The sequence below is a fragment of the Citrus clementina genome, unplaced genomic scaffold, assembly GCF_000493195.1.
Source record: "Citrus clementina cultivar Clemenules unplaced genomic scaffold, Citrus_clementina_v1.0 scaffold_2, whole genome shotgun sequence".
Classification (NCBI taxonomy): domain Eukaryota; kingdom Viridiplantae; phylum Streptophyta; class Magnoliopsida; order Sapindales; family Rutaceae; genus Citrus; species Citrus x clementina.
In genome coordinates, this window is record NW_006262688.1 from 31,782,112 (window position 1) to 31,887,409 (window position 105,298).

At 35.1% G+C, this 105,298-nt stretch overlaps 19 protein-coding genes and 1 long non-coding RNA gene across 37 annotated transcripts in view; 9 read left to right on the top strand and 11 right to left on the bottom strand.

Annotated features, from left to right (window-relative positions):
* LOC18052308 (CSC1-like protein ERD4) overlaps positions 1-3,119 on the top strand; it is a 4,232-nt gene extending 1,113 nt beyond the window's left edge. The window contains exons 2-6 of the mRNA XM_006448913.2: positions 58-209; positions 401-676; positions 1,038-1,882; positions 2,169-2,424; positions 2,528-3,119. Coding sequence (XP_006448976.2) covers positions 58-209; positions 401-676; positions 1,038-1,882; positions 2,169-2,424; positions 2,528-2,908 — 1,910 coding nt within the window. The 3' untranslated portion in view covers positions 2,909-3,119. The remainder of the gene's footprint in view (positions 1-57; positions 210-400; positions 677-1,037; positions 1,883-2,168; positions 2,425-2,527) is intronic.
* On the bottom strand, positions 2,964-4,660 carry LOC18052309 (phospholipase A1-Igamma2, chloroplastic). The gene is made up of 2 exons (XM_024190966.1): positions 4,632-4,660; positions 2,964-4,164 (listed from the first exon to the last, which is right to left on the bottom strand). Exons 1-2 carry the CDS (start codon positions 4,658-4,660, stop codon positions 3,228-3,230), a joined length of 966 nt encoding a protein of 321 aa, XP_024046734.1. The 3' UTR covers positions 2,964-3,227.
* A 5,668-nt stretch (positions 4,661-10,328) lies between these two features.
* On the top strand, positions 10,329-12,146 carry LOC18052310 (phospholipase A1-Igamma1, chloroplastic). Its single transcript, XM_006448915.2, has one exon. It carries the CDS (start codon positions 10,449-10,451, stop codon positions 12,009-12,011), a length of 1,563 nt encoding a protein of 520 aa, XP_006448978.1. The 5' UTR covers positions 10,329-10,448; the 3' UTR covers positions 12,012-12,146.
* Positions 12,147-15,128: 2,982 nt separating this feature from the next.
* Positions 15,129-16,912, top strand: LOC18052311 (tyrosine decarboxylase 1). Its single transcript, XM_006448916.2, has one exon. It carries the CDS (start codon positions 15,295-15,297, stop codon positions 16,813-16,815), a length of 1,521 nt encoding a protein of 506 aa, XP_006448979.1. The 5' UTR covers positions 15,129-15,294; the 3' UTR covers positions 16,816-16,912.
* Positions 16,913-18,924: 2,012 nt separating this feature from the next.
* Positions 18,925-22,342, bottom strand: LOC18052312 (probable mediator of RNA polymerase II transcription subunit 19b). 5 transcript variants are annotated; one of them, XM_024190582.1, is made up of 5 exons: positions 22,091-22,342; positions 20,012-20,301; positions 19,615-19,809; positions 19,300-19,356; positions 18,925-19,167 (listed from the first exon to the last, which is right to left on the bottom strand). In XM_024190582.1, the coding sequence occupies exons 1-5, from the start codon at positions 22,119-22,121 to the stop codon at positions 19,138-19,140; spliced, it is 603 nt and encodes a 200-aa protein (XP_024046350.1). In that variant the 5' UTR covers positions 22,122-22,342; the 3' UTR covers positions 18,925-19,137. The 5 variants fall into 5 exon arrangements, 3 of the variants coding, with proteins under 3 accessions (XP_024046350.1, XP_006448980.2, XP_024046351.1); XM_006448917.2 differs by having other exon boundaries at positions 19,277-19,356; XR_002907102.1 differs by having other exon boundaries at positions 19,148-19,167; positions 19,277-19,423.
* A 3,714-nt stretch (positions 22,343-26,056) lies between these two features.
* LOC18052314 (BAG family molecular chaperone regulator 1) lies at positions 26,057-28,741 on the top strand. The gene is made up of 4 exons (XM_006448920.2): positions 26,057-26,495; positions 26,931-27,187; positions 28,062-28,208; positions 28,356-28,741. The coding sequence occupies exons 1-4, from the start codon at positions 26,273-26,275 to the stop codon at positions 28,494-28,496; spliced, it is 768 nt and encodes a 255-aa protein (XP_006448983.1). The 5' UTR covers positions 26,057-26,272; the 3' UTR covers positions 28,497-28,741.
* Positions 28,742-28,832: 91 nt separating this feature from the next.
* LOC112101117 (pentatricopeptide repeat-containing protein At4g21065) lies at positions 28,833-30,879 on the top strand. The gene has a single exon (XM_024191396.1). It carries the CDS (start codon positions 28,900-28,902, stop codon positions 30,748-30,750), a length of 1,851 nt encoding a protein of 616 aa, XP_024047164.1. The 5' UTR covers positions 28,833-28,899; the 3' UTR covers positions 30,751-30,879.
* A 1,538-nt stretch (positions 30,880-32,417) lies between these two features.
* On the top strand, positions 32,418-38,359 carry LOC18052315 (protein BREAST CANCER SUSCEPTIBILITY 1 homolog). Of its 2 annotated transcripts, XM_024192017.1 has the most exons (14): positions 32,418-32,665; positions 32,756-32,809; positions 32,912-32,982; positions 33,356-33,469; positions 33,842-34,320; positions 34,565-34,675; positions 34,761-35,822; positions 35,966-36,066; positions 36,419-36,605; positions 36,711-36,805; positions 36,924-37,041; positions 37,119-37,284; positions 37,498-37,616; positions 37,933-38,359. In XM_024192017.1, exons 1-14 carry the CDS (start codon positions 32,607-32,609, stop codon positions 38,281-38,283), a joined length of 3,087 nt encoding a protein of 1,028 aa, XP_024047785.1. In that variant the 5' UTR covers positions 32,418-32,606; the 3' UTR covers positions 38,284-38,359. The 2 variants fall into 2 exon arrangements, with proteins under 2 accessions (XP_024047785.1, XP_024047786.1); XM_024192018.1 differs by lacking the exon at positions 33,356-33,469.
* A 593-nt stretch (positions 38,360-38,952) lies between these two features.
* LOC18052316 lies at positions 38,953-40,309 on the bottom strand. The gene is made up of 2 exons (XM_006448922.2): positions 40,002-40,309; positions 38,953-39,882 (listed from the first exon to the last, which is right to left on the bottom strand). Exons 1-2 carry the CDS (start codon positions 40,087-40,089, stop codon positions 39,023-39,025), a joined length of 948 nt encoding a protein of 315 aa, XP_006448985.1. The 5' UTR covers positions 40,090-40,309; the 3' UTR covers positions 38,953-39,022.
* Positions 40,310-45,712: 5,403 nt separating this feature from the next.
* LOC18052318 (solanesyl diphosphate synthase 3, chloroplastic/mitochondrial) lies at positions 45,713-52,403 on the bottom strand. Of its 4 annotated transcripts, none has more exons than XM_006448925.2 (12): positions 51,990-52,403; positions 50,734-50,826; positions 50,413-50,487; positions 50,205-50,276; positions 49,915-50,046; positions 49,689-49,775; positions 49,358-49,429; positions 48,728-48,813; positions 47,765-47,897; positions 47,340-47,429; positions 46,752-46,850; positions 45,713-46,147 (listed from the first exon to the last, which is right to left on the bottom strand). In XM_006448925.2, exons 1-12 carry the CDS (start codon positions 52,128-52,130, stop codon positions 45,968-45,970), a joined length of 1,260 nt encoding a protein of 419 aa, XP_006448988.1. In that variant the 5' UTR covers positions 52,131-52,403; the 3' UTR covers positions 45,713-45,967. The 4 variants fall into 4 exon arrangements, with proteins under 4 accessions (XP_006448988.1, XP_006448989.1, XP_006448991.1 ...); XM_006448926.2 differs by having other exon boundaries at positions 50,413-50,493; XM_006448928.2 differs by having other exon boundaries at positions 50,413-50,508.
* A 611-nt stretch (positions 52,404-53,014) lies between these two features.
* LOC18052319 (solanesyl diphosphate synthase 3, chloroplastic/mitochondrial) lies at positions 53,015-57,683 on the bottom strand. 2 transcript variants are annotated; one of them, XM_006448929.2, is made up of 11 exons: positions 57,420-57,683; positions 57,253-57,333; positions 57,086-57,157; positions 56,830-56,961; positions 56,620-56,706; positions 56,180-56,251; positions 55,562-55,647; positions 54,893-55,025; positions 54,190-54,279; positions 53,579-53,677; positions 53,015-53,338 (listed from the first exon to the last, which is right to left on the bottom strand). In XM_006448929.2, exons 1-11 carry the CDS (start codon positions 57,549-57,551, stop codon positions 53,159-53,161), a joined length of 1,164 nt encoding a protein of 387 aa, XP_006448992.1. In that variant the 5' UTR covers positions 57,552-57,683; the 3' UTR covers positions 53,015-53,158. The 2 variants fall into 2 exon arrangements, with proteins under 2 accessions (XP_006448992.1, XP_024047822.1); XM_024192054.1 differs by lacking the exon at positions 56,830-56,961.
* A 481-nt stretch (positions 57,684-58,164) lies between these two features.
* LOC18051256 (transcription termination factor MTEF1, chloroplastic) lies at positions 58,165-59,942 on the bottom strand. Its single transcript, XM_006448930.2, has one exon. The coding sequence runs from the start codon at positions 59,278-59,280 to the stop codon at positions 58,351-58,353; it is 930 nt and encodes a 309-aa protein (XP_006448993.1). The 5' UTR covers positions 59,281-59,942; the 3' UTR covers positions 58,165-58,350.
* Positions 59,943-60,026: 84 nt separating this feature from the next.
* Positions 60,027-67,125, bottom strand: LOC18051257. Of its 2 annotated transcripts, none has more exons than XM_024190284.1 (8): positions 66,900-67,125; positions 66,075-66,324; positions 65,212-65,335; positions 64,431-64,765; positions 62,518-64,309; positions 61,486-61,739; positions 61,163-61,251; positions 60,027-60,418 (listed from the first exon to the last, which is right to left on the bottom strand). In XM_024190284.1, exons 1-7 carry the CDS (start codon positions 66,953-66,955, stop codon positions 61,180-61,182), a joined length of 2,883 nt encoding a protein of 960 aa, XP_024046052.1. In that variant the 5' UTR covers positions 66,956-67,125; the 3' UTR covers positions 60,027-60,418; positions 61,163-61,179. The 2 variants fall into 2 exon arrangements, with proteins under 2 accessions (XP_024046052.1, XP_006448995.1); XM_006448932.2 differs by having other exon boundaries at positions 61,142-61,251; positions 66,900-67,124.
* Positions 67,126-69,480: 2,355 nt separating this feature from the next.
* On the bottom strand, positions 69,481-75,243 carry LOC18051258 (CBL-interacting serine/threonine-protein kinase 23). Of its 4 annotated transcripts, XM_006448933.2 has the most exons (15): positions 74,422-75,243; positions 73,966-74,028; positions 73,716-73,787; positions 73,487-73,594; positions 73,280-73,360; positions 72,997-73,050; positions 72,786-72,911; positions 71,966-72,055; positions 71,681-71,800; positions 71,469-71,594; positions 71,071-71,187; positions 70,553-70,609; positions 70,393-70,467; positions 69,938-70,016; positions 69,481-69,757 (listed from the first exon to the last, which is right to left on the bottom strand). In XM_006448933.2, the coding sequence occupies exons 1-15, from the start codon at positions 74,599-74,601 to the stop codon at positions 69,732-69,734; spliced, it is 1,374 nt and encodes a 457-aa protein (XP_006448996.1). In that variant the 5' UTR covers positions 74,602-75,243; the 3' UTR covers positions 69,481-69,731. The 4 variants fall into 4 exon arrangements, with proteins under 4 accessions (XP_006448996.1, XP_024046053.1, XP_006448999.1 ...); XM_024190285.1 differs by lacking the exon at positions 71,966-72,055; XM_006448936.2 differs by lacking the exon at positions 73,716-73,787 and having other exon boundaries at positions 74,422-75,242.
* A 7,111-nt stretch (positions 75,244-82,354) lies between these two features.
* Positions 82,355-82,633, bottom strand: LOC18051259. Its single transcript, XM_024190967.1, has one exon. The coding sequence runs from the start codon at positions 82,631-82,633 to the stop codon at positions 82,355-82,357; it is 279 nt and encodes a 92-aa protein (XP_024046735.1).
* Positions 82,634-89,795: 7,162 nt separating this feature from the next.
* On the bottom strand, positions 89,796-94,756 carry LOC18051260 (putative ALA-interacting subunit 2). 5 transcript variants are annotated; one of them, XM_006448942.2, is made up of 11 exons: positions 94,478-94,756; positions 94,299-94,341; positions 93,936-94,079; positions 93,454-93,515; positions 93,271-93,345; positions 93,058-93,174; positions 92,457-92,527; positions 91,892-92,189; positions 90,970-91,259; positions 90,462-90,549; positions 89,796-90,237 (listed from the first exon to the last, which is right to left on the bottom strand). In XM_006448942.2, exons 3-10 carry the CDS (start codon positions 94,012-94,014, stop codon positions 90,510-90,512), a joined length of 1,032 nt encoding a protein of 343 aa, XP_006449005.1. In that variant the 5' UTR covers positions 94,015-94,079; positions 94,299-94,341; positions 94,478-94,756; the 3' UTR covers positions 89,796-90,237; positions 90,462-90,509. The 5 variants fall into 5 exon arrangements, 4 of the variants coding, with proteins under 4 accessions (XP_006449005.1, XP_024047248.1, XP_006449008.1 ...); XR_002907215.1 differs by lacking the exon at positions 89,796-90,237 and adding an exon at positions 90,706-90,799 and having other exon boundaries at positions 90,463-90,549; XM_024191480.1 differs by lacking the exon at positions 90,462-90,549.
* A 211-nt stretch (positions 94,757-94,967) lies between these two features.
* LOC18051261 (pentatricopeptide repeat-containing protein At1g11290, chloroplastic) lies at positions 94,968-97,283 on the top strand. The gene is made up of 2 exons (XM_006448946.2): positions 94,968-97,176; positions 97,270-97,283. Exon 1 carries the CDS (start codon positions 94,990-94,992, stop codon positions 97,171-97,173), a length of 2,184 nt encoding a protein of 727 aa, XP_006449009.1. The 5' UTR covers positions 94,968-94,989; the 3' UTR covers positions 97,174-97,176; positions 97,270-97,283.
* A 1,948-nt stretch (positions 97,284-99,231) lies between these two features.
* LOC18051262 (p21-activated protein kinase-interacting protein 1) lies at positions 99,232-101,676 on the top strand. Its single transcript, XM_006448947.2, has 3 exons — positions 99,232-100,029; positions 100,924-101,221; positions 101,318-101,676. Exons 1-3 carry the CDS (start codon positions 99,367-99,369, stop codon positions 101,386-101,388), a joined length of 1,032 nt encoding a protein of 343 aa, XP_006449010.1. The 5' UTR covers positions 99,232-99,366; the 3' UTR covers positions 101,389-101,676.
* Positions 101,677-102,261: 585 nt separating this feature from the next.
* Positions 102,262-104,942, top strand: LOC18051263. The gene is made up of 4 exons (XR_002907020.1): positions 102,262-102,727; positions 103,290-103,402; positions 104,465-104,552; positions 104,694-104,942. It is a non-coding gene; the product is annotated as an uncharacterized LOC18051263 (long non-coding RNA).
* Positions 104,943-105,120: 178 nt separating this feature from the next.
* The window catches only part of LOC18051264 (endoplasmic reticulum oxidoreductin-2), a 4,688-nt gene continuing 4,510 nt past the window's right edge, over positions 105,121-105,298 (bottom strand). The window contains exon 10 of the mRNA XM_024190968.1: positions 105,121-105,212. Coding sequence (XP_024046736.1) covers positions 105,121-105,212 — 92 coding nt within the window. The remainder of the gene's footprint in view (positions 105,213-105,298) is intronic.

The following is a 105,298-nucleotide window of genomic DNA, read 5'->3' on the forward strand; positions in this document are numbered from 1 at the left end:
AAGATATATGATTTTTGGTGAAGATCAGCATTTTTATTTTCGTAATTGGTATATCAGTTTTGGGAATATTCGCCTTGTCTGGCATTATTCTGCTTCCGGCTCTTCTGCCAGTTGCTGCAACTGATGATAGTATCCAGGCAGCAGGCAAAAATACCACAAGCATAGGGACTTTTAATGACCTTGACAAGTTGTCTATGGGAAATATCACAGTAAGTTACACAACCCATCATGAACATTGAAGGAATTAGTTTTCTTCTCTTGTTGACTTGTCATGAGTTATCAAAGCTTATTCCTATGCAATTATAGTCAAGTTTGAACCAAGAAGGATATTAGCATTCCATCTTAACATGGAGTCTCCTAAGTTGTAAGATTATGGATTTGTTTGTTTCTCTCTGTGCAGGCAAAGAGTTCGAGGTTGTGGGCATTCCTTGTAGCTACCTACTGGGTTTCTTTTGTTACCTATTTCTTGTTGTGGAGGGGATACAAACATGTTTCTGAGCTGAGGGCTGATGCCCTAATGTCCCCTGAAGTGAGGCCTCAGCAATTTGCTGTTCTTGTAAGAGACTTGCCTGATCTTCCTAAAGGTCAATCCAGAAAAGAACAGGTTGATTCATATTTTAAAGCTATATATCCTGATACATTCTACAGATCGATGGTGGTCACTAATAACAAAGAGGTATGTATTAATTGCCTGCTGCTTGTCATATTCCACCCTTCTGTTTTTGGATTGCACATTATTATTATTATTATTGGGTTCAACAAATATACTTCAATCATGCTTTTTTTTTTCTTTTTTTTAAAAAATCATATCTGTCCATTGCATATTTGGATATCAACTTCTTTCTGACTGTTTCTCTTAGCATTTGGATTATTGATTGATAATTTGCATTCAAATCTTAAGTATGCTAAGAGTTTTAATATCACTTTCTTTATAAACTTAATTATCTTCTTCAATGATATTTGGATATCAATTGTTCAGGCGATTGTCTCCCTATACAATATTTGTTGATGTTAACTCCCATTTCTGATTAACATAGGCTAATAAAATTTATGAAGAGTTGGAAGGGTACAAGAAGAAGCTTGCACGTGCAGAGGCAGTATATGCAGAATCAAAAAGCGCAGGCAAGCCAGAGGGAACAAGACCGACCATCAAAACTGGCTTCCTTGGGCTTCTTGGTAAAAGAGTAGATGCCATAGAATACTACAATGAAAAGATCAAGGAAATAATTCCAAAATTGGAAGCAGAACAAAAGATAACTCTCAAAGAGAAGCAGCTAGGTGCAGCTCTCGTCTTCTTCACCAGTAGGGTAGCTGCAGCTTCTGCAGCTCAGAGTCTTCATGCACAATTGGTTGACACATGGACCGTCTCAGATGCACCTGAATCCCGTGAACTAATTTGGAATAACCTTAATATCAAGTTCTTTCAGAGGCAAATACGACAGTATGTGGTTTATGTTATCGTGGCTCTGACCATTATGTTTTACATGATTCCAATTGGGCTTATCTCTGCATTAACAACCCTGGATAATCTGAAGAAAATTCTTCCATTTTTAAAGCCAGTTATAAATATTACTGCTCTTAAGACAGTGTTGGAAGCTTATCTTCCCCAAATTGCACTCATAGTGTTTTTGGCATTGTTACCGAAGCTTCTTCTGTTTCTATCCAAGACTGAGGGGATTCCTGCAGTGAGCCACGCAGTAAGAGCTGCCTCAGGGAAATATTTCTATTTCACTGTGTTGAATGTTTTTATTGGAGTCACAGTGGGTGGAACATTGTTCAAGACATTCAAGTCCATTGAGAAGGATCCAAACTCAATTGTTGACGTACTAGCAAATAGCCTACCTGGAAATGCAACTTTCTTCCTGACATATGTGGCTCTGCAGTAAGAGTTAAACTTTATATAATCATTTTATTTTGCCTTTCTTTGCTTCTTGTTGCCTCTTTTTAATTGAACTGTTTTCTCCATATCCTTTCTTAAGATTTGAATGTATGTTCTTCTGATCTCTCTCTCTCTTTCTCAGTTATTTTGAATTATCTGCTTCCCATATCATTTTTATATAGGATGTTTTATTTCTTGCACGTGCTTTCATTTCTCATTATCAGAATTATGCTTTTCCTGAACTTTATATACCAAGAGTTATCACATCCCCAAATTTCATGGGTCTCAGGTTCTTTGTTGGCTATGGACTTGAGTTATCTCGAATAGTTCCTCTGATTATATATCATCTAAAGAGGAAGTATCTTTGCAAGACTGAAGCTGAACAAAAAGAAGCTTGGTTTCCTGGAGATCTTGGCTATGGAACTAGAGTTCCCAGTGATATGCTTATTGTCACAATTGTCTTCTGCTACTCTTGCATAGCTCCTTTGATCATCCCATTTGGTGTTGTATACTTTGCCCTTGGATGGCTTGTCCTTAGGAATCAGGTGATGTCCATTTTCCTATTTATTTTGACGATACCATTGGAAGTGTAAGAGGCTTTTGCACCCATGATGATGTCTTGTTTATGAGTTTAATTCTTGACAACAGGCACTTAAAGTTTATGTTCCAGCATATGAGAGCTATGGAAGAATGTGGCCACACATGTTTCTCCGCCTTGTCGCTGCCCTGCTACTGTACCAAATTACTATGCTTGGTTACTTTGGGTCGAAGAAATTCGTTTATGTTGGATTCCTAATTCCACTTCCTATCTTGTCCTTGATCTTTGTCTATATTTGTCAAAAGAGATTCTATAAATCTTTCTCTGACACGGCTCTTGAAGTGGCTTCACGTGAATTGAAGGAAGCCCCTAGCATGGAGCATATCTTCAGATCCTACATCCCACTAAGCTTGAACTCTGAGAAGGTCGATGACGATCAGTTTGAAGATGCTTTATCTCAAGCTTCCCGGTCAGGATCATTTGTTGTTTGATGTACATGTGGGTAGTTTCATTAGATCTTTGTGGTATTTAGTCTTTTAGTTGAACTTGTTTGAAACTTAGATTCTTTGTTGATTCGTGTAGGGGTTTTTGTGTAACATAATGTGTTTCTGGGTCTTTATTCAGGGTTTCTTGCTACCTGCTTGAATGGTCAGCATTTGTAATTTTAGATTGTCATGCAATGAAGAACTTAAGTTGAACTGAGTTTATGTCCAACAAATTATGTAACACATCATCTTTTTTTTCGGGTGGAAAAAGTGTAACTGAGTTCAAACCTCATAACCTTTTTCACTGAAAAAGGGGCCTCTACTTTCAGGTACTCATCGAAGTAGCAAAATGACTGGACAATTCAGAGCTAAATGGAGAAGGAATGTCTTCAGGTTCTCTTCCAGGTTTCACCCATCTGCCACACTTGTTCAAAACAAGCCCTTTATAAGGCAGTTGGTACCAAAATTCTGGGATCTTCAGCTCTTCTATCAGCATATCACTACTTTTATTCACCAAAGCAAGACCTCTTCTTGCATTCCGTCGAAACTTTGCTTTTCTGCTTAAGAATCCATCTAAAAGATGAAGATAAAGGGATCCGGCTACGGTGCAACTATGGTACCGTGCTACAGGTACATCCAACCGTTGGATCCACTTGGATGGATGGGATCCATTGAGATCCAACGGCTGGGTGTAATTGTAGTACAGTACTACAGTTGTATCACAGTTTTTCCCAAGATAAAGTTCCAAATTATGACGCCCTGAAAAATCTGTATCATCCTTCAAATATGGTGACCTGCACTTGTCAAGCTTCAGTTGTGTCCCTACATGCCTGTAAACACAATTCAACCTTTGCATAATCGGGTTAAACTTGTGAAGAATCTTGTTGAAGAGAATTCCAGGCAGTTTTGGGACTATATCTTGTTTGTTAACTACACGAAGTGTCTTGACACCTAGCTCATTGAGCTTCTCCTTGAAAGCTAAGTTGCCAACTCTTGGTGCCCCAAAAGAAATGACATTTATAAAAACATCAGAAAACGAAATTTCAGCTTCATATGCATTGAGTAGAGCCAATGCGCCTCCCAAGCTATGGCCGGTGAGAGTTAAGCTAACCATTTCCCCTCTACCTCTGAAAAAATTCACCAGCCTGTCCAATTCTTGCATGACCTGCTCTGACGCACTTGACTTGTTATATCTCGTGCTCTTATCTTTTGATTTGTAAATGCTAAGGAACCCATGTTGACATTCTTTATAAGGAATGAACCTAGGTCATTCTTTGTAAAAAGTAGATCTAGGTCATTCTTTGTAAAAAATGGACCTAGGTCATTCTTTGTAAAAAATGGACCTAGGTCATTCTTTGAAGAATCACGTCTTTGGCAATTTGTTAAAAACTTGTCATTTGAGTATTTTCTTAGAAATGTTTTCTAAGTGACTAGGTCATTCTTTGTAAGGAATTAATATAGAAGTGAACTTAAGTCATTCTTTAAAGAATCACGCCTTTGGTGATTTGTTGAAGCCTCGCTCATTGGATGTGTTATTTATAAATATTTTTCAAGTGCTTAATCACGTCTTTGACACTTTGTTGAAAACTTGTCATTTGGGTATTTTCTTAGAAAATATGAAAACTTGTCATTTGGGTATTTTCTTAGAAATATTTTCTAAGTGACTAGGTCATTCTTTGTAAGGAATGAATATAGGAGTGAACTTAGGTCATTCTTTAAAGAATCACACCTTTGGTGATTTATCGAAGACTCGCTCATTGGGTGTTTTACTTAGAAATATTTTTCAAGTACTTAAGTAATTCTTTATAAAAAAAATGGATCTAAATTGGCAATTTATCAAACATTGTCCTTTGGGTGTTTTTATTTAAAAATATTTTCTAAGTTCCTAAATTGTTCTTTATAAGAAATGAACCTAAGTCTTTTGTAAAAAATAAACCTAGGTCATTTTTTTGTAAGAAAAGACTTAGGTTGTTATTTGTAAAGAATGGACCTATGTTGATCGAAAATATATAGTGAGATGTGTTAAGTTTTTATACTCATTTTATACTCTTTTTGTTCCTACCTTTAAATTGAGGGTCTTGACCTTTATATAGTGAGATGTCAATTAGAGAGGTTACGTGGCACTTTCTTGTAACAAGGGTCAGCTAAAACCCATGCATGGAGACACATATTCAAATATATCAATACTTGTTCATGACAAGTATTCTTTGGATACTGGTCATGTTTTTGGCCCTTGCCCTTTAATGGATTTGAACTTAAATTCAATATTTATGTTGGTTCCTTGAAAAGAGGGTTGATTTTCCAATATTTTGCTCGTAAGCACTTTTCGTAGAACGTTTGTTAGCCTTAAGCTCATTCCGTAGAATATTTGATGGCCCGTAAGCACATTTCGCATAATGTATATCTTTGCACGTAGGCGCATTCCATAGAATATGAATTTGTCTGTAGGTGCATTCCGTAAAATGTATATATGCCCATAGACACATTTTGTAAAATACTATTAACCCGTGTGCTCTTACTTAAAAATATTTTCCAAATGTCTAGGTCATTCTTTATGAGGAATGCACCTAAGTCGTTATTTATAAAAACAAACCTAAGTGTTTCTTTGTAAAAAATAAACCTAGGTCATTTTTTTATTGAATCATACTTTTAGCGCTTTAGCGAAATTTTGCCCTTTAAGCGTTTTACTTAGAAATATTTTATAAATATTTAAGTTATTTTTTTGTAAGGAATGAACCTACGCCATTTTTTTTTGTAAAAAGTGGACCTAGGTCATTCTTTGAAAAATCATTTCTTTAGCACTTTGTTGAAAACTTATCATTTGGGTATTTTCTTATAAATATTTTCTGAGTGATTAGGTCATTTTTTGTAAGGAATGAATGTAGTTTTTTTTTTTAATAAAAAAGTGAACTTAGGTCATTCTTTGAAGAATCACGCCTTTAGTGATTTATCGAAGACTCACTCTTTGGGTGTTTTACTTAGAAATATTTTTCAAGTGCTTAGGTCATTCTTTATAAAGAATAGATCTAAATTGGCAATTTATCAAACATCGTCCTTTGGGTGTTTTTATTTAAAAATATTTTCTAAGTTCCTAAATTGTTCTTTATAAGAAATGAACCTAAGTTTTTTTGTAAAAAGTAAACCCATGTCATTTTTTGTAAGAAAAGACTTAGGTTGTTTTTTTGTAAAAAATGGACCTATGTCTTTCTTTGATGAATCACGCTTTTAACGTTTTATCATATCTTGTATTTAGACACTTTATTTATAATTCGAAATATTTAAGTCATTTTTATAGAGAATGGACTTAAGTTATTTCATGTAAAATATATTTATTGTGACCTATAATTTTTATGGGTTTTGAGCCGTTCATAATTTGGTCTAATAGTTAACATAATATTTCTTATTTTATTTAGGTGAATGGGTAGACTATAGGCTATACGTCAAAACGAAAGAAAATTGCTTAGGGGAATCAATCTTTAAAAACAGCGATAATGTGTTGTGTAAATGCAAACGGCAATGGAGAACAAACAGTGCTTCACTTACCCTTTGGGCTTTTGCAAATTGGTATTGGCTGATGCCCCAACTTATGACAGGTATCAAGGATCGAAATCCAACTGTACTTGGGCTTTTAACCAACAAATTGGGCTTGATTTTGTGAACTTATTCTTGGGCTTTGTAAAGCGGAAAAAGTCTAGCGTTAGGCTCTGGAGGCCGTGCACTTGTGTTTTAAACATAGCCGCCAATTCATGTTGACTGGTTGAATCTTGTATCAAGTCTTTAGTTATGATGTTAGCTACCATCTTAAGATTAATTAAACCAAAGCAAAAGCGTGTGGTTCAAAACTTATCGTTTAAAAAAAAAAATTCTCGAATAATGGTTATGTGATGTAACTTTTATGGACATGAATCATCTTATGATTTGAATTTATCTGAATTTTTTAAGATTCTCAGGATTTATTTTTTTATTATAATTTTTATTTATCATCAATCGGATTATATTTAATCAGCTGAAAAAAATAAAAATCCAACATTCATATAGTGAATGATAATTTTATATAATTATTCTTTTTTGTTCCTGTAAAATCTCATTATGCACCAAACCTGTTAAAAAGCCAAACCATCAAAGATAAAGGCTTTTCCACTAAGACGACAAACATAGCTCAGTTGATAAGATTAGTTAATTGGAATAATCAAAATTAAAAAACTTGGAACCAACTGGGCCTTAGCCCAGTGGTCAGGACCTTGCACTCACCAGGGGCGGATCCAGAACTTAATATTACCCCTGGCTAAATTAAAATTTTTATTTTAAAGCAAACATAAAAAATTATATATATAAATAAGTACATTAAATAAGAAAGAACACTAAAAATCTTATCTCTCTAAATATGGACTATAAACAAAAATAATTAAAAAAAGTAAAAAAAAAAAAGACAACTCGAATATGAAAACACTACTTTTCAATGATAGAATCTGACATTGCAGCCTATAATAATATATAATTATATAAGGATTAAAAAATCAATTAAGAATTTTAAATTAAAATAGATCAATACATGTAATTACAATCAATTAAAAATTGCAAGTAAAACTTTTATATTTGAAGTGAAGTACTAAATTACCAAACTTAATAAATTAAACATAAAATTTATTCATCCTTTCAAATTGTAAAGGTATTATTAGTCAAAAGTTTCAATAATAAACTAAACTCAATTCAGTAAAAATGTATTTGGGTGTAGTTGTTTCTTTGTCAACGCTCTATCTCTCTTTAAAGAACTAGATATTGATGATTATTCTATCAAAACCTCCTTAAAATACTCAAATTTTATTTTCTAACTTGTCATCTTAGTTAATATAACTAATAAATAAAATCTGAAAATTCACATAAAAATTTTATAAAAATATTGATAATTGTTACTACATGTTTCTGTAAGTACTTTTACTACTAGTGACGATGTTATATTACATTGATATATTTTTTTCAATTAGAAGTTTTTTAAAATAAATTAAAGCAGTAATAAAATTTTAGCTCCCTAATGTTTTCAATCTATTCAATAAATATATGATTTAATCATTTTATAGAATAAGTCACTAATTTCAATTGCAAATAATATAAGTGAATAAGGGACATATTTGTAAACAAAATAAAAACTCTATTGTTATATAAAATTGATGAAAACATAAGGGTAATTGGGTTAGGGACATATTTGAATATTAAATAAAAACTCTATTGTTATACTAAATTGATGAAAATATAAGGATAATTGAGTTAGGGACATATATGAAAATAAAATTAAAACTCTATTATTTTACAAATTGATGAAACATTAAGGGGTATAAACGATTTTGTCTGGATGCGTAGGTCCGCCACTGGCACTCACAACTGTGAGTGCAGCGGTTCGAGCCCCCGCGATACATGTAGGAGTTTATTTTCTTCCTTAATCATTAAGTGAAGGTAGTCTTTTCTCTTTCGAAATGTGAGTGAAGTAGACACCCATTGAATATTAGAGAGAATAAAATCTGGGCAATGACATATAAAAATTAATATAAATTAGACCTAATAATTGTCTAATTGTAAGTATTAATTTGTAAATCTCATATAATATGAGTTGTAATCTGAATATTAGTCTCATGTAATTAAAAAAAAAAACGAAAAAACTTGGGGTGATGATTACTGACTTGGGAAAGAAGAGGGAAAAAGTCTCTAATGCTAAATTGATCTTCGTATACGTTTCCTTTCCCATGTGTTTTGAGTGGGCTCAGCTGCATGTGTTATGATTATCTTTCTTTTTCTTTTTTCTTTTTTATTTTGTAATTTTTGACTGACTGTGCTATCTTATCCACCAATTCGCCCTTTTACTCCTCCTGGGTATATGTTGTTGACATTAAATAATTTTTTAATTGAGCACAAAAAGTAATTCCTGCCCACGAAGTACGATATTCACCATTGACCATGACGTTATTTTAGCAAGTATGAATGTGTGAAAATCGAAATTCTTTACTTTATTTGTTTGCGTAGAAAACACCATTTTCCTGGAGAGACAAAGCTCGACCTGTCTACCAACCGACCTGTACGTGTTGAAAGTCAATAGTTTCCTTTGTCTACCGTCGACTTCTCAGTCGTCCACGTCTCTATGAGCAAGCGCTTTATTTTTGACAGTTGACAGTTGACACTTCCAATTTTCGAATATATATATATAAAACCTTTCTTCTTCGATAAATTACTCTAATGCCACTCGGCATCTACACTACTGTATGCAGCGACGGACCCAACCAAATTGCTTAGCGGGGACATGAAACTGAAAGGGTTTTTAATTTGAGAAAATATGTTTAAAATAAAGGGTTTGCTAAATGCTTAGTTCCATCTCATATAACTTACAATGTCTTGTAACATGCAAAAAAAAAAAGTTGTAATTTCAAGCGGAGTCCCCTTGAATTTTACACGGATAGTAAGTTATATGAAATATAACTTAGCAAGACCCTTAAAATAAATGAAAGAAACATAAGATTAAAATCGTTCGGGGTTAAAATATTATTATTGATTTAATTAATTATGAAAACGGTTATTATTCAGTCTAATTGAAAGAAAAAAAATACAAAAAAGGCATATAGTAATAATTAGCAATATTTTTATAAATTTATAATTTATTTTTTTCACAGTCATTTTTTTCTATTTATTTTCAGTACATCAAATTATTTAAATATATCACCTTCTCTATCAGTATAATAAAAAAAGAATTTCATAAATGATTTTTTATAATATAATTTATACTATAAGTTTATTTGTTGCACCGTTGTCGTTAGTTTATTAAGTATATGTATTCCATTAAGAGCTCTAATGCTACATATTCACAATATATGTGTTTTTTTTTTAACTTCTCTACAGGTACCAAGTATTCATAAATTTATAAACTAATACAAGCTGATTAAAGTCCTAGGTTCATCACTGCTAATTTGGGTGATGGAATGTTTTTGGTTGGTGCAACATCGATGCTCGAAGCTTTAGAAGTGAAAAATGAGATCGAATCAACCAACTCTAATACGAAGAGAAAACGAGCTTCTTCGAATACATTCTGCAAACTGCAAAAATCCTTTAAAAAAAAATTAAACAAAATACTTCATAAACGAAGCATAAAACTTAGCACATCTCATTTTTCAAGTTCTATTAATATACTTTTCAATAAACATTATAAGCATGTGGCAGTTTTTGTTATTTTCTTGAAACACTAACCGGTTTATATATATAAAATATATTCCATTTAACATTATCAACGATGACCTCATTCTCAGTGAAGTCGTACGTTAGTGATTAATTTATTCAATAAGCAGGGGCGCGTGCAAAATGTTTTTTCCTGCCACAAAAATTTCCAAGTCATTGACCCCGCGTTACGCATTATTTAATTGGAACCACATTTTCTTTATATATACTAACAAATCTCAAATCTACCAACATTTCCAAGCATTTCAAGCTTATTAGTCGCTAACTTAATCAGCTTGATCTGCTTTGGCATATCATATTCAAATTGATTTTCAATTTCTATCCATAAATCATGGCTATGTCAACAATGATTCACAACCATCTTCCGGCCATACCACACACCGGCGTGAACCGGAATAAACTCGTGGCCCGTGCCCATCAAGAAGCTCCTGTTGTTGATCATCCGATCAATGGCACCAAGGCATCAAAACGAGCAGCCCGTCTGGCTGAATCACTCTCAAATCTCCTTCATCTCCATGTAGAACCACCTCAAAGAAGAGAGGTCATGAAACATTACTCCAGTTGGGACTCTTTTGGTGACGATGAGAAGCATTCAACTCCAACAATGTCTCCGAAACAAATGATATCCGATAAATGGCGGGAAATCCACGGTTGCACGGATTGGGACAGTCTTTTAGACCCGCTTCACCCTTGCCTCCGTCGAGAGATTCTCAAGTACGGCGAGTTTGCACAAGCCACGTACGATGCTTTCGATTTTGATCCATTCTCCGAGTACTGCGGGAGCTGCAGGTTTAATTCGAACAAGATTTTTGAGAAGCTAGGCCTTGACGGCAAGCATGGCTACAAGGTGTGCAAGTACATTTACGCCATGTCACACATAGACATGCCGCAGTGGCTAAACAGGACAGTACATTTGGGTGACACTTGGAGCAGAGATTCCAACTGGATGGGTTTTGTGGCCATAAGCGATGAGGAGGAAACCCGCAGGATTGGGCGGAGAGATATCGTCGTGGCGTGGCGGGGAACGGTGGCGCCGTCAGAGTGGTACGAGGACTTCCAAAGAAAATTGGAGCCAATTGGGCCCGGTGATGATGCTAAAGTTGAACATGGGTTCCACAGTATTTACACTTCAAAGAGTGAGCACACTAGGTACAGCAAGTCTAGTGCTTCGGAGCAAGTCATGAAAGAAGTGACAAGACTTGTAAAATTATATAAAGAAAAGGGTGAAGAAGTGAGCCTCACGATCACCGGGCACAGCCTGGGCGGCGCATTGGCTCTGCTCAACGCCTACGAAGCTGCAACCACCATTCCAGGACTACCCATTAGTGTAATTTCCTTCGGGGCACCGAGAGTTGGCAACATTGCTTTCCGCGACCAGCTTCATCAGATGGGTGTAAAAACATTGAGAGTGGTAGTGAAACAGGACTTGGTCCCAAAAATGCCAGGGGTTGTGTTCAACGAAGGTTTACAGAAATTTGATGAAATTACAGGCACATTAGACTGGGTTTACACTCACGTAGGAGCCGAACTGCGGCTCGATGTTCGGTCGTCACCTTACCTCAAACATGGGTTCAACTTGTTAGGATTTCACAGCCAAGAAACATACCTACATCTTGTTGATGGATTTGTGTGTCAAAGTTCAAGTTTCCGAGAGGATGCCCGTAGAGACGTTGCATTGGTGAACAAGGCGTGCGATATGTTGGTTGATGAATTGAGAATCCCGCATTGCTGGTATCAAATGGAGAACAAAGGGCTTGTTCGCAATGCTCATGGCAGATGGGTTAAGCCTAAAAGAGAAGCCGAAGACGTGCCCGTGCCTGTTGGATCACAACCAAATTTCCATGCCCTTGATAAAATCGTTGAGAGCAGGCGGCTTCAACCCGTGTACGTTTAATCATTTAACAAAAACTGATTATAATTTTGTGTAGCAGCAACACATGTAATTGTTAACTCGATGAACATGGAATAGAGAATTTTGATCTCTTAATATATTTTATGAAGAAGAGATCTTTTGATTAACAATTTTTAATCAATTTCATTATCTAATTTTGTACAGGTTATTACTAATCAATATTCGATATACATACATACATATAACTTATTCTAAAATTTAGATTTCACATTTCTAAATTATTGCTGAATGCTGATCCTAGCTAGTGACAATAGTTTAGTCCGTTTATTCTTTTAAATTTTTGGATTTTTTTTTTTACTTCAAATTTAATTTGGAATATTTTTAAATCTAATTATTGAAATTTGTTTGTTGAAGACTTGAAAGTTGAGTGGATTCTTCCGATTCTGCCTTACAAGAAGGCCCATGGGCCCTCTTTCTGTCATTGGAAAAATGCTTGTAGTATCATTTTAATACGATGGAAAGAGAAATACATAAATACCCTTAAAAATAATTCGTACGCAACACAACATTTGTTATTGAGCCATGCCGTAGGAGCTTCTCAGAGAAAAAGTTTTTGCCGAAGGCATAGTAATTTTTTAATGGCCTCACCTCCCGAGGCTTGTGTGAACACTGAAATTAACAGAAAGGCGAAAAGCCGAGGCGTAGGCACTTTTTGCTTTAAGAGAATTAGTTATGAAAATAACAACTACCAAGTACCAACTTGTTTATTACGACTATCAAATGTCGCCTACCCTACTTCGTAGAAACAATGATCATGAGTCATGACTAATAAAAGCAACAGCTGACTTGCCCTGAACTGTTTGATGGGTCCAAATACGAATGTGAATTGAATTCACAGATAATCTCTCCTGCAACTTTTCGTTGATGCCCTAACACGTGAATGCAGTCGTGCCACGCAGACCACATGCGGCCCATTCTTCAAGCTTGGACGTGGTATCCTCTTCCTTCAATTGAGCAAGCAATTAATGATTTAAAAAGTATTAAAAACAAAATTGGGGTACATGGTGTTAATGCGTTGCCGCCTCATGTCAATCAGTCATTCAGAATTATCAAACTGAAGGCAAGGTGATACAGTACGATCAAGAAATTGATAGCAGAGAATATCCATCAGAGTCCCCTGGAAAATCGACATAAGTGTATAACCCTCCCATTCCAGGACCAGGAGTATGAGAATGAGAGACGTGCATTTTCCAAGAAATAAAAGAAAGAAAGAATTTATGGTACCAGCAGAATGTCGTCTTCTATGACGACTGAGTCATTATACGATCGATGCAAGTTGCAAATATATTAATTCTCCTGCATTCTGTAGCTGTCATTCTTCTTTTGAATCTTTCGCAGTTTGTTACACTTGCCAGAGCTTTGTTTCCCTTTTTTTCAGCTTCCATCTTTCTTCCTTTCACATGGAATATATGAAAGGACTTCACTTACCTTAAAACTAATACAACTGACTTCGACCGCTGCTTGCTGATTCATTTGATTTGATTTCTTTTAGCCAGACACCAAGTAACACACGACAATTCCAAATTTATGATCAAAATTAATCCGAGATGCACCTATTCTCCAAATAATAATTACAGGTACAAAAGCTGCATTGATTGATTCCTTTCAAATTCATCCGCCCGGTGTAGGCTAAAACAAAGGAATTACAAAAACATGTAATGTAAATTACTGTTGGAAGTTGGAAACTTGAACCATATTCTGTCATCCGTCTGGGGAACTTTCTAGCTAACACAAGCTATGTTCATCGAAAAGGGACCACACTTATTCCAGGCAATCAGTTGCATACCAACTAAAAGTGCAAGTAAAGATTTTCAAATCTGAAATTGTTTCATTGTATTAAATGAACATTGACTTAAAAGGCATCAAAACGACTACTACGCATATTAATTATCTTGATACTACGAGGGCTCGTTGGTATGCCAGCTTAGATTAGATTAGATAAGATTGAATTGGATTAGATAATACTGGATTACATATAATATTATGTTGTGTTTGGTGCAACATTGAATTAGATAATAAATAATCATATTTTGTGTTAGGTATGCCATGAGATTGGTTAGTAACTAATAATATGTCTTATATATTATTTTATCAAAATTATCTTAGATTTATTTTAAAATGACATGGAATATTATCTAACTTAAATCAATAATTATTGGTGAATTTATTAAAAAAATGCAAAATCTTCACTTATTTTTTTTATTTAACATGTTATAGTTTCTAAACTTATATTGTACTAAATAATATCATCATAAACACAACAAGAATACCATCAACAATTATAATAAGAATATCAGTCCATAAATTAAAAAATAAATTATTTATTATCCTGTGAACAGTGATTGGCTAAATTTTAGCTTATATATTTTTATCCCACGCCCCCCCCCCCTCGTTATATAATTTTAGGGTATTAAATGGTGAGCTTCATTAATTTTATCCTACAACTACTTTTATGTACCAAACACTGTATTAAGATAGTTTTACCCTAAAATTATCCAATCCCATCATTTGTACAATTGTATTCCATCCAAACGAGTCTAGAAGGTTACGGTTTGAGGATATTTTAGTTATAGTAATAATTATTGTAAATTGTCAATAATCCTTCTGTCAACATGGAGCTCCCATTAATGGACAAAGATCATGTCCTCTTTTTTTGTCTCTCCTCATCTCTTCTTGTTAAATAAGTGCCTATGACTGAGTTTTGAATTTTGATGTTGATGATCAAACTAATTTTTTATTTTATTTATAATTAAATCAACTTTTTTAAATCTAAAAAAAATGTCCAATAAAATTGAGGAAGATCAGATCAAATGCTATTTGATATTACACATGAACTAATAAACATGTTTTTAAGAGTCAGTCGTTTATGAATAAGCAAGTAAGCATTGTGTAAGTATGATGATCACTTAGATTTTCTTAATTACAATAATTAACTATGGCATAATTTTTAATCTAGGGTTAGAAGATATCAGGAAACGCATGAATCATGATGGCTGGCTCTAGCTGACAACCGTCTCATTAATTAAGATCTAAATAATGTTGAAAAATACGCACAATTCCAAAATAAAAGAGTGTCAATTTCGGCAGTTTGTATTTTTTATGATCAATCGCTACGTACCCACCTAATCTTTAGGATCGTGCCCTAACGGCTATCGCCTTCTATATATATTCAAAGTTCCAATTTGCTTTCTGTGTTCTTGCCTTAGCTGAAACCTAGATAGCATCTATACAATCAATCTACCAGCCACCTTAATTTCATCTCCAAATGGGCAGCCTTAACTCCGATCATGAACTCAAAACCAACTCTGCGTCATTCAATAACCCTATGGATTCGGAAGAATTCAGAAGGCAAGGCCACATGATCATAGACTTCATTGCTGATTATTACAGAGATGTTGAGAAGTACCCGGTTTTAAGCCAAGTTGAACCGGGTTACCTTCAAAAACGCTTGCCAGAATCTGCCCCTTATAATCCTGAACCCATTGAAACAATCCTCCAGGATGTGCAACAACACATTGTCCCTGGAATAACGCATTGGCAAAGCCCATATTACTTTGCCTACTTTCCTTCAAGTGGCAGCATCGCAGGGTTTCTTGGAGAAATGCTCAGCAGTGGCTTTAATGTTGTGGGATTTAATTGGATGTCATCACCAGCTGCAACCGAGCTGGAGAATATAGTCATGGATTGGCTTGGAGAGATGCTCAAGCTTCCGAAATCTTTCCTGTTTTCGGGAACTGGTGGTGGTGTGATTCAAGGGACAACCTGTGAGGCCATTTTGTGCACACTAGCTGCCGCAAGAGATCAAATTCTGAACGAAATTGGAAGAGAAAACATATCCAGACTTGTTGTCTATGGATCTGATCAAACTCATAGTGCACTCCAAAAGGCTGCACAAATAGCTGGAATCGATCCGAAGAATTTCCGTGCTATCAAGACAACAAAGTCATCATCATTTACGCTAACCCCAGAGTCGCTCCAAGCAGCAATCGACTTGGATATACAATCTGGGCTGATCCCACTATTTCTTTGTGCCACGGTTGGCACAACTGCAATAACCACTGTGGATCCACTAGGGCCGCTCTGTGACATAGCAAAAAGATACAGCATATGGATTCATGTGGATGCGGCATACGCTGGAAGCGCCTGTATTTGCCCGGAGTTTCGCCATTTTATTGATGGCATTGAAAGTGCGGACTCGTTTAGTCTGAATGCACATAAATGGTTCTTCACAACTTTAGATTGTTGTTGCATGTGGGTGAAGAACCCAAATGCTCTCATAAAAGCCCTCTCCACAAACCCAGAGTTTCTGAGAAACAAGGCAAGTGATTCAAAGCAAGTGGTCGACTACAAAGATTGGCAAATTTCACTAAGCAGAAGGTTTCGTGCATTGAAACTGTGGCTCGTGCTGAGAAGCTTTGGCGTGGCTAATCTAAGGAACTTCCTACGTTCCCATGTCGGAATGGCCCAGCTATTTCAAGAGCTTGTGGGCGGTGATAACAGGTTTGAAATTGTAGCTCCGAGAAACTTTGCTGTGGTGTGTTTCAGGGTACTGCCTTCAGCTTCAGGTTTGGGCAATGGAAAGGCCAATGAAGGTGCCAATGAACTCAATCGAAAGTTACTGGAGTCGATAAATGCATCTGGGCAGCTGTATGTCAGTCATGGAATGGTCGCCGGAATCTACTTTATACGTTTTGCTGTGGGCGCCACCTTGACGGAGGACAGGCATGTGATTGCCGCTTGGAAGGTGGTTCAAGAAAAATTAGATGGCATACTAGCTACATCTTAAGTCTCCAACGTTGATATTATTTGGTAGAAAAATTTACTCTTATCGGAATCTTCTTCATTATTCGAGTCCGACCGATTATCAACCATCAAGGCTTCATGCTATCGTTCAAAAATTAATAAATATATCTTAAATATGAATTGATTCAATTTCTTTTTTCCTTCCTTTCGACAAAAAAAAAATTTATTTTCTCCTGATAATTATTAAATTCAAACGACTATATAATTTCAAATTACTAGTTTCGTTAGTTTCAGAATTTTTTTTCCTTCTGCTACTTGGAATATTAACTAGATTAAAAGAGAACTTCATATCGAAAAACTTGTGTGATTGGTCTTATTCATTCATTACTTGTGAAGTGTGATGAAGTGTGTATACATATTATTATGATTAGTTAAAACATGCATATAGCAAGGAATATACGAGAAATGAACGTGAGACCAATCAATAAAAGACATTAATTCAGATATATAAAGTGAGCCACTTTTCTTTAATTATAATAGAACAATTGTTTTAAATAAAAATTAATAAGAATCAAGAGACCGACCTAACTAGCCCATTGCACTACCTCTCTGCATGCTGAGATTGTAAGAACAAATTTTTCCCCAAAGAGAAACAACAAATTTTGCCAACCCATCACCAAAACTCTAGAAACAAAAGCTAAAAACCAAAATATGAATCAAAATGTAACAACTTCAAGAAAGCCAACAGTTGTAATGCACTCAAAGCTGCACCTGGCAAAATTATTTGCAAACCTACAAATCTTCCTAAACACACCTGCGTAAACCCATCAGTTACGAGCAATTTTACAAGTTGCGGACATATTTGATATTCATATTTAAACCCATGCAAGTTGTGGGTGGGTTTGCAGGTACCCACCAACCAATATTTTTTTTAATTTTGACCATAAAAATTACATAAAAAAAATTAATCATAAATATATGAAAACTAAAGTTGTTACTCGTGACCTAATTTTTCTAATTTTTAAAATTTTAATATGTACAAATTTTATATTTTTTAAGTTTTATATTTCTATATTTTATTTTATTTTAATTAATTTTTTTATTTTCCTTTAATGACTCAAACCTAATACTTGCTCAATAAAGTTAAGTGTTTTATATGTTTAATTAATTATTGACAGTCGTTGTTCAAAATTTACTTATTAACATTGTTGGCAATATTTGTATATTAATTAAAAAAATTAATCATAAATATATAAAAGTTAAAGTTGTTACTCATGGCCTAATTTTTCTAATTTCTAAAATTTTAATATGTACAAATTTTATATTTCTATATTTTATTTTAATTTGATTAATTTTTTTTATTTTCCTTTAATGACTTGAACCTAATTCTTGCTCAATAAAGCTAAGTGTTTTATATATTTAATTAATTGTTGACAGTAGTTGTTCAAAATTTACTTGTTAACATTGTTGGTGATATTTGTATATTGATTAAAAGATGGATCAAGGTATTGATCTTAGTTATGATAATTTGCCTATAACAAAAACATTTTGTGTTAGATTGATATATTTTATATATTTATCCTAATAATGAAATTTTAATTTCTTATTTACATTTATAAAATCTAGAACTAAATATTTTATGCTAATTTGTTAAGCAACTGTTATAAATTTATATTTTAAATTATATAATTTAAATTTTTATATGTTATTAAAACTATTTTTTTATAATCTATAATCTTAAATGTGAGAATCCACAGAAAAACCCACTGAGTTACGAATGAGTTGGTAATTATTTACATTCGCTGCGGGTGGATTTGATAATTTAATTTTTTTCTAAGTGAAAATTTGGTAATGATAAACCTGAGCCGATATAACCATTACCATCTCTCTCTGCATCAGTGTGCAATAACGACGGAAAAATGACCACATTATGTTGCTCCCTTTCTATTAACTGTTTTATATTTTATTTCTTTCCAAAAACATTTTATATGCACAAATAAAAAAAGTTAATAGATAGGCCTCACTATTCTGAGAGCACCTAAAACAAAACAGAGCATCTGTCTGCCTAAGTGGAAAAAGCAACAAAACTCTAGTAATGAAAACCAGAAACACATTCAATCTCGAGCTTAAAAGTTATACACCTTGAAATTGGTTTTTCTTGGTCCATCAAGTACAGTGGATTTCACTTTGGCTGAGTCAAGAACATGAAGAAACTATACTCATATTTTCATGTCTTATAAAAGATCCATTATTATTCAAAATAAACTCGAGGTATCCAAGTCTCCAGATTTTCAAGAGCAGATATTTTACCTATCTAACTAAACCCAAGTTGACATCTTCAGCCTGCTACCTTCAGATTCAACAATCAACATCCCAATTTCTTGAAACTTTGATGCTAAGAGAAATTAAAAGAAAAAGTAATCAGCCTAAAGATAATAAATGTTTAATTAAGAATAGTAACCTCCACCAAGTAATCAAGCAGGAGAGAGAGGAAAAGAACTAACAATTCCAACAATTTTTCTGTTATCTGGCCATTGTTCTGGTGGATAACAGAAAGATCTCCTCTCCCATCATGCTTCCTCTTCTGAATGGACATAGAAGCCATGACAATGACTATTAAGGCCGTCAAAGCAGTTTCAAAATGTGCTATGCTGTATACTAGCAATAAATCAGCACAAGTTGGACGATCTACAGTAGATATGCAATATAAACAGGTGGCTGAAACCCAAATAATGTGTTATTTTTCCTTTTCTTTTCTTTTCTTTTCCCCTCATTACAAAAGTACAGAATAAAAAATAAATAAAATTAATATAAAACATACAATAACTAATGAAGTTCAAACCTTTTCTAGATGATTTTTCAACTGCTCGGAAACAGAATATTGATGTGCACCCCTCTTCTTATTTTCAGCACTAATTCCATACTTGTGACGGTGCTTATTCCTGCCATGATACTTGACTCTGTGCTTTCTAGGCTGCCCTTCCTTGTCTTTAGACAAACTGTTTGGCTTTACTGCTGTAGGGATCCCCTTTTCTACCTGTCATAACCAGAATAGGGAGAGACAAACTTACAGAAAAGACAAGTAGATTCAGCATTCTAAGTTTCAAGTTATCTACAAGGCAAAAAGCAACCAGACAGAAACAAAGCCAACCTAAAGCTGATGTTTAGGATTAACAAGATATACACCTTAATATGGGAAAAGAATAAGATGACAAATACATGTGTAGCAAATGTCTTACGGAAGGCAGGTCAATGGGAGTTAAATCTCTCATACGAAAGGCTTCCCCTAGTACTTCCAAGTCAAAAGGACACAGGCTATAATCTCTCTGTCTTACATAGGAGGAGGTCTGAAAGAGCTGATCCAGTTCCATCCCTTCCCCTTTCCTAATCTCCGTGTCTCCCACCACATTGCGGAGATAGTGAGTCTCCGATAATGACGAAGGAAGTGCTCTTTTGCAAAAGAACTCATGGTGATGCAAAAGCTTAAACTGATTTACGAGATCAATGGCACCACCAAGTTCCTTAGGCCCTAATTTGTTAAAGAAATGGCCTCAGTCAAGCAAAATGATGAGACTAGACTTGGAGGTAAAAAAAAAAAAGGTAATTACTGGATCAAAGTATTTCCAAAGACATGCATGCCGAACTGCAAGCTGTGTTGAGGATAACCAGGGGCCATACATGCCTTCAGTATAGGCTCCAAAACTCAATGCAACATTTATGGAAAACAAAAATGACTAACGCTTGGTTTAGTAGAAAACACAAGAACTTTTGGCTTTTAGAATCAATTACAATAATTAAAACTCAAGTTAGTTTTAGCAGCAACGACAAAAATAATTTTCTGTGGTTATCACAGATTCTTTACATATGTTTATTTAAAAGATTGAGGTTAATATCTGTTAGATTAAGATAAGTTCAAGCTTGGCTTAACATTAAATCTTTACATTTAAACTATACACAGAAAATCACAAACATATCAACTAAAATGTAGAATATATAATATAAAACTTTACAAAAATGTGAATTAGATATTTTGCACGAACAACAGTTTAAAACTTTGGATTCACAACTTCAAAAACCAGTGCACAATGCATTAATCCTCCCTTCCGGCCTGGGCACCACCACCACCACCCCCTCCCCCGCGAAAAAACCCAAATTCTGGTGTTCCCACAATATTCACAAAAAAAAATGGAAAATAAAATAACGACCCACAATAAACAAGTCAACAGGCAGTGCCCACCAACAATTGCTCCTGAGAGAAACAATATAACTTTCCGAGTCTTGATAATAGCAAGAAACAACCAGAATCAAAATCTTAACAGAAAGAATCATACTTACAGATGATTAAATGTGGAACAAAGCTAAATTATCCAGAACATATTATAGATCAAATTTCAGAAAATGCAAATTATGAACAGCTTAAATAACCCAAGTCATTCCAGTGGTATCTTTTTTTTCTGTGTGTAGTATTATCCTTATCCATCTTGTATGGTTGCTTAAGAATCAGCAACATAACCAAAATAATTACACAGGGCAACCAGTACCTTTCAAAAAGGTTAAAGGACCATCTCTAGTACAGAAAATTCTAGAATGTGCTTGATCATAAACACAGATTCAAATATGGTTGGTTTATCAGGACAAGACTTCTTCAAGTGAGTAATTCACAATCTGAAGGATCTGATGGAGCTGAAATCGCTATGTCATTATATCTAAACCGTGTGAAGCTCCAGTATCAGTGAACCAAAACATGCAGGACAAAATAAAAGCTTGGAGGATAGAAGAATAGAAATCATAATCAATTAAATCCCTTTGTAATGCAAAATAGGAACAATAAAATTGGATAAGATGGTAGATCCCGTAAAACAAAAATCAGCATCATGTCTTAAGAAGCATTACTATTCTACTAAAAACAATTAACGGTGAAGCCGACATTCACAAAGGAGGTCCAATTTATAAAAGTTAGGCCTTCAAATATAAACTATATCCAAACTAGGAGGAGAAGATGTAATAGCTTAAAGAGTCATCAGTTATTAATTGATTCGAAAATGTTTGAGCACGTGGTTTCTCGAGACCCTTCGAAATGATCATCTCACGACCACAAGGGTTTATAAAGCTCGAATTGATTTATCACTGTGTTTAAACCTCACGAGAAACTCTTCCCTACGTGAAGCTCCAATAAGCAGTGAATCCAAAATCTTACCCATTCCAACTCTTTACAAAATCATCTCTGCTATTGAAATAAATCAAGCAGGCATCTAATAAATAATACCAGTAAAAAATTATCAACACCCAATAATAATAATAATAATACAAAATCCTACCCGTTCCAAATCTTTTGCCTCCAAGGTCCATTGCCCTTGAGTGTTTTGGTTGAGATTTGCAGCACAGAATTGGACGATAGAGATTGGCTGTTGGAAGTGACCTGACGATTACTGTATTCGTAGACGATGATTAGGGAGGGAAAAAGGTGGGTGTTAATTCGACTGTGTGAAAGTAAAATTGACGATGAATGTAAAAATGGTCAAACAAAATGGCCGCGATGGGAAGATCTCCAAGTTAATTGAAGTGTGTGATCGGCCACGTGGCAACTCATATCTACATCTCAGCCATTACCCATTGGGGCCTAATATGATGTATCACATCCGTATGACGTGGCAGTATATTCTCGCCATGTGGACCTGCTGGCCTTGTCAATTCATGCCAACTTAACGATAAGAGCATAAATGTCGGTCAGTGACAGCTCAGCTGCCCCGTCATGATTGAATTGCGTGCTCCTGCTATCTCACCACGAGGAATTATTTGCTGCCTCTACTCCACCATTCACATGGCATGATAGCTAACATCTTTGAAAGTTTGAATTTATTTATTTATTTCTTTTATTTTGTGAAGTTTGAATGAATATTTTTGCAAAGAAGAAGTATGTGAATCATTATTTAAAAGGTGATTAATAATTACTTTCTAATAAATACACCTTTTTAAGGGGAGGGAAAAACACCAGCATACCTTTTGTATTTGTTAAGTGTTATTGGAGAAATACTTTCAAATGTCAATTGAGACATTTTCTTTTGAAAAAAAAAAAAACACTAGGCATTTCACATGACTTTCTACCTTGGGTTTAGAATATTTAATCTAGATACATAATTGACAAGGAACATAAATGACAAAATTATACTAGATTGTGTTGTTAAATTGAAATTTCTTATTTGTTTCTTATAATCTTCACAAATTATACTCAAGTATGCACCTACCAAAATTTTCTTAAGTACGTGCTCATGAAAGCACCCCGATATTTTTATCAGCATTTGTTTTATTAATTTTATGAATTAACATCTAAATTTCTCTTAGTTAAGTGAGAAAATAGCTAAAAGATTATTTCTCAATTCTTTTGGCCTATATTTATAGACCGAAGAAAACATACGTAGCAAGAGATTTAATTCCAAATTAAATTTTTGCCGTTCATCCTTTTTTTTTCATTTTACGCCGTTAGATTTGTTAATTGTTTGTTTGTATTTGAGCATTCTACTCATGATCCTATTAGTAATCACATACCGTTTTTTGTTGATGCTTTAGATTGGATTAGTGATTTTTTTGAACTGAATATAAGGTCATGTGATTTTTGTATTGTCATGTATCGTAGTTTCTTAAATCGGGGCTAAAGTAATATTAAAACATTTCATCGTGTGTTTTTACAATATTTTCTTGACACATGGCATGGTGTAAGTAGCTATATTTTTTTGGTACCAATTATAATTATAACTTATTGTATATTTTTAATTATATAATTTATTATTCAATTAAAAAATTTTAATTAGAATTTACATGGGGATGAGAGCCCTATGAGATTTTACTCATTTGGAAAAGATGCGAGAAAAATTTTATATCTAATTTCTTATTTGAAGAAGGTATAAAGATAATTTAGCACCTAGTATCTTATTCGAGAAGTGGAAGAAGATTTGGTGGAATCCTAATCTCTTCTCTATTTATTTTGTATTTTTATTTTATTTCCTATAAAATGTTAGTAAATTACATTTAAAATTTAAATTGTAACAATATAAATATAAATAATAAATATCATAATATTTATAAAAATAATATAAATAATGGCTAATGTATACCATGTTATTTTTATGGATTTGTTCAACCTTTACTTTTACTTAATTTCATAGATTATCTTGTAATTTTGATGACACGAACTTAGTTTGATGAAAATGATTTTAATTACTTCAGTTTATTTTAACGCTTTTATGTGGTAATATGATCTTATATCTTATACTTTAGTATGATTAAATCAAATTTAAAAAATCAATTATTCAGGATTTGGATATTCTCAAGAATCCTCCTTTTTTATTCAAGGATCCTTATATCCTTTTCTTTTCTCAAGCAAATTTAGAAGTTACAAGAATATAAACAAAATATCATAGATGAATAGAAGAATGCCGACCCCTTTTCATTCCCTCCCCACCGACATTCCTGTCATCAACCAATCGCCATTGAAAAAAAAAATTATTGAAACGAAAAAGACAGAAATTTGGAGTGGGTGAATTGGGCAACCTTCTACATTCAGGGCCTACATTGGAGACAAGCGCAGCTGTAAATGGTCCGTGTCTATTTCAATGGACAATGGTAGCATTGTAGTCCACGGCCCAAGTGTGGGCTGTGGGCGGTGGGCACCAAAATAAATTAGCTTTCGGCTCCGGCCAATCAAATCCTCATTAGTTATTAGCTCCTACTTTGGATGCAGATGTAGCCTCTCCCAAAGAATGGGACATATATCCGCTTTACTTATAAGGGAGGCACTCCAAATGCAAGGTTGTCATACAATGACTAATCCAAAATATTGTTATTAATGTCCTAAATTGACATGCCCAAGGTGGGCAGTCCAAGTTGTAATGTCCCTAACAATTTTGTTTTTTTTTTCCCCTCAAAATATTGTCTTAAAATATGATCTCATCCAGACATTTCCGATCATATTTATACAAGATTAGACTCAATCTAATTATATACGTCCAAAATTGTATGAATAACATTTAAATTTATTAATTTATGCATCTATGAACGATTTGGTTCAATGGAGCAACATAACCCAATGCAAGTCTACATATTCAAATGTATATGGCTAGATACAACACATAGTTTTCACTTTTCTTGTGGATCATATACTAACGTCACTTTCAACTTTTTTATTTAGCTTACCTTTCAACTTTTCTTTGTTTGAAGAGGACTTGTGAATGGTAAATTAGAAATATGTTTTATTATCTTCAAGAGAACACGATGAAATGATAATAATAACAAAATTAGTTATTTATTTATTTAATGGTTTTTTTTTTCACATCTAGTTATAAAATATTGTTTAACTAAGTTCCATTCTTATTTTGTAATAAGCGTCAATGGCATAAAATTTAGATAAAAAGTTAAGTTATAAATAAAAAGGTTCATAATCCTCACTCAAAAATGCCATTAATTTTGACCAAATTAAAAGTCACGCAGTCTTACTATTAAACATGCTAATTTTAGAGGTCTTAACTGCCTATTCAATTCAATATTTTTAAAGATATTTGTAGATACAACAATTTATGATCACAAATTTCATTTGATCAAAAGAGATGCCAAAATAGTATTAGTCAGCCTTTTTTTAAACTCCTTGATGTGTAATAATTATTATCCTATTTTCCCATTAAGACAACATCGTCTTTATTCTTATTTTTCAAGTTAGCGTACGATACAATGCAAATAAAGTAATTAATTTTTGTTTAGTAATTCGATATATCTAAATTCGATTAAAATTTTGAAAATATAGGAAAATTTGGATTAGTCTTTCATAATCGAGTATTTTTCTTTCTTTAAGGAATGCTCACAATCTAGTTATAGCTAGGACCTGTCTATGTTACAGATTCTGTAACAAACATCTCCCGTCATCCCACCATCCGATTTTCGTTTGTTTAGTTTCTCACTCCACATCCAACCACATCCAACGGCTGATGCTGCAGTCTGTACCTTACAGAATCTGTAACGTAGTTTTGTCCGTTATAGCTAACATTAACAACTAATACTAACAGTGATTGCTACCAAATCCCAAAGACCAATCACAAGCAAATTGCAGCCAATAAAAGACATCCACGTGTCGCCGTGTAACACAACACAAAAAGCAGACTGGCCTCTCTTTTCACTTCTCTTGGATGCTTGCTTCCTTAACCTGTCGGCAACCACGGCGCTTAGCTGTCACTACAAACAATCTGACAGTCCTTACACGTAGCGCAACTCCTATTGGCTTAAATATCTTCCTGTCATTTTTCTCATGTCCTTTACGCGAAAACATCAACAAGTCATATAAAAACCCCTATAGCACGATAACACTCGGTTTGTGTCGGCAGCAAAAATATAGAACCAAGTGCATCATATTCAGGTATTAAGATATTTTCCGTCACTTTCCCGAGAAAATATTCGAACGGTGTTTTCTCCCGGAGAAGTGCGAGATTGTATTTGAAAATTATACGCGAAGAAATATGATTAAGCGAAAGTCCAATGCGCGTGGTAAAATGCATGAGAGCTCCACGACGACGTCGTCTACATCAATAGAAGACGAGATTGATTGTGAGCTGAGACCCGGTGGCATGTTGGTGCAAAAGAGAAGCGAAAAAACCGATGTTCCACCCCCGAACTTACGGCTTAGGATTGCTTTTGGCGCGCTCCGGAAGGAGATCTCGGTGAATTCTCGGGCAACTTTTGGTACGGCAGTTGGATCTTAGTTTGTCTTTCTTTTTTCTGTTTGGCAGGTTAGAAAATGGAGGAAAAGTAATTATGACGTGTAATGATGGTAGTAAATTCGCATAACGCTAGAGAAAAAAAACGTAAATTCGGCAGGTTTTCTTCCATTACTACTAGTACGTGGCGTTGCATGGTCCTTTTTAGATCTGCTTTTCATCTTTTAATTTCTCATTATCCACATGTTTAAATTAACTTTAAATTTTGCAAATAAACCTCAAATTTTTATCTATAATTATTTTAAATAACAACCCAGTAGTTTTGGATAGAAAATAGTTACCAGATTTGTCATGCGTTACATGAGGCGGTGTCCCCCATTAAAATATGAAGTAGCTAGCGAGAGAGTGCATTGTAATTTTGAGAATAAAGCGGGTGATTTTGTGATGGATTGACTAACAGGAGAGGTAAAGAAGGTGTTAACGGGAGAGACAGGGTTACAGGCAGGTGACCAAGTACTGATTTATCGAGGGAAAGAGCGAGAAAATGGGGAGTATTTGGACATGTGCGGGGTCAAAGACCGATCAAAAGTCATCCTAACGGAGGACCCGGCAAGCATTGAAAGAAGATTCATTGAGATGCGCCGAAATGCTAAGATCCAAAGCGCTCATCGCGCAATTTCGAACGTGTCCATGGAGGTTGATAAGCTGGTTGAGCAGGTTTGCACGTCTCATTAATTCTCATTTTATATTTTTAATTGTTTGGCTATTCTTTTCGAAATTACATATTGTGTACTGGATAGAAAAAAGCTAATTGATGGTGTAAAAGTTCAAATGCAGGGAAAGGAGCTCAAATTAATTAATTAAAAAAAACACTTGTTTATTTATAGGTAATTCCTGTCCTACAATCCCCTCACATAAACAGCAAACAGTGCGTATCCCATATGTATACCGTTCACGTGAGATGAGATATATAGTGAAAAAGTAAGTACAATAACTTTTACTGAAGTCATAGAAGCTTAATGTAGAGTGAATGAGTATCAGCCGTTGGATAGGGTAGAGTCAAATGTGGGTGACAGTTCTACCGCTATGATGATCAAACAGCTGGCTTTGATGTGGGTGTTACATCAAGTCATTGACGTTGACGTCCAGACGGGTTCTATGTCATCATTGGCTGTAGAATCTAGATCGCCCAGTTGCCGTCGTGTGGGGCTTAGCAAGTTTTTAATTAAGCAGTGAGAGCAGAAAGCTCCACTGGTTCTCAGGTGTAATTAATCTTTGGGAGCTTCTTTAATGGGGTAATTTTAATTTCGCGGGACCATTATCTGTCTTCTGGAATATGCAGATCAACGGTGCTGGATTAGTGGATCCCATGGTCTTTTTTATTTTTATTTTTTATTTTCCGGTTTAGAAAAGGGACCCATAGTCTCTTCATAGTCTCTTAATTTTGAAATTCATTATATTGTTATTAGATTATATATTGCCAGGCAATATATTCTTGAGTCTTGTTGTCCCTTAATCTGCTTTTCTGTCTTCTTTACATGCCATATGATTCTTGATATTAGCATCATTTTCCTTTTGCTCTTTATAACAGGTTTCTGCCATTGAAAAGTCCATCTCAAATGGCGTTAAGGTACCAGAAGTTCAAATCACAACATTGATTGAGATGCTCATGCGACAAGCAATCAAGCTAGACAGCATTTCTGCAGAGGGAGATGCTTCTGCTCAGAAAAAATTGCAGGTATATTCGGCGTACAAGATGCACTTAGGGTGTATTATCACCATTTGGTTCGATGTCCAGTCTTGCAAAATAGTACCAGTTTGATTTGCAATTTTAAATTTTTAATGCAATGCATTTCTAATTATGATTTTAATGGTTATCTTTCAGGGTAAGAGAGTGCAGAAGTGCGTTGAAACTCTTGATGTACTGAAGATAGCAAACGTAAAAGTACAGCCTGTGGTTGTCACAACCAAATGGGAGACCTTTGATCCTCCCCCGTCCACAGCTCACTGGGAAATTTTTGATTGATCTAAACCCAAATTAGTTTTTATTTTTGCTCCATTCAAAAAAAAAAAAAATTCAATTTTATGTATTGAACTAGCTCGAGATAAATACAAATATGTGTACGAGCTATTATTCGCCTTGTACTTATATAGCCCTTTCTGCCGCGATCTTGGCCAATAAGTGTTCGATCACTACAATTAGTGACTTAGTAATTGAGGTTTGGTTTGAACACTGTATCCTGACTGGGAATTAATAATAAGAAAATTTGTACACAATCATTTTGCTCACGTGGTTGTCGACAGAGTTTGGCTAAACAAAACAACGTGACAGGCACGCACGTTGCTATCTTTTATCAGTATGGCCTGGGATTACACAGTATTGCAAAATCTCAGTAAGAATACAAGACAAAGCCGTTTGTCCAACAAACATGACCTCATGGCTCATGCACTCAAAGCAGCCAAGTTACGAAGAAATCTCAGACCTTCCTTGTCGTGTAAAATCTCTCTACCAATCCACTCCAGCTTCCCAAGAAAACCCAATAACGTACGTGGTCAGGAAATGCATCACCCTATTGCAAGTATGTGCATCTTCAAAGCACAAACTGAAGCAAGTTCATGCCTTCTCTATCAGGCATTGGGTCCCGCTCAACAATCCGGACTTGGGCAAATACCTTATCTACGCTATTGTGTCTCTTTCATTTCCAATGTCTTATGCTCATAACATCTTTTCACATGTTCAAAACCCAAATGTTTTCACTTGGAATACAATGATCAGAGGTTATGCTGAGAGTGACAACCCACTGCTAGCTGTTGAGTTGTACACTAAAATGCACGTTTCTGGCATTAAACCTGACACGCATACGTACCCTTTTCTTCTGAAAGCCATATCTAAGTTGGCAGATGTTAGAATGGGTGAGCAGACACATTCCGTTGCTATAAGAAATGGGTTTGAGTCCTTGGTTTTTGTTCAAAACAGTTTAGTACATATGTATGCCGCTTTTGGTCATGTTAAAGATGCGTGCAAAGTGTTTGAGTTAATGTCTGAAAGAGATCTTGTGGCTTGGAATTCTGTGATTAATGGGTTTGGTTCGAATGGGAAACCAAATGAGGCCTTGACTCTTTTTAGGGAAATGGCTTCGGAGGGTGTCGAGCCAGATGGGTACACAATGGTCAGTCTATTTTCTGCATGTGCTGAGCTTGGTGCTTTGGCATTAGGGAGAAGGGCTCATACATACCTATGGAAGGTTGGTTTGAGTGACAATGTGAATGTTAATAATGCCCTTTTGGACTTTTATTCCAAGTGTGGGATTATTAGTGCCGCACAAAGAGTGTTCCATGAGATGAGGGAGAGGAATGCAGTTTCTTGGAGCACTTTGGTTGTTGGTTTAGCTGTTAACGGTTTTGGTAAGGAAGCACTAGAACTTTTCAAGGAGATGGAGATAGGGGGATTTGTACCTGGGGAGGTCACTTTTGTTGGTGTCTTGTATGCTTGTAGCCATTGTGGAATGGTTGACGAGGGTTTCAGTTATTTCAGAAGAATGAAAGATGAGTATGGCATTATGCCAAAGATAGAACACTTCGGGTGCATGGTTGATTTGTTGGGTAGGGCGGGCTTGGTTAAACAGGCCTATGAGTATATTCAAAACATGCTAATGCCGCCAAATACTGTCATCTGGAGGACCTTGTTAGGAGCATGCACAATACATGGCCATTCGGCTATAGCGGAGATTGCCAGATCAAAACTCTTGCAATTAGAGCCTAAACACAGCGGGGATTATGTGCTCCTCTCTAACCTGTATGCGTACGAGCAGCGTTGGTTAAATGTGCAAGAGGTTAGGAGGACAATGGTTAAGGAAAGGGTGAAGAAGACTCCAGGGCATAGCCTTGTTGAGCTGGGTAATCGCGTCTTTGAATTTTTCATGGGTGATAGATCTCATCCTCAAACTGAGGAAATACATGCAATGCTGGCGGAGATCACAAAGAAGTTGAAGCTGGAAGGGTATGTTCCTCGTACAGAAAATGTGTTCGCGGACATAGAAGAGGAAGAGAAAGAGGATACTTTATCTTATCACAGCGAGAAGATTGCAATTGCTTTTATGCTTGTTAATACAGCGCCTGGAACTCCAGTTAGGGTTGTTAAGAATTTGAGAGTATGTGCAGATTGCCATCTAGCAATCAAACTTATCTCAAAAGTTTATAGCAGAGAGATTGTTGTTAGGGATCGTAGTCGATTTCACCATTTTAAAGATGGTCATTGTTCTTGTAGAGATTACTGGTGAAATAAGAAGCATTTGGAATTGATTGCTTCTATTCAAATGATGAAGAAGTTTCTTCTTTTGAAGCTCTCTTTACTATTGGCTTAATTGCCAATTGCATCTATCCTAGCTAGCATTTGGACGTAGTTTAATGCTTTTTTTTTTCTTTTGCCATGGCGATGACTGATAAATATTTATGAAAAATTAGCTTCCCGATTATCATAAAAGGCACTGGTTGATAGTATAGTGTAAACAATGTACATAAACACTAATTGTTTATCATAGAGTGACATAAGAGAGAACTTTGTATGACAAAAAGTATATATTATCATTATTATTTTTATTATAATTATTATTTAATAATTATTTTTATCATACAAGTCTCTCTGTGATGTTAATAATTTTTTTGACAGCAACAATAATGTAAAAAGATATACCATTAGATCTAAGCAATGGTACATATTATTTCTAATAATAAAAAAATTAATTATTTTTAAAACAATATAGCCAATTAACAAATAAATGAAAGGGTGATTTTAAATTTAAAAATAATAATAATAAGAGATACGATAAAATACCATATAACAAATTCTTTTATCTAAAATTGAATTCTTAACAAGTTCTTTTATTTGAAATTGAATTCTTGACATATTAAGACATAAGCTTCTTCATTGCATAATGCTTATGCGTGCATCTTCTTTTAGATAAAGATTCTATATTCAAATATAATTGAAATATGAAAGTTAGATATTGCAAATAAGCTGCAATTAGTCATGTGTCATACTTGCACAACAAGATATATGTTCTACTAATCGGGAGGAATAATGGATTCGATTTCAGTGAGTAAAAAAATATTATGTATCAATGTTATGGTCATAGCACCTTAGTATTTTTCTCTCAGTTGCTAGGTTTAAGTCGTTTACTCATGTATCATTCTGAATGGAATGCTAGACATTCATAAGATGTAACTAGTTAACTTTCTTTGGATTAATAATATTCATATTGGCAATTATCTTATTATTGTATTTGCTAGATGATAAGGGATTTTTAAATTGGCGAAATGTTACTAATAGAAAGTGGATGTACACAGCTTGGGCAAAGAGATTAAAACCTTTTTAATTAATTAATTATCATTATATTAAATTATATTAAGTGAATGGCTAAGACTATGTTATTTAAATTTAAGGGTACACAACAATCTCACCATCAATATTATAAAAATACATACATCATTATAGAATTATTATACACTTTCAATCTTTATCAATTGTTATAGTTTTTTCTTTTTTCTTTTTTTCACAATAATTGTGACTTAAAATTTATAGCAGTTAAATATCAAATAGGACCTAAATGAACTATCAACTAGCTGACGAGACATTGCTTTTTTATCTCAAGACTCTCAGTCCTCTCCAAATGATGTTCGTTCTAAATTTGAAGTATGATATACGAGTTTAATTTTGAAATTACAAGTTTAATTTTCTAAACCCCTCCTGAATCCTGGTGTAGCCACGTAGGGTAAAAGTCGTCAGCTTGGTCCAAGGGCCTTGGCTGCACACTAATACTTGGGCCTTATTTGACGAGGTCCATTAGCTATTTGGACATACGGCGTCAACGTGGCAAGATTTTCTTCTTCGCTGTCTCGTAAAAGAATTGTTTTAATTTATTATTTTTGACCCGCGAAATGGCAATTTTTCCGCGCGTCATAAAATTCGAAAGATTTACGATTCACTCCATTTTAAACAAAAAATGGCGCCACCTTCATCTTAATCTAATAATCCCGTTCCCTTCTTTGTCTCTCCAACTCTTTCTGAAAAAAAAAAGAAAAAGATATTCAGAAGAACAAATACGGAAAAAGAAAAAAGAAATAAACAGAGCAAAAAATGGGGGATCAGAGAAGTCACTTGGAGAAAATGGGCAGAGAACTCAAGTGTCCTATTTGGTAAAACTCAACACGGGAGCAAAGATAACTCACAGCTTCATCATTAAATTTAAAATCTAATTTTTTATTCTAATTTGATTTATTTTGCAGCTTGAGTTTGCTGAGTTCTGCTGTTTCGCTTACGTGCAATCATGTATTCTGCAAGTAATCTCTCTTTGCTTTGCTTGCTTATTTGTTCTTAATTCCCAAATTTGTAAAAGTAACCGACCCATTAATCTGACGCGGTGATATTATGTTTGTTTTCAGTGCGTGCATTGTCAAATCGATGAAATCGGGTTCTAATTGTCCGGTTTGTAAAATGCCCTATCACCGAAGAGGTGTAGATTCTGCTTTATTTTTTAGATTGTTTACATTGTTAATTTTTAATCTGTCATCATTTTGAGGAGTTTAGTGATATTTGAAATCATAAGCTAGTCTGGTGACTTGAAATTTCTATTGATAATTTGCTTCAGAATTCTTGTGATTTGATTATGCCAAAAGCATAAGGTTAAGGGTTGTCCATTTCACTTCTCATCTATTTCGTATACATTACATTTATAATCTGGGGTGGAAGAAACTAAATGAGGGGTTCTATTGTCGTAATGCATAGTGGGTAATTTTTGTGAGGCCAAGCTTGCAGTGATGTTGAATTGGAAATCATTCTTCTTTTTTAGATATAAGATGGATAACCTGATCTTTATTTGACTGTAGAGATTCGCGCTGCTCCTCACATGGACAACTTGGTCAGTGTTTACAAAAGCATGGAAGTTGCTTCTGGAATTAATATATTTGTTACTCAGAATGAATCATCAACTAAGTCATCAGGTGATGTAGTGTCACATAAATCTGTTGTATAAATAGTGTAGAGTTTCTGCCTGTTCTGGAAGTAAAAGCCTCAATCTAAGAAGCATTTGCAAAATATGCATAAAAATAATCACGATACCATGGGAATGAATAGAAGTATTAGGTGGGCTAATTGATGTGGGCATAAATTTCTGGACTTCTAGTGATATCTGCATTGCTCCCCCTTGGTATCGCTGTTATTAGGGAAAAAATGATTAAGTTATATCTTAGTTATAACCTGGGAGTAACTTGTCCAATAGCTGTTATGGGCTTTATATGCTTTGGCATGCAATTAAGCATATAATGCCTGTGTTGTGGGTTAATAGTTTTACCATTTCTTGTTCCTTCCTACAGATAAAGAAAAGTGGGTTCAAGGTGATCTTGTTTGTGGTGAACAAGGTACTGGAGGCTGTCAGGACAAAGTAGAGCATCAAGGAACATCAAAAGGCAAAAGGTTCAGGAGAACAAGTAAAGCCACTGTGGAACCCTCTGGAACTGTTTGCACGAAACCTTCCTGCCCAACCAAGAAAAGAGTTCAGGTGGCACAGTATCCTCTTCCAGAAACCCCAACACAGCCTGCAAAGTTGGAAGGTGGCACTGTTAAAAACACCATCAGTGAGTTAAAGAGTAGCTCAGTTGTTATAAGGGAGAATCCTGTTATAAACAAAGAAGGTACAGTGCTTTCACCTTTCTTTTGGTTGAGGGATGAAGAAGACAGAGAGAAATCAAGTCAGCATACAGAGACAGATGCATATATAACACCCCCAGATGTTCCTTCTTTCAGTGATCTGAAGGACTCAGAAGATATAAGTTCTTCTGAATTGTCCCCTACAGTGAGTAGTTTAATCTACTCGGTATTAGTCATAGTATTCTGCTAGATTTTTATTTTTTTAAAATAAATTGTCACTGCTTTTAAGTTTTGTTTCATACTTACAAAATTTTACTATTTCCAGAATCTGCAATAATTGTCCATATCACTGTTTCTTATCTGACTCTGTTGCCTTGAAACCAGAATATTATGCTTTATGGTTGTTTGATGATATAATTTCTCTCTTATGTATTGGAAAATTTATGTAGGCCGAAGTACATGGCAAATCTGATGGCCTGGATTTCTTTGAAAGTGAGATATTTGAATGGACACAAAGGGCTTGCTCTCCCGAACTTCTTCCAAGTCCTACGAAGACTCAAGTATTGATGCCTATATCATATTTCACTGTACTGCTTCATTTTGCGTCAGTTTCCTTTTTTCTTACTAAAAACACTGGCAATGCAGGTGGCAGATGCTGAAGAAAATGGAAAGGGGCTAGAAGCAGCTTTGCAGGGTTCAAACACCGTTGTAGATCTCAGTAATGGAAATGCTACTTGTGTAATCTTTGAACAAGGAAATGGAAATGTGAATGAGGGGCGCTGCAAGGCATTGTGCCCAAGAAACACAAATCCTAACAATATGATTGAGAATGGTAAACTGAACAAGAAAGGCAGGAAGGCTAATAGTACTGCCCAAAAGAAGTATGCAAAGAGAGATACAAATAAAGGTGCAAAGAGAGATACAAATAAAGGTTCCACAACTCCTGCAACTTCAAATGAAGAATCTGAAAACTTTGTACAAAAGCAAACAAGTATCAGTAATGCTAAGTTTTCTCAGAAGTCTAGTAACAGGAGGGGCACCTGTGCGGCAGAGCCAATACCTGATAATGTTCTTGCTGCCTCTGTAAGAGCTGAAATTGTAGATCAGCATGGGAAGAACATTGGCTCTGATTTGCCTACTTCTCTGGGTAAGAAGCAAGGCAGTGATGAAGACCTTCACTTCATGAAGACTAGAAAAAAGTGCTGGAAGATCAATAGCCAGACTGAGGAGGATTTCTGCACTAAGTCGAAGAGACGAAAGGTGGACTCTACTGAAGTCAACGTGCTTGAAAAGGTTTCTGTGGTTCAAAAGAAAACATATAAAGATACAGTCCCTCAACCATCACTGATACCTACTTTTGAGGATGCTGATAAGAAAGAATCTCTTCTCAAGGGAAAAACAACCAAAACTGCTAAAAAAACAAAAACTTCTTCAAATTTAAAATGCAATAAAGAATTGCAATGGAACAAAAGAATGAAAGCTTCTTTTAGTGGAATCTCAAAAGATGGGTTGGTTGAGGAGAGTAAAGTTCGAGAGGGTTGCAGCAGTACTGCAAATGAAACACAATCCCCTGAAGGGGTTAGAGGTAGTTCTGATATCGGAGCTCTGGAGAAGCTTCATAAGACACAGAGAGGAGCTTTGCGAAAATGTGAAACCCTTGCTCACAAAATTCAATGTTCTTTCTGTCATTCTTCAGAAAACTCAGAGGTATTTCTTTCTCCTTTGTCTTCATATTTAGTCTCAACTCTCAACAGATCCATCACCTCCCTTTGACCTGACTCTCTCATGTATGACAATTAACATGTGATCCCCACATGCCAATGGTTTATAATCTGCAAGTTATTTTACAGGCTTCAGGAGAGATGGTCCACTACTATAATGGCAAACCTGTTTCTGCAGATTACAATGGTGGATCCAAGATCATACATTCACACAGGAACTGCACTGAATGGTAAATGAATTTTTTCAAGAGCAAAAGATTTGCTTCTAAAGCATTATAATTGCCATTTACAGAATTGGTCAAAGCCTGCATGTAATATGGCTTCACTGATCCTTATAGCCAAACAAATCCAAGAGATACAACAGTGGTTCAGAAAAGCTTACTGTCTATGTGTGAATTGCTGTTTATCTGCTTTAGTTATTAATTTTTATTGCTTCTACTATGATGTAATCTATGTCTAACAAAGAATGTGATCTTTTAGAGTTTATAGAAGTTAAGACGATGACTTATCTGCAGGCTCAAGTCATTAGGAAAATGCAATCAGTCTTGTTTTAACCGCTGCTGTTTACAAAATTATTTCCAGGGCTCCTAACGTTTACTTTGAAGATGATACTGTAATTAATCTTGAAGCTGAATTAGCCAGAAGTCGGAGAATTAAATGTTGCTGTTGTGGACTCAAAGGTGCAGCACTTGGTTGTTATGAGAAGACATGTCGCAAGAGCTTTCATGTTCCTTGTGCAAAGTTGATCTTGCAGTGTAGATGGGACACTGTAAGCTTTATACATAAAAAATGATTTCTATACTTCGTAGATATTCATTTCTCACATTTTGATCATGGTGTCATCTTTTTTTTTTTTTTTAATATCTCTTGACAGGATAACTTTGTCATGTTATGCCCTCTTCATACCTCTTCTAATTTGCCTAATGAGAATCCTGGATCTCAAGAAAGCAGAAAGAAATGCATTTCAAAGTATGCTTGTTGATGACTTTTATCAAATTTATCCTGGAATTTATTATGACAAGCTATAATGCATTTCTGCAATATAATAATCTCATGTACAACTTTATTATTCTTCTATATTTTCCAGAAAATTGCTCACTCAACACAATAAAGTTGCTTTTAAAAGTGACATCGGTACAAATAGCTGGCAGTCATTGGAAAACAAGTTGGTTCTCTGTTGCTCAGCTCTTACAGTTGGAGAGCAGGTATACTGTACAGATACAATATTTTGTTGACAGGATTAGCAAAACGGTCTAATACCTTCTTGATACTTGGATTGCAGGAAATTGTTTCTGAATTTGAGAGAATATCTAAAGTTAAGCTGTTAAAGAAATGGGATTCATGTGTCACCCATATCATCGCATCAACAGATGAAAATGGAGCATGCAAAAGAACCATCAAATATTTGATGGGCATCTTGGAGGGGAAATGGATACTGAATGTTAACTGTTAGTTACCTCTGTTTACTTAGTGAATACATTTTATTAAACTTTAGGAGTTTTAAGAAATTTTTATCAGATTGTGAAGTGTGTTCACTAAACACACAGGAAAGACATGCACATGCATAATTCTATGCAGTGCTTATTATGCATATGATATATTTCATATTTGTGTAAAGAATTATACTCAGTAGGAACTTGTCTGTCTGTGTCTGTTTACAGGGGTGAAGGCGTGCATGAAAGCCATGAAACCCGTTGATGAGGAGCAATTTGAAATTATTGTTGATGTGCATGGAATGAGGAATGGTCCTCGATTAGGAAGACTGAGAGTTCTAAATAAGGTTGGTTTGTTCATTTAACTATTTTCTTCACATTTTGCTGGATGTTTTGCCATTTAGTTGTCATAGAAGATCTTTAATTTTGTATTAACCGGGGCATATCTTAAGTTTCTGTAAAATTCTAACTTCAATTCTGGATTATGAAGGTAAAATATAAAACATGTTCTGTTCATGTTCATGTAGGAACTAAATGCAAATTTAGCGGAAGCTAATCTCAAACTGAGTGTTTTTTGCGCTCAAAGTATATGTACCTACTAAAGTGCTTATGTCTATGCTTGTTAAATTTTTATTTCTTATAAACAACTTTTCTTGCTTGCAGCAACAAAAGCTCTTTCATGGTTTGAAGTTCTATCCCATGGGAGGGTTTGAATCGTCCTACAGAGGATATCTACAAGAACTGATTGTTGCTGCTGGAGGAACTATTCTGCATCGGAAACCCATTTCAAGTGATCAGGGAGCCCTGTTGTCTGGTTCATCTACATGTTTAACCTTTATAATTTACAGTCTTGAGCTGCCTGATAAGTGTGATCTGAGCAAAAAGGATATGATCCTGACCAGCAGGCGGAATGAAGCAGAAGGTTTGGCGAGTTCAACTGGGGCCAAAGCAGTAAGTAATTCCTGGGTTTTGAACTCCATTGCAGCCTGCAAATTGCAGAGTTTTGCTGAATAATGATATGAAATCTATATAGAAAAGGACTTCTGGGTTTTGAAAATGTATTATTTGGTGAACAAGATTGGGTTTGTGTGTGCCGTACACATGAATAAGTGTATTTCTACAAATTTAAGTTGATTATCTAGATTATCTAAATTAACGTTAGATAAGTAGCAATTATACAAATTTTGCTTCCATTAAGCTGTTTGAATTCATTCAATTATGAGGAATAAATAATGTTAGGAATCTCAACATTTAAATCTAATTTTGTATGTGATTCATTTATTAGATGGTAAATTTTATAACTTGTAAAATCATTATTTCATTATCTAGTAGATGAATGCTATTATAGTTGAGATTTAAATATTGAGATTTTCAGTATTGCTCATATAGAAAATTGATTTTCTAGCTTATTTCTGTGGAAATTAGAAGGATTCAATTTTCTAGCTTATATCTGTGGAAATTAGAAGGATTGAAGATGTTTGAAAAGAACAAAATTTGGAAATGTACAAAAGTTGACACGTGCTTTAAGCTGGAAAACTGAGCTAGCGAATTGTAATTTTCTCATAATGTGCAATCTTACTAATCGCTTACTACATTTGACATATTACAACTGCTTCCCTCTTGTGGATAATTCCGTAATGCCCATCACAGCCAGCGCCCCCCGCGCGGCCCCCCCCCCCCCGCCAAAAAAAAAAAAACAAAACAAAATTCCGTCGAGTCGACTCCGGTTTACAAGCAAGCAGAACCTTTCTTCTCATGCAAGGACAGAAGGCTTGCTGGCATTGATTGGTGCCTTGGGCTTACCACAATCACTTTTATTTTGTATATGCTTTTTGATCTTCATATTGAAGCTATCAAACATACCCTCTAATGCTGTAATCTCCTCTTCTATGTCCACCTCTTGTTCCTCCTTTGTCGCTATTCGTTGTCTGAATCCAAGTATTTGATCAATTCCAGCTTCTACTTTCTTCTCCAGTTCCTCCATTGTCGCGCGCATGGCTGTATTTTCTTCTTTGGCATCTTTATACTTCTTCTTCAATGATCGATACCCATCAAGGGACTTCAAAAGGTGCTCCGAAAGAGCCTTGTTTCGCTCTTGGAGAGCTGCATTCCCCTGTATCTCCCCTGCGCTGCACTTCTTCTCTTTGTGCTCGGCTGCACAATTTTGTACTTTTGCCAACAATGACGCATTTTGTGCTTTAAAGTCATTGATAAGTTCCTCCATTTCATTCAATTCATGAACCTTTCTAGCCAGCTCCCCGGCCATAATTTCCTTCTCCTTTCCCAAGCTTGAACATAAAACTTCCAAGCTCTTTCTTGCAGCCAAGCTTGCGCTGAGCTGTCTTCTCAACTTTTCTTTGTCATCGGTTATTGGTTCACAAAGCTTTTTGTCCCTTGGCGCATGATTAGGCCTAAGATCTGTGTTGCATCGTCTGAGCTCCGCAACTGATCTCTTGGCAACAGGTTGAGATTTTTGAATCCTTGTTTTAACATCATCTAGAATTGTTATCATTCCAGCTATCCTTTGTGGTTTCCTGTGATCTTGGTCTTTCGTGCTTGCCTCAGTATGATCCTGGATTAGTTTTAGTAATAGCTTTACATTGGCTGCAATACCTATAAAAAACAAAAAAACAAAAAAAAAAATCAAATCAAATAAAATAAAAGATGAAACTCGAATATCTTCAATCAATCATATCATTAATTCATTATCAATATGACAACACTAAAACTACCTTCGAAACTAAGATCTTCTGGGCGATCCGCATTACTTGAGGAAGCCTTTGCTAAGTCTGGAGAAGAAAACGCACGATGCTGGCTCATAATTTCCCGGAGAAAAAGTCAAAAGAGAAAATTGTTTAAAGATTAGCAGCATAAAAGGGAAGACCAATGGTGAGTATATGGAGAGAAAGAAAAAGGGTATATTTTATTTTATTTATTTTTTGATTGTTCAAGAAGAATAAATGACTATTCTATGAAATTCTCTATTGGGAGATTCAAAGAAGAGAGATTGCTTTTGCATTCTCTCTTCTCTCCTCTTCTCCTTTTGTGTGTTGATTAATTTGTTTGTTGATGAAAATGAATATTATTTATTACTCTAGTGTTGTCATCATGGCTTTAGTTCATTCGAGAATGGTTGGTTCTTCGTTGTAAATCATCCGCAATTATTGGCGCTACTTTGAATTGTTCATTAGCCGTTGGTTGTTTTGACTTCCAATTCTTGCACCAAAATGTAACAAAGATCATCTGCTTTAGAAGGTATTGCACACTACACTTAATTTGATATCGCTATTCTTCAATTATTGGGTATCACTTATTTTAGATTTAAGTTCTATTTAAAATTGAGGTGTTATAGTTTTTAAGTTATAGTTGATGTTGAAAAAAAAATATAAATATGGAATAAAACTTAATAATTTGTAATAAATATAGTTTTTTAAATAATAATTTTGGCAATATTATTGAAAATATAATTATATTAACATAACTTTCAAGATACAACAGTTAGTGTTTACTAAATAATTTAATGTTGTAAGCTACAGTTGTTCAACCTCAATTTTAAATGTGCACCTGTATCACTCAATTTCACTTCCAATTTCAACGCTTGAGAAGAAAAAAAAATTATACTTTTACTAAATATTTTGTATCACCCTAATAAATAAATACTTAATTGACACCCATGTAATCATTTTCTTAATTTAAAATTGACTGAAACTCCCTTAAATCGATTCCACTAGTAAAATATTTTCGTTAAAAAAAAAAAAATTAAAACCCCGTTACATACAGAGACTCAAATTCAATGGCAGCTCCGAGGCCCTTAGACAATTGCCTAATTTACTTGCCCATTGAACATGAGTAAACTAAAAAGCAAAATGAATGAAATGGATAGACTTACCGTCAAGCTATTGGATTTGGATGAAATCTCAATTTCTAAATGAAAACACGCGTAGCTAATCTACGGGAGAGGGATGCGGATGGAGATAGTGGCCAAACTAGCTGTGTTTGTCATCACGTTGAGCTGTTTTCATTAAAAGTGACTTCCCGATTCCTACTCCTATTTTTATTTCCGTCGTTGACAAGAATTGACGGTCACGGCTCCATGCACGTGGATGATGTTTCAATCAAATATATATATATATAAAGTTGGGACTTGAGAAGGTGATGTGACATCACCACTTTTTATCTTTGTATATTTTTTATTATTTAATAAATAGAGATTTTTTTTTTAGATTTGACTTTTCATCTTCTCATAATTAATTTAATTGTTATTACACAATAACAATTATGTAAATATTTTAATGAGGTATATTATTTGTAATGAACATTCAAGGAGGAGTGTTATGAATTTATTAAAATAAATGTAGATGTTCATAACATATATCTCTTAGTCTCCCCACTATCTCCCATTAGCAACCTCTACCTTTCCTATAACTCCCACTATCTCATAAGGAATTATGATCCATAATTTTTCATTAATTTCATGGAGTGATTATGTAACTATAAAATGAGAGCTCATCTTTTTGTTTTGTACACACACAATTGAAATGAATAAAATCATTCTATAATATATTCTCTCATTTTATTCTTTATCTTGCGTTGCTTCTTTATTTGTATTGCTGGCTAATAGTTTTTTTTTGTTTTTTATAAGGCTGCCTCATCTTAAAAAAAAAATCAATTTATATTTTTTATCAGTTTCATCAAGTGTAAAGTAACAAAAAAAGATAATACTAAATTCTTTTTTCAAAGATGCGTGAAATGCGGTTATATTTTTTAGTATTATTATAATATAAAATACGGGGCTGTTTACTTTACGCATTTTGCAATAAAAAAAATGGTTGAGAATTGGTGGCTTCCGCTAACCCTCAAATCTTATATATATATATATATATATAATTATTTAGTGAGGAGAATCACCATCCGAATGTCAATAAAATATAAAAAAATTTATAAAAATTTATAATCTTTAATCTATTAATATATATATATTTTATATTTTATTAGCATCTTAACTAGAGATTTATTGTTACATTATATATTATGCTAATATACTATAGATAGGTTTAACACAATATATTGTATTGTATTTGTTTTTTATATAATATTACAGTAGGGTGTATTAAGTTGTAATATAATATTATGTTTGGTGCAATACATATTGTAGTATATGTAATAATATTTTATATCATTATTTATATTACTTTTAAATTAATAATATTCAAATTTATTAATATTTAAGCATGTATTATTGGTTATATTAAATAATAATTAATTTTTATATATCGGTTATTATAATATAATTAAACAACATATTAGTTAGTTATATTATATAAATAACAATTAATATTATATAATATTAAATTGAATTAAAAATCTATTTTATTTATTATTGTAATAAATAAATTAATTGTTAAAAAAAAACTAATGCAGCAATTTGCTGCAACCAAACATGGAACCCCGTTTTATGAGGAGTGAAAAACACACCCTATATAGTATAGTATGATATAAATGGCTTGTTTAGAATGCTAAGTCCGAAGTGGAATAATATTGAACAGATTGTCTTACTGCAACACATTAATGGATTGGATAAAAATTACAGCGATTACAAATAGTACAAGGTTGTGTTCATATGCAAATATCAAGTTAATTACTCGGAAAGTCCAGCGGCTGGTCATTCGAGTAAATTTGTGGATCATGCCGGGGAAGGGTGCCATTGGCCCATAATGAATTGATTCTTAAACCCAAGCCCATATTGTTTTCATATCTGGTCTTGGGCCATGGAGTGCCACGGACTCACGGGTTTGGTCAGGAATACAATTTTGCTTTTAATTTGCGGAAATTATAATTGTATAAATAAAAAAGAAAATACTAAAATTTGAAAAAGAAGACCGTTCGGTTGGGACGCGCGGATAAGGGAGCGAATGAATCGAAAAGCTTTTATATAGATCAATTAAGTGGTAAATTAGTATCTTTTCAATTCTCACTCGTTTCAGTTCACTCAAATTCAGATATCGTATGGCTTTGTATTCTCCAAGAACCGGCTGCAAGCCTAAGCTCAAACGGGTGTGATTTGTTCATTTTGGCTCAAAGGCAGATGTAAAAGCAATCCGTGTCGCTTTTTGCGTAATAAGCCTGAGCCGCCGATGATTCAACCAGAAGAACAGCTCCGAGTCCGACCAAAGATTCCACCACCCATCCCCAGATTAGGGTTTGTAATAACTGGATTTCTGATTCTTGCGTCTACGGCGACAAATGCCGATTTTTGCATTCATGGGTTCACTCCGTTGACGGCGACAACACCACCAACAGTCTCGCGACGTTGATGAAATTAAACGGTCACAAGAAAGCCGTTACGCATGTCGGGCTCCCTTCCGGGTCGAATAAATTGTATTCGGGTTCTAGGGAAGGTAGAGTTAGCGTGTGGGATCGCGACTCCGGCAGGTGTGTCAATGTTATAACCAACGGGGCTGAAATTGGTTGTTTGATTAGAGAAGGTTCGTGGGTTTTTCTCGGTTTGCCTAACGCCGTTAAATCTTGGAGAGTTAACGCGGCTAGCGGTGATTACTAGTCGTTTGTTCTGCAAGGACCAATTGGGCAAGTTAATGCTTTGGTGGTTAATAATGATCTTTTGTTTGCTGGTTCTGAAGGTGGTGTGATCTCGGTTTGGAAAGGAACCTTTGTGGCGAATCCCTTTAAACAGGTGGCTTCAATAAGAGCTCCTCTCTGGTTCTGTTCTCTCTCTAGCTCTAACGATAACCGTTGGAATTCAAAGGAAGAGGCTGCTGTTTTCGAGTTCTGTGGACACACAATTAGGACTTGGAATCTTGACAACTTAGAGTGTGTTCAGACACTAAAGGGGCACAGTGATACTGTGACGTCTTTGCTATTCTGGGATGAGTATTTGTTCTCGTCTTCTTTGGACGAGACCATCAAAATTTGGTTTACTGACCAAGATGGCAGATTTTGAGGCTGTATACACACACCAAGAACAATGCGGAGTTGTCTTCACTTTTTTGGGATGCTTGATGCTGAGGCTAAACCTGTCCTGTTCTCGTCGGGTAAAGACTCTGCAATTCGCCTCTACGAGTTACCTTCCTTCAAGTTGAGAGCCAGAATTTTCTCACGAAGAGAAGTTGAAGTTGATCAAATTGGTCCCGCTGGCCTGTTTTTGTTAGGAAATTGAGCTTCCTCCAAGATCACTCCAAGTAATTTGTCAAGCAACAAATTAACAGAAAAATTTAATGGAGAATACACCAATCACACAACACAAGATTTACGTGGAAAATTCTAAATCCGGAGAAAAACCACGGCCGTTGTCAAAAAGACAACCAGAAAAAAATATTCCCTATATGGAAAATTATTACAACCACACTCTCATAAATAATTTTCTCTCACCCAAGCCCTAAATACATAATCCTGATAAATATCCCTTAACAAAGCAAACTCGTAATACCCATATTGAGAAGCCAAATACTCCTTCAATATAACTACATGCTTAAGAACTTTTCTCTCTCTCAATTTCTCACCAAAACTTGGATTCCTTCTCTGGGATTTGGATTGCTTCTCTCAATGGCCAACATTTCATGTCTATTTTCTTGAGCAATGCCGAAGCTCATTGCTACTCATTTCTCATCAAATGACATTCTAATTTATAGCCAAATTATCACACCAAAAATCTAATAAGTCGGTAACAACTTTCTTCCTTTTTGACAAATTCATCATGCGGTTCAAAATTGACATTTTGCTTGTCAAAGTCCATCCACCCATTTGAATGCAATCAATGTGTTCCCATTTGACTTTTCTTTTTTCTTTTTAATCAATTTCAACAGTTTTTCCCTGGAGACACGAGTGGTTCGGTTGGTGTTTGGAAGTGGCTGCTGGCAGAGCAACAGAAAATGGAGACTTGAGTTATGAAAACTTGTACAGACACTATTTTTGATTTTTCAATTTTACTAATATGGTTTTACCACTGAGATAGATAGATCTCTTTTCTCATCTTCCCCCGATATCCACAGCTAGTATTATTACATTTCAATAACCCTTTAGAACCCTTATTCAAAAGGGCTTTAGCCAAAGATGTTAACTTTTCATTTGCTTTCAAAATTCCTTTAATTTTCTCCCAGACGTGAATATGAAAATTTCAATCAAAATTTTGTAGTAGAAGCACTCATTTCTTCCCAATTTTTCATCGAGTTTGCAGAACTCAATATTGGAAATTTGTCTGTCCCAAGTCCAAGAATGTATGTTATCTTCCCTAAATTTAGTACGTGCACAAAAATTTCTGCTTAAATTTGTTCGAGTGCGGGTAATTTATTATATTAGATATATAATGATCATCGAAACGAGGGGCCACGAACGGACTCCTTGCGGAGTTACCATGAACAAAAGATTCCGCGTGATTGTTGGTTTTTCAATACAAACTCATGAAGAATCATTCATATCTGAGTGCTACTTGAAAGTGGAAACTGCTTTCCCCTAGGAATCTCAAGCTGATAGAACATAAATGTTACATTATTGCTGTGTTATCCTTACTCCACAAATGGATGATTTACAAGATCTGGGTCCTCGAACAATGATCGGAAAATAAATATTTTTATCAGAAGAAAAGAATGTGACAAAAAAACTAAGGGGTTAAAGTCCCTCGCCTTACAAGAAGAATAATTGAAATAATTAAACAAAAACTCTGGTACAATGTGTTGGTCTTCTGTTATTTATTTCTTGTGATGACTCTATGAGTGAGATCTAAAAGTGCACGCCTTGACTTTCTAACATCCTCATCATTGTTTTCAGGTAGACAATCAATCGCAGCTGCAGCAAGATTAGCATGCTTCACGGCCAGTTCTCTTGTCTTTTGTATCCCTCGACTCTTCCCAAGGTACTCAAGGGCCTGCAATCCCAGATATCAACCAACTAAGAAAAAATTGACAAGACAACAGCTGTATCCGTAAATAAGTAAATGCTTCGTCATTGCAGCTCTATTTCAGCACACAAAAACATTTCTTACGGACCAAAACGCCTGACCCACGAGATTACTGATGAAGAACATGACTAAAAAGCTAAATTATATTATCCTCTGTTCATCACTTCCTGGACTTGTAAGAAAGTTCTATTCTCATATAAATAATACGAGGCAATCCACAATGATGCAATGGAAGTGGGGGGCCATAAATTATCTGACTTGCATTATCATTGTAATAAACGACACCTTAAATTGTCCTAACACTAAAAGAATTAAACAATGCCTTTAGAATTCCGAATTGCAGTTGGACGCAAAGCCAAAATAAAATCATTTTAGGTAAATGAGGACCTATTATCAAACATGTGTTTTCATTGTTCACGAAACCATGCATACCCAATTGTGCCACCTAATAAAGACACCCTCAGCACAAAAAGAGGAAATATTATTCACCAGTTATCTACAGCAAGTTCAGTGAAAGGAGAATTACATCACAAAATAATTATCAAAATTACGAGTAGATTGAACTACTTACTATATCAACATTTGAGGAATCCTCAAAGCCTTGCTCAACTACTGTGCGTAACTGAGGGAACTCTTCCATGGCAAACAATATTGGAGCTGTTATGATTCCCTGTACCAGAGAAGAAAAGAAGGTAATAGAAATCAAACATTACCATAAAAAATCCTGAGACATCATCATATAACTTATCTCAAATAAAAGCACTGCACATAGTAATGTGTCAATAAGTTAACATGACAAGTCAAAAATTTATTGGTTATGACAAGGCCAGATGCATTCATCTGCACATATTCCCTTTAATGAGGAAGTAATAGGCTGTAAATCTGATCAAGGCAAGTTAATATCTCAGAGGCTTTTTGTTGATATGGTTAAGACAAGTTAAAAGTCCAAGTCATGATAAAATATTTCCCAAACTTGAGGATGATTGTCACAAAATTGCAATAAATAGTACAATCCTAGCAAGAGAATTTACATGTATTTTTTAAGAATATAGAGCAAGGTACTTGACAAGATGCCTGTCATGGCTTCTAGAAACAATATTCGAGCCTGTACACCCTAAAGTATCTCCGATGCAATAAAGAGCAAGGATAGATATATTACATGCTGGATGTCAGATAAAGAACCCTTTCCAAGAGAGGCTGATGTGCCGGTGAAATCGAGAACATCGTCGATTAATTGATATGCCAGACCCTGGAAAGAAAAGTAAAATCAGAATGAAAGTAAGTTGAAAAGGGATAAAGAGAAAATCCAATCATGGCACACTGCCCTAATTCTGTATTTTACATAATGACATATTACAACTGTGCACATTCAGCCACATCCAGGGCTTGCATCAAGCTAATAATGGTATGTGGTAATTTTGAGAACAAGTGAGTCACCCCACAAATATCTCCCCTCTATCCTTAATGCACCATGCAATGGCCAATAAAAAATTGGCGATATAAATAATCAAGATACTTCTCCAACAGAATTAAATACAAACATCGTTTATGAATAACTTAGAGCAGGAGAACAAATGTACAAACCAGATTCTTTCCATAATCAAAAGCTAATATTGCCACTTCGGCTGTTTGTCCAGCAAGAAGGGCAATTGCCTTGCAGCTGTTTGAGATTAATGATGCGGTCTTGTAGTATGTTTTTTGCATATAATAATCCATGCTGCATTTTGTAATAAATAGTTAGCTAAAGATAAAAGGATTTTGAAGATACACATCAAGCAATGAGCACTCAACAGAAGTTCAATAAGTATACGATCACAGATAGGCATGAGGTAATCATATGTATGTGTAAGAAGGCACAAAAAGCGATACCAGGTAGGTCACCACCTATCAAACTGTCAGCAAACTTGTACATTATTATAGCTACAACTGTGTGTGGATACCACTTGGGAGCAAAACTAGGCAAGAAACCTCAACAGGAACTGGCAATAGAAAAAGCCCTTAAATTAAATTACAAGGATAAAAATATACTTGGAAGTTAATCAACAAGTTTCAGAAGACTATCATAATTATTGGAAGGTGCAACTGGCCATGAGGTTGGAGAATAAATCCACAATGAGAAAAAATTACATGTGTGCAGACAAGTGAGTCCCCTTATCTCTGAGGACTTTTAAGTGCAAATCCAACCTTCTAGAGGCAATGAAAAGGAGAGAAGAAAATAAAGAGAAAAAGGAGAATGGGGGGGGGGGGGGGGGTGTGGGTGAGAAAGTGATTAGCAAAAACCAGCCAGCTGCAACTGATCTCTGAGGCTTTTTTCCCCCCTCCCCAAAAGGAAAGCCAATATAGTCAATTTCTCCTGTGAGACAATTTCTTATGGTAGTTTTTGTTTCAAACCAAAAAAAAAAAAAAAAAAATCATAATCAACAAGGCAAGAGTTTCCTGAATTAGAGGCAATTGGCACAATGGCTGTCCAGTAGTGAAAACTATGCAAAGATGAAAGTGCAAGACAAGCAAATATCCAAATGTAGCTGAAATAGGATTGTATTATACCTACAACGTTGGTCAGATGATGTTGTCATTTGCATGGTTTCACCAGTAACAAGATGCTCTACAACGGTTGCCAGTAACGTCACAACCTACAAACACAGTGCAATAATAAGTAGGATATAAAATAGGTGTGGAGCCCACAAACTTGTCAAAAATACCCCATAAAACCAATACTGTGAAAGCAAAATTATTGAAAGTCAAAATAATTTCAGAAAGTTCCCCCTTGGAGTGGCTTTTACCAGTAAGTTCATTTCTCCCTAGCACATAGTGCAATAGCTTAAACTTGACACATAAGCAAGTTTATGATTCATTAGACACAGTGAACTAACTAGTCACAGACTGGACATTCAGACTGTTGCCATAAGCAATGCAATTTCTGGCCATACAATGGCTACGTAGTGTATTAAGAGAGGAATGCCAGGAACTGGAAGCCTAGATTGTTTTCTAATAAAAATGAAAATCTTCAGACTGAAACCTTGTAATCCATATTTCTATAAGAAAAATTTTAAATCGTTAAGGAGCCAAGGACTTGCCACTAATGCAATAACAACTACTACTGCAAAACTAAAAGTCATGTGTTTATAAATAAACATATAATAATAAGAATAATAGAAAACACACAAATCCATATACCTCTGTGTTTTTCAAAGAGGCAAGGGCAACACAAGCACGGGAAAGAAGAAAATCGCCCGCTAATACAGCTAACTGCATAAAAATGAACAGGGAAAAGTTAACAACAGAAGCTTGGCTCACAATCCTCAAAATCTAATTCTTCCGAATGTAACAGAAGAGCCAATTTGGACTAGACTACAAATCAGATAAAAATTATACCATGCACGTTAAAATCCTTACAAACCATCACATGAAGTTTTATCTCAACATTTTCATAAATGATTAGGACAAACTACACGAGCTCAACTTAGTTAAAAGAAAAAGAAAAAAAAACGAAAGCAAATACAACCACCTTATTGCCCATTACAAAATTCAATGAACCAATACCACGCCTGGTATCTGCATCATCCAAGACATCATCATGAAGAAGGCTTGCTACCTAAGAAAAAGATATTATTACATTATTCTACAAGCGGGCTACAAGCACAATTCTTGAAGTGGAAGGACTATAACTAAGTGTAAATAGCAAACAAAAGTAGCTTCTCTGTAACAGAAATACAAAATTGTAGGAAACAGACATGGATCATCTCTGTAATCTCAGCTATACATTGTTGCCTTGTACGTAGTTCAGTCGCCAAAGCATCTTCTACTCCATCATGTAGAGGTTCAGGTACTCGCACATTCAGAGCTGTCGCCATCAGCAATAAAACCTGCATGTAAATGTCCATAACCAAAGTAGTTGCAACTGTTAGCCTATTAAATATTAATTAGAGATATGGATTGAACTATAACTGATAAAATAATAAAAAACAACAAAAGAGAAAGAATATAGTCACAGAAATCAGCAAATAAGCCATAATGTCAGTACCGTGGGACGGAACCTCTTTCCTTCCACCCCCATTTTAAAGAAATACTCAGCAGCTGAGGCAAGCTTGGGCACCTGGATAATAAGTAAATCTCACTTCAATCACATGATATCAAACTTGACTGGTAACATTAAAGAAACATCATATCTGCTATCAGGCCAGAGCATAATTATCAATACTCAATCAAAGGAATGGCGTGTTATTATATACCTCAGCAACTACCATGGAGCGCAACCTTTTAGCAAGTATTGACAGTTCATCAGCAACAAGAGAAAATGGGTCGAGCTGCTCCTGGGAATCAGTATCCTATATGCAGTTCAGTCAAACCAAGTCCATAGCTTCCATAAAGAGACAGAAAAAGACTACCATAGACATAATAATGTGGGAGCCTGAAATTTTAATACTTCATGAACTCGGGTATTCAAAAATCTTTCATTAATTTTTTTTTTTTTAAAAAGATAGGCATAACTAATCTGAAATATAATAGTCAGCAAAAACATCAATAAACAATATCAAAATGCTACACCTAACCTCAATTACGGAGCTGCTCTGGTGATGAATTTGATGTCTAATTCCATGCAAGGCAGGCAAACTCCATGAATAAGCTTCTCTGCAACCCAAAACCTACTAATCACCAATAACAATAACAAGTAAAACATAGAAGGTCAACCCACTGATCACTACCTTGTATACATGCATGCAAGCATACATTTCGTTCATGTCAGAGTATTAAAGATCCAAGATGCCAATAATTTGTTAAAAAGCCAAAAGTAAAAACTTCATAGATATTTATACCATCCACCACACAGCAAGCTAGAAATGTCTCCTAACTTAGCTTGATACAAATTATTTAAAAAGCACTGATATGAATTCCATTTTAACACGTAGAAGGATCACAAAATTTCAGAGTATTGCTGCCCATCCCCTCCCCACACAGGTATGGTGTAAGTCACCTTGTCTTACTCAGTGAAATATTACCGGAGTCCTGAAAGCAAAATAGAAATAAAGTTCAGCATCACTAGCCTCTCACCAAGGTCATTATTTTAGAGAATTCTTTGGTTTCCTCATAATTTACTCGCACAGCTAATCTCCTTCAAAAACCAAATACTGTACCGACAGACACAGCCTTATCTCCCAGTTTTTTTAAATGAAACAAATCTTTCACCTAACAGGGCTACAGTTAATCAAGGGCAGATTGAATCCTTCACCCAACCAACTGTAATAACATAAGTGGACATAGAGAAGACAATTCATAATTCTTAAACCCAGAAACAATTAAATGAAAGGCAGTATTACTGACCACTGTTCCACTGAATAATGATAAAAAAAAAAAATTCAACAAAAGCTTTCAGCAATGATTACATCCATGGCAACTAAAATGATTCCAAACACGGGCAAAATCAAATCCAAAAAAGTCTCAACTCAGCTTAGCAGCTGTTCATTAGATATTAAGGTACCAACCTATGCCCATTACAGCAAAAGACTCGTACAAGAAAATAATACACAAGCAAACCCAGATTTCTTCTAAACCCATCAAACACAAATTTAATTGAATAACAACCCCACAGCGTTTGGATCATCAAACCCAGTGCATGTAGGTCAAAATAAAACATCCATCATAAAAAACGTGACCTCATTATCAATCTGAAGCTCCAAACTTCACTTAAGTTACCATTTAGAAGTTTTCAACTTTGCCCAGCCGCATACAATATTGAAGAAGAACAACCTCAAAAGGTTTTTATTTATTTATTTTTTTGTCCCCGTCATATGGGCACGTGCATAATTACCTTCACAGAAGAGTCCGCCGCAGCAGCAGCAGCAGAGTGTGAAGCACCGGAGAGAAGCGGGTGAGAGGGAAGCCAACGGCGGCCAAACGAAGTCTTTTTCGAGATTCTAGAAATCCGAGAAAGTCCACGATAAATTAACATCCTTTATTCAATTAATTAATAAAAAGAACGGCGGAGGAGATTTAAGATTTGAGAGATGGCGTTGGGTCGGTCAATGATAAAGTCAAAGCACAAAAGGGGATAACAGCAACCGACTGCGGGGGAGTTTTAGCGTTGATTTGTTTAAGATAGAAGAGCCATTTATTTATTTTCCCTTTTTGTTATGTTCTGTTTCGGTTTGACTGATGACGACGGCCAGGCACAGCCATATAAAATGCATCTGCAGTTTTTAGTTCACAAACCCTTCGCCCTTTTTCTTTTCTTTCCCTAGTTCTGGACAGTTTTCTAATTACTTTGGTCTTAATTATTTACAAAAATATTAATCATCAAAAACATTATACGTTAATTAACATGACTAATACTAGATCATTATGATTATGATTTCAAATTAAAATAATGATTTAAAAAACAAGTGACTCTTCCTACATAATAAAAGAGGAAAGATTGAACGTACAATAAAGTATTCATCAATTGAACAGTATTTCTTTTACAATTTTATGTAATTAATATTAAGTATTTTTTAAAAGAAATTTATATGCAATTGATGAGTAATTATATCGCTTACTTTAAACAATTTTGATTACTATTATTATTATTATTATTATTAATTTTTTTTGTTTTGCAGGCTACGTATTGATTAACGACTTTTATCTTGAAACACGGAAGATGACTGCTCCCTTTTTAGGATTAACGAACCTATTTTTTTTTTTTTTTTAATTTTTGAATATAGGTTTAACGAACTTTTTAACAACAAAATTCAGAACTCAGAAGACCAATAATAGAACACGACTTGTCGTTCAAACTTCTGCGAACTCAAAACATTCAATCTTACTATTAAAATAAATAATATATGCGACTTTTCGGACGATGGAACAGCATACCAATTATCAAAAAAAATGTAGCAGCGAGATTCTTCACATGGTAATAATTTCGGACAAGAATAGAAGCAAAAAAAAAAAAAAAAGATGATGAATTGGTAAAACAAAAGTAAAACAGCCAGATTGAATAATTCACTTATTCCTTGTGATGATTTTCTGAGTGATGTGTACAAGTGCTGTCCTTGCGTTTGTAGCATCCACATCGTGAGTTTCAGGTAGAGAATCAATGGCTGCCGCTGCAAGGCTGGCATGCTTCACGGCTAGCTCCGTGGTCCTTTGTATTCCATGGCTCTTGCCGAGGTATTCAAGGATCTGCATCTTACACGTACAGATTACTAACTAAGACAAGTTCGATGAAATAACAACACTATAAACGTTTACGTGAGAACCGATGAGGCATTGAGAACCTTAGGCATATCTTGCGACGCCAAAGGTATCTAAGAGATGAATATAAATATGGCTAGCACAATGCACATGTTGAGCTTCACAGCTAGGGATGGCAAAAGGAGAAATGTGGGGGCATTACTAACATGCCAATCATACAAAACTTACAACATCAACATTGGCGGGGTTGTCAGAGCTGCTGTTAATAAAAGCATGCAATTGAGGGAACTCTTCCATGGCAAACAATATTGGAGCCGTTATGATTCCCTACAAAAGCAATCATAGTTTTCACAAAATCAGACGTATTTTACAATATAGAAAAGAGTCTAATAAAATGTTAATCAAGAAAGAAATGATCTGCAATCAGCTAATACTCTGATCCACAATCGCGCATAGACTACAAAAAATTTTATATTAACTGCAACTGAGTTAGACTGTAAACACATCAGAATGGACATAACTTCTAGGACTCCTTGGAAAATTCCAAAATTGTCCCAGGGATGCGGAAACCATGCGTGAACAAATTTTCTGCACAACAGAATTTCTACAGCTGACTCTATGATCTTCTCCCACATAATCAAAGTACAATGCAGTAAAAATAGAATGCTGAGTATAAGCAGAAGGACAATGATTAACATCAGAGAAATATACATTCTGAAAATTATAGCAGACTATTTGACAAGATTGTATACCATCTATAGATACTCTTCAGTGAAATGATATTTATCCAAGTGCCATGATTCTTTCCATGATATATAACATTAAGGTGAGAAAATTACATTCCGTAGGTCAGTTAAAGAGGCCTTTCCAAGGGAAGCCGATGTGCCTGTGAAGTCAAGAATGTCATCTATCAGTTGATATGCCAATCCCTAGGAGAGTTGAAATAAAAAAGATAATTAGCCAAAAAGTGATATACACAGAAAATCAACCAATCATTGACAGTTTGATTAGGCATGGTAGGGGGAATCAAAGTGAGGCTTGGTTTAAATGATTATCCAATATTTCAGTTTAAGGGCGTCAACTAATCATGAAATGTTGCAAGAGTAAAGAAATTCACTGATACAAGAACTATCAACTTCCTCAATTCACCATGTGGTGATCAGAAACAAAATTGAAAATGCAGCAATAGCAATAAAAGCCATTGAGCCACACCCATCTTCATTTATGCCACGATGGATTTACTTAATCACTTAAAACAACATCAGCAGAAGAGAATTTAATTCATGGAACCTAGAGCGGAAACAGAGATGTCAAAGTTCATATTAAAATGGGCAATCTGTTCAGATTACAGTATGTGGTTATCCCTTCCTACCGACCATTACCGGCAGCAAATTCAAGAAATAGACAATTTTACAGTCCACTGCTGCTTGTTCTTTTGTCCTAATATAAGACTAACTTTTAAAAAAAAAATAAAATAAAATAGATGGAGAGAACATTATAAGGATAATGTAGCCAAAAAAAAGAACTTCGGCCTATACAAACCAGGTTTCTGCCATACTCAAAGGCCAATGTAGCAACTTCTTCCCTTTGGCCTGAAAGATAGGCTACTGCCTTACAACTGTTTGAAACCAATGCAGCTGTCTTGTTGTATGTCTTTTGCATATAACATTCCATGCTACAATTACAAAAAATTATTTTCACATCATTAGCTCAAAACATAAGGATTCTGGAGAAGCCTATCAAGATACCAACAAAATGGAAAGTAGCAAGCCATTAAACTGGATTGCAGAATAAGGATGCAAGATATGCATGCCTCATTGTCCAACTTTAAGCATTCTCGTGGATAGTATATACTGAAATTTTATGGAATGCATGCCCAGTAATCCACACTTGGAAATAATGAAAACTATTACTAACAAGTTATAACAAAAATCAATGCTAGTTTTCTAGGTGATTAGTTCCAATCTGACACTACTTGAGCTAATATGATTTTAAAAGCCAACCCAAACCCAAACTGAGCTTCGACAAGTTAAGCTACATTGCCACACAATCTGAAGCTCCAGTGGGCCAAGACTGGGGCTGATGCCTTGGATCTTCTATTGATCTAGGAAATTTTCCAGTCCAACATGGTCTGTTAGCATTTTTGCCATAATGACAAATTTACGTTGGAAGAGAAACAAAATTGATGGAAGAAGCAGAGAAACAGCTCACCTACAACGCTGCTCAAATGTAGCAGTCATTTGCATGGTTTCACCACTGACAAGATTCTTAAGTGCTGTAGCCATTAGTGATACAACCTACCAGCACATAACAATTTTGTATAATGTAAGATGAAACAATGAAATAGAAGTTTATGTAAATTCTGCTGATAATTAATAAATTTAGACACTTGAATAAATTTATGACTTAAGTCGATGTGGCTACTATGGAGCATTTCTCTATGTGTCACTGTGCCATGCATTGAACTGGACTGATAAATGGTGTCTGATAAGAATAATAAATCAATTGCATGATAACCAATACAAGTTCAATCAGTAAAATTTGTATAAGAAAAAAGTACAAGATTAGCTGGTACAATTTCAGGATGTATCCTTACTAGACAATACATACGAATGTGGACAGCTGGAAGGAATTAGTAAAGGGAAACGCTAGGACTCAACAATGTTTTGTGGACATTAATTTCATTGTCTAAGTGAATGTGTGATGTGAGAGGGTCCTACTTACCAACAAAAATAAGCAGAGAAGCATGAGCTCTTGCTGCTCACATAGTAAAGTTTGTCCCAATCTAGAATTCTATGTTCAGAGTACATATGTATGAAATTACATTACCTCTGTGTGTTTCAAAGAAGCAAGAGCAACAAGAGCTCGAGAAATGAGAAGATCTCCCGCTAAAATTGCTAACTGCATTATTGGTGAACAAGAAATATCAAAAGGATATATAAACTTCCACGGCTATGTTTATATAAGCACGACAAAAGTGCTTAACTTCTTATACAAAGAAAAGGACTGTGTTTACATGTAATGAAAACAAGTAAAATCAGATGCTTATTAACAGGAAGAGGCAATAACATTCTGTCAAAACTTGCACAGTACCATAAAATAAGTAAGGTTTTGTTACATAACAAGTACATATAGTCTATTGCACAGTTCAATGAAAAATTTCACCCAAATTTGTTCTGAATGAGAAGGAAAAATAACGATACAAGAAGCAAGAAATCTATTAGAAGAAGTATTCAATTGAAAGCAAAATAAAGAAAAGGTTCAGTTACCTTGTTGCCCATTACAGAACTTAGTGAACCAATACCACGTCTAGTATCAGCATCATCCAGGACATCATCATGTATAAGGCTTGCAACCTAAAACTAGGAGATGGCTAAATCAGTCTAGAAGTTGTTATGAAAAAATTTATTGACATGAGAGCAAGACTGTTCTGAAGATAAAAACCATATGATTGAAGCAAAAAACAAAACCTAACTGACATGGATCATCTCTGTGATCTCAGCTATGCACTGTTGTCTCCTACGTAGATCAAGTATCAAAGTATTTCCTAATACATTAGGAGATAATTCAGGTGTACACACATTCAAAGCTGTTGCCATTAACAATATGACCTGCATGCATAGAATTCGTAAAACGCATAGAAGCAAAATTGAACTTGCAGCCAAAGAAAAATGATAAACCAGAACCCGAAAATGATACAAACATCTTAGATAGCATCGGAGCATAATAGTTTACCGTGGGACACAACTTCTTTCCTTCGACCCCCTCTTTAAAGAAGTACCCAGCAGCTGAGGCAAGCTCAGGGACCTGCAACATAGTATCAAGATGAATCTGAAGTAGTCAATCACAAATTTAAATAATAATAACATGATATCTATCTACAAAGACAAACAACCAGATACCTCAGCAACCACCATTGAGCGTAACCTCATAGAAATAAGTGATAGTTCATCGCCAACAAGTGAAAATGGATCGAGATGTTTCTGAAAAAAAAGAGATAATAAACATAGTGATATCGTCTTTACTGTTAATTAATAAGCTCAAATTTGAAAACAATTATTAGTATTACCTTATTCTCATTGGAGTTTCTGAATGTGGGTTGATGACCATATCGACGATGAGACAGAATCCATCGGCGACTAGACAAGCAGTTTCTGGGAGTTCTTGCAGCAATCCGATAAACCAGCTGAGAGAATAACATATTTGAGAGAAGCAACAGATTTCAGTTACAGAGAAACATCATCATCTGAATCTGACCCACACTAGGTTTTAATTACATATTGTTTCTCCTTAACGCCTGTGAAAATTTCACTCGGATATATTAATAATACATAAACAGTAAACAGAGAGAGAGAGGTGATTAGGTGAATGGCAATTTTGTTTAGTTTTCTTTATCTTATGTTATGTTAAATTGGATGGATCGTTTTTGACTGTTGTCTGTTGACCACTGGACGTCAGAAGTCTGTTACCATTTACCAACGGCATTCTAAAATCTGAAGCTCCTGTAAGTACAAGCATGAATGTTCTTGTCACATTAATTTGTGAAATTGTGAAGTATTATAGATGTATCCCACTATTTTAAAAAATCGTTAGTAACTATTATTTTTTAAAAAAAAATTTTCAAATTGAAAGTCTATCAAATCTTTCTACATTCATCAATACTACATACATCCTTCTTTCTAGTTTCTTATATATTTACACATTATTATTATTATTATTTTCAATAGCCAGTTAGCCACCATTGGAAAAGTGCTCACTTACAAACTGTGGATGAGAAAGCAGTTATGGCTTTTCGACGCGATTGAAGTACCCAATGCAAATGGTTCTACTTCTATACCATGTAATTATAAATTTCAATAAACCATACAAAACCCAAATTATCTTTATCTTCAATTAATCAAACACTTTACAAGATGCAACACAAAATTATCAAAATTTAATCAGTGACACAAGTTCCCAGATAAAACCGACAGCTGTGGCAGAGGTTGCAGAAGTGACGGTCATCCCCTTCCTGGCTTTGGCTTGATCAACGCATTAAACTCCTCATCAGAGGTCTTAAGCATGGCAGGCAAAGACAATCTCGCCCCACTTTGCAAAGCTTGCATATGCCTAGGCTTAATCCTCTTTTCCAAGCTAAATGCAAAGTATTGAGGAAACTCCTTCAACTCTTCCAACTTTCCCCTCATCTCCAGATTGAAATACTCAAACTTAGGCTTGAAGTTATTCTCAACACTGAAAGTAAACAACCCAGGACACCTCAAAACCATAAGCACAGCCTCATCTTTTGAGAACCCAATACTCTCTAAATATTTAAGCTTAGGGATCAATGTGTTTTCCACATTGGAAACCAACAAAACTGAGTCTTGATAAGCCAATGCATTTAAATCCTTGAACCCAAGTCTTTGAAGATAAAACAAAGCTGGTTTGAGCTGGTCTCTGGCTCTGGAAGTTAGCAATCTTGGGCACTTGTTGATCACTTTCCTGAAGTCGTGTTCTGGGACTTTCAAGTCATGTGAGAGGAAGTTAAAAACTGATTCCAAGTCAGTTTTGATGTTGGCAGTAAGCACTTTCGGGCACATGCCAAAGATTCTTGGCAAATCCTTTTGGAGAATGCCTTTGGATTGGAGAAAGGAGATTATGCCCTCAATGGAATTAAGGGAAGCAGAGTGGAGAGAAGGGTTGAGGGAAAGTGCTTTGCCCGAATCAACACCCATGATTTCAAGGCATAAGATTTTTTCTTTGATCTGGAAGGAGAGGTTTGCTTGAGTTGGTGGGTAGAGTGGGTGATTCTGAAGAAGGCTTTTGGGTTTTGTTGATAAGTGAATGTTTAGTTGCTGGGAATTTGAAGGAGATGATGATGATGTTGGTGATGGTGTCTGTGAAGAAATGCAGAGAGAGTGCAATGCTGTTGCCGCTGATGCTGTCGGCATGGTGGACAGGTAGAGCAAACAGATGGGCTCTGTTTCCTAATCTCATCTCATTGGAACTTATATGCATATGTGGCAATAAGACGTGGCAGTTTCATAAGAGTTGATTGGCTCATGTTGAGATTTTGTGGATGATTTGGGTGAAGAAATTGAGTGGAGATCCTCCGCCTCCATTGGTCAGCCATGCTCTTTTTCCACTGAGCCAGCAAAACTACACTACCAGGGAATTAGCCCAATGGACCCTCTGATTAGCCAGTTGATTATACATTCTTATTAGCCCATCGTTCAGATACAAACTTCTTTCTAGAGCCCATTGCCCGTAAGGGTGGGCATTTAAATAAATTCCACATCATTTTTTTTCCCCCAAAGAATTGACAAGAAGTGCTTTCTTTTTACTTGCTTTCGCCGTTCGGTTCTGCCGAGACGAGTTGACAAAAGTAGTAATATTTTACTAACATGGATACGAAGAAGCACCTCTCAGCACTCAGCACTTGTACGGAATGATCACATGCATAAAATTTAAGCTGACTGAGCGTGGAATCATCCGGTCACTCTACCCACACAGTAATTGAGAGCAATATTTATTTCTCCAAGTCGATCGACATGATAGGCGAGAATTGCAAGGCCGAGAGGCTCAAGGACGCATCAATGAAAAAGAAGGAATCCAGACGAATATCTACAGTCCCTCCTGATGGCTTCCTGCTAAAGAAACGCAAGCAAATACGGATTTTCCAACTCTAGAAAAAGCCAAGTTAAACTTATATCAGATCAGATTAAGGCGGCGGCAGCAGCCGAGCTGAACCAGAAGCCAACAAATTGAATTCTTACAATTATTGGTTGTCAACAGTGTTCAACCTATGATCTGAGACGAGAAGACCAAACAAAAGTTGAGGTACATTATCTCGACAAGTCGGTAACTAAAATTATTAATCACAGAAGGCACACTCTTTAAAGAAATCATACAGGAGATCTATAAGTTATGTTGTAATAACAAGCATCTTCTTAAATTGCTTAATTATCCTGCCACAAAGAAAAGAAACTTTTGGAAAGGTCACTGCCAGAACTATCCCCAGCAGCAGCTCTTGTGGCAACCAGCGAAATCAATTTCTGATTTGCTTCCAACATCGATTGCCATTTGACTCTACACACACATTGACATCAGAGAATACAACGATAATCAGCATCACTCAAAAGGAAAAAAAAAAACAAAAATAAAGAGAGAATGAAAGAAAATAAACACAAAAAAACAGAACAAGAGAGGTTTTCTCATAGATCCCTATGAGGTATGCAACAAGTAAGTATGGGATGACAATGTCTGCTTACCAAGACCTAAAACAAATCAATTTATGCACAGAAAACACCAACCCACACGGACACATGCAACTCAGTTTTTCCCAGTGGACAAAAAGAACCAAATAATATTTGCATGTTGGCTACCCCAATCCCACAACTAAATCTCTACAGCTCTTTACAAACAAGTGCTATTAAATCTGAAACCCTGTTTTTTCTTTTCTATTGAAAAAGAAACTGAAAAGTGCACTAACAGATGTTAATTAAAAGGATAAACAGTTGTAGAATGGACCAGCAACTGGGAAATTTTATCTTAGACCATAAGATGTCCCTGAATCTAGTTTTCAGAAATAAATAATCCCAGCAATCAAAAAGCTAGGGGCTGAAAAGTTGCATAAAATGAGGTGCAGCAAATAAGACTGTCTTGATAGAACATTTAGAATATCAGAAGAGAGTGAAGGAATGATCAGCAAAATTCTGCTTCATTCTATTGTGGTGCCATTCCATTATGAGAGAAGCATGACTACAGGAAGCAAAAATCATTTTCTGAGAAAAATCAGAAATATCTACTCACCACCAACTGCCATTAACTTACTCCTCGAGGTTTGGTTCTTAATGTTGCCCATGGCTTTTGCTCATGGAGTGCCGTCGAAGGAGCTTCCGACCAGGAGTTTGGTGATCATCCTACAAAAGTAGTAATAGACAATTCAGATAACTACTTGGTATATAATTGTGAACCAAACTCGACAACAAAGCCCGGGAGAGGCAATTCCAATTTACAAGTTCTCAGTTAAAATTAGTCTACCAGAATTATTGGGTCGTGAACGACAATGAAGGAAATACTAAGAAAGCCAATGCATGGAGAGAACAAAAAATTTTGACTACATCCAAGACATTTCGATAATAGAGATAACAAACCTTATATAAAGATGCAGCCGATTCGGACTGTACTGTCTGAATAGGAATATGCCCCAGAGACCGCAGAGTGTCCAGTGCATCCAAGGTCAGCTGCCACCCACAAAGAGCGATGGCATCAGCACTGTTGCTAGAACCAGAGCCATTACAGCCAGCAGCAGCAACATTTCCATTCACCCAGGGGCAGAACTGGTTGTGATGGGCAATGGGATCAAACTCTGTAGCTTCTTCATAATTGCTTTCCCCTTTTGGAGGCCCTGAAAGTCAAGAAGTGTCAAAATGCATCATTAATGGCACAGATAGTTGGGGAGTGAGGAAGGAAGGTGAGGAACAACAACTTCAAAGTTTCAACAGTCATGCTTAAGTAAACATAAACATGAAATTAATGGAAACTATAAGGGGTGGGAAGAAATGGAAGCTATAGGACTTTCTTGCCTCACGATGGGTGTTGATTAGTAATCAGTTTAAGGATTTTCCCCACTTTTTTTCTTTTCCAAGAACATAGGCAAGCGGGTTTTTTATTTTTTTAATTTTTGGGTAAGAAAACAAATGTATTAATAAAGAAGATTAGAGACAGATAGTGGACCAGCTATTGTCAAATGACTTTATGTTTTCTGATGAGGAGTTGTTTACTAGCTCTGATTCAGGATTACTGGTTAACTTCCGTGTATGTCATCTCTTCTGTGTTAATAACCTTGATTGTTTCTAATCAAAAGAAAATAACGATAGTAGGGAAAGAAAACAGGATAGTTGTATTTCACTGACTTTAGTTCAAATTGTCCTGCATCTAATTCTACATTCAAGATCCTAGATGAAGTTCTTGCCAGCAGCCACCCTCCTCCACCGAGAACAAGAGACAGAGAACAAGGATAGAGACCAATTGTCTTGACCAACAAGATCTTATATCATGATTTATTTAAGTAATTAATTGATCATTTCATCACCCATGAAAAAGCTAAGAGGAAGCAAGAATAATAAATACTGAAAAGAGAAAGATATGATAGCCTAAAAACCAGCAAAGTATGCAGAAATTACCTATCCCATTAGCAACTGCATACTCTGACTCTGGGTAGGGACAATTGTTTGTAGATGATGATTTGCCAGTCTTTGTAACCTCATTCTTAGTTGTATTGTAACCAGAGTAAATATTAGCATTACAAGAAAGCGAAGGATGGGCACTAGTATCCTGTGCTATCTTGCAACTCTGACTTACCTTTTCTCCACTTTCTACTGATTCTGCCTTGGCAGAACCATCAATTTTCGAACCACTATCAGCCCTTCCAACAGATCGAGACAGCATCTCCTGGCTATCACCATGTGGATCCTCCCTATTAACTTCATCAGGGACAATCTCATCCATTGACCCAGGATCAGGAGCAGATTCACCTGTCTGACCCTGATTTTCAGCATCTTCAATTCTCGGTTCCACATCACCCACAACACTATCTGCTCTATGGACAGAAACATCAGCACCATGGATTTCAGCTTCATGGCTTGCACACATACCAACACTTCCTCCACTAATTCCAAAACTAAAACCATCCCTGGCTTGAGCTGTCACAGTTTCTGCATTGAAAATTTCTTCACCATCATTATTTGTACTACTTATGCCCATTTCTCCAGGAACTATTTCAGTGGCTCGCCGAGAATAGATGCTCTGCTGAGCTTGATTACTATTATTCAATTCTGATGTCTCATTCATGTCAAAAAACCCATATGCACTAGAAGAGGGAAAATTAACATCGTCAACACCCCCAGGAGAATTTTCAACACTTTCCATAGAGTCATCATCAGCACTGTGACAGACAGTATCCATGGCAATGACTGAAGAAGCACGTGTTGAGTCCCTAGTGGATACAACACCTATAACTTGTTCACTACCTTGTCGAAATAAAGAGCCTCTGTTTCCATCTGCATGAATTTCTAATCCGACTGACTGGCTAGGACCAGCTCCAGAAGAGTCTCTCAGATAAGGTGAACAGTTTGAATCGAAAATATCCAATTCACGAGCACGTTTTGAAGGCCCAGCTGAATATTGTCTACTATCTGTAACTTCATCACCATCACGATCAATGACGGTCCCTTCAACACTATCAGCCTGCTGCATCCTCAAATTCGGCCTGTCCTCTGAGCTGCCACCTATTTCAAGACTCCGCTTACGAGAACTAGGGCCTCGCGATTCATATGATGCTGCACGATCACCAACCTCACTACCTGCCGGTTGCCCAATCATTAGATCCCTTCCCATGTCTGCATCATGAACATTTTCGGATATTGCTGTCCTACCTGCCTGCGTAAAAGGCAACCCCCCTCCAATTGTCAGATTCAAATCAAATTCTGTATTTTGCTGCAGCTTCCCCTCATCTGTGGTTGCCACTTCATCACGGTCTTCTGTCTGCTCTTTCTCTGGATCATCAGCAGCAACCCAACCACTAATCCCACTGGCTGCACTTACTCCGCGGGTCATTCCCATTTTTTTGCTTGTATCAGGTATATCAATGTTGTTTGGAGCAAAACGAGCGGGTCTAGGAACAGTTAAGAAATCCAATATTCTCACTGTTGCACCACACAAGCTACAATCTAACAACGGCGACCTATATTCAGGTCTGGACTCCACAGCAAACATTTTATTCTTTCCAGTGTCTCTTTTGGCAGAGGCTGAGATTGCATTTTTGCTTGGCCCTGGATCCTTCGTCAGCTGAACCTGGGCCTCAGTAGGACCAAAAGAACATCCATCTCTGGCTGATTGAGCAGAATGTTCTTCACAGTCTTGAACATTAGGAAGCCATCTTGGTTCCCATCCACATAGACTTATAAGCTTCTGAGCCTGCAAAGGAAAGATAAAACATGGAAATGAAACTTTCAGAAATGACTTTTTAAAGCAGACGAGCAAAGGAGTAAAAGTACTAAATGGGTAAAGGCAGGAACAAGAGCATTATTTATCTTACGCGAGAATACAAGTAGAAAGCTCCATCACGAGAGTTTTCAAGTTCAGGTTTCATATCTACTTCTCCAACTATCAGATTCTGTGATTGGGACAGCAATCGATCAATCTGTGGGCCTCGAGAAACCCACATGTGCTCAATTGCACAAGTAGCTATAATAGGAAGAGACTGAAACTGTAGGAGTCCGTCACATCTGTCCTTATATCCACCGATTAAGGCAGACTGGGGAGTCGGAGGGAACTGCACCAAACTTTGTGGACAGCTGTTTCCTCTCCACGGACAATTGATGTTGTGACCATCATCCAACTGCTTTGAAAAAGCTTGACCAGCATCTTCAACTTGAACCCGACAATTTTTGGGGGGGACAAAAAATAAGAAACCAACAAGAAAGAAAGAGAGAGGGCGGGAAAAAAAAGAGCAAAGGACAAGCCTACACATCAATCAACAAGACATGCCTACACATGCACGCGCATGCACACACAAATGCAGACACAAATGAACAGATTCTTGGCAACAGTGAATGAAGAAATTCAGAAGTGTTCTCTAGCCTTATATTTCTCATACACACAGACATGCAGTACGCAAACACATGTTCCCTTTGAGTACTTTCTATCCTACAACCTAAACTTCATAAAGCTATTCTTCCTAATATACTCGAGTAAAATAAGTCATTTATTAATCACATCACTCTAAATCATAATAATATCTTTCAAAATTCTTCCAAATTACTCTACAAGGAGTGGAAAGCATAAAAGAATAAAAATACTTAAATTACACTAGTTACCTTCAGCAGGAGTCCAGTTTGGCACAGAAACAAAACTTAGGCATGCAGCACATGATTCACACGCAATTCTATCAACATCAATATTCATCCAGCCTCTTTGGGCACAAGCCAATGAACTGGCCAGCTGCACAAAATTTTGAAAAGCATATGTCAGATACCCTGATTATTGTATTAGGTCTCTGTCATTGCAAAATCGAAAGAGTATACAATTTGAATTGAAGTAGATGAAAATTTTATATTCTTCTTATTTAATCCTTTACACTTGACATGGATACGATAGAAAGCAGAAATAATATATCAAAGAATGAGATATTGTATATTTTCCACCAGCTATGAAAAATTACAAAGAGGGAATGACATGTGAAACCGCCAAAGTTATTCCCATTCACTTGTTCAAGTTGTTTTTATAAGCTTTCTTTTAAAAAAATGGATATAAGACAGTAGAATGATCATTCTTTGAACCAAATCATGTCAGTAAATAAGATCAATGTGTTGGAGGAAAGAAATGGTAAAAAGTCATGGAGGATTCACAAGAAGATAAAATATCCACATTTTTTTTTGAGACTTAACTTGCATATTAAGCTTGAACAAACGTACAGATAAAACACTTTGTTGAAATATGATCCTGGAAGGAGAGCTATTGCCTCAAGGACTAATTATTTTATTACACATGCAATAATCAGCATAGAAACTCCTGCATCAGATTTCATCAAATCTACAGTTTATATCTAAATTCCTGCCGAAGGAAAAGGAAACAACAACTCCGATAGCTCATACAGCTTACCAGAGGCCCATGTCATTTAAAGCTCCTAAGAAGGTCATGATTCACAGAAACAGATTTAATATTACTAATGCATGTTCACCTTGGGCTTTCCGAACCAATTTGAAGGCTTAAAAGTGGCCAGACGCCTTAGTAAATCCCCTCTCTCCCATGGTCTACATGAAGGTCTAGATGAGCCAAGAATAGAACCACCAGCACTTGTGCTTAGTGATGTCCTTGGTGGCTGGGAACCAACACATGATACAGAAGCTGCTTTAGAATTATGCCCATGACCAGACCAATCTATACTGCCAACATTGGCTGGAGCAGCAGGAGAAGATGCACCAGCAGAACTGAAAAATGCATTATAAGTTAGAACTTCTTCAGACGATTTATAGCATGCAAAAAAGTTAAAACCCTCACATTTGAGCACCTAATTTCTTTCACTTTCAAAGCAACCAAACAAGATTCACAACAACCACCATCCTGCAAAGAACAACATGCAAAGCCCAAAAACACGTACCCAACAAACCAAAATATGAAAATTAAAAATTATTTACACAGTTCAAGATATCCAGATAGTAAATGCCCGCATGTATTATCGAGAATAAGCATTCCAGGACCGTAACATTGACTTAATTTCATTTTCATTAACTTCCATTTATTAATAAGTAAGCAGAATAAAGTTTGTGATTTTTTAAATTTTGACATACAAAAATTTGCTTCCACTGTCTAAGCAAGCATCCCAAAAACACAATCATCGAGAATCCTAAGACAAACTCCGCAAATTGACATGCACATTACCAAATAAAAACCCAAACCAAAACCCTAATTTCAAAAACCCACAAAAAATTTAACCCAAACAAAACCCTAAATTGAGATCAGGAAGCTGCGAATGAGTGCAAGAAACAAAGAAGCAATTAGGTACCTCGCAGCAGGCGTAGGATCCACAGTCCCACCAGAGCTGATAACTTCTTCTCTCATAATTTTTTCTATTTCTTTTTTTTTTTTTCTTAATTATCTTCTGATTTTTTAGTGTTATTCGAAACAAGAGTCGAAACTAAGCCGGAAGCTGGGATGCCGCATTTTATAGCAAGTGGCGAGAGCGTTGCTCCTATTGTGGTTAAGTCAAAACTCCGTGACGTTTTTTGAGGGGTCGGGTTCAGCTCGTGCATAAGTCAGGCTTCCTATTTTTTTTTTTTTATCTTATTTAATTTAATTTAATTTAATTTTAGTTTTTTTTTTTGGAGATATTGAGTGGGTAATTATTGAACATATTAATAAAAAGATTTACCCAATTTTGTTTGGGAGGTGAGACTTAGAGGTTGTTTGTTTTTTTGACTTAATAATTTAAATTAATTTATTTTATTCAGTTAAGTCATTAAATCTGTTTGTTTTTTTAACTTAATGAAAATTTTTAGCCATTAAGTCATTAAGTTTTTAACCTAATTTTTTTAACTTTTTACCTAACTAAAAAGCCTGAATGATATTATTGAAAGATATTCTCTAAAATATCCCTATGTAATTAATTAATTTTTATCTTTACTTAAATAAAATTTAATAATTGGCATTATTGTTCATCTCTATCCAACTTGTGATAATATATAGTGGATGGCAATGGGGGAGAGGAGGGCAGGGGACCAATCACTTTGTACCCATCTCCGATATTTTGCGTATATCCTCGTCCCCTCCCCATCCCCGTCAGAATTATTTGAGAGAATCTTCATCCCCTCCCCGAATAATAACAGGAGATCTCCGAGAGTCCCCGATCCCCGAATAACTAATATATTTTTTTGTTTTCAATTTTGAGTTAATCATATTAAAATAAAAAATTAAAATAAAAGTAAAATTCAAAATATATCTTACATTAATATCCGTGACAAAAGTCACATACATTAAATTAATAAGTAACGCAACATGCAAGAGATACAAACTTTTTTTACAAACTATCATGAATAAATTAATAGTCTAATACAAAATTATTACAAATACAATCGAATTTAGATTCAAAAATAACTTTTTCAATGGTGGCGTGGACACTAGCAAATCAAGAACAAATATTAGATTAGATTAGATATTAAAATTGTGATTCGCTGTGGGCAATTATAATATTTAAAAATAAATAAAAAATAGATTTACGTTTAAAATATTTACTGAATATTAAAATTAAAACAAAATTTTTGGGCTAATAGAATTTACCCAGTCTTTTTAATGTCCTAAATAAAAATTTAGGACTTTAATTAGTTAATTAGGCCTAAAAGTTTAATAGTATAAATATTTTGATATTGTTATTTTTACCAATATTTATAATTTTATAATTCAAATTTTATTGTTTATTTACTAGTAATTTTAAAAAATAAAAATAAAATTAAAAATTAAAATGGGGAAATGGGTAGGGGATGGGGATTCCACCTCATCCCCGTCCCCTCCCCGAATAAGAAATTGAGTAAAATATTTTCTCCGTCCCTTCCCCGAATAAGAAATTAGGTATGAAATTATCTTCATACCCTCTTCGAATGGAAAAAATCCCCAAGGGTACCCGTCTTCGTGGGGATTTTTGCCATCCCTAATAGTGGTAAACTATTATTATTATTATTATCTATTTATTTTCTTCAAAAATGAGCATTATTTATCTTCATAAATTTTTGTGAATATTTTTCATATAAAAACATCATAAATTATAATAAAATTGATTAACATATATAATTTAGAATATTAAAAAGTTGTATTCAATTAAATATGATTTAGGTTATAATAATTTATTATCTTATTTATATTCATTGAGATGTTTATTATTTGTTTAACATTTACAATTTGTAAGGGTATAAACATAAAAATATTTATTTTCAGATTTTTTAAGTTGAAAAAACAAACAACTTAATATTTATTTTTAGTGATTCAGACAAAAAACAAACATATGATTTAAATTCAAAAAATCTATTTAGAATTCAAACTAATTCAATTCTATTCAAATTTTAGATTAAAAAACTAAATTTTTTCGCCCATCTCAACAAAATTCCTCATATCAATGGAGAGGGTAAAAGATCTGTCTATTGGATCCCGATGTTCATTTTTTTCCCACTTATTTATTATAATTTACAAATCCCAAAAGCATGCAATACTAGTAAAAATATATTAGTACAATGAAGTACTTTTCATTTTTGTTCTTTGCCTCGAAGAGGATTTAGTGCATAAAGTTTAAGCAGATATTTAATCTGAAACTGAAAATATTTTTAAAAGAAATATAAATAAATATAACACAATTTGGAAGTTTTTAGATATCATATATTAATTCTTTACTGTTTAGCAACTATTTATTTTTAAAGGTACTTTTAAAGCCCTCAACCAAATCCCCGCAATTAAATTTTTTTAGATCCGTGTAAAAAACCTAAATCTACAGTACCAAACAAAGCATCAAAATCTAGAAAAAATAATACTTTTACAATATATTCTTTTTATTGAATTTTCTGGTCCATAGACAAGTCACTAAAAACAAACAAAATGAAAACGACACTGGACTGAGAGTCTTTTTGATTATTTGCAGGTAATTGACTACGTTCAATATCCGTTGAGATGATACAACTGGAAGTCTGAAACCACACAAAAGCCAAACCAAGGTACACGAGAAGTGAGTTCTGAATCACAAATGAAGGAAACACATGGCCTAGAGGATAAAATACAAAGCTGAGATACAATGGCGCAAAAGCAATATATAATTTGCTGGAGATATTCAGCAGTGCAAGTCATGAAAGGAAATCCGCTATTGAGACCCTGCGCCACCAGCGACTGTGAATAAAACCAAAAATAATTATAAGAATAGAATCAGTGAAAATTTTGTAGGTCCCATTGCCAACTTTGCAAAAAGGAATGTCGCGTGGATTAACTCTCAACAGAATAATCATCAACATCGAAGTGGTAACTGATTCAAATACGCATGCATAAATAATAATACAAGAGGACACTAACCTGCAGATCCTTCAACAATTGTTTCATCTCCTGATTTCCAAACAACATCTTTCAGCCCAGTCGAAAGGTTTTTGTAAAACTAGGATAGTTCAAACCAAATTAAATTAATTAGAAATAAAAGAATAAAAATAAAAATAGGAAAACTCTACATAGCTTGCAGCCATAGTTTTCCACAGGAGATGACGTTAGGTTCAAGCAGCCAATCATGGGTCAATATTAACAAACAAGCCAATGCTAATGCAAGTTGGCACTATTCACAACATCTTGGCTCAATTGTTTGCAGGACTGCAATTACTGTAAACCCCCAGCTGGGCTATATAGGCATCCACCTAGTGGCTAACAAATAAATATGCAGCACCATAGTGGCCGAATGGTACTTGCCCATTAATGAGCTTGAGTGCCAAATTTCCATGCATATAAAAAATTTCATGTGTATATACTTTGCAATAACACACCTTGTGAAATTCTAAGGTATCTCCTCCAGATTTTCGAAGCTCAACCATGTAAAGTGAAGGGGCCACCTCAAAAATCTGGCAAAGCAGTCGAATCACTTTTAATTGATATGAAACTTTATTTCGGTAGAAAAATGTTCCTTAAAGAAAAAGAAAAATCTACCTCTGTTGCAACAGATAAATGACCCTTGCGTCCAGTTTTTTCCCCTTGAAGCTTCAACTGAGATAGATAGATGAAAGAAGATTTCATCAGTGGTAGTAGAAAAATGTACTACTTATTTCTTAAAGTTGAGTTTGTATATTTCATCCGCTGTATTTCTTTCTCAGCTTGGAGGTAGCTCACTCCAAGCTGAACTTTAAAAGTACTTATCAATTCAATTCCCATAAAAACCTGTATTTTAGGCAATAAACCTCAGAAATAGCAGTTTTTTTTCAAGTGCTTGCATAAAAGGTGCACTTATGCTAGAGAAAACTCAATACCACATCCATTTCACACAATCATGGACACAGAAACAAATGCAAGTTGAATCAAGGTCCACATATCTAGGAAATCTCTCAGCATTGCCATAAGGAAGCAGCAATAGTGAATTCAGGATGAACAAACAATTGATAATAATTATCCCATCTGAATTTACTGATAAAAAATAGTGTCAAAAGAGAGAGAAAATGATTATTTAGTACCTTGAAATTATTTTTCTTCACATCAAAACCCAAAGGCGATGCAGCTTCCTCAATTTTCGATATAATTTCGTTAACAGGACGTTTGGATGTAAATCTTGTTTCTCGTTTCACAAGTCCCTTTAACCAAAAGAAATGTTAGCTGTCCCAGATTCATGTTAAGCAAACTCAAAACAATTAGCTTGTAAAACTGAGCTAATATTAAGCTATACATAGAGATCAGATCATACAATATGCATTCAACATTCACATATTATGATGAATCTGCAGATCAGGATTAGTAAGATTAGCATGTTCGGTTATGTAATTGAGTGGCTATATGCACAAATACTTGCAATAATGAAGTTACCTGCCCATCAGCTAAAATGCTTATCAAGCTTCAGAATGCAATTTAACCATACCATTTGCTTTTCGAAAAGGGAACCGAGGTTGAGTCCCTGAGATGTGGAGATCAACTCAAACGCATTCATAGTGAGAGGTGCAACAGGGCCTTCTTCTCGCCTCTCCACAACAAGGTTTCGAGAATCCTTTTCACCAAAAGGAACATATAAGCAGGTCAAAACAGTTGCATCAACCACAACATCATGCTACATATGAGAAACACAAGTCTTACCATCGATTCATTAAAGATAGAATCCACATCATCAAGATCAATATTAGGTTGTTCAAAACTAGGTGGCTTATATCCCTTCTTAAACCACTCATTCTCAATAACCTCAGCCATCGTTATTCGCTGTTCAAACCATCAGCACATATAGTGAACTCATAAGTAGTCAAAATGCAATTACATAACATGCAACTCAGAAAATTGAGTTCCCCGACCCTTTCAACAAGAGAAATGCTAAGTTTCACAAGCAAGATGAGGCATGCACAAAAAGCATAAGAAAAAGAGGAGTACTGTCACAGGATTAGGGTCCAAAATCCTTGAGATCAGTTTCTTTGCACTTGTCGAGAACCATGGAGGACTCTTGAAGTCAGCCTTAAATATCTGAAATCAAATTAGGAACCCAAGCTTTGAGCTCATAAAATGGACAACGTTCAGACTACCGCATAACAATAAAAAGTAAACATCCACCCATAGCACAAGCAAGAACTTTGCAATTCATTGGCTACCATCCAGCTTTATCAAAACAATCTACAATGAAGAGTTGCTTTAACTTCCACAAGCATCACATAGTTCTACTACTAACAAATTCTAATCACTATATTCATTTCAGACCAATTTTTCTTGTGTAATTCCAATCCAATGCCATTAGCATCAAGTGCAGATACGCTCAAGCCAATGGAGAAACACATCATAAAAAACAGTGCTATAAACATGAATTGATTTATATGATTAGTATTGAAGAACTCCTACAAAAATCCAATCTGATGGCTCTAAACAGTATTATTATGCAACATCATACCAAATAGTTTCTAAGTCCTATCAAATAAGTTCATCATCTTTGCCGATGCTTCTGTATCAAATAAGCTCATTATTTACATGAATTGATTTACATGATTGGTATAGAAGAACTCCTTCAAAAATCCAATCTGATGGCTCTAAACAGTATTATTATGCAACACTACTAATAGCAATATTCATACCAAATATTTTCTAAGTCCTATCAAATAAGCTCATCATCTTTGCCAATGCTTCTGTATCACCTGACTCAGAAATAATTGCTACAATGTCAATGACATTCAAATAACATAAAGGAAAATAATGAAAGAATTACCTTCTTATATAAAGCCATCAGATTGGATTCTTCAAAAGGCAAGTAACCAGCCATTAAGACATAAAGAATCACACCGCAAGACCAGAGATCTGCCTTCGCTCCATCGTAGCCTTTATTATTAATCACCTGCAAAGCGTAGCGCAGAAAATAAAGATAAATAACAAGTTGTCAGAAGAAATGAAAGAGTAGTTGGTGCCAAAAGCTAGAATACCTCTGGAGCAACATAATTAGGTGTTCCGCATGTTGTATGAAGTAAACCATCATCCTATACATGAAGGGCAAGAGATCAGTAGTGAAAATTTCTTCAATAAATTATGTAAAGCTGTCTAGAGAATCCAACATTATCATTTGGGGTTTTTGGGTGGTGGTGGTGGGGGGAAGGAAGGTGGCATGTGGTGGCACTAGAAATGGTACTTCTGCAGGACTGCCATATAGAAAATATTGATGAAATTCATTACAAAATAAAGCTTAGTTGAGTAGCGCATCCAACTTACTCTAACTTGCTGAGGTAAAGCACTCAATCCAAAATCTGAAACCTTAAGAACTCCATTAGCATCCAACAGTAAGTTCTCTGGCTGTGATACACAAACCAAGCAACCATTTCAATCATATATAGAAAAGTTATTTAATTATCTCTGAACTTAGATTCTCTATTTTAGAAGCTCACGCAAGCAAGCATAATTAAAAATACACTCTCAAACCTTTAGATCTCTATGACAAACACCTCTGCTATGGCAATAATCCACGGCATTAATAAGCTGCTGAAAATACTTTCTAGCTTCATCTTCCTTCAACCTCCCTCTACTTGCCTGCAGTCCAACAACCAGAAATTACAGTTACTGACATTTGATTTATAAAAATAATTTAGAAAATTCACTGCCAGGGGCATGTGAATGTTCACCATAAGAGGCAAATGCAAACTTAACTTACAATTTTGTCAAAAAGTTCACCACCAGTCACAAATTCCAAAACAATGTATATTTTTGTCTTGCTTGCCATCACCTGCAGCAAGAAAACTTCTCAAAGTCACAAAAAGGACATAAACAATTATAACCAAGAACTAGATGCACTAATCTTTGATTGCAGATATGTGGAAACCATAAGGTCTAATAAACACAAAATCACGAGAAATGAAGGAATAACAAGACATTTTAAGCAAAATACGAAGAAGTCTTCTGACCTCATACATGCGGATGACATTAGGGTGTCTAATAAGTTTCATGGTTGAAATTTCACGCTTAATCTGCAAAGAGAACAAGGAATTTATTTATTAAAAAGAGAGAGAGAGAGAGAGAACTGCATCAGTGCATTTTCAGCAATGCCAAGGCGTAAAAACGAAGTCATGACAGGACTGTTAGGAGGCGCCCCTTAGCGTTTAAGACCATTAAATCCTTGTTTTGCCCCACAAGGTCGATTCTCTTCCAAAAATTGCCTACAAATGCTTTCATAAAACCTATTTTGCTCAAATCACTAATGAACCAAAACTAATATTCGTAGCTCTTCTTCCCTCAAATATTATAATAACTAATTACTGATCTGCAATAATAAAATTTGAACTCCAGAATACTTTTCAAACAGCAAATCAAATCATTAGTCAAATCTTAAATTCAAAGGCGTAAAAAAAAAATATCATTACCTGACCGATCATCTTATGCTTGAGAACCTTTTCTTTATCGAGAATTTTAATGGCGACATTTTCTCCAGTTTCAGTGTTTCTAGCAAACTTCACTTTGGCGAAGCTTCCTTCTCCGAGCGTCCTTCCTAACTCGTACTTCCCAACACGTGTCCTGCTTGCTCCGCCTGTGCGAGAAGCCATGTCCTTCCCTTCAATCTTCGCTCAACCTAAGATTCAGTTTTCGTTCCCTTCCCTTCCCTTCCCTTCCTCAATATAATTTAAAAATCTCTTCTTATTTTCGATTTTTTCTCTCTCGCTTTGGAGATTATTTACTAACGATCAAGACCTCTTCTTTTTGCACGGCTGCCATACCTGCGACTTCTCTACCCTCATCTTTGCTTCTTCTTTTTTTTTTAAAAGAGAAAAAGATTTATAAATTATTCAGACGCTAATTACTAAATCAGTGGAGATCCTCTGCAAAATTCAAAAACTCAAACCTCGACCATTCAGGACGAATCGATGAGAGATTGTGACCAACAGATCAGACATGGACCCCATGGAATCGAGTGAATCAGCCGAAAAAGGGATGTAAATTATGATTTTGGCAAAATCGATGTATTTACTCGCAAATTTCAGTCGAATAAAGAAATAATAATCATAATAATTAATTAGCGCACGGATCTATAAAGGGGCTTGCACTGAGAAGATAAATCAGAGACGTACATCTACGTGAATTATTGAGGAGATTCTTGCGAAGAAATTTTGGGAGCTGGATCGTAGGCGAAGTATTTGGTGTCAGAAAATTTTAATTATGGCCTGGTCTTGTGCGTAGGTAGTGCCTAAATAGGCGAGGACGGTTTATTTATTACAAAATAATTGTCAATTATTCATTGTGGGACCCGCAGAACATGTGGGATCCAGTGGGCGGAGGAACATGTTTTTGTCAGCTGCGTCTCACTTCATGATTGGGTATTTATTTGGTGACTGGATAAATAAACGCACTCGATCCGTTACTACGGTAGATTGATTGATGTTTGATGATGAAAGCGGTAGTTTCAGACTTTGTAGGTAACGAATATATCAATGAAATTAAACTTAAGGCTATGGTCACGTAGAAACAAATTTAGATCACGAATTTTATTAGAGTAATGATACAGCCATAAATTTTTGTATAAATTTATTTTGTACAAACTGACGTGGCATTAATTCATTAGTTGAATGAAAATATAAATTAATAAAAACAAATCATGTGGGCCAAGTGATATTTAATTCAACCAATCTTATCATGTCACATCAGTTTGTACAAGAGTTTGTGGCTGTATATTACGAATTTTATTAACACACATAAAATAATAAATAATAAAATATTTATTATAAGGGTTCCTCTATGATTAGCATCAATAATGTATTAATTGTGAACCATTAGATCTAATCAATGGTATACAATATTTATACTAAAAAAATAATTTAAAAATAATGGTAACTCTTCAAGACTTCAAGTGGGTGGATAATTTTTGTAAAATAATTGTGACCACCCTTAGAGTTTGAAATAATTTCACTTAAATAGTATATTTATTTAAAATTACTTTTCCGCCTTCCTTTAAATTTGTAATATGATAATCACTTTTAAATAAATCCTCCAAAATCAGTTACCATTAAGTATAAAATATAATATCAAGTAGGTTATTTAACACAAAGTCTTGTAATAATTTGTATTGTATGAATTTAATTATAAACCATTAATACCTAAACAATAATGATAATAGAAAGTATTGCAATAAACTATTTTATATGTGTTTTATTAATAATACTATATGAGTCACAACAAATGAGAAATATTTTATTCACCAATTATTATTGAAAAATATTTATGTCTATATAACTATAGAGTGAGAAATATTTTGATTTAAATTTTTATCAAAAAATTAAACTATTTAATTCATACAATTCAATGGTGGAGGATATAACATTATGAAATGTTGCTTTGACTTTCAATAACAACCATTAGACTATGAGATATTAGTGGCTCAAATATTGTGCCAAAATTTTAAGTTAAAGTATCCCAAACCATATCTTTATAATGGAAATATAAAAACATACAATGATTTTTTTCCTCATTTTGTCCATTAAATATTATTTGATGTAATATTTTATTTATTATCACTATTCATTATCATAATAAAAGTAATGACTCTTCGTAGCATAAAAATTTTATAATTACTATCAAAGAATAATAATAAAATTATCTTTCATGATTCATAAACTAAAGTTAATTAGGAATATGTGTTAGATTTAACTTTTATGAAATTAACAAAGTGACATTTGAAAATAAAATGAAAACAAATTTGTGAAAGTTAAATTTTATAAGGCTGAGATAATTTCCTACCATGTCAATAAAAATATAACAATATAAATGATTTTCTTTCACTTTTTTTCCCACGTAAATATTATTGGAGGTAATATTTTATTTATTGTCACTATTAATTATCATAACAAAAGTAATGATTCTTAATAACATAAAATTTTATAATTACAATCAAAGGATATCAATAAAATAATCTTTCACGGTTCATAAACTAAAGCTCATTAGGAATATATATTAGATTTAACTTTTGTGAAATTAACAAAGTGATATTTGAAATTAAAATGAAAATATATAGGCTTATAAAATTTAAAATTCCTATCATGTAAGGATATTAATTGTAAGATAAATATAAAGTTAAGAGAATAAGCATGTTAAATGGGTGTTAAAAATAATACATACTTCATGATCAATTATACAATGGCCCTTAATATTATATAAAATAATGAGTATTTTAATATACGATATAAAATTTTATTAAAACATGTGTGATCAAGTAATTTTGATGTTACAAGAATCTCAACAATGAGTTTATTGATGTAACTATGACATTTACTTAAGTATATGTACTTAGTTGTGTTATTTATTACTATTATATTATATATAAATTTTGCAATTGCAATTTATTTGTTTGAATTGTGTTAAATAACCTACCATTATATTTTATACTTAATGGTAATATTTTTGGAAGATTTATTTAAAAAAGATTATCACATTTCAAATTTAAAGGAGGATTGAAAAATAATTTTAAATAAAAATGCTATTAAGTGAAATTGTTTCAAACTCTAAGGATAGTCATAGTTATTTTACAAAATTCTCCACCCCTTACACGTTTGTTAACCGTTTACCATTATTTTATTTTTTTTAATTTTTTACTACAAATATTGTGTACCATTGATTAAATCCAATGGTACACAATTAAAAATATTATTGATGCTGTAAAAAAATTACAGCATCATAGAGGAACCCTTATATACCTCACAATTTTTTAATCTTACTGTTTGGGTTTAACTAAATTTGTTTATCTATCTACAAATTTTTAATCTTTACTGTTTGGGTTTGCATCAAAATCCGTTTTGACGCAACTTGAAAATAAAAGTTTTGAAAAAGAATATTAGAAATTTGTTAGATTTTTTATCATATTCATTACGTAATTTTGAAATCATAAAAACATTTGTAAACAAACAACAATTTTGTTGTAGTAAATGGTTCCACTAATTTCTTTTTCTTTTTAAGAGAGTATTAACAATTTTTTTTCATAAAATATTAATTTTATTTAAGATAAGTAATATGATTTTTTTTTTAAGATGCAGACTAGAGAGGCGAGCAAAGAAAATTGCTTGAAACCTTAAAGCCCAAAGTCTTGGAAACACTAATTCAACAATCACTGCACTATTATTCTCATAAATTCTTTAGTACTCCACGAACATTGTTTCTTGTCTTTTTATTACTTATCATGTATCATGTTTGATAACCAATAAAGTGTTGGCTCTACTAGTAATGAAGTCTCTTTAAGTGGCTCGACTGGGTTTGCTCCACAGTTCGAGTCGCAGGGAAATCGCCTTTGTTGGGAGAACCTGTGTCTCCTGATTCGAGCGGGGACTTCTAGTTTGAGTTGTGATACGTATTTAAAGGTGCTGAGGTTTCTAGTTTAAGTTGTGGTACGAGTTTAAAGGTGTTTCTCACAATTGGAGTCCTCCTCAAAATACCTTATGATTAAAGTATATATATAACAAAAGGCTTTGGCTAAGTTACGTTACTTACGCCAGACACAACAACAATGCACAATAATGAGACCCGTTACTATTACTATGTCTGACGTAAGTTACGTTTATCGTAACTTAGCCGGCTCCATAACAAAAAGGTAAATGGAAAATTAGCATGCGACCACCTAAAACTTTTATCAGATGTATTATTCTAGGGTCTAGAAAGAGTATATGATTCGTGGCAACCAATGAGAGGATGCGGGAGTTGCCGTCAGTGAGTTTTGCTCTTACCCAACTTCTATTGGATTCGCATCTTTGCTGCATATTCAAAATGTTTGATAAATTACTCAAAAAAATAAATAAATAAATAAAAACCGTTTGTCAGTCTTACACGCAAAGGTATTAAATATTTGTTTATGAAAGACAGGAGATGAGCACGCCTACACCAAATACGACCGGGTCATATAATAATAATGTAACGTGAAAGAGGAGAATACATTTACATATGTTATCTATAAAATAGAGAGTATCAATCAATATAAATTGACTCATAAAAAATTGACGCTCTCTATTATTTGTTCTTCTCTTGCAAAAAGTGTAGCTAAAAAATTGCTAAGACCACGTTGTTAAAGATCATAATAACATTGCATTGCATGTTCAAACTTTAAGATTTCTTTTTTTGTTTTATTCGTAATCTTGTGAGGGGCAGGGTGTTACGAGGATTACGAAGGGGGTGTTAACACACTTCTCATTCAATTTTGATTTCGAGTCGGGCCGTGACTGCGCCGGGCCAAAAAATGCGTATCTTGCAGTCTTTTCCAGTTCTAAAACCCTTGCAGGGTTTCAAGTTGCCCCAGTGGACAACGGAGGAAGCAAAGAAGAAAAGGGTGCCCGCTTTGCCATGGATGCGAAGCCCAATTGATGTGAACCCCTTAGAAGACTGCCCTCTTTGATCTCCTTCCATGCCTTGACCTGAGGTACCCTCTTCAGTCTTCACCATAATAAATATTCAATCAACATATCATATTCACATTTTCAATTTAGGAAGCACCTAGGGTTTCTATAGGATCCGTGTCCTTCTATAACACTACAAATAATCTCAAAGTTTAGATTGAAGTTCTATATATGCACACACACATACACATTGACATATCTGCAGTGATGAATTCTACAAACTGGTACAGACCTCAGAAATCACATATGCCTGTTCAGATACATTAGAAATCCATAGTGATCTTAACTTGTGGCTTTTTTCATTTCTGAAGAATTTTGATAATTTTTTATACTGTCTCTGTGCTAAGCTGTTAATATTACTGAAATAATGGCCACATGAACTAATATTTGTTTGCGTCCCAGAGATGCTCTTGCTAAAGCTTCACATGTAATATTGCATGTTCAACTATTGCATTTTAGGAACTACGCTTGTGCCTCTCTTCATAGTCGGTCTCCTCCCAACCACTCTCTTTATATGTCTGTTAATCTCAGTCCGCAGATTTGTGAGTCAAAGGTGAAGCCCATATATTCGATTCCCCTTCTCCGCAATTTAGGAGGGGAGAAATTTATTGTCTTCGCATCATCCGTGGCAAATTCACCGTCAGTGAGTACACTAATGAAATAAAGATAAAGGAGTTTTCAGGTCTTCAACACCAATCTGTAAGAAGGTAAATGTCTGGATATATTTCTGTTTGTCGACGTTCATATGTTATTAAGCATTAATTATATTTGTTGTTGCAGCCGTCAAGTAGGAATCGTGTTTGTACGCACAATGTTTCAATTTAATACAAATGTCTGCTGCAAACACTTGTTTCCTAATTGAAATGTTTTTCTCAATTTGACAACATTGGGATTCTAATGAAATGGAAATTTGTGTTGCAGCAAGACGTTGAAGGCATTTCGGGGAAAGGGGCACATGCAAGTGCTTGTTTGCTCGGATGCAATGACCAGTGGGATGGATGTCGAAAGGGGTGGGAAATGTCATTAATTATGATAAGCCTGCATACGTCAAGACAGATATTCATCGTGCTGGCCGGACAGCAAGAGCTGGCCAGAATGGGCATCGCTTCACTTTGCTGCATAAGGATGAGGAGTGCTGCCATCTTGATTCCTTTCCACTTCTAGGTCTATTTTTCACCACTGTTTGGATCTATTTTTTCTCCCCTTGATTATTAATTTATGGTGAACTTTTATAATATTGAATCATACAATAGTAGCCTAGTAGGTTAGTGTCCCTCAGATTCAGGATAACAATGTAGTTGGATCAGAATCAACTGCTGGGGAAGCTTAGTCTGTTCATCATTATTTTCGATATTGTCTTCAATCGACGTCACTGGAACTGAGTTCTGCTCTCTGTTTGTTATCAATGTATCTTTCAAAGGGGCTTACTTGAGATATGCTTTAAGCTGATCTGAATCTGAGACATATGCCCAAATAATCCAGACCTGAAAGATCATCCGACTAGATTGCCTTTTTGAATTAATCCCTGCACAAAGTAAGCTCCTTTACATGTTTCAGGTGAAGCGTTTCAAGAAGCTGTTACAGCAAGCTGATCATGATTCCTGTCCTGTTCATTCTATCCCTTCCAGTTCAATTGAGTCGCTTCGTCCAATTTATAAATCTGGTAATTTCTGGGCTTTGATTCTTTGAACTTAATTATGGGTGCGATTAATCTAATTTAGGATATTATTGGATCAGAAAGTTTGTTCACTTGCTTGAAGGTTTATGTGTTAGATGCCTTGCTTAAATCAGTTGCTATTTTATGTTTGCTTGTGTTGATGGTATCAGTAGATGGATTGGGAAATTCAGTTCGCTGATTTAGCCTTCTGAAATTTGCATTTTGCAAGGAGTGAACCATGTCAGAAGTTGCTTCTTCCAATAAAATAGAGACCGAGTACTGGGGATGGTCGAATCTTGCTTGCATTTTGCATGGACCGCGCCAAAAGGCAGTTTGTCTTTCTTTCTTGCAGAAGTACAAAAAATATTTTTTCATCACTGAGCCTTTTTATTCTTTTTGAATGGCTCAGCTCTGAAAAGCTAATAGAGTATGTTGAATCACAGGCAAACAGAAAGTGCAAAATTGGGTTCAAGTTATCTAGAATGGTCAAAGGCTGAGTAACAGCCCGTGCTAAGCAATAATCTCACTGAGTTATGACTGCTAGGATAATTTGTATGTGTAATACTATCTGATGCAAAGGTAAAGACTCTTCATTGTTGGGCAAAGCGGGTGATTTCATTATATAAATATTCCTGATCACCGCTCTGCAAAAAACAGATTGTATAATACAACTTCTAACACCGAAATGAAAGGCCTTTGGAAATAGCTTCAAAATTCGCTCTACTGTTTGAACATGCTGAACTAATTCATGATTTGCCCAAAAAAACTCTTTATCACCTATTAGAATGGATACCAGCTGTGTGGTTGTTGTTGGAAAACAGTGGATGGATCTTTTAATATCTTTATATGCATAAACAGAAAGATACTCTACAAGGATATGTTAAAAGGCTTCATTATAAGAATGCCACTTACTCTCTAACATCTTAAGAGGGACAGATAAAAAAATGAACCTCGGCTGCTGGCTCAACACATCAAGGATGCAGACATTAGGCAGTTCGGAATTTTAATGCCTTTGCTACTTCTGTCATATTCGGTTAATATATCTCTTTAATTTTCTTCATCCACAACATACATGATAGCAAGACACAAAGTATTAGAGCGAAATCATCGTTACAGAAACCTTTTAACTCTGCACACAACACCATGCAACTAGAGCCTCCCTCTGCAACAGTCTTAGCTAGTCTAGGTCAATCCAGCCCAACCCGCTAGACTCCGCCAGCGAAACAAACACAAGAGCAAGAGAGTACAGTGCTAACAAGCCATTTCTAAGGCTCGCTAATTCTCAAAGATGGAAAAAGATCGCTGAATTTGAACTCCCCGAAGAAAATTCTTCGAACCAGCAACAACAGCAGAAGCAGAAGCAGATGAGGAAGTAGTAGAAACGCAAGAAGAAGAAAAAGTTCTTGGAGTTGAAGCACGGGCATCACTTGCATTTGCATCTTTCTCCTCTTCAATAATAGTATCCAACATCTTAGCAGTCCTGTGCCTCATGACACTAACAAACTGTGGTGGTGCAACCTCCATAACGAACCTTGTAATGCGGGAATTCGCCATTTTTTTTTTTTTTTGGTTTAACTTAAGCACTATCAATGAAAGAAGCTTGTGACATAGAACAGAAGATGGAAAAGTGCTCTTTTGGTTTTGGATGAGCATAAGCACAACCTACAGGTACGTATTTATAAAGGTAAGAAATGTTTAGGCTAGAATTCAGTCAACGGTTACAATCAAAGAAGATTGAATCAAAGTCTTAGAAGCTTGTGCCGCCACTCACTTTTGATATTAACTGCCGGAGGCTCGGTGCCAGATGATTCTCTTCACTCAGATAATGTTCGGGAGATTACTTCAGTGGGGGGTTCCACTTTTGGGTAATCTAATCTGTCAAAGCTTTGGGTGGAAATTTCAGACACCGCGTCAATTATGCTTTTTGTTTTTATCGATAGCTTCAAAGTTCGCCCTTTTACAGCGTAACCGGGAGCTTCCGGTAATTTGACACGTGTCAGTTGATTTTTGTAATACAAGACAAAATAAATTTGGTGGTTTATTAAGATGTTTTATAATTTACGGTCAGAAATTTATTGACAATTCTACTCGGCTCTTCAGGATAGAAAAGGGTGTGTGTGTGGGGGGTTTTTTTTTTTTTGGTTGGATAAGAAAAGGTTGTTTTTGATATCTATATATATAGCAGAGTATGATCATTTCTCTTTCGTGGATTTCTAATATAGTTCAGAAATAATAGATATTTGATAACGAAAATATAAAATAGCACGTCTTTTCTTTCTAAATTATCCCCAAAAAAAATAATGAAATGTGAAAAATATTTAGTTAGAAATTCTTTTTTTACGCTTAATATGTAAAACATCCTTTTTAGTGGGAAAAAAAAATCTAACTTGAAGATTTTCTCAGCTAATAATTAACTAATTAACTGAATTATGGAGCAAGCTAGGCTTGGCTTTTTCAAATGACAACATGTTTATACATTCTGCCGACTAATTTTAGATTAGACATCATGATAATTGACAGGTTAATTAATTGCCAGTTTGATAATTGACAAGTTAATTGATTGCCAGTGATTGCCGCGATATAGTCAATTGCAATTGAACACGCATTCATTGCCCTATTAGATTTCATCAATTGCATGCACGCATACATAAATTTGGTAGGATGAACAAGCAACATCGTTTTCCTTTTCTCTCTAATTCTCTGAACTGATGAGAGTGAGTTTATGATACCTCCTCCGCCCATGATCCGATTTTATTACAAGCATAAGCTCCCTCAACTCATTACGAGGGTCAAAAGTAAACTTAATGCATTGCTTTATTACTCTTAACATCTATATAAATATATATATATAGAGTCTTCTCATGCGGGCACTCTTATTTTTTTTCATGTGAATACTCTGTTACACATATGATTTAATAGAGTTAGTGAAAAAATGAGTGCTCGTACATTTAAGAATACACACACCACATATATATAAGGTTATGAGGTTTTAGCCGGTATATATTGTCGATTCAATTCGAACAACTTATTTTATTTTTTCAAATTAAGTCATGGTTGGTCTCTGAAACAATTCATCTAACATGCATTTTTTTTTTAATATTTGAAAATTGTATAGCTATGCATATGATGGATACTGTTGTTTATTCCGTTCAATAATATTTATACTACTAAATATGCAAGATCAAATCCGTTCAATTAGATCTTCAGCGTGATAGTGCATATTAATTTTCCATTTTTATTTACATAATATGTCCTTCATTTATCACAATTTCATAGACTTCTCCTAGTCCACAATCCATTATGCCATGAGTTACATGTGAATATTTTTTTCTCTATCGATCTTTCATTTTATTTATTAGAAACTAGAACTTTATTTTTTGAGCCATTAGCCTTTAGCCCATGAATATGAATCACATGTCCAAATTACAAATGTAAAAGTTTAGAAGCTGATGCAGATTATTCCTTTGTATTCTATCGAACGTAAATAGTTTTGTTTTGTTTTTCTTTAAATATAAAGAAGAAGAAGAAAGAAAGAAACAATGAACAAGCGTTTGTTTAACCTAAGCTTATAAGTGTAGCGCTAACAAGAAAAGTTAACATATATTTATCATATTCTGGATGACTAATGGGGGCAATGTCAACTAATTAATTAAATATATAGATATATTTATAAGAGAAACTGCTATCGCTACCGTATTAATTAATTTGTTTTTATCTAAAATTAATTAACAAAATTCATCTATTCTAAAATCTACATTTCTTCAAAAATGCGTTTATATTAATTTCTCTCACTCAACCTCTCTCAATTATAAATACTTTACATAATCAGGAAATTAAAATGTGCAATCTGAAGAATAAATATATTTATGCGTAGTTGAATGTTGATCTTAAGGTGAAACACAAAGATAAACAAGATATTATTTAACCAAATCAATAAAAGTTTTTTTTCGTTTCGAGTCATGTCGCATGAATTCCCAACAATATTTTGCTGGGACCAGTCATGGTCGCATATAGTCCAATATGATGCCACATGCAAGAAAAGTAAAAGTGTAAAGCAGCAGGAAATTAGGATTTAGGCGGCACATTAAAAAGATGCATGTCCATTAATTGGACACACAAAACTTTAATCATTTGTGGACTTTAATTGCTCAAGCCTCTAACTGTTCATGCCATGGATAAGAGGTTATGTGTAGAGAGACGCCGAGGGAGGCGGTTCGTACCTTAATCAAGACAAATAACATTATGAATGTAATGTGACATGATCCCTACCGAATGAGGCATCAACGTTATCTTGCCATATATGGTTGACACGTTAATTTTTAAGGGCCATTATTTGAAGAATATTCAATTTTGCTTAGCCGACCATGAGGTAATAAGCATGATTTTGCTCCACTTATATCGGGGCCAATTGGATTAGTTCGAAGATATACAGTGAATTAGGGTGCGTTTGGGATTGAGGTTGGGCAGCTATAACTTAAAAGTTACAGCACTAGAGTGTTTGATAAACACCAGCTGCTGTAACTTATAAGTTATATTGATATAATTTTTCACTTGTATAATGAAAAATTTATTATATCTTTAATAATTTTGTTAAAATTATTATTTAAAATTTATATTTACTATATATTATTAACTTTTGTTTGATAGTTACAGTTTTTTTTTTTCCACAGCAGCTGTAGCTTTTAAGTTATAGCACATCAATCTCAAACGGGAACTTAGTCAAATCTAGCTAGCTTTAGATTCTCAAGATGTATAATGGTAAGTTGGTGCGCTAGCTAACCCTAGCTTTTGAATTTCGTGTAAAATATTGTACAAAATGACGTCATGTGAATAATTACCTCATGTTATATGATTGGGTTACCTTGTGTAGTTATCTTATATAAAAGGTGGATTATATATATGTTAAGAGTAATAAAGCAATGCATTAAGTTTACTTTTGACCCTTGTAATGAGTTGAGGGAGCTTATGCTTGTTATAAAATCGGATCATGGGCGGAGGAGGTATCATAAACTCACTCTCATCAGTTCAAAGAATTAGAGATAAAAGGAAAACGATGTTGCTTGTTCATCCTACCAAATTTCTGTATGCATGCATGCAATTGATGAAATCTAATAGGGCAATGAATGCGTGTTCAATTGCAATTGACTTTATCTTTTAACTAATCATTGACTTTATGTGATTAGTTTTAAAAAATAAACACAAACTCCAATGCACTGTATTTTGACATGTAGTGTATTAAATTTTTTTTTTTTTTGTCTTTTAGCTGATTCATGACTTTATTAAAGTCAGAGATCCCTGATTTAAAAACTACTATATATATATATATATTGAAAAAGGGTCTAATTAGGCCAAGAGTTTATGGTCAAGCACTTTCGTGCATCCAATCACGGAGTTCCTTGGTCTACAAAGGCAAGAGACAATGTCCGGTAAAGGTTGCTTTTAGAATGGTTTAGAAAAAGAAGACCATTCAATAGCTTGGTCAATATCAATCCAATTACTTAATCCTCCTCTAGTGAAGATGTTTTTATTACGTTAAAGTAAAAATATCACTAAAAAAAAACAAATATTTCAATATCTTAATAAATAAAAAAACACAATTTTTAATATATTAAAAATTATATATAAATATTTTTTTATATTTTAGTCACATTTTTTTAAAAAAGTCTGCATATATTGTAGAACCCATATTGCAGCTTTTTCAGAAAGTAACAACAATGATATGATGCTGATGTGCCGTAAAGTCTAGGGTTCGTCCATCTTTGCATGCACATGCCGATCGATTGAATGGTATGTTTCTGATTTCATATTCAATCCAGAATTTAATTAATTAAAGTTAACATATATATATATTTGCATGATGACAACGGAACATTAATTGGTAAGACTAGCTAGTAGACGCTCTGATACCTTTAAGCATATTCATCTCCATATTCGTTTACCCCCAAAACACTAGAAAGTGGTAACAGTAACATTATTCAGTTTCTTTCAGGACGAGAGGAGCCGATGCGGCCGCCCTCCCCACAACCGAAAATGACTCCGTATTGGCAAAGTAAATGAATGCTTCCAAGATCTGCATTTATTTTGTAAACTATCATGCAAGTAGTGATTGTATTAAACTCAATTACACATGTCATGTATGTATTAATTAGTTGTAATACAACAGATATATTTTAGAATTTCTCCACGACTCTTATTCATGCACGCAACTTTTTCTTTTCTTTTTCCTTTTTCGGCCAACTTGGCTCCACTTAATTTCCTGCGCCTCCCGGTCTCCCCTTATCCTCACCACCTAGTGTCTGATTAAATGGCTGTATTGTGATTACATGAAAACCTAGGGACATTCTTCCTAGCTAGCACAACAATTCCTATATAAATCAAATGTACGTGGGCAAGCCAAGGGGACCAAACCTCATTCCCTCTCAATAAATAAAAAGCTTATTAACTAGTAATAGTCACTTGGTGTGATATAAACATATATATCTAATTCAAGTTCACTAATGGCTGACACTACTGCTGCTGCTCCTTCGCTGCTCCAGCCGTCCACTACTCTCTTCTCTCCCAATAATAATGACTGCAAGACTCGTCCCAATAATAATAACTCCAAGACTCGGCGGCCAGTACTCTCACCGTGCTCCGCCGTGGCCCCGGCTCCTTTTCTAGCAGTCTCCAGGCTGCATGTCCCAGCAACCCTCGAAACTATTTACGAAGAAGAAACTGACGATGATCACCAAGCAGAAGAATATTGCATCATTATTCATTAATAATGAAACATGCCCTGCAGCATCATCAACCAACGTTTTTTCTTCCAACTTCATCATCGCAAGCCTTCTTCTCAATTCGTGCCTCCAAGTTCGATCTGACACTTGCTATATTTATACATATATTAGTTTGTGAAATGATTTCTTTCCCAAGTCTAATATAGATATAATCCGTGAAATGTACGTTTTTATTATGTACTCTCTCTCTATATATAATTAACCTATTATCAATTCTTGCACATATATATAATTTTTAATAAAGATTCCCTAATGTAAGAAAATTATTATACGATATAGTATAATAGACATGACAAAATAGATTCGGTGCATCTTGTTAAAATAAGGGTGCATTTGGGATTGAAATTGGACAACTGTAAGTTAAAAGTTATAGTACTAAAGTATTTGGTAAATACTAACTGCTGTAGTTTAAAAAATATACTGATATAATTTTTAACTTGTATGATAAATAATCTATTATATTTTTAATAATTTTATCAAAATTATTATTTAAAAATTATATTTATTATATATTATTAATTTTTATTTTATAGCTATAATTTTTTCCACAACAACTGCGACTTAAAAAGTGCATTTCCCTATAAAATGCTAGCCTTCTCAATCTCACCCCCAATACACGGATAATTCTAGAATATATCAGTTGTATTACAACTAATTAATGCATGCATGACATATGTAATTGAGTTTAATACAACCATCACTTAAATAATAGTTTACAAAATAAATACACACATGTCATGACATTATTTATTTATTGTATGGGTGACATGGTATAACATATGTATTCTAAAATTTCTCCCAATACACATATACGTAGCCGGAGATGAAAGGTGTAATTGACGGATAACTTATTTTTACGTTAATTTTATGTTTGGCCCCTTCTATTTTTCAAAATTTTTATTTTGGCCATCTAAATTTTGTAGTTTCTCCATTACAACCCCATCTAGATTAAGGCTGCAGCTCAACAGCAAACAAATTTCCATTTTATTTGCACGTTTGTTTCTCAACAATCAACATGTACTAATAATTTGAATTACACACTAATTTGATCATAATAATTACTCTTTATGTAGAAAAACACAACTAGATACAGACATTTTCAAACGTTTTCTGACGCGTAATTAAAAGAACCCTCCATTTTCTCTATGTTTGTTGCCAACTTCCTCCTATTTTTGCTTCTTTACTAACAAATCTCTCTCTCTTTAAATACAAAAACTCACACAAAACTCTCTTCAAAAAAATCACAGAAACAACGATTCGTTATTCAGCAGCACCATTTTGTTTCTCATCTGTTTGCAGCCAAAAGAGGAGAATCCTGGAAAGTTACGAAAATGGTGAAGGACGTGAACAGAATCTGCATGTATGACTGGGGCGAAAGAGCAGTACCAACCCTTATGATTTCTCATCAGAAATGTTCGAAATGTCCAAAGCTTGAGACCATTGCTGAAGAAGCTGGAATCGAAGAACTTGAAGCTGGCCACAAAATCGTCAAGTTCATGGTTCTTGTTCCTGTATTTGTATCTGTCGTCTCTTATCTCCTTTTATACAGACATATCATGTAACATCAAACTCTCCAAGCTTCATTAATGTACCAAAACTTTTCCTCTTTTGTCGACTTTTTTAGTAGTTATGCCTTGTTAATTTTGCATTAGTAATGGTGTATTTCTTCTTCCTCTTCCCCTCTACCTGCACAAATCTCAGATCTTGCTGCATATTTGTTTGTTTAACAAGTCATCATCCATGCCCAAAAGATTTTGAGGCAGCTTATTTACTTTGGAGAATTTCAGAATTTTATTAAAAAAATAAATCTCAATCTTTAAACGAAAATCATTCTATCTTATTGGTTCCAAGTATTGGCAAAAGATATTCCAACCATAACGAAGATTCATTTAAATTCAAAATAAAACTGGAAATCAATATCTCAACATAACCACTTATAATATGAGAATCCACTATTTTACTCCACTTCAGGTAACTGATAATGATCAATGTTTGTGTAATTGCTCTATCTTTGAACCACGAGAAAATCCCTTGGTAATAGGTACACAGTGTAAACCGGATTTAAAATACATGTAAGCTTATGCTATCTTCACTGCTGCAAAATGAAAGGATCTTATCAACATGTATGAATGATAAACTACTTAAGTTTCAACTGTCAACTCACTGAATGCCTTGATATACACTGTTGCCATCCCCACTTGAGGTCCAGAAGCGAGGAGGGCAAATGAGTATGTAATGAAGTTTCACAAGATACTTGCTATTTTGCATGTAACGAGCCAATTTTTGAATTGGAAAAATTCTATAATATCTCCACCTCATTATAGCAGAAACAAAATGCTTGTATGGAAGGACTTAAGAGGTCACAGGCACTCTCCCTCTCCTCTGAAAAATCAAATCATCAAACTGTCAAGGAAACTAGAGAGAAACATTCAACATTATCTATTTATGGATATTGTACTAATACTGCAACATTCAGCTCACTAATATTTAACGAAAATGAATTGCGAAGTCTCTTTTTTAGTACATTATGTAAATGAAAATATAAAGAAAGAGAAAAAAAAATGAACAATTGAAAATTCAGACTAATAGGAAAGATGGGAAGAAACCTTTTAAATTAAGCTATAATTTCAAAAGCAACAGCATATGGAAATGGTTCATCGGTTCCACGACAAATAAGCTGTTTCACCATAAGGCCTACAAATAAAGATTAAGGCTTCAGTTAAATTGCATTTGTTATTTCTACAATGGGGAGTAAAAATTCTACATGGGCTAGGTGTGATGATATTGTTTGGTTTCCGTATTAACACGGTCAAAGAACAAAATCGACCAACAAAGAGGAAAGGACCTTACGAAGTAATGAACAGCATCCAAGGGAGATCAGTGCAGAATTAACATTCCATAAATCTAACTTTATAGAGGAAAAGATAATCTTCCAGCAAATGAACTACAAGTATAGATTCATGTATTAGCTTTTACTCCAGCCAATTGTGTTCGAGTGATAAACAGTTTTAAGAACATTCTTCACATTTCCAATTAATGAATGCATATCCGTGCTTTAGGTGCATTAGAGGATAAATATGCAGAGAATCCAAGGAATTATGCCGGATATATTACCTTGGATTTTTCACATGAAGTAACATAAAGACTAGAGAGATGATGATAGAAGAAGAACCAACAAAGACATAAGCAACACCAAGGAAGTCATTTTTTCCACCCAACCAGCTAGATGTGGAAAGAACAAGCTTCTTTTTCCCACCAAAACTGTATGTGTTGTAGTTGTTCATCAGGTGAACTGCGATCACATCATCTGCATCCAGATCTTCTTCAATTCTTCCATACATTTTTCGGAAGCTAGGGAGAGCAGCAGTGCGCATCCAAACGATAAGGTCCTCTTGATCACTTAGCTAATTAGTACAGCCCACCCACCAAAATCCAAGGGGGAGCAAGAAAAGATAAAGCCGTATTAGTGAGCTTTAAATGAATAGATCGTATAGAAAAAAAGAGTTTTATTCCACTACTGGAGGTATGAGAAGTGATGGGAACAGGCAAAGAAATTTATTTAACTGTAAATCCAGGAGATCTGATCTGGTATTATCATATGCCTTTGAACCTAAGATAAAGGACAAGGAAAAAAATTGTCCCTTGAGGTACTTGGTCGAATGCCCATTTCTGCTATACTACTTCTGAACTTCGACGGTATTATGAGAAATTTGCATAATCATGATATACTTCCAAACTTTTGCAATATTTTCAAAAAAAAAAAAAAGGAAGGGCAATATTCACTGATAAACTGCTTTTTAATATTCGCACTCAAATTTTAATTACTTAAGATACTGTTGTCATTTTAGTACACCTGGTGAATCCAGAATATGGTTTATAAGGATATAGCTAAAAGCAAAAGAAAAATGCTGCATGAATTCTAAGATTGGGATAGATAAGGACGGGTACTGCAAGTGATTAATGTGTAGGACAATTTTCAAGAACAACAAATCAGAAAAGAAAAGTGTTGCATAATGAATTTTACAGCACAACTTACAGGAACACTTGGATCTAGACTTCCACCACCAATGAAGGTTCCATTCTGGAAATTGAAGGGATATACTTGCTTTCCAAATTTGTGATTACGGTCACTTTTCCAAGCAATGTTCTTCCGATTTACAACTAATTCTGAACTCTCACGGATAAATTTGAATGTGTCGTTGAACAAACTCCAGGCTATCAACCCACAAGGGACAATTGGGAGACCATTATTGGAGTCTTCTGGTTGACAGGAGCTTGTATCATTGTACTTCAATCCATGTAAGAGCTGCTGGTCATTTCTGCTCTTTACATACCTGGAAAACACCAAGGAGTCTGTTTAAAATGGAATAAAATGCAGAGACAGAAACAAAGATCATTTGGAATTTGGTTTCACAAAATTAAAAAATAATTAGTCAATCACAATGATAAATGAGGAATATGATTGTTGAATTTTAGGTCATTGAAAGCAAAACTAATGGAAGAAATCCTCAGTCGCCCCCTTATAAGAATCCATGTCATCAACACACACTTCCATGGTTGGTCCATCAGTATTTTGGAGATTTTAAGTCAGAGAATTTTACCGTCGGTGATTTTGATAGTAGTTATCAAGTTGATAGTAGATGTAAATTGGAGCTTTCATATGCTTGGGAACCTACAAGGCAAGTCGTGAATGGAATAAGAACAAATGTGAACAAGAAAGAGTAAAAATGAAAGTTATCCTGGCGAATATAAATTTCTGACAGAGCCCAAAAGTATAAATAAAGAACTTCTAAAAAGATGTCACATAGTAAATGATTGAAGATCTTGGCTACATTTCCCTAAAGAAGAAAAAAATCACCTAATTGCTCTCAAATATCTTCCTTATGCCATAATCAAGATAGTAACAGTAAAGTAATCTTAACTGCTCAGTCCAAACTATCTAAATAGAATTTTCAGAACTTTGAATTGCATGAAGATTAGGATAGTTGATGGACATGTGACACTTGAATGTACTTTTGGAATTGTGAAAGCTTCACAGAGATTTACGGAAATTTTGATTGCTTGTAGACATAAAAAGTAAACAATTTGTTAGAAAAGTCTTTCCCTCAAAACATTATGAAGATTCTCATTCAGACAGGGCTTCAAAATGCCTCCACAATTTTCCTATTAAAGATGAAATCAAAGCCAAGACGTAAAAATAACCTTTAAGTAAAGAGAACAATTTTTGAGGATTGTGCTATCTTTGATGTATGACACCTTATTGCCTCTGAATTTCTCAGGTATACACTCAGTATCATACCGCTCCACAATTTCGATGACCTATCAATCATATATGAAATGATTATTAACAGGCATATGTTCGACACAAAGCAATTGAGAGCCGCATTATATGAAAAAGTGCATATAGAGAGTTACACTGTGAGAAGTACGAAGAGTGACAAGCCCAATGGGAATGAAAATGACACCCATCAATAAAAATGTAGTAACAATCTGCAAATGTCAACATCACGAAGTACAATAATGAACAATAATAAATTTTTTTTGGGGGGGGGGGGGGTGTGGAAGGAGAGAAGAACAGAAAATATCTGAATTACTTACCCAGGATGGTGTCAAAACAGGTTTACACGCTGGAAGATTCTGTTGTGTAAACTGATAAAAAACTACAAAACAAATCATAATGAGATATACTATATTCTAACATTATCAAATCTGAAAAATTATATTAAATTATTCACAAAGTGATAAGGTTCCTTGGAAATGTCTTCCTAGGACAACATCTAAGTTTCAACTAAAAGTAAAAGAGGTAATGAAAACTCAATCCTATAAAATTAATTACTTCCTATATTTCATCTAAACACAGCATTCAGAGGCACTAACAGGATCCTTGAATGATAAAGGCTTTCTGTCAATTTTTCTGGTTCAAGTTTACAGGGAACTTCAATGTTAACTGTGATATAGAATTACAAGTAGTTTCGTTTGACACATAATAGTCAGAACAAGATGGGTAGGTCAGCAATCACCGTGATTGTTTCCTGAAAAGCCAGAGAATGAATTAAAGTAACAGAAACTAGAAGGACAACCTTTTGCTCGTCTTGATTGAATTGGGATTTTTCGGGCTACTGCATCATTTGCCGAGGTATTTCCTCCCTCCACTTCCATCAGTTACAGCTACCACCCTGTCCTTCAAAGAAATGAAAAGCAAAGTCTCTTCTTCTGGAATTTGCCTATTGAAACAACACAAAGAATGAACAACCCTGAGTCCGGAAATTAGTTTTTCTCTTAAATCATGGATGTCATTGCTGAGATAACTTAAAAATCTACTAGTATTAGAGCTCAGTACAGTAGCGTAGCGAACAATCAGAAAAATTGCAAAACTAATTTGTCGCATTGTCTTGGCAACCGAAACAAGAGAAAAAGAAAATTAAGAGAAAAGAAAATCGTACCGCGATTTTCAAGTGGAGAACTTTAATAGAAGACTCTGGGCAGCTGCAGGATCGAATCGATTCAAACGCATACCCAAAAAGAAAAAAAATAAAAAGGAAGGACTAAAAACGGATCGACGATGGAAAAGTAAAATAATGCAAGCAATTGAGAGAAGGGGAGTTTGTGCATAATCTTTTACCTGGGCCGAATGCAGAGATGGCCGCTATGTCGGAGTTATATTATATTGTTGCAATTTTGGGATTGCTTATTTGGAATGAATTGGAATCGGCGCAGGCCTTTGCTTATATTCTTTGTGTGTGTGTATAAGACAAGCGAGAAAGAGAGAGAGAGCGAGAGACGAATCGACGACGACGACGACTTAGTTGTGATATTGATTGATTGATGTACACACATAATTCGATGAATAACGGAAATACCTGCTCCTGTGCGCTCCCCACCCCCACTAAAAAGATTTTCTTTTTCTTTTCTACTTTAATAAAATCTAAAATGTACGTCAAAATCAGATAAATCTTAGTAAATAAGAAATTAAAAAGTGTATTTTAATTAAGAGAAAATCAGATAAATCTTAGTAAATTCATATAAAATTAAAAATAAAAATCCATTATATATTGTAGCTTTTAGTTTTACTATCTATTATTATTTTATAAAGAAGAAATTAAAAAGTAACAAACTACAGTCGAAATAACCAAAATGCTTGGTTTGCTTCCTCCAGCATGCTCTCTTCAATCAGGACATGTCAAATTCCTGCGCTTTCCCGCCAACCAAACAAGGCCACACACGACGGCTACTCACTCTTTTTCTCTCTTAAACCTCTGCGAGAACCCACAACATCTTCAACAAATCCACGCAAGATACATCATCCTCCATGGCCTCCATCAAAACCTTACTCTCTCTTCCAAACTCATTGACTCCTACGCCAATCTTGGCCTCCTCGGTCTCTCCCAACAAGTCTTTAACTCTATCACAAGCCCAAATTCACTTCTTTACGGCACCATCTTGAAAAATTTGTCTAAGTTTGGTGAATATGAAAAGACCCTCTTGGTGTACAAACAAATGGCCTTGCAATCTATGTACCCAGCTGAAGATACTTACCCTTTTGTTATTAGGTCGTGTTCTTGCTTATTGGATGTTAGAAGTGGGGAAAAGATTCACGCGCAAGTTGTGAAATTGGGGTTTGATTCATTTGATGGTGTGGGTGATGCTTTGGTGGAGTTTTATATCAAGTGCGACGGGGGTTTTGAGAATGCGAAAGGAATGATTCAGAGAAAGTTTAAAGATTTGAAGAGTCGTTGGAATTCTTTGATTTCTCTGGCTGTCCAAAATGGGAAATCTGAGAAAAGTTTTGAGCTTTTTAAGTTGATGAGAATGGAGGGTGCTGAATTTGATTCTGGTACTTTGATTAACTTGTTGAGGTCAACTGTTGAGTTGAAGTCATTGGAGTTAGGTAGAATTGTTCACTGTGTGGCTGTTGTGAGTGATTTCTGTAAAGATTTGTCTGTGAATACTGCGCTGTTGTCCGTGTACTCAAAACTGGCAAGTTTAGAAGATGCAAAAATGTTATTCGACAAAATGTCTGACAAGGACCGTGTTGTGTGGAATATAATGATATCTGCATATTATCAAAGCGGTTTTCCGAAAGAATCTTTGGAATTGTTGATGTGCATGGCAAGATCAGGGGTTAGAGCAGATTTATTTACTGCAATTGCTGCAGTTTCTTCAATTTCCACGATGAAAAATATTGAATGGGGCAAGCAAATGCATGCGAATGTGTTGAGAAATGGTTCTGATTATCAAGTGTCAGTTCATAATTCTCTTATTGACATGTACTGCGAATGTGAGGATTTAAATTATGCAAGAAAGATTTTTGACTCTGTGAAGACCAAGACTGTTGTATCGTGGAGTTCAATGATCAAAGGATATGTAACTCACGATCAATCTCTTGAAGCTTTGAGACTTTTTTCTGAGATGAAATTAGAAGGAGTTGAAGTTGATTTTGTAACAATTATTAACATTTTGCCAGCCTGTGTGAATATTGGGGCATTAGAATATGTGAAATATTTACATGGTTATTCAATGAAATTAGGTCTAAATTCGCTGTCTTCTGTTAATACAGCAATTTTTATCAGCTATGCGAAATGTGGATGCATAGAGATGGCAGGGGAACTTTTTGATGAAGAGAAAATAGATTCTAAGGATATAATCACATGGAACTCTATGATTAGTGCATATGCTAAGCACGGAGACTGGTCTCAATGTTTCAAGTTGTACACTCAAATGAAGCAGTCAGATGTGAGACCAGATCTAATAACCTTTCTTGGATTATTGACAGCTTGTGTTAATGCGGGCCTTGTTGAGGAAGGGCGAATAATTTTCAAAGAGATGAAGGAATCATATGGTTATGAACCCAGCCAGGAACACTATGCTTCCATGGTGAATTTACTAGGACGGGCCGGGCACATGGATGAAGCCAGAGAACTTGTCAAGGACATGCCCTTCAAACCGGATGCTCGGGTTTGGGGTCCATTGTTGAGTGCCTGTAAGATGCACTCTGAGACTGAACTTGCAGAACTCACTGCTGAGAAGCTTATAAGTATGGAACCAGAAAATGCAGGCAATTATGTGCTACTCTCGAACATATATGCTGCAGCAGGAAAGTGGAACGGGGTTGCAAAAATGAGGACTTTTCTAAGAGATAGAGGATTGAAGAAGACCCCTGGCTGTAGCTGGATAGAGACAGGAAAGCTTGTACATGAGTTCTGGGCAGCTGACCAATCTCATCCGCAAGCTGATGCTATATACACTATTTTAGGGATACTGGAATTAGAAATTATGGAAGGAAGACGTGAGAGTTCTGAAGAACTAAAATTTTCTTGAATGGTAAGTGTGTTCATTGCAGGAATCTCAGTTTGATCCATTTGGCAACCCCATATGCCTGAGATTGATTTTCGCGGTCGTGGTTTGATTTTGCAGATGCCAATCTTAAAAATTAAGTTGGTAATTAGTAACAATGTGGAGAAGAATGAGGTGAAACTAGATTCTGTGCCTGGACCACTTGTACTGAACAAGCACGCATCATTCCTCTTGTTAACTCAAGCAGGGAGTTGCAAGAGGGAGATCTGATTTGAAACGTTCGTTTTCAGGATAAGGTATTACGTTACACTCCTCAAAGTCATTTCTTGAGAAAATCATAGATTATATCCCATTTCAGAACTCGAATTCCATTCTTTCTCAGTTTCCCTGGAAGTTTCCAGCGGAGTTTCAATCTTGTGATAAAGAGTCGCAAACACACCCACTTGATCTCAACCTCGGTTCAACAACATTGCAAAGGGAAAGCATAAGTTTAAGATCCTTCAGAAGAATAATAATCGTTCGTGTATCGAATAAGTTACTACATTTGTATGTCGTGTCGTTTATAGTTTTAACACGTAGACGACATGGCATAAATAAAAATCCTTGGAGTGTCGGTTATATGTCATGTCGTTTTCAAATTTATTAAATGAATGACAAGTCGGAAGCACTTAGGAATTTTATCTCGCTTTGCCCGACTCGCGTCTCTCTCTCTCTAAAAAAATCCTCTGCAACGCAAACACTTTTCTTTTCTCTCTCCCCTCTCCTTCTCCGCTGGATCACGTTTCTTCTTTCTTTTTTATTTTTCAACCTCCTTCATTAATTGTAAGCGGGGCTAATTTGTTTCCGCTTCATCCTCAAGTAAGTTTCAAGATGACTGTTCTTCTATGTCCATTTAAATTATGATATGCGATGATTTTTGTGTTTTTATTGGGCATTTTTGTGAGTAAATGTTCTCCTTCTATATTTATAGCTTGTGTGTTGTAGATTTGAAAAGTAAAGACGAGAGATTAAGCAGGATAGTTATTTATTCCAATATTAATTGAAAAGACTAATTATGGGGGGTGCAGGTTAACTCTATCTCTAAAGAATTAGGATGTGATTCGACTTTATTTTAAATGCAGACATCTTTAAGTAGAGACACCTGCTACTGATACCTCAAACGTACAAGTCTATTTCCTATGCTTATGTAAGAATTCATCAATTTGTCCAATTGTTAAATGAATAAATCATCTCTAATTATGGGTGGGGGAACGGTTGTTGTTGCTGTCATTTAAATATTAACAATATATTATCACTTTGAAAATTTCTAAAGCGACGCCGTTTTCGTTATGATTTGTTTCTTTTTAATTTCCAAATGAACCATTTTGATTCAGTTCTCACGTGAGCCATCACGTGAGTTCTCCACTCTCTTGCCACAATTGCCATCACCCACAAAATCTTCTCTGGCCACAATTGTCATCGCTCACAGACGACGGACCACAGCCAATCAACCATCACACGAGGTTTTTGTTGCCATCACCGACAATCACGCGACAGCCGCCACTCACAAAGCTAACACGAAAACGGTTGTGCACCATTACGTGCTTGCGCACTCCTGCTTATATTCCTCATCCTATAATTTTATTTGCACGCAATTATGAATTAATTTGCGTTTGGAATTTGTTTTTCTGAATGATATTTTGCCACAAACGTAGATGGCTTTGTTCCTATATGATAGTGATTTCTGTCAAAGGGTTTGTATGATGCAAACTGGGTGTAGAAGAATTTAGTCACGAATCTTGATCATTTACACCTCATTTCCCGCATCTGTAAATCTTGTTCTATAATCTTCATTCGGACTTCGGAGCGTTTTCAATTTAGCTAAGTCTTTCCAAACGAAAGGAAAAAAGTTTCCAAACGATGCGTTTTCAATTTAAGTAAAACGGTGAGTTTCATTCGAGGCGCAAGTTGGGGTAAATAGTTTTTTCCAAAAAAAATTCATATAATTTTGTTATATTCAGTATTTTTTTTCTTTTCCTTCCCTAAAAAGTAATAATATATAATATTAAAAAAAAAAAAATCCTCCAATGGCATTTTAGTCGCACAACATTTTTCTTTAAACCCTGAAAAAACCACACGCCGTCCTTCAATTTCTTGTTTCCTAGGGTTTTAAAATAAACTCTCACTCGTTAACCCTCACAAAACTGATCAAACTGAAAGACACAGAGAGCCATAATCATGAGTCTAATAGCGGGATCCTATGAAAAATTCATCTGGGGATACAAATTAAAACCCTCGAACCATTATTCCTCAGACCAAAAAACCCTAACCCTTACCCAGCTCTTCTCATACCCCGCCCACCTCTCTCCCATCACCACCGTCGCCGTATCCGGCACCGCAGCCGCTTCCGGAGGCACTGACGACACCATCCACCTCTACGACCTCTCCACTTCATCTTCCCTCGGGGCCATCCATCACCACGAGTCTTCCTCTGTCACGTCTTTAGCCTTTTACACTCCGCAGAACCTCTCAGTCCCTCGCAATCTCTTTTCAACTTCTGCCGATGGGTTCGTTTCCATTTTTGACGCTGACCCATTTGTGCTTTTGACGTCTGTTAAGGTTCATAAGAAGGGAGTCAATGACTTGGCTGTTCATCATTCCGGGAAGCTTGCGTTGACTGTCGGAAGGGACGAGTGCTTGGCGATGGTGAATTTGGTGAGAGGGAGGAGGAGTTTTTATCATAAAATTGGGAAAGAAGCGAGCTTGATTAAGTTTGATGGGAGTGGGGAGAAGTTTTTTATGGTTACTGAAGAGAAAGTTGGGATTCATCAGGCTGAGGATGCAAAGTTGCTTTGCGAATTGGACGGCAAGAAAAGGATTCTTTGTGCCACTCCTGGAGAGGTTAGTTAGGCGGGCTCGTTAAGTTCATTTGAGCTAGTCAAATTTCAGTTGTGTTATTGTTATATATTGTGTCATTTGTTGTGCAATCTTGAATTTCACTGATGAACTGAAATTTCTCTAAATAATAACAAAGTAACAAGTTCTTATAGTAATGCACATTGCCTTGTATATGGCATATTCAGATATTCTTATCTGCAGGTTGAGTAATAAAAAATAAGGCTTTTTAGCTGGGTCACTTCATATATAAGACAATGTTGCATTTTGCTACGACAGCCAGAAACTCTGTAGTTTATTAGGCTTCCTAGCTGCTTGCTAAACATCTTTTTTGTCTTCTCTCGCATGTTGTAGGAAACCAAAGTTTATATATCTATAAAATTAATGATTTTTGTATAGTGTAGCAGAATAGTTATGATAGAAAGCTTACATAGAAGGTATGTTGGAAGATAAGATAAAATGATTTAAATTGGCATATTTTTCCTTTAAAGAGATACTTAAGTCTGCTTTTTAAGAGGCCAGCCGTAGCCCATTTCTTTCATAATGGAATCCTGAATGTCCTAATCGGTAATTGAGATGGAGAAAGACCTGTGTTGTGCTCCTTTTATTGCATTTCTTACCTACCCCAACATTGCCTGCTTTGTATCTGCATGTTCAAAGATTGTTTTATGACATTGCTCTGTGTTTCTAATCACACCAAGCTGGATGTGTTGGGATCAACAAGAATAGAATTAAGTACCACTTGCATATCAATGAACATGTAGGATTGTTATATTGCTTCCATCGCAACTGCAATATTGCTTTTTAGTCGGCGTGGATCATATTTTGTATGGTAATACATGTCTGCTAAGTTTTTTTACTGCTCTTTTTAGTTCCTGAGCTTAGTTTATACTTTGACAGAATGGAGTTCTACTCACTGGTGGTGAGGACCGGAGTATTACAGCATGGGACACGAACAGTGGGAAGGTAGCATATTGCATCGAAGATGCACATTCTGCCCGTGTGAAAGGTATTGTTGTTCTCACTAAGAATGATGGTGGTGGTACTGCTGAGAATCCATACCTAGTGGCGTCGGCATCGTCAGATGGGGTTATACGTGTCTGGGATGTCCGAATGGCCATTAAGGAGAAGCCGCTTCCATTAGCTGAGGCTAAGACAAATTCAAGGCTTACATGTCTAGCTGGATCATCAATTAAATGTGAGTTTGATTGTTGGTTGTATACCAGTCTTTAATCATCATTTAACGTAAATTGCTATTGATGCTCAGTACTACCCTATATTCCTTGTTTATCAGCTTTCAAACGACCGCGGATTGGAGATAGTGCTCCTAAGGGAGAGGAGAAAGCATCCACGAAAGATTCGTAACTTAGAAGAATTGATGATTCAGAAAATTTGGCTTAGGCCATTTGAAAGGGGTTTGATAAGGGGGAGTCTCTTTTCCTGAGAAACGAACTGTAAGTGGCGCAAACATGTTTCCTCAAAGGTTTACCAAGCAGTGAATTCTGCAAAAATCAATTTTGACGATTGAGAAAGCTGTTCATATAAATTTTGGTACATGCATCATCTTATGATGATTCAGAGGAAAGATACTAATGTTACTGTTCTCAGTTTTGCGGTTAGAATGACGGCAATCTTGTGGGCGTTCGTAATTTTACATTCTTCTTTCTTTCTTTCTTTCTTTCTTTCTTTCTTTCTTTCTTTCTGTTACCTTCTTATTTTCTTTCATAACAAACAAACCGGTAATCAAGCTCAGCACATATAAGTAACGAGTATGCTTGTAGTGTGAACAGAAAAGGTACAAAATGTGGGGCTGCAGGTGATTGGTGGATGGATGATTATATCACGGTTAGGAAATAATTGATTAATGAACAAGAGATATTCTTATATGGTCTAAACCCGCGCTTTAGTTTTAATTTGATTTGCGATTAATTTCTCAAATGTTTCTTTTGGTGTTATCTAACCATCTAATTACGATCCTTCAAGAGTCAGTTTGGGATTGTTTTGGGAGATTTTTGAGAAATTTAAAAAAGTTGTTTTTTTTAAAAAATTTGATATTTGTAAATTTTTTTAAAAAAAATATTTTTAATAACATCATCACATGAGAAAATTTTAAAAAGTAAGAAAATAATTTTTTTTAAAAAAAATTGACTTTAAAAATAATTTTTATATTTAATATAGTTCTATATGTATCCTCATCTACATTATCAGAATTGAAGCAACTGCCCCAGAAGCTCAAAATCTCAGGTGTACGTTGTACATATCTTCGTTCTAAGCATTTTCAATAATTGATTTTACTGATTTTATTGAAACAGCCCAGGCCCAGAATTTGGTGGGCTGTTGACCTTCTTTAAATTGTCGCAGTGTCGGTCGTTCTTTTTCATAGCAATAACAGACACACCATTGTATTGGTTGGGTTGCGATTGAGTGACAGTGGTTTATGATTATGACTTATGGAAACCAAAAGCCGAATTCCCCGAAACAACCCAGTTTTGTTAAACTGTTGCTTATGTATTGAAACAGAAGCAGAAACAGAAACAGGGCGACCCTCCTTACTTCATTCACCTTTGGTAGTCTTATTAATACTAGTATTTGAGAAACCCCCAAAACCAACCAAAATAATAGTAATAATAATTAATGGCTGCCGAAGAAGAACAACAAAAGCAAGCCGATCCTCCTTCTCAGCCACCATTCGATCCCAGTCGAAGTAATTTTACTTTCCCTCTTCTTTTCCAGTAATTTCTTTTATCTGCATTAGGGTTCTTTTGGTTTTCTCTTTAGATTCTGTTTTTCCGAGCCACTAGTGTATGTATGCGTTGCTCTAAGCTGCTGCCTGTTGATCCACTGTTTGAATCTCTCTCTCTGGTATATGGGTTCTAAATTATGACTGAGCTTTTATTGTCTATTTGTGTTTTGTTTTGTTTTGCTTCGACCAACTGCTTGCTGCCCTTTTCCCTTTATGTTTATCTTATGTGAATTTCTCTAGAATTGCTACATAATTAAGCCTGGGTGTTGCTGGTATGTCAAGTTTATTTTTATTAGTACCTTTCAGAAAAAAAAAAAAAATGTTTTGCTTGACGGGGATGGATTCATGTTAATGAAGTAGCAAAAGAGCTGCAAACTAATATTAATCTTGTTATCTGAGAGGCAGAATTTTCTACAGTGACGAACTGATTGGTGAAAATTTTGGTAAAGGATTCAGTGTTCATAACTTTTGACTAGTAGATGGCTTATTTATCCATCTAACATTTTTGACTCCCCTGTTGAAGTGATTGGTATCATCAAGAGGAAGGCCTTGATTAAAGAACTGGCTGCTTTGTACCACGCTGAGTGCCTTGCCTACTGTCAAGAACTTTTGGAACTTCAAAAGAAATGGGAAGAGGTTAGAATGATGGTCTCTTGTTTCCACCGCGCATGCTTTTTACCATAATATCTTTGAAATTTTTATGTAGATTGGCTAAATAATCTTTTGTTTTTTAAGTGAAAAATGACTGTAAATCCAATTATTAGAATTTTCAAATTATGTTTGCTTTTGGCATATGTGCATTTATTATTGGACTAGTATAATGTGCTGCTGTGTTTAGTCGGTGATTTTAAAATCCATTTAATATGAAGAACCTGCATTGTTAGTTCTGAAATTAGTCAAGAAGCAATTTGCCATGAAATGATCCTCACAAGAAAAAGTTCACTCTGTTTATTGGTTATTAAGGGAGTCCTGAAAAGTTCTCACTTGAAATACGGCTTTCAATCAAGTTCCCAAAATACTGGCTTGTGCCAAAGGAAGTGGAGAGACTCTTAAAATTGCAGATGCTGACATAATTGTAGGTTTGTTATAGTTATCATGTCACATATACCAATTGTTCAAAAAATTCCTTCTTCGCAATCCAAAAATGAGTTCAACAATATGATAATCAGCTTATTGGACTAGATCAGTAACATGGATAGAATAATTGATACAAACCAAAGAACTTTCAATTGAGATTTTGTAGCTTTTGGAGAGAGTAGAGCTACCCTTCTCCAGCAAGATGTTAAGAACTTGGAACTGAAGGAAACTGATTCAAATAGGTGACTGTAGTCAATATGCAAAAAATAATCTTGTTACTTGCTCACATTAGTGTAATTGTGATTAAGGTATGACAAATTTCTTGTGGCAGAGTATGCATCTTAAAGTATATGGGATTTTTAAGTCTGGTTTCCTTAAGTGCATCATGCGAGTATTTTCATCTTAGTTTCTTTGATATGGACTGTGTAACTGCACCACGTGCTTCTGGCTGATCATAATCTTTTTGAAAGAAATATGGAATGGCATGTTCAACAGTCTTGTCAGCATTTTTGGTGACTCATCAAAAATTTGTGGTCAAAGGTCTGCAATCTGATCATTAGTCTACAATTTTATTTATCATAATATGTTTTTCGCGTGTATTTTTTCTGAAAATTTATGCAGCCATTTGTGGAAACAAAAGCTCCAGATGATTCACGGAAAGAAATTACTAGACTTCCAAAACGTTTAAAGAAGACCCGCTGAGTGTATTGTGAGACCTGCATTTTAATATAATTTCCAGATAGTGAACTTTGTTAATGCAGCAGAATCCTCTATACCAATATAGGATTTTCACTTTGATGCACCATTCAAGAACTCCTATTTACTTGGCATTAACTTTGCTTGTTTGCAGATCCATGATATGCCATAGGCATCACATAGCTTTCCCAGTGTCTACAAAAGAAGCATCCACAAATCACTTTGATGAGGGGGAAGGGATGGATCAATTAACTTTTTATCTTACTCCGTTTCACTGTATATATGCCGGTTGAATATTTAGTTCCAATTATCAGAAATATTAAGTGAAACCTGTACCTCTTAATCAATTGTTAAAGTGTTTTAGGAAGTATTTGCGTATTTAAATATATTTTCATCATCGTACGAAATTTATTTACTTTTGATTCTTGAATCCTAATGACTGAATATCATGTTGATCGAATTTTGAGTTATCCAGTTGGTCTTCTACCGTTTCCAGTTCTTACAAGAACAGATCAATTTGCACAAGCAATTTTCAAAAAGTTAAAACAATTTACTATTTTCTGTAAAACATCCTGCCGGAATTATTGCTCCAAACTTCCAGTTACATGTTTGCAGTTTGCTGAATCAACAAACTGAATGTCCTCTGATTGTTTGGTCCACAGTAGCACTTTCCCTGTAATAATTTAACCTAAAAAACAAAAAAGAAAACACAGTAAGTGAAAGCCAGCCGCTGAGGCTCTTTTCCCTGCTTGATATCAC

Coding starts and splice junctions, on each gene's coding strand:
- LOC18052309 (XM_024190966.1), bottom strand. CDS start 4,660: ATGAGCGAGTCTTCGATAAATCACCAAAG. Junction 4,165..4,631: donor TCTTCGATAAATCACCAAAG/GTGTGATTCTTT, acceptor AGAATGACCTAG/GTTCATTCCTTATAAAGAAT.
- LOC18052310 (XM_006448915.2), top strand. CDS start 10,449: ATGGCTATGTCAACAATGATTCACAACCATCTTCCGGCCATACCACAC.
- LOC18052311 (XM_006448916.2), top strand. CDS start 15,295: ATGGGCAGCCTTAACTCCGATCATGAACTCAAAACCAACTCTGCGTCA.
- LOC18052312 (XM_006448917.2), bottom strand. CDS start 22,121: ATGGACCTTGGAGGCAAAAGATTTGGAACGG. Junction 20,302..22,090: donor AGGCAAAAGATTTGGAACGG/GTAGGATTTTGT, acceptor TTAACAAATTAG/GGCCTAAGGAACTTGGTGGT. Junction 19,357..19,614: donor TGAAAAATCATCTAGAAAAG/GTTTGAACTTCA, acceptor ATGTCCATTCAG/AAGAGGAAGCATGATGGGAG.
- LOC18052314 (XM_006448920.2), top strand. CDS start 26,273: ATGATTAAGCGAAAGTCCAATGCGCGTGGTAAAATGCATGAGAGCTCC. Junction 27,188..28,061: donor TTGATAAGCTGGTTGAGCAG/GTTTGCACGTCT, acceptor TCTTTATAACAG/GTTTCTGCCATTGAAAAGTC. Junction 28,209..28,355: donor CTGCTCAGAAAAAATTGCAG/GTATATTCGGCG, acceptor GTTATCTTTCAG/GGTAAGAGAGTGCAGAAGTG.
- LOC112101117 (XM_024191396.1), top strand. CDS start 28,900: ATGACCTCATGGCTCATGCACTCAAAGCAGCCAAGTTACGAAGAAATC.
- LOC18052315 (XM_024192017.1), top strand. CDS start 32,607: ATGGGGGATCAGAGAAGTCACTTGGAGAAAATGGGCAGAGAACTCAAG. Junction 33,470..33,841: donor ATCATCAACTAAGTCATCAG/GTGATGTAGTGT, acceptor TCCTTCCTACAG/ATAAAGAAAAGTGGGTTCAA. Junction 37,617..37,932: donor GACTGAGAGTTCTAAATAAG/GTTGGTTTGTTC, acceptor TCTTGCTTGCAG/CAACAAAAGCTCTTTCATGG.
- LOC18052316 (XM_006448922.2), bottom strand. CDS start 40,089: ATGAGCCAGCATCGTGCGTTTTCTTCTCCAGACTTAGCAAAGGCTTCC. Junction 39,883..40,001: donor AGAAGATCTTAGTTTCGAAG/GTAGTTTTAGTG, acceptor TGTTTTTTATAG/GTATTGCAGCCAATGTAAAG.
- LOC18052318 (XM_006448928.2), bottom strand. CDS start 52,130: ATGTTAATTTATCGTGGACTTTCTCGGATTTCTAGAATCTCGAAAAAG. Junction 50,277..50,412: donor GCTCCATGGTAGTTGCTGAG/GTATATAATAAC, acceptor CTTATTATCCAG/GTGCCCAAGCTTGCCTCAGC. Junction 49,430..49,688: donor ATTTTGTAATGGGCAATAAG/GTGGTTGTATTT, acceptor ATTTTTATGCAG/TTAGCTGTATTAGCGGGCGA.
- LOC18052319 (XM_006448929.2), bottom strand. CDS start 57,551: ATGTTATTCTCTCAGCTGGTTTATCGGATTGCTGCAAGAACTCCCAGA. Junction 54,280..54,892: donor TTGAGTATGGCAGAAACCTG/GTTTGTATAGGC, acceptor CAACTCTCCTAG/GGATTGGCATATCAACTGAT. Junction 53,339..53,578: donor ACCCCGCCAATGTTGATGTT/GTAAGTTTTGTA, acceptor TGTAAGATGCAG/ATCCTTGAATACCTCGGCAA.
- LOC18051256 (XM_006448930.2), bottom strand. CDS start 59,280: ATGCCGACAGCATCAGCGGCAACAGCATTGCACTCTCTCTGCATTTCT.
- LOC18051257 (XM_024190284.1), bottom strand. CDS start 66,955: ATGAGAGAAGAAGTTATCAGCTCTGGTGGGACTGTGGATCCTACGCCT. Junction 66,325..66,899: donor GATCCTACGCCTGCTGCGAG/GTACCTAATTGC, acceptor TGCATTTTTCAG/TTCTGCTGGTGCATCTTCTC. Junction 61,252..61,485: donor CGGCTGCATCTTTATATAAG/GTTTGTTATCTC, acceptor CTACTTTTGTAG/GATGATCACCAAACTCCTGG.
- LOC18051258 (XM_006448933.2), bottom strand. CDS start 74,601: ATGGCTTCTCGCACAGGCGGAGCAAGCAGGACACGTGTTGGGAAGTAC. Junction 72,912..72,996: donor CTAATTATGTTGCTCCAGAG/GTATTCTAGCTT, acceptor TACGCTTTGCAG/GTGATTAATAATAAAGGCTA. Junction 69,758..69,937: donor AATTGTTGAAGGATCTGCAG/GTTAGTGTCCTC, acceptor TTTTATTCACAG/TCGCTGGTGGCGCAGGGTCT.
- LOC18051259 (XM_024190967.1), bottom strand. CDS start 82,633: ATGGCGAATTCCCGCATTACAAGGTTCGTTATGGAGGTTGCACCACCA.
- LOC18051260 (XM_006448942.2), bottom strand. CDS start 94,014: ATGGAAGTGGAGGGAGGAAATACCTCGGCAAATGATGCAGTAGCCCGA. Junction 93,175..93,270: donor CTCTTCGTACTTCTCACAGT/GTAACTCTCTAT, acceptor TATGATTGATAG/GTCATCGAAATTGTGGAGCG. Junction 92,528..93,057: donor ATTGTTCTCTTTACTTAAAG/GTTATTTTTACG, acceptor CTTGCCTTGTAG/GTTCCCAAGCATATGAAAGC.
- LOC18051261 (XM_006448946.2), top strand. CDS start 94,990: ATGCTTGGTTTGCTTCCTCCAGCATGCTCTCTTCAATCAGGACATGTC.
- LOC18051262 (XM_006448947.2), top strand. CDS start 99,367: ATGAGTCTAATAGCGGGATCCTATGAAAAATTCATCTGGGGATACAAA. Junction 100,030..100,923: donor TTTGTGCCACTCCTGGAGAG/GTTAGTTAGGCG, acceptor ATACTTTGACAG/AATGGAGTTCTACTCACTGG. Junction 101,222..101,317: donor AGCTGGATCATCAATTAAAT/GTGAGTTTGATT, acceptor CTTGTTTATCAG/CTTTCAAACGACCGCGGATT.